We start from the raw sequence: 144,179 nt of genomic DNA, 5'->3' as shown, positions 1-144,179 counted from the left end.
TGCGCCACCACGCCCGGCTGTGATAGTTTCTTAATAATACAATATATCTGATCTCTGACTATTTGAGAACATATTATACAAAGGTAATTTTGTTTCAAAGATTTTTTAAAAAAGAATAATATGACTACATTTTAAGTGTATTCCTTTCTGAGTTTCTTTTTAAAATACCTACTTACTTAGTTATGTGTACGTGCACCATAGTGGTCAAAGGACAAATTGATGGAGCCAATTCTCTCCTTCCATCATGTGGATTCCAGGCATTGAAATTAGTTTCTCAAGGTTGGAGGTAAAATGTCTTACTTGCTGAACTATTTTGCTGGCCTTTTGTAGGTTTATAATTAAGGTTTTTTTTTTTTGTTGTTGTTGTTTTGTTTTGTTTTACCTTATGTGAGTGCTTCCTTGTAAGTATCTGTGTTGTGTATCACAAGTAGATCAAAAATATTCAGTTCACATCTTATCCTACTTTTTTTTTTCTTTTTTGTTTTTTTGAGACAAGGTTTATCTGTATAGCCCTGGCTGTCCTGGAACTCACTCTGTAGACCAGGTGGCCTTGAACTCAGAAATCCACCTGATTCTGCCTCCCAAGTGCTGGGATTAAAGACATGTGCCACCACTGCCCGGCCCCACTTTTTTTTTTTTTTTTTTTTTTTTTTTTAGTATTTGTTTGTAGCTCAGGCTGGTCTTGAACTTACTGTGTAGCTGAGGATGGCCTTGAACCAGCCGTCTTGTCTCTGTTTCCTGAGTACTGATATTAGAAGAATGTGATTCCATGCTGAGCTTTTTCCTGTTTTGAATTACCCAGAAATACCATCAGAGGTGATGAAAACTGAAAACACTAGTCTCAGCAATTTCAAGGAAAGCTCAGTTGTTTCCAAGCAGATGAGTATATACTGCATACAATTTCCGCAAGTGTGTGAACACATGTCTGTTCACCTCAAATAGAGCACTAATAGCAGAGCAAAGAATGATTACTTGCAAGTCTCCCTTAGAGAATTGGTGAGGTTTTTGGGGTTACTATTGAAACATGGGTGAGGAATTACAGTAGCATGGGTGACTCACAAATAGCTACAGAACAACAATGACAACAAAAATCCCATCCCAACACTGGGACAACTCATGACAACTACATCCTGGGGCTCCTTGCACAATTAGCAGGCAGCTCAGCCAGCCAGTCTTTTTTTCAGCAATTGTTTATTCCTTGTATTTCCTTGTATGAGGGAGATTTGTGAGTCTTGTAACTTTCAGAAACTTCCTGAGAATTCTAAGTTTCATTCACTTCCTGAATCTATGGGACTCCTTTCTCCCTCCAAGAGGAAACTACTTGAACTCAGAGAAAACAGCTACATAATAGTCTATCCTTTCCTCCAACTTTCCTTTCCTTTCCCTTTCCCTTTCCCTTTCCCTTTCCCTTTCCCTTTCCCTTTCCCTTTCCCTTTCCCCTTTTCCCTCTCCCCTCTCCCCTCTCCCCTCTCCCCTCTCCCCTCTCCCCTCTCCCCTCTCCCCTCTCCTCTCTCTCTCTCTCTCTCTCTCTCTCTCTCTCTCTCTCTCTTTCTCTTTCAGGCAGGATCTCAGTCTCAAAACAACCACACTGACACAGAATAACCTGAAACCCAGAAGGCTGTCTTGGAACTCACAAGCACCAATCCTGCCCCAGACTCCCATATTGCTAGGATTACAGGTGTATGCCACCACACCTGGCATAAAATCTACATTCTTTTTGCCCTGTCCTCCTTTTTGTTCTCTGAGTTTTGGAGATTGCAATATAGAGAAATGGTTGTTAGGTTTTTTAATATTTGTTTTGTTTTGTTTTTCAGTTTATGGCTGAGTATCCCGGCAACAGCCACTCATTCTCAAGAGAGTGATTACTTATAAGTCTCTGCATTAACCACTGCTCACTACAAAAGGAAATAAGTTTTCTTCTAAAACAAAGTGTATAGCACCAATAACCCACAGATATAGACTCCAATGCTTAAAATTCATCTTGGGATTGGAGATGTGGCTTACTTGGTAAAAATCTTGCCTAGTGTATAAAAAACCCTGGATTTGATCTTCACCATTATATAAAACTGAAGGTAGTATCTGCCTATACTCTCAGTTGGAGGGAGGTAGAGACAAGGAGGATCAAGAGTTCATTGTGACACAGGAACCAAGGAACAGCCAGGGACAGGATCCTTCCGGTTTTCCATCTGCACCCCAGACCTGAGCCTGTGCCACAGCTCTCCATACCCAAATCTCACTGGGAGAGAGCTGGTTTCCCAGGAGTCCTGACACACCTGAGAGCACAGGTAAGACCACCACTTCTACTCAAATTCCTGGCCCAAGAGGAAACTGCCTAGAGCCATCAAGACACGGGAACCAGGGAATAGCCAAGAACAGGATCCTCCAGTTTCTGTCTGTGCCCCAGAGCTGATCCTGTGCTACAGCTCTTCAAACACAAATCCCACTGGTAGAAAGCTGGTCTCCCAGGAGTGCTAACACACAGGCTTACAGGAGGGACAAGCCATAGTCAGAGACAGCAAGAACAGCTAACACCACAGATAACCAGATGGTGAGAGGCAAGTACAAGAACATAAGCAACAGAAACCAAGGCATCATCAGAACCCAGTTCTCCCACCACAGCAAGCCCTTGATACCCCAACACACCGGAAAAGCAAGACTCTGATTTAAAATCACATTTCATGATGATGATAGAGAACTTCAAGAAGAACATAAATAACTCCCTTAAAGAAATACAAGAGAACACAGATAAACAGGTAGAAGCCCTTAAAGAGGAAACACAGAAATCCCTTAAAGAATTACAGGAAAACATAACCAAACAGGTGAAGGAAGAACAAAACCATTCAAGATCTAGAAATGGAAATAGAAACAATAAAGAAATCACAAAGGGAGACAACCCTGGAGATAGGCAACTTAGGAAAGAGATCCGAAGTTATAGATGCAAACATCACCAACGGAATACAAGAGATAGAAGAGAGAATCCCAGGTGCAGAAGATACCATAGAAAACATTGACACAACAGTCAAAGAAAATGTAGAATGCAAAAAGATCCTAACCCAAAACATCCTGGAAATCCAAGATACAATGAGAAGATCAAACCTAAGAATAATAGGCACAGAAGAGAATGAAGACTCCCAACTTAAAGGGTCAGTAAATATCTTCAACAAAATTATAGAAGGAAACTTCTCCAACCTAAAGAAAGAGATGCCCATGAACATACAAGAAGTCTACAGAACTCCAAATAGACTGGACCAGAAAGGAAATTCCTCCCATCACATAATAATCAAAACACCAAATGCACTAAACAAAGAAAGAATATTAAAAGCAATAAGAGAAAAATGTCAGGTAACATATAGAAGCAGGCCTATCAGAATTACACAAGGCTTCTCACCAGAGACTATGAAAACTAGTAGATCCTGGGAAGATGTCGTACAGATGCTAAGAGAACACAAATACCAGTCCAAGCTACTATACCCAGCAAAACTTTCAATTACCATAGATGGAGAAACCAAGATATTCCATGACAGAACCATATTTACACAATATCTTTCCACACATTCAGCCCTACAAAGGGTAATAGATGGAAAACTTCAACCCAAGGAGCTACAGCCTAGGGTAACAATCACTATTCTTTAATATCTCTTAACATCAATGGACTCAATCCCCCTTTAAAAAGATGTAGACTAACAGACTGGATATGTAAACAGGGCCCAGCAGTTTGCTACATATAGGATCTTTACTGATCCTACATCTGATAGAGGGCTAATATCCAATTTATATAAACAACTCAAGAAGTTAGACTCCAGAGAACCAAATAACCCTATCAACAAATGGGCCGGGCATGGTGGTGTATGCCTTTAATCCCAGCACTTGGGAGGCGGAGGCAGGTAGATTTCTGAGTTTGAGGCCAGCCTGGTCTCCAAAATGAGTTCCAGGATAGCCAGGGCTATACAGAGAAACCCTGTCTCGAAAAACAAACAAACAAAAAACAACAAGAACAACAACAACAAAAACCCAAATGGGGAACAGAATTAAACAGAGAATTCTCAACTGAGGAAACTCGAATGGCTGAGAAGCACCTAAAGAAACGTTCAACATTCTTAGTCATCAGGGAAATGCAAATTAAAACAACCCTGAGATTCCACCTCACAACAGTCAGAATGTCTAAGGTTGAAAACTCAGGGACAGCAGATGCTGGAGGAGGAGAAAGAGAAACATTCCCACACATTATTGGTGGGATTGCAAGCTGGTACACCCACTCTGGAAATCAGTCTGGCAGTTCCTCAGAAAACTGGACATACCTGAGGACCCAGCTATACCACTCCTGGGCATATACCCAGAAGATGCTCCAACATGTAATAAGGATATATGTTCTACTATGTTCACAGCAGCCATAGTTATAATAGCCAGAAATGCCTTTCACCTCCCCTCTTTCTCCATGCAGCCATGGCTGGCCTCTACTTCTCTACTCTCTCCTTCTCTCTGCCTTTTTCTGCCTTTACTACTCTCTTAACTCCCCTTTCCATGCCCTAAATAAACTCTATTCTATACTAAAAAAAAAAAAAAAAAAAAAAAGGAAAAAAAAAAAAAAAGCCAGAAGCTGGAAACAACCCAGATGTCCCTCAACAAAGGAATGGATTCAAAAAATGTACATTTATACAATGGAGTACTACTCAGCTATTAGAAAATATCATCCTGAGTGAGGTAACTTAGTCACAAAAGAACACACATGGTATGTACTCACTGATAAGTGGATATTAAGCAAAGAGCATAGAATACCCACGATACAGCTTACGGACCACATGAAGCTCAAGAGGAAGGAAGACCAAAGAGAGGATGCTTTAGTCCTGCTTAGAAGGGATAACAATTTAATCAAGGGAAGTAGAGGGTGGGAGGGACTTGGGAGGAAGAGAAGAGGAGGATGGAAAAAAAGAGGGGCAGAATCGGGTATTGGAGGAGATGGAGATGTATAGAGGGTCAGGAAATTGAACAGAGGTGTGTAGCAATGGGAGATGGGGAACTAGGGTAGCAACCAAAAGTCCCAGATGTCAGGAAAGCAAGAGGCTCCCGGGACCCCATGGGGATGACATTAGCTGAAATATACCACAAAGGGGAGGGAGAACCTTTCAAGACAATATCCAGAGGTTAGGCATGGCTCTCTGGTTGAGGGATGGGCCATCCACCCATCTCCAAAATTTTAATCCAGAATTGCTTCTGTCTAAAGGAAATACAGGGACAAATAGCAGAGCAGAGACTGAAGGAAAGGCCATCCAGAGACTGCCCCACCTGGGGATCCATCCCACATGCAGACACCAAACCCAGACACTATTGCTAATGCCAAGAAGTACTTGCTGACAGGAGCCTGATACAGCTGTCTCCTGAGATCTATGTCAAAAAGCTGTTTAGAATAGAAACTAAGCCAGGCACACCTTTAATCCCAGCACTTGGGAGGCAGAGGCAGGCGGATTTCTGAGTTCGAGGCCAGCCTGGTCTACTGAGTGAGTTCCAGGACAGCCAGGGCTACACAGAGAAACCCTGTCTCAAAAAACAAACAACAACAACAACAACAAACCCCCCCCCAAAAAAAAACCAAAAAACAAAAACCAAAAAACAAAAACAACAACAACAAAAAAAGAAACTAAATCTTTGTAATAAAATGAGTTTCAAAGAAAAAAAAAAAAAGAGTTCAATGTTATTTTAGCTACACATGATTTCAAGGCCAGCTTGGGCTATATGCTACTTTCTCTCTCAAAAAATAAAAGTAAAAAAATCAATCTGAGGAGCACAACTGTTGTGTTACACCACATTTTCTGGGGAGATGTGACACATGTCTTCTCACCTCAGATAGGGAGCCCATGACAGACCAAAGTACTCATACCACCGAAGTCTAACTTGGTGAACTAATCAATGCTATTTGGTCTTCTTACGGGACTATGGTGAAGGGTTTCCTATAGGAGTAGAAATGACTGGAAGCTAGCAGTAGTGCCAAGGCCCACTCTGTTGTGTATTATACACCGTTGGGAGCTATTAAGATAACACAATTGTCCTGATCTCTGAATTGGGCCTCAACCCCTGAGAAGAAAAGGGGGTCAAAAGCGGTCCACCGAAGCTCCGCTCCGAGAACAACCACAGATTGTTCCAGCCCTAAGTCAGCGTGTTCCAGCCCTAAGTCAGCGCCGGATGTCCTGACCACAAGATGTACCCTGATACCGCCAAGTTCCTGCTTCCCCGTGTAACTGCCTAAAGAATGTGCAATTCTATTGCTCCACCCCTCCCGCTGATAAGTACCTGTACTTCCCCTTTTGCTTGTGCAATTCTACTACCCCATCCTTCCTGCTGAAAGGCACTTCCCTTTTTGCTTGTGCATTTAAACCTTGGGCCTGGCTAATACAGTGGAACCTTGATGTTACTCAGAATGTTTCCGTGTCGTTCTTTACACAAGGTTCTCGTCTCTCTCTATCCCCCAATTTGGTTCTTAGGAGAAGGTCCCCTCGAGACCCTCGAATAACTGGACCTGCTGGATGGGTCAATACACCAGAGATGAGTGCTTAGACAAAGGTTTAAGCCAATAGAAAGTCTTAAGACAATAGAAGGAGTTCCCAGAATTCCAAACGTAAATTATCTTCAGCTGGCAGAATCCCATTCCTGCCAGAGCATGAGACAAATCATAGTCAGCTGCTGTGGACAATCTGAAGCAGCTACACACCCCACACTTGGGATTAAAACAAAAACATATGCACATAATATAAATGTTTTCAAAATTATTTATTTATTTTATATATGTGAGTACATTGTCCTGTCAGTGTCTTCAGACACACCAGAAGATCCTATTACATACAGATGGTTGTGAGCCACCATGCAGGTCCTGGGAACTGAGCTCAGGACTTCTGGAAGAGCAGCTAGTACTCTTAACCATGGATTCATCTCTCCAGCCCCATAACTGGGTTTTTAAAGAAACCAAAATTCTCACTACACTTTCCCTTCACTCCTAAATTTTATGAGTCCTGGAAGGGATGTTTCTGACATATGTAAGTCCCTTAGTTTGAACTCCTTAGCTGCTGACTTTATGGCTCTTCTTGATACTTTTTCAAGTATGTGAAATGCACAAGGGTTAGGATTAAACCTCTGTCCAGAAGATAGGTCATTGTCATCTATTGCAAGTGTCCATTTTTCTGGGATGCTTAAGTCAATCTGACGGAGGCATTTTCTCAACTGAGGTTCCCTCTTCCCAGATGACCTTAGTTTATATCAAGGTGACAAAAACCTAACTTGCACAGTAGGTGAGGGGTTACTTTCATGATTAACCATGAGTGACAGACACAAAGACGGCTATAACACCAAAACTCGGGCCCTAGCCTTGGTAGCATCTCATTGACTGTTATATCCCTGGAGCTCCCTGCACAACTCAGCCAGCCAGCCTCCCCTTCCCAGAAATTGCTCACTGCTTATGTACATTTGGGAAGGACCTTGTGTGTCTTGTAACTTACAGGAGTTTCTCGAGTGTTCTAAATTTCTCTGGTGTTTTCTCCTTCCTTCCAAAGAGAACGCTTCAAATAGGAAATAGCCCCAGAGCTGTGTCACTGGTAGAATAGCCCCCCACCGGATCCCAAGGAGGAGGCTGTGAAGCAGATCCATTTATGAGGGTCAGAATGTCGGGATGGCTGAGGAGTTTTAAAACCATCTCTTTAGCTAGCTGTGTTCTTCTATGTCGGATGGACTGAAGCTTAGACTCTCTGTTGTAGTCTCCTGAGACTCGCATGGATGGACGATTTGTCTTTCTTTATCTTCAACCATCTGTGCCATGCCCTGAGCGGAGAGGGGATATTTGACAATGTTTCCATTTTCTCTTGGCATTTTCTCAACTCTAGACTCAGACTTCCATTTTTTTGGCAAGTATATTTCCTTCTAATTATTTTAGTGTAGCCTGTTATAAAGCTGAATTTATACTGTGTAGTTTCTCTATATTTTGACTGGCACTGTTTTCTATTCTAATTTTTGCATATAACAATCCCTTCATATAAATAGTCTAGTCTCTGTACCATATTTTTGATCCCTAGATACAGTTACTATTGAATACTGAAGGTATAAACGTTAAGATCTTTAGGAAATGAAGAACACTTCCCCAGATAATTTTCTGTTAGAAAACTTTTTAACATTTGAAAATACAAACATTGCTCTCTTCAGGAAAACATTATTTATTTGTGTGTGCAGGGGGGTTGCTCATGCCATAGCCCCTGAGTGGAGGTCAGAAGACAACATGTGGGAACTGGGTCTCTCTTTTTACCAGGTGGGTCCTTGGAATCAAACAGATCAGTAGACCTGGTTTCAGGCACCTTTTCTTTCTGAGCTTCATTGGCTCATTTGTTAACCTGTGGCTTTGTATTTTTTTTCCAGTCCTTTAACTCTCTGAAAATGTAGACTATTGTATTCTTATATAATTGAGATGAACTGAATATGCTACTTTGTAACATTCCCTTTCCATGTGATAGATCTTCAATAATAATTTGTAATGAGGAAGTGCTAGAGAACTGATTCAGCAATTAAGAACACTGGCTTCTGGGCTGGAGAGATGGCTCAGTGGTTAAGAGCACTGACTGCTCTTCCAGAGGTCCTGAGTGCAATTCCCAGGAACCACATGGTGGCTCACAACCATCTGTAGTGGGATCTGATGCCCTCTTCTGGTGTGTCTGAAGACAGCTACAGTGTACTCATATACATAAAATAAATAAATAAATATAAAAAAAAAGAACACTGGCTTCTCTTTCATAGGACCAGAGTTCAACTCCCAGTACTCAGGCGACAGCTCAAAACTGATTGTAATTCCAGTTCCTGGGGCTCTGATGTCTTTTGTCACCAGGAACACAGGTGCAAGTTCAGGCAAAACACTCAGACACATTTAAAAAAAAATCCTAAAAAAAAATTAAGTTTTAGTAGAGCAATGGTTATCTGTTAATATAATCACTTTATTAATCAACTACCATTTGATGTTTTGCTTGCCTCTGATTATTTACTCTTATCAAAGATAGTGAAAGAAAAATATTTAAAGAGGAATGTTTGTGTACCATTTTGAGGATTTCCTAGAATTGAGTGGATGTCTGGGTTAAAGAGCATACAAGCATACATCAATTATTCATTGATTTCCATTGTCAAACAGTTCTCTAGGAAGGTAATGTTTGGATCCCCCATTGATTCCTTCATGTGTCCTTCATTCCTTCAATAATGTTGGGATTTGGGGTATTTTTTGTTTTTTTTTGTTTTTGTTTTTGTTTTGTTTTGTTTTTTTGCTTTGGTTTTTCGAGACAGGGTTTCTCTTGTGTAGCCCTGGCTGTCCTGGAACTCACTTTGTAGACCAGGCTGGCCTCGAACTCAGAAATCCACCTGCCTCTGCCTCCCAAGTGCTGGGATTAAAGGCGTGTGCCACCATAGCCCAGATGGGTTTTTTTTTTTTAATAGTCTTTAATGTTTGATTAAAAAAAAAGTCACCCCCACCCCCACAAAGGCCATATCTTATACACTCCAAGGCCATGCAAGCTCTGCATCTGTCCTGTCTTCCATTCCTCTCAGTGCACCCCATCTCGGTGACCTTTATTCTCTTCATGAGCCTAGTTGTCTTCTGCTTCAAGTCTTTTCTACTTCCCCTCTGTTTTCTACACCCAAGGCTAGTCAGCATCACACCTTCCCAACCTGTCATTCCGCAGGATCTTCAAGTGTGATGAGGAGCTACTGAGGTTTCCAACCTAATCTTGCTCAACTCTTGGAGGAGATGAATCTATTTTAATAAACTCATACACTGGGCTCCTTTCAACTGAAGTGGGTACCTATCTTCTAGCAGTTTCTTCACATTGCGAACTGAGTATCCTAGAAGCATATGCTCTAGAAATATGGGGAAGCAGATATGGAAGTTAGACATGGTGGTCTTTAGAAAAGAGTGCTGGGAGCTGGAGGGGGCCTTAGTGGCACTGACTGCTTTTGCAGAGGACCTGAGTTCAGTTTTTAGCATCCACACTGGATGGTTCACCCCTTCCTTTAGCTCCAGACTTCACACCTCCTTTGGCCTCTGCAGGAACCTGGACTCAAGGGTATAGTCCCTTACCCAGACACAACAACACATAATTTAAAAAAAATGAAATAAATCTTAGAAAAATTCACACACACTGCGATAACAACAAAACCAGAATTCTGAATGGAAATGGCTCTGTTTTAACTAGTTACTGTGTTGATAGATTCTTTCAAATTGGAAAAGAATTTGTCAACTCCTGAAGGCTTAATTCAGGTGATCCTTATATCTCTACAGCCTATATTCTTTTCTCTGTATATATACTTTTCTTTTCTGTTACCTAGTATACTCTGTAATTTTTTAAGTTTCAAAAGCTTTCTTATTTGTGTGTAGTGGGCATATGGAAGAGGTAAACATGTGCCACTGTCCTTATGCAGAGGTCAGAAAACAACTTTAGAAAGTCAAAGTCAGCCTCACCTTCCACCATGGAATCGGGTAGTCAGGCTTACGTAAGCAAGGACTTTATTCTGACAAGCCATCTCTTGCCCAATACTTTATAATTATAGAGCTACTAACCTAAGTACTTATTTCTTTCTGCCTCAGGCCAATGGAATCAAGTCTTTTGTTTGTTTGTTTGTTTATTATTTTGGTCTTTGGAGACAGAGTCTCATTTCACAGCTTATGTTAACATTTTGTCTAAGCTCCGCCCCACAGTTACCTGGCAACAGCCAGGTAAGCCTGCCTCACTATAAAAGGAGCTGCTTGCTCTTCCTCTCTCTCTTGCCTTTCCTCTCTCTCTTGCCTTTCCTCTCTCTCTTGCCCTTGCTCTTGCCTTCTTGCTCCCGCTCTGTCCTCTCGTCCCTTCCTCCCTCTCTCCACAAACTCTTGGTTGGCCTCTACTTCTCAACTCCTCCCCCTCCCCCCTTCTCCTCCTTCTTCTTCCTCTCTCTCTCCCTCCCTCCCTCTACTACCCTCTCAACTCCCATCCCCATGCCCTGAATAACCTCTATTCTATGCTATACCACAGTGTGGCTGGTCCCTCAGGGAGAAGGATGCCTCAGCATGGGCCCGACTAGGCATTCCCTTCCCACACACCTCACCACACATGCACCAAACATACCCCTCCTCTCTCTCTATCTTTTTATAAACACACCAGCTTCACCAACCCTTAAACTTGTGGAGATACCCCTCCTCCTTCCCAGTGCTAGGATGAAAGACCTGAGCCCACACATTTAGGTTTGCTTACTACTTTAAATCCCAGGCCAAGTGCTGACCACATAGCAGAACTCTACCCTACGCTGTAGAGCCTTGTTTTGGCCTGGCCTGATGGTACAGCAGAGACTGTAGGATTTCAATTTTAAGGATTGCCTGGGCTACAAAGTGAGCTCATGGCCAGATTGTGTTACTTAATGAGAGTCTGATAATAGTAAATAATAATAATAATAATAACAACAACAACAACAACAACAACAACAACAGAGTCAAAAAGATATGGAGCTACAGATTAGTGGTGTGACATTTGCCTGGGAGGTCCTGGCTTTAAGTCCCTGATGGGATGGGCATATGGGGACTAGCCTTGGATCTGAATTCTTATCTAAACTAAGAGAAAAATGACGTAATACTGAGAAGGCTAAGCTTATTCCACGACAGACTTCAAATTGGCAGTTAAGGAGACAAGGCTAAGAACAGGGCAAGCCCAGGCAAGCCCAGGGCATTCGATTACTAATAGAACCTCCCCCAGGCTCCAGCCTTCCTGCCGATAATGGCTCCAGAATGCCTAGAGAAAGAGTAAGATGAAGCTCACCTGCCTCAGGATTCCAGTGTGCTTTGAAATGAGCCTGTGAGCTCACTTGGCTGTCTATCTATCTTGGTAAAGGGAGACCTCAGCATGCTGGGCTTCTGCAGAATAAAAAACTCTCTGCATTTGCATAGTGTTTGAGTCTGTGGTACCATTCTTTGGCGAATCATGAACCCTTACAGTACTTAGAGACTGGAAAAATGAATTTATTTACAGGTCTTGTCACAGCTAGAAAGACAGATACTCTCAATATGTTTCTGCTTTGCTCAAAGCAATGTCACAAAGTATAGAAAAGATGAAAGAAAAAAGCCAGGAAATGTACCGTGTCGGTGGTCTCCTGGAGGATGGCCTGTGTAGGAAGTCTCTGAGAATGAGTCTTCGTTTGGACAGTAGGGCTCCCGGAATTTCCTGGAGGACCCCTAATCCCTAGGAGCCTTCATTAACACATGAATGCTTGCTGTTTGTTGGACGAATAGCAGATTTACTAAGGGCCAGCTCAATTCATTTTTTTTTTTTTAAATCATTGACAAACCAGGAGCTAACACCTAAATGTTGTAAGGCAAAAAAAAAAAAAAAAAAAAGTTATTCCGACACAGCCAAACTTACAGTCTCCTGCAGAGTGGAGAAGGGAGAGAAGACTGAAAGCTGGGAGCCTCTTTATGACAAGTGAGCAGGTGACTGCAACAGTGGAACCTTGGTGTTGCCTTTATGATCGTGGGAAAGGTACATGTTATGGTCAGACAGTTAATAGAACATACCAGGAAACAGTTTATAGTCAATCAATTCTTGGAACAATGGAAACAATTTACGATGTGTCAATGACAAGATTATAAAGGAAGAAAGAGTCAGAAAAACAAGTTGACCTTAAGCCTGGGACATAATTAGAGAAAAACACCATTAAGGAGCAATATAGAAATAAATCAAATTCTGAAGAAAAATGGAGTCCGCTGTCCCTTTAACAATCAAGTGTGAATTTATTTCACTGCTCATATAAAAACTTTAAAGCAAGTATGTGAATTATTGAGTAGCTCCTCCTATTTTTGATTTGACATGATTTTTTTTTCCTGGCCTTTTTAGATTTGTTGTGTCCATTGGCTTTTGGCTTATAAATTCCTAAATTATCCCATTCCCTTTCAGAGCTGAAGGGAAGCACGGACAGAGAAGGATTCAGGGAAGAGTGAACATCAGGGCTCAGAGCAAACCCCGCCCCACCCCCATCCCCACTCCAGCTCCCAGGGTAATTCTCTTGCAGATTGAAGAATAAAGATAAAAAATTACTGAACTCTTCCTCACCCCAGAGCCCGACCCCTCCCATCTAGAGATTGTTCCCAGAACACTCCTGAACTCTTCACCCCAGAATGCATTCCTGAACTCCTCACCCTAGAGTTCGAACCCTCCTAACTAAAGACTGTTCCAAGAACATTTTTGAGATAAGGGCCTCCTGGAACAACCTCAGAATGAACCGGGTACATTGCCAAATAATAGGACATGACCCCTTAGTTACATAGAATTCCCTTGGCAGAACCCCTTGTCCCTTGGCAGAACCCCTTAGTTATGCAAACTTGTACTTTCCCTGCCCCGCTCTCCCCCCTTGAGTTTTTCCTATATAAGCCTGTGAAAAATTTGGCTCGAGTTCGATTCTCCTCTACACCATACTAGGTGTATGAGTTTCGACCCCAGAGCTCTGGTCTATGTGCTTTCTTGCTGTTACTTTATTAAATCTTGCCCTCTACATTTTGAGTTCGGTCTCAGTGTCTTCTTGGGTCCGCGGCTGTCCCGAGGCTTGAGTGAGGGTCTCCCTTCGGGGGTCTTTCAAGATGAGATTGCTTCCTGCAGCAGAAGCGATGGTTTTGTGGGAATCACGTAAATGGCCTCAGCTCATCATGACACAACAACTTCTTTGGACCCTGGAGAACCAGAATTAAGACCAGGATAAGCTCGACCACACTTTAACCAGGGACCTACCTCCTGCCCCTTGCCTCAATTTTTCCTCTTTTTGGACATGTTGCCTGTCTCAGTACCCCAGAACAGATCTGGAGCCACTGACAGCCATATGGGTCCTTCCAAATGTAGTCTCATTGAATAAATCTTCCTCTATTTCTTCATATTACGTTTCCATATTTCATTAGCTTATAGGGTCAGGTAGTCAAGTCTAACATTTGGGGGCACTTCCATAACGTAATACAGTATTTCACAGATGAATATTGATGTGATGATGACCCGTGCCTCCAGTCATGCCATCAAAGCATCTAAACTTACTACTTACCTACTTGTAAGCATTTGATTTTTTAGCTTCATAAATAAGTTCCTTTAACAATACTATTAATTATTGGAGCTGGAGAGGTGAATCAGTAGTTAAAAGCACATAGTGCTCTTACTGAGGATACCGGCTAGGTTCCCAGTTCTTGTGGCAGCTCATAACGGTCAGTAACTCCAGTTCCAGGGGTTCTGATGCCCTCTTCAGTCCTCTTCAGGCACTACATGAGTGTGGTGCACACACATGCAGCCAAAACACGAATACAAATAAAATAAAAGCCACATTTAAAGCTACAAATTATTACACCCCTCTGTGTGTGTGTGTGTGTGTGTGTGTGTGTGTGTGTGTGTGTGTGCGCGCGCGCGATGCATGTGCCACAGTGAGAGTGTGGAGGTGAGAAGACAACTTTGTGAAGACAGGTTTCATGTTCCACCTTATTGTGGGTTTTGAGGATTGGACTTTTAATCCATTGGCTCATCTTATTGGCACAACAGATAAACTTCTTTACTGTCAAAACATTAGCATTGACTTCCTTTTGACCTAGTAAGGAATCCATTGGTTCTTTGTGTGCAAAGTGTGTGCACATTTGCACATATGGAAGCCAGATGATGTCTCCCTTCCCTTCTTAATTAATTAACTAGTTTGTTTGCTTTTTTTTTTTTAAGATTTATTTATTATATATAAGTACACTGAGCTGTCTTCAGATACTCCAGAAGAGGGCGCCAGATCTCATTACAGATGGTTGTGGGCCACCATGTGGTTGCCGGGAATTGAACTCGGGACCTTCTGAAGAGCAGTCAGTGCTCTTAACCGCTGAGCCATCTTTCCAGACCCGTTTGTTTGTTTTTTTTTTTTTTAAGACAGGGTTTCTTTTCGTTGCCTTGGCTGTCCTGGAACTCACATTGTAAACGAGGCTGGCCTCAAACTTCCACTTTCCATTGCCTTCTTAGTGCTGGGATTACAGGCGTGCACCACCATGCACAGCCCCCTTCATTTTTAAAGGCAGGGTCTCTTATTGAACCTGGAACACACTGATGTGCCTACACAGGAGCTCCAGGGATCCCACGTCTGCTTTTTAAGGATTAGGATCGCAGGCACGTGCTACTATGTCTGCTCTCTATGCATTTGCTCGCTCACATGGCTAACATTTTAAAGACTGACTCATCTCCCCGCCCAGACCTTGGCTTTCTCAGTGCCTTTCTTTACAGAGTGCGATGTACTACACTGTTTAAAGGTTAAGGAATTTTCTTTTGTAAATGAAGTTATAAAGTAGATTTATGAGGGATATTGTTTAGATTTGGGAACAGGAGTGGTGTTAAAAAGTCAAGCTTGTAGATCATTTTGGCCCTCAGTAAGCACAGCTTCCTTATTTTCTTTGACATGTTTGACATGTCTTTAACAAAATCCACACTGCAATTTTGGCTTCATCAGTGGTATCTGATGTTTCCGGAGTCTCTCAGTGTTAAAGGCCAACAAGCTTCTTGAAAGACCAGCTCTTCTTTCCTACAGCTTCTGTCTCATGAGGCCACGGCTTTCTCTGTATGTGTATCCTGCTTCAGTTGGTTTGAGAGACCTTGGTGCACACTGGCTTTTCTCTGTTCCATAAGGTTTTCTAAGAGGTCACCTGGGCTTCTTCACGTCGGGTTTGAAAAAAAAAAAATTCATAGAAGCAAGCAGAACCCTGACACAGCAGCACTTTCAAGTCTCTGCTTGTCTTATTGTAATTGTGATAACCTGATGATTTGGCATAGGCCAAATCTAAATAAAAACGGGGAGAGTTAGAGCCAAGCTTTGAAGTGAGATCAGGGACCCAAGGGCTTCCCATGAAAAGCACCTCAAGCATTGCTCTTTGCAGTCTCCGTTTCCCTTCCTGCCCCTCCTCTTCTTTCCCTTTCTTTCCTTCCTCTTCCTCTTTTGTCCCCTCCTTCCTTCTCTGGTTTGCTCTGGTGACGTTTCTCATTAAAAGTAGAGCTGTAGGGATGCAGAAATGGTCTGGCTGCTCAGTTTGAGTCTCTGCACCCACGGGGTTGTCCACAGTCATCCATAACTCGAGCTCCAAGGGAGACTGATGTCCTCTGCTGGCCTCAGCAGGTACTGCATGCATGTGGTACACAGACATACTGCTAGGCAAAACACCCATACACATAAAATAAAATAAACCTTATTAAAAAAAAAATTAGAGAAATAAGGTAGATTTTACATTTGTCCTAAAGTGAAATGGTCAAAAATAGCCTGTGGATCTGTTGTAAAAGGATGTGGGGGGAACTGTCAGTAGAAGTTTGTTAAGACTGAGTCCTTTAGAACATTTATTTAAAATATAAATTTAATTATTTATTATTACATATATGTTTATATGTGTTTAATTATAAGTGAATAAATTTATAACTTTATTTGTACATTTAAAGAGCCCACCTGCCATGTAGGTGGCTAAAAATCAAACTTAGATCAAGGAGAAAGCAAAAGTTTCAGTTGTTCATTTAAGATGTGAGCTGAAGGAAAGAGCAGTAATCAAGAACAGAGCACTTCTTATAAGTTTATTGACAGCATGTCTGATTATGTGTATGGGCATATTTGTGAAGAATCTTTCCATTTTGTTTCTTCTTCTTCTTCTTCTTCTTCTTCTTCTTCTTCTTCTTCTTCTTCTTCTTCTTCTTCTTCTTCTTCCCCTTCCTCCTTTTCTTCTTCCTCCTCCTCCTCCCCCTCCTTCTCCTCCTTCTTTTTTTTTGAGACAGGGTTTCTCTGTGTTCTTCCTCTTCTCCCTCCTCCCCCTCCTCCTCCCCCCCCCCTCTCCTTATTCCTCATTCTCATTCTCTGGGATGGAATGAGGAGGAGATGGTTATTTAAGCATGAAAACCTTCATCTGTTCAAGGTGGTTTTCCCTGAGGAAGGAAAGGTGGGGCCAGGTCTTATAGGACAAGTTTCTGAAGAAAATGACCAACGGGGAGTGCCTACCATAATCCAGGACTTCGGAAGCAGTGCCTACCATAATCCAGGACTTCGGAAGCTGAGGCAGAAGCATTTTGAGTTGGAGACACTGTCTCAGTAAGCAAACACAAATATCATCACCATCAATAACAGTAAACAAAACAGAAGCAATTATATAACCCATTAAAGAGATAAAGAGATTTTTTAAGATTTATTTATTTTTAATAGTCATGGTAATGAAATAATATTATCACCATCATCATCATCATCATTTGTTGTTGTTATTATTATTATTAATGTTGTTGTTGCTGTTATTGTTGTTATATCGTAAACATAGTATCTCACCATGTAGCCCTGTCTTGCCTGAATCTTACAGAGATCCTCCTGCCTCTGCCTATATAGTATTGGTATTAAAGGTGTGAGCTAACACACCTGGAATTTCTTGTTGACCTTGTGTACTTTGTTTTTCATTTGGAAACAGCATTCTATACAACCCAAGGTGACCTTGGATTTCTATTCCTCCTTCCTTCAAGCCCCAGATTGCTAAAATGCTAGCTGCCAACCACCATTCTGCTTTTCCAAGTGATGGAGATCAAACCCAGAACTTTGCAAGCTAGGCAAGCACCCTATTGATAGAGCCATACCTCAACCCAGACATGTGCATTGCTTGTATATTTAATTGTTTCATGAATTCCTTTTCTTACTGTATTGCAGCTTCTAGATATAGGGTTTCAGTTGCTACTTTCTGAGTTACAGAAGTTCTTGGGACACTAGTCCTCAGCTTATAAATGCTCTCACCTCAGAACATGCACATACCTTTCCATTTCTTTAGTGTATTTAATGTTTTAACTGCAAAGAATTAGACCCACCAAGTGCAGATTTTTCCTTTATGGATCAATATTTGAACATCATTTAACCAGAGGGCCACCCTGGCACTATGAAAAATCTCATAACTGTAATAACTACTAAAAATCTCATAACTGTAATAATTACTTCTTTTAACCCTCCGTGCTTTGTGTGTGTGTGTGTGTGTGTGTGTGTGTGTGTGAGAGAGAGAGAGAGAGAGAGAGAGAGAGAGAGAGAGAGAGAGAGAGAGAATAATTTTAACAAAAGGGTACTATTTCTTCTTTAAATTTCCTGTTATCTTATAGATTGTTAAGAACTATTTCCAGGGCCAGAGAAATGGCTCAGCAGATAAAGGCAACTGACACCATTCCAAATAACCCAAGCTCAAACCCTGAGACTTGTAAAGTAGAAAGAAAGAATTAGAATTCACATTGTATGGTATGGCATGTTCAGGCACACACACACTATAATCCCAGGACTTGGGAGGTAGAGGCAGGATCAAGAGTTTAAGAACATCCTTTGCTACATGGCAAACTTGAGGCCAGCCTGGGCTATATGGCATACTTGAGGCCAACCTCGGCCATATGGCAAACTTGAGGCCAGCCTGGCTATGCGAGACCCTTCAGCTCCCTGGTCATGTAAGCAACCTGAGTTGCAAGTCACTGACTTACTGATGGAATTACTGGCCTACCAAGTCCTGATAATAACAAAAGTATCATTGTTTTATGTAACTAAGATTCTGAACAATGTTACACAGCAACAGAAACCGCACTGTGGAGAACTGTGGCTGCCCAGTGAGTTCCACATGGAATCCCACCTGCTAACCGGTATTCCCTGCAGTTTCTTTTGCTGTACAGATATTAAGGAAACAGCTGACCTCAACCGAGACTGATGGGAGACCCTCCACAGAGCGCTTAGAACATTGAGTCAAAGAATTGATATGATACACACAGCCCGTTTTAGTTGGATTTGTTCAACTAGTGTAACCTCCCCCAGCCTGAAACAGGCTGGTTCAGACTCCGTTGCCTCTGAGAATTAGACCACCTGGGGTGGAGCCTTCCTGCACTATGAAGAGGCGGTTCCTCTTTCTGAGTGATCTTCTTTGTCTAAAAGTAGCTCATCGTCAGAGTCTCTATATCTATCAAATTTAGAGTTGAGAGGACCCTTTTCTGAGAAGGCCCTCTCTGACAGGCGCTCTTCCTGAGATTCATCAAGCTCTGCCTGGGTACTATCTGACCCCTGCAAGATCACCTTTTCAATAGCATCTTTTACGAGTGCCCAGAGGCAAAGTGTGAAATTATCTGCCTGAGTGATTTTCAAAGTTTCTCCAATTCTCTCCCAGATTCTGATATCTAAAGTTTCTTCTTCCTTGAACCATGGGCAACAAGAATCCATCTTATCTAAAAAATTTTCTAACAATTGTACTTCAAGCCCTACTCCTTTTGCCTGAAGTAGCTCTTGAAAGCTGCGGACAACTGCTTGATTGAGTTCCTAGTTCCGAATAATTTGCTGCTAACCTAAGTGGAAACCAGCATTGGGTTAGCGCTGATTCCAAACTTAGCCCGTATCCTTCTGCACCCTCCAGCAACACTTTAAAAAATGAAGTTTTAAGCTAGCGCTAGCATATGTACCTGTTGCTCCGGTGCCCAATAGGATCCTTTCCTTTTTCTTCCGGTGGAGCTCCACATGAAGCAGCATTCTTTCAGCATTTTCCTGCTGTTCCTCAGGTCCCTGGGCCGGGTGCCAGACTGTTGCCAGCCGGCCCGCAGCTCACATGGACCAGGTACACCTGGGTGGCAGGCAGATAGCAATCTGTGCTTATAAAGGGGGTTGGGGGGTGGTGGTGGAGGCCCATTCCTGCCAATCCATTCTTGGTGCCTGGAACCAGCTGCAGGTGACAACATGCAGGATAGGGTGTAGTCTTCAGAATATCTCAGGGGCCTCTCAGCAGGTAGCAACGTCTTGAAGGTGAGCAGTGGCAGCAACTAACAATAGAGCCATCTAGGCAGGAAGGCTCCACCCCAGGTGGTCTAATTCTCAGTGGCAAAGGAGTCTGAACCAGCCTGTTTCAGGCTGGGGGAGGTTACAAACTAGAAAACCAGCACTACTAAGAATTAATGAGTAAGTCATTGCAGAGAAATAGCGACTAGAATGTCGGGTTTGTAACAGTCGTGGTGAGTTTGCAAATAAAAGGATGTTTGCAAAGTCTTCAGTGGAAATAACTTTCTTTTTCCTTCTTTCTCTCTCTCTCTCTCTCTCTCTCTCTCTCTCTCTCTCTCTCTCTCTCTCTCTCTCTCCCTCCCTCCCTCCCTCTCTCTGACAGGGTCTTTGACCCATCCAGCAGGTCCAGTTATTTGAGGGTCTCGAGGGGACCTTCTCCTAAGAATCAAATGGGGGGTAGAGAGAGACGAGAACCTTGTGCAATGAATGACACACGGAAGCAGTCTGAGTAGCATCAAGGTCCCACTGTATTAGCAAGGCTTAAGGCTTAAATGCTCAAGCAAAAGGGGAAGTATTTCTCAGCAGGAGGGATGGGGCAGCAGAAATTTTTCTTTTTGCAACTACAGGGGGAAGCAGGAACTTGGTGGTATCAGGGTACATCTTGAGGTCAGGACATCCAGCGCTGACTTAGGGCTGGAACAATCTGTGGTTGTTCTCGGAGCGGTGGGTCAGTGGCCCGCTTTTGACCCCCTTTTCTTCTGGGGGGGGCGGGGGGAGGGGAAAAGCCCAATTCAGAGATCAGGACAATTGTGTTGTCTTAATGGATCCCAACAGGTCTTGGGTGTCACAGGCTGACTGCAAGTCCACCATGTAACAGAGGATGATCTTCCCCCCTCATCTCTCACACACTGGGATTACAAGTGTGTGCTGGGTTATGTTGTGACCTGGGGATAGAACCAGGGCTTGGAGGCATTTTAGGTAAGCACTACGATTTTAGCTATATCCCCAGTCCTGGGAGTGGTTTTTGTTTTTTTTTTTTTTAACATAGTATCTCAGACACCTATCAGACTACTAGTCAAGAACGAAACACTTTTTTGCCTGTGCTTATTAGCTACTTTAGTTTGTTTGGGTACAGGGTTTGAGGGTAAGTCCATTAGAGCAGGGAGCCTGGGGCAGGGAGCCTGGGGCACGGAGCAGCACCAGATGGATGCTGAGACTCAGTTCCTCTTCTCTGTTTCCTTCATCTTGGATCCAACCCGTGGAATTCAGACTAGATTTTCTCTCTTGAGTTAAACCTTTCTCGAAATGTCCTGTGGATGCGTCAAGTTGACAAGATGAGCTACCACATTACGTGTGTGTCTGTTTGAATGTGTGTGTTGATTTTTTTTTAATGGCAGAGTTTCATGTAGTCCTAGGTTGGTTTCAATCTCACTGTGTTGTAGTCGAGAATTACCTTAAATGCCTGTGAGTACCACCATCATCTGTTTGAAGATAAACTTTTTGAAAGAAATTCCAGAAAAAAAAAAAAAAAGAACTAGAACTCACTCTGTAGACCAGACTAACCTCCAACTCACACAGATCTACCTGCCTCTGGCTCCCTGGTGCTGGGAGTAAAGGTGTGTACCATTACATACATCCTGAGAATAACTTTTTAAATGATGCAGGATGCACATAAATGACAAGTGGGCACACTGATGCACACCTGCAATCCCAGCACTTGGGCAAGGAGAACCAGGAGTTCACGGACAGCCTTGGTTATATAGTGGGCTATTTTTAGTTTCTTTGAGCCATTCATTGCTCATCTGTGTCAGATTTAACATCCTTTTGATTACTGAAACCTTTAAAATGTATTCTTAGCACACTGAAAAAAGCTAAGCATGTCATCAGGTAGCTGCTGAGACCTATAGAGTTTTCTTTGCTTTGTTGTAACCACCTACCACAGCCCTCGTCAGTCTATTTGGTGAACATACTGATCTCTTTGTTCTGTAACTAATAAAAATCTCATGTAATCACTTCCACAGTGGAGCACGGCAACCTGAATCCATACCCGGGCTATGGCCTCTCAGATTCAGCTCTGAAATGAATTCTTTTGTATTCTCTTTGAGGTAAAAGCTGTGTGCCTGCATGGACAATTGCATAGAGATAATGAATATATTAATGTATGTATAAATTTGGGGGATGCACAGTTTCATTTTTTTTTTTGTTGTGGGCATTTGCTTTTTTATTAGTTTTTAAATTAGCATGTGAAGTAATGAGTTTTATTATGGCATCCTTATAACTATTTTGTTGATTTTCTGCTCCCATCCCCCTCTGCACCCACAATCCTCACAGGCTGGTCTCTCCTCCCTTGCTCCATTAATTCCCCTTTCTTCCTGTTCTTCTTTCTCTTCTTCTTCCTCTCCCTCTCCCTCTTCCTCCTCCTCTTCTCCTTCTTTTTCCTTCTCCTTCTCCTTCTCTTCCTTCCTTCCTTTTTTTTTTTTTTTTTTTTTTTTTTTTTTGAGAATGGGTCTTAAATAGATGCTGGCATCCTTATGTATCCAAGGCAATCACCGCACTCCTGATTCACTTGCTTCTACTTTCCAGATGCTGGGATTGCAGGACTGGGACACTATATTGACCTTCTAAGAATTTTAAATTATATTAATTAATTAATTTGTGTGTGTGCCATCAACATGGCCCACATGTAGAGGTCAGAGGATAAATTGCAGGTTCTGGGGACCAATCTTAGGTCATCAGCCTTTGTAGTAAGCGCCTTTATCTGCTGAGTCATCTTGTTGGCCCTATGAAATGTTTTTAATTTCATACAAACATCACTTTTAGGTTTCAAACCATCTTTCTTGTCCTTTAATCTTAGTCACTGCTCTGATGCTGTGAAGAGACACTATGACCAAGGCAACTCTTATAAAAGAAGGAATTCAATTTGCTTACAGTTTCAGAGGTTAATCTGTTATCATAATGGTGGGGAGCATGTCAGCAGGCAGTTATGGAGAAGTTGAAAATCACATCCTGACCTATGGTGGGGGACAATTCTGTTGGTATGTGCTTTTAAAGCCTCAGAGCCCACCCACAATGACACACTTCCTCCAATAATGTCACAGCTCTTAATCCTTCTAATCCTTTCAAATAGGGGCACTCCCTGGTGACCAACCATTCAGATATGAGTCTATGGGGGTCTTTCTTATGAGAACCACCACAGACACTATGGGAAACCTCAGAATGGCACTATAACACTCAGCCTTTAAGGGATGAGCCATCTCTCCAGTCTCATAACTCTCTGTTTATTTGTGATTATTAAATCGGCTCTAATCCTGATAAAAACTCTAACCTCATATTTGCAGTGTCTCTTTCTCCTCCTTGGCTTAATGGATTTTGCAAGCAGCAGGAAAATTCTGATTTAACTTTTTCTTCTCCATCATTGAGGCCAGAGAAGACCTAGGGGAAAGGGGGAAACGGCATGATATCCACTTATGTGTGGAGAAGTAGATGTATGTGTGTGATATAGTGAGACTTCTCTGTCTCTGAAACTCACCAAATCTAGGTGCATGGCTGATGAGTAGCAGGTACTGTATTAGCTTTTCTGTGGTTGTGTGTATGACAGTACTTTAGGGGGTCATGGAAAATGTCTGCTTGCCCTAAGCAAATCCACCATAGCATACCCTCCCCTAGACCTCTCCCATTGACAGTCAAAATCTCCTATCACAGACACTCTTGAAGAAGCCATTCATTTCCACCTATGCTTGAATGGAAGAACTCTGACCATAATACTTACCCTGAACAAGAGTGGATCTCTAGAAAAGAGCCACAGTTACCAGAGTAACCAAACAAGCCCTGGCTTCTGCTTCAACTGACTTTCTATCATCTGTACAGTGGTTCCTGTAAAAACAACATTCCTGCAAATTGAATACATGGCATCCCATGGAAACTAATCCTGAGAGACAGCCATTCCTTACCCCAGAGATAGCCTGAGTGTCTCTGCTTGTCCACAGATCCTTGTACAATGAATAAGCCAAAGTAGCCAGGCTAAAGTGACACAGCTAGCAAGAACACAGATCAGAGATTAAATACAGATAAAATTGACAAGCTGTATGTTTTAAAAAGAAATAAGCCAGCTACAGAGTTGAGCAATAGAATAAATTGAACACAGAGACTTGGTTGTTAAGAAATAGTTTAGGCAAGGATATAGTATCCTCAACTGACCTACACTGCTGCTCTCCGTTAATGTGAGATAACCATTCAAATCTGTGATGTTTGACCTTTAATTTTGTTTGTGGTTATATTTATTGGGGAACATAATTTTCATGGTTAACCTCCCTACTTTAGTGACAAGTCCCATGATTTTTGACAAATTTTCATGGTTGTAGAATAAAGACTAGGACCAAACACAGTGTTTTCAACCTAACCCTTCTAAAAGTCCTGCATGTCCCTACTGTCATTAGCCCAATCCTACAGCAGGTATTGATTTCTGCTCCTTTTCCATTAAACCTTATAGATAGAGGACTATTGTTTATACACCTTGGATTCTGGGTTCTTTGTTTTATTGTCTTAGTTAAGTATAACTGTCAACTTGACACAGCTTAGAGCCACCTGAGAAGTGAGTCTCTAGTGATGGGTTGTCCAGAGCAGATTGATCGTTGTCATGATTTTGGGGATTGTCTTGATTGTTCACTGAGGTAGGAGGTCCAATGCATTGCGGATAGTATCATTTCCTAGGTAGGTGGTTCTGTGCTGGGTAAGGAAGCTGAGTGAGCACGAGCAACATTCCACCATGACCCCTGGTTCAAGTTTCTACTTGAGTTCCTATCTTGACTTCCCTTACTGATGAGCTGTAACTTGTAAGTGTAAGCTAAATAAATCCGTTCTTTCCTCTCTTTGAGGCAGGCTCTCATTGTGTTGCTCTGGATGGCCCGAAACTCGCTCTGTAGACCAAGATGGCCTCAAGCTCATACATATCTGCCTGCCTCTGGTTCCAGAGTGCTGGAATTAAAGCTGTGTGTCATCATGACTTGTTTTGTTTTGTTTCCAAATAAGCTTATTGGAGTAAGGCAGCCTGAGGGTAAAGGTGTTTGATGCTCGATGACTCAAGTTCCATCCTGGAAACTACATAGCAGTGCCAAAAGAGAACTGACTCCACTGAGTCGTCCTCTGACCTCCACCCAAGTGCACACATCCTTCCCCTCTCTCTTTCACACACACAAAAGAACATTAAAATGGCAATGAATCATGCTTGAGGGTCTCGGGGCGGGGGGGGGGGGGAGGCCATTCTCCTATCCCATCTGAAAGGGACCATTTTCTAGGACGGTCACAAGAAATTCCACTGTCAGCGAGTGTGTCAGATCATAACACTCTTGTTCAACCCTTGTGACCTCACAGCTTTATCTTTTCAGATGAACTGGGCTCTATCCAAGGCACAGCTAGAGCCACCCTATGATCTCATTGTGGAAAAGGGGAGGCAGGAAAGGGGAGGAGGCTCTCTCAGAAATGAAGTTTGAGCGATGAGAAAAGCTTCTGTTTGACTCCTGAGACACAGAAGCACCACCTTCCAGTGGGAAGTCTCCATCCATGCCCTTGGAATGGGCATCAATTCCTTCCCTCTGCTCCTTTCTTTCTGTCAACCCCCATGCTTAAATCCATGCTAAACCTTTCCTTTTTACTAATAAATTCCAACTCTGCCTCAAACTGGTTTGCCCTAAGTTCTGTTCTCTGTTGAAATCATGGCTCTTTGTAACTTTACTCCAGTGCAGGTCCCCAAAGGATAAGGGAACTCCTTAGGCTGCTGGAGGCAGAGTCGACAGGGTATCCTGTTGCATCATCACTGGCATAGACATATTCTAAAACATTTATTTCAAGAATTTCTTAGTCCAGATGTGGTGGCACAGGCCTTTGATCTAAGCACTTGGAAACCAGAGGCAGGCAGGTCTCCATGAGTTTGAAACCAGCCTGGTCTACATGGAAAGTTCTAGGCCAATCAGGACTAGTGTGACTCTATCTAAAAATAAATAAATAAATAAATAAATAAATAAATAAATAAATACACACACACACATATATACACATACATATATAAATATATACACACATACATACATAAATATACACATACATGTCTGTGTGTGTACTATGTCAAGGAACACAGATTTAGGTTGAAACAAACAAACAAACAAACAAGCAAGCAAACAAATTTCTGGGACAGGCAGGTATGGTGGTCCATGTCTAGTTCTTAGGGTGCTGAGACAGGAGAATTGCTGTGACTTTGTGGCCAAACTTGGTTACATAATAAATTTCATCCCTGCAGATTTTATTATATCATGTGTTTTACCACTGACGTACATATCCAGGCCCTGTTCAGCTCTTAATATTTTAAAAATAGTTCTGTATTGGGCTATTCATCTACCAACTTTAAATTCACAACCAATCAAATCAATATAAATATTTTGCATTTTGATGGGTAGTTCACCAAATACAAAATAATAGCAGGACGGTGCTTTTTCTCTTAATGAAGTCACACATCTGTCTCGATTGCACTGCATTGAGGGGATGAAGGCTCAGCATCAGTTTTATTTTTATTTTTCATCTTTAGAGAGATAAGCACCGAGAAAACCTGATTACATAAATATGTAGATATAAGAAGTAGAAGGAGTTTTGTTACAGTTCTGCCAATCAATTCTTGGAACGATGAGTTATTTTCTAAAAAAAAAAAATCATAGAGTCATCTTTGTTGAAAATTGCTTTTAATGAGTTATCAGCTTGCTACTCAGTAAAGTCTTTCAATTCTGTTGCCCAAATCATTGGAAGTCATCTGACTTGCAAAGAGGCTCCTCTTCTGAAAGGCATTCATTTAGCCCGTCACTAGGAAGCCTATTAAAAAGTATTATAAAGGTGGCCTGTTATCTCAGTAGCAAAGATCCTTAGGAAGAATAATCAGGAAGTCCGTGATGCAGGTTAGTGGGGAGGGTCCTTGCCTAATATGCTTGAGGCCCTGGGTTTCATCCCCAGCACCTCATAAACCACATATAATCCCAGCATTGGCGTGGGGGCATGAAGGCATGATGACCTGAAGTCCAAGGTTATCTTCAACTTCACAGCAAATCTGAGGCCAGTCTGAGCTAAAGGAGACCCTGCCTTGAAAAAACAAAACAAAACAAAACAAACAAACAAAACTACTAACTTGTCAAGTTAAAAGGATTGGAAATTAGTCATTTCAACTCCTCCCCCAAACCCACCCACCCTACCCCAAAATAAAAACAATTTAACTTGATTTCTTTTTATCCTTTTCCCTTCCCTTCCCTTCCCTTCCCTTCCCTTCCCTTCCCTTCCCTTCCCTTCCCTTCCCTTCCCTTCCCTTCCCTTCCCTTCTCCCATCTCCTTTTTTTTTTTTTTTTTTTTTTTTTTTGGAGACATGGTTTCACAATGTAGCCCTGGCTAGCCTGGAACTTTCTACGTAGCCAAGGTTGGCCTTGAACTCACAGAGATCCTACTGCTTCTATTTGGAGTACTGGGATTAAAGGGACACACCAGCACTCTAAACCTGAAGAAAATTGTGATTATCTAAATTTGTGTCTAATAGGCCCTTGAAAATTAGTTGCGTATGGTAGTGTAGGACTGTAATGCCTGCGCTGAAGAGGCTGATGCAGGAGGATCCTGAGTTCAAGAATAGCCTTGGTAAACTGGGCGTGGTGGCGCACGCCTTTAATCACAGTACTCAGGAGGCAGAGGCAGGCGGATTTCTGAGTTCTAGGCCAGCCTGGTCTACGAAGTGAGTTCCAGGACAACCAGGGCTATACAGAGAAACCCTGTCTGGAAAAACCAAAAAAAAAAAAAAAAAGAATAGCCTTGGCAAATCAGTTATAGCACTATTTGTAACACTCATTTAACTTTTTTTTTCTATGTATAGCTTTTTGGTTGGGGTGCTATGCTTAACTTTTTGAAGTATTTTGTAATAAAATATAGACATGATATTGTCATTGCACAATACTTTCAGTACACAGGGAGCAAGAGATAGTTTATTCTTTTTTGTTTGTTTTTGTTTTTTCGAGACAGAGTTTCTCTGTGTAGCCCTGGCTGTACTGGAACTCACTCTGTAGACCAGGCTGGCCTCGAACTCAGAAATCTGCCTGCCTCTGCCTCCTAAGTGCTGGTATTAAAGGCGTGCACCAACACACCCGGCAATAGTTTATTCTTGAGTTAGATATGTCCAGGAACACAGGTTCAGTTTGACCTAGATAATATGTTCTTACATGGAAATGATTTCATGAAATATTTACAGTTACCGAACAACAGAAAGTCAAATCAAGGCACTTTTCAAATATGCTGGTGAGAAAAAAAGATGAAAAAGGGAAAAGAAAAAGGAAAATGTCGTTTATTGTTTTGAACACCAGGGAAGGGCAAACAGGGTCCCTGTATTTGGGGTTTCTCTTGAACTTTTAACAGAGAGTATCCTTGCTGTCTCCCTGTATCCTGCTGTGAGGCCCCAGCTCTGAAGACAGGGGATGGGGGTGGGGTGGGGGCGGGGTGGGATCGAAGCTGAAAGCCTGTAGATGAAAGGAAGCGCGGGAAGCCGGGGCAGATGACACGTGACCTTCTTTACTCTGGTGGAGGCAATGGCCTCTGGTCTCAGGGGCATATTTATACAAAAATCACACAAAGGTGGCACTCTGCCAGGGATGACTCATAGTTACATAACAGGCTACATCGTTGGTGATATGTGCTGCTGGCTGACTCATCTTCCCGGATATCCTGTGTGAGCCATATTTAGCACATTATGGATTTCTACATTGGTGCTTTGCTGTTTAAACCTTTTCGTGGCCCGTATGGCCTTCAGTTCTCTTTACCTGCCTTTCATTTTTTTCTTTCTTATAATTTTTTCTTCAGTATAGATTTGATGCCTTGTAGAATATCCCATCTTCTGGATATATTCAGTTGTTTCTATCTGATATATTTTGTTTGTCTATTTATTTATTATTATTAGTCCCTCTCTCTGTGTGTTACGTCCATATCTGTGCATACACGTTTGCCCGTGTTTGGACATGGTTGTGTGGAGGTGAGTGTGCAAAGACAGCCTGGGATAAATGAGAACCTTCCCTAAAAAAAAAGAGAGACAGAAAGAGAGAGGGAGAAGGAGGGAGGGAGGGAGGGAGGGAGAGAGAGAGAGAGAGAGAGAGAGAGAGAGAGAGAGAGAGAGAGAGAGAGAGAGAGAGAGAAAGAAAGAAGAAAGAAAGGAGAAAGAAAGAAAGAAAGAAAGAAAGAAAAAGAAGAAAGAAAGAAAGAAAAAGAAAAAAAGAAAGAAAGAAAGAAACAAATCAACAACATCCAGGTTTGGGCAAAGACTAAATTTAAATATGTATTTAATAAAATATAAAAAACATGGCTCACTTTCTATGGAATATTTCCCAGGACCAGCAGCCATCTCTTGCATTTTATTTATTTATTTATTTATTTATTTATTTTTTGAGACAGGGTTTCTCTATAGCCCTGGCTGTCCTGGAACTCACTTTGTAGACCAGGCTGGCCTCGAACTCAGAAATCTGCCTGCCTCTACCTCCCGAGTGCTGGGATTAAAGGCGTGTACCACCACGCCCGGTCTCTCTTGAATTTTCTAGGTGGGAGATGCGTACCCTAAAATTGCACTGTGCTCTGGCAATGGGTAACTAAAAGTTCAGTCTCAGAAGACTGCCTCCCACCCCCCAGTGCCCAAACCCCGGAGCTTCTAGAGACCAGCTGGTTGTAAATTGAGGCTGTTTACACAACTCCTTTCATAGGTTCAATAATTTATTACAAAGGTCTGCAGAACCCAAGGAAAAAGTGACATTTGCTGGCTTCTTACAAAGGACTACAAGAACTCATGCCTATTAAACCAACAATACTGTTATTCCTAGCATCATAGTCTAGAATATATCTCGTTTCAGAGGAAACCAATATGGTCAAAATATCCTGCTTTAATACCATGTTTTCCCCACGACAGCAGTATAAATCCAACAGGGACATGACTCCATATGTAGGCTTTATTGGCTGCTAACATGTCTCCATTTAAGGCGGCTTTACAAACTGCGTCCCTGTGAGATGCTCTGAAGGTTTTTGCACCACAGGTTATTGTACCACTCTGAGACTTGGAAAATCTTTCCTTTGTAACACAGGAGAACTGTGAAAGGGATGTGTCTGCTTTGGCCTGTGCTTGCTTTCTCAAGGTGTGTGACAGGCTTTCCCCATAGAGGGGTAGGGGGGGAGCCAATTCAGCCTAATTAAAAGTAGAAAAGGCAAGTTTATTTGGGAAATGGGCTCTTGGGTGAGTTCACCAGTCTCAGGGGGAAATACTGGAAAAAGTCGCAGGCAGACGATATCGTGGAAGTTTTTTATAGACTGCAGGTGAAAGAAAAGGATGCATTTGCCACAGAATGTGTGTGTGTGTGTGTGTGTGTGTGTGTGTGTGTGTGTGTGTGTGTGTGTGTGTGTGTTGGGGAGCCTTGGGTGGCTGGTGACTTCATGAGGTTGGGACAGTTGTCAGGAATGTCAGGAATGCAGGACTGGGCTTTTGGTGCCTTTTCTGTTTGTAGGCTTTCTAGGGGAAGGGGGAAGGGAATTTGCTGGACCATGTAGGTGAGGGACACAGCCAGGATCTCCAATTAGTGTACACCAGCTTTAAGAAACTGGCTTGTGTAAGGTAAGGATCCAGCTGATTTCTTAGAAACTTGATGCACACACACACACACACACACACACGCGCGCTCACACACACACACACACACACACACACACACACACACACCACCTTCCTCTGCTTGATCCTGAGCCTCCATATCCTGCACATGAAGACTTTAGACAAGTGCTACCACACCTGGTTCTATGCTGTGCTTGGGTTTGAACCTAGGGCTATCTGCATGCTAAGCAGATAGTCTACCAGTTCAGCTGTATCCTCAGCCCTTGCCATGTATTTATTTGTTTGAATCAAATATCACTATGTAGCTCAATTGGTTTTAAACTCAAAAGCCCTTCTGCTTCGGTCTCCTAAGTACTAAGACTATGGGCATGTGGTACCATGCCCGGTTCTACTTATCTTTAAATTTTCTTTAAAAACATTTGCTTGTTTGATTTGTTAAGAGTGTGCATGTATGTGTGTGCCACGTGTGGAGATCAGAGGACAGTTTGCAGAAGTTTGTTCTGTCCTTCCATCATATGGATCCCAGAAAAGTCAACTTGTTGGGCTTGCCTACAAGCATCCGTAAAGACTGAGCCGTCGTCTCACCAGCCCTCAGCTTGTCTTTTTTTTTTTTTTTAACTTTAATTAAAAAAAAAAAATTGTGTGTATTGGTGTTTTGCCTGAATATGTATGTCTGCATAAGGGTGTTGGGTACCCAGGAACTGGAGTCATATACAGTTGTGAGCTGCTATGTGGGTGTTGGGAATTGAACCCAGGTCCTTTGGAAGAGTAGACTGTGCTCTTAACTGCTGAGCCATATCTCCAGTCCTGCTACTCTTACCTGCCCCCCTCAGAAATCTGCCAGCCTCTGCCTCCTTGGTGCTGGGATTAAAGATGTGCACCATTCATAGTTCTTCTATCTCTCAAATAATAAGTTCCCTGTAAGTTATAAAATTTGACTTCTAACTCATCTATTTAGAGTAAGACCAACAAAGCCATCCTAGTGGATAAGACTAAGTTGTTGCAGGGCAAATCTCACTTGTCTGCTCACTAGCAGCATGTATGCAGGCAAATGACTTAAAATCTATGAATCCCAGCGTAATCAGCAACAGAATGTCTATCACTTGTGCATTTTGAAGGCTGAATGAAGTATTTTAAATGCAAAGTGCTTTTAGTAGAGCACTCAGTAAATAGAAGCACTCAACAGATTACCCTTGGCCGCAGTGTTTCCTTAGAGATCTTACCCAGTCACTACCTAGTCCCCATACTCAGACAGTGAACAAGTTCTGTGGTGGTTTGAATGAGAATGGGCCTCATGGGCTCCTAAATTTAAATACTTGGTCCCCAGTGTTGTGTTTTATAAAAAGGTAAGAGAAAACAGGGATGTTTAGTGGAAGCCAAGTGTGGTATGGGGGAAAGGGGGTGCCTCTGTGGGCCCATGCCGAAGCATTCCTTCCTCCTGGGGAATCAGCCGCACAATGGTATAGTGTAGAATAGAATTTATTTAGAATATGGGGAGGTGAGTAGAGGGGGTAGTAGAGACAGAGAAAGGGAGAGAGAGAGAGAGAGAGAGAGAGAGAGAGAGAGAGAGAGAGAGAGAGAGAGAGAGAGGCTAGCCATGAGCATGTGGAGAGAGGGGGGAGGGGGGGAGGAATAGGGGGAGAGAGAGAGAGAGAGAGAGTAAGGAGCAAGAGGACAAAGCAAGAAAACAAGAGAGAATAGGGCAAGCAGCCTCTTTTATAGTGAGTCAGGCACACCTGACTGATGCTAGGTAACTGTGGGGCAGAGCCTAGACTAAATGCAGACGCCCAGTAGCTGGAACTGTTTGGAAAGGATTAGGAGGTGTGGCCTTGTTGGAGGAGGTGTGTCAGTGGCCGTGACAATGTTTCCAAAGCTCACACTATTTTCAGTGTCTCTTGATCTGCTTTGCCATAGTGCCTCAAGATATAAGCTCTCAGCTCCACTCCAGTGCCAAGCCTGCCTACTCTCAACCATGCTCTCTACTTTGATGGTTATGGATTCTAACTCTTCTGAAACTGTAAGCCTCATGAAAACTCTTTCTTCTTTTAAGTTGCCTTGGTCATGGAGCCTTATCTCAATAACAGAATAATTTTTAAAAAAGTCCCTAAGACAGGTCATTCCATAGAATTCTTTTCTTTTCCCCCTTTACTCTGATTCTGTCATCAGGTAGCTTTGCTAAATGAACTTGAGCATCGTAAGTGAAATTCAGTGTGTGTTTACTAAAGAAGTGTACAGTAGCAAGCTTTAACAGAGTTGTAACTCCCTTCTGACTAGGGTGTGTTTCACTCATCGTGAGAGTGATGAGTTCCATGGTTCTGGAACTCAGTTCTCATGGTTCCTGCTCATGGGCTCATTCCACTGCACCTTGACACCTCTCAGAATGGAGCATCAAGACAAACCACTTGGGATTTACCACAACCACAGTGTATTTAAAGGATGCCTCTGTCAGAGAGAAGAGGTCGGGGATCAGGAGGAGTAGAAGGAGGGAAAACTACAGTTGGGGTCATTGAATGAGAGAATAATAATGATTACAATACTACTACTAATAATAATAATTACAATAATAAATGCCTCTGCAGCTGGCCTCCTGGATGTCTCTATGCTGCTGGCCTCCTGTGAGCCCAGACTGAGTTTCAGCATCAGCATCAACATTGTGAGTACTGCCATCAGGGAGAGTGGGGCTGGGTCTCACATTTGTAAACAGAGCACTAAACTCAAGTGGGAGAGCATCTACAGGTCCCAGGCCAGCCTGGGATGCTAAGTCCGAGAATCTGTCTCAAGAAACCCAAAAATCCACCAATCCAAAACAGTTGGGGAGGTAGGTGGGACACATATTTGTAATCCCAGCACTTAGGAAGATGAGACAGGAGGATCACCATGAATTAAAGTACAGCCTGGGCTAAAGAGTGAAAGTTATCTCAAGATAAAACCAAACAAAAGGAAAACCCAGGCAAACCAAGGAAGCAGGTTGGTGAGGAGAGGCTGAGGCTACAGCTCAGCAGAAGAGCACTAGCCTACCATGGACAAGCCTCCTCATTTGATTTCTGCCACTAGAAAAAAGGGTTTGTGTGTATGTGTAGCAAAGATATATTCATATGACATTCATAGCACAAAACAAATGTATAGAATAATTAAAATAGCAATATATAACTATAGCCTATATAGCTATAGCCAATTTTTGACAACAGTATTAAAAACATACATTGGGGAATAAAAGTCCCTTCAACAGTGGTGCTGAGAAACTAAAAACAAAAGCAAAAAAAACCAACAAAACACTATTCACACACCAAAGAATGAAAGTAGATCCATATCTCTTACCTTGAACAAAAATAAATTCAGAATGAATAAAAAATTTTAATAAACATTTGAGACATTGAAACTGGTAGACTAAAGGGAAAACCTTCAAGACACAACTGTAGGTATGAACTTTCTGAAAAGGACTCTAGTAGCACATGAACTAACCCCAAAGAATTGGTGGTGGGATTACATTAAAGAGCTACTGTACAGCACAGGAAACCATTAACAGAGTGAAGAGACCCTGTACAGAAGAAGAGGAGAGAAAATCTTTGCAAGCTGTACTTCAAAGAAAAAAATAATATATAGACTATATAAAGAACAGATCTAGGATATATAAAGAACTGTGAAGAGCAGGGCGTGGTGGCGCACTCCTTTAGTCCCAGCACTTGGGAGGCAGAGGCAGGCGGATTTCTGAGTTGGAGGCCAGCCTGGTCTACAAAGTGAGTTCCAGGACAGCCAGGGCTACACAGAGAAACCCTGTCTTGAACCCCACCCCCCACCCCCCAAAAAAAGAGAAAGAACTCTGAAAATCAAGCACAAAACAGACATCTTCAATTAGCAAATGGGTTCATGAATTGAACAGTTCTCAAAAGAAGAAAGACAACCCAGGTGCAGTGGCACACTCCTGTAATCCCATAACTCAGAAGGTGGAAGCAGGAGGAACAGAAATTAACCTGTTTCAAGCCTGGTGGTGATGACGCACACCTTTAGTGTAAGCACCCAGGAGGCAGAGGCAGGCAGAGGTCAGCAGATCTCTGTGAGTTCAAGGCCAGCCAGATAGTTCCAGGACAGCCAGAGCTGCACAAAGAAACTGTCTCAGAAAAAAAAAAAAATTCCAAGGAGGAAACATAAATAAATGATTAATAAATATTTTGAATAGTCTTAAATATCCATAGATATCAAGAAAATAAAAGTTAAAGGTACTTTGAGATTTCATTCCAACAGAGGACAACACATACTTGATAGTCCATAGAGAAAGGACAGTAGTTATGCTGTGGAAATATACGTTGGTATAGACTCTGTGGAAATCAGTGTGGTTTCTTAAAACACTGAGAACAGACCTCCATACAAGCCAGGTATACCATTCTTGGGTATATATACTCTGGGGACTCTAAGTCAACATACCACAGACTTAGTTAATTACACACCCATATTTACTGAGCCACTGTTGATGCTATCCCGGAAACAGTTCAGATCTAGGTGTTCATCGCAGAGGAGTGGATGAGGAGATGTGACACATGAATAAACATGACACTTTATCCAGCAATGAAGAAAAATGAAATAATGATATTGGCAGGAAAATGAATGGAATTGATTTAATTTTTATGTATATATTGGAGGGGGGTGAGCATAGGTCATGAGACTAGGAAGGGGTCCATGACAGGGACAAAAGAAATCTTAAGGGAAGGGGAGAACAAAGGAACAATGGAACCCGTCTAACATGAAAGCAGGACACAGGTTACTAAGTGAGGTGTGGGAACCAGTATGTGGATACAGGGAGATGGGAAGGTTGGGAAGAAACAAAAAAGGCGTGTCTGAAAAAAACCTAGCCCCTGGCATAGTGGCACATGCCTTTAATCCCAGGACACAGGGAGCAGAGGCTGTTGATCTCTGTGAGTTCAAGGCCAACCCTGTCTACATAGTGACTTATAAGACAACCAAAGCTATATAGTTTTGTTTGTTTGTTTGTTTGTTTTGTTTTGTTGTTTGTTTTTAAAGCACAGAAACCTATCACTTACTATGCTACTTAAAATAAAGTTGATAATTTTCAAAAGAGGGGGGATGTGGGTGATATGAGTATGTCTGTCACTCAGTGGTGGAGTCACTTGGGTTTGATTCCCTACCAGCTGAAGCAGGAATAGCAGTGTGACATACATTCATGTGGTGTTGAAGACAGAGGCTGACCTCTCTGAGATGGCCGGAGAACCCACCAAGGATGAGGCAGAGTGTGTACTCAGCATCAGGTAGAATCGTGAACCCAGAAGGATGGAGAATCCAACCAGGTTATGGCCAGTGGTCTAGACAGCAAGTTCTGTGGTGACCTGGAGATATGAACAAGGAGTAAAGCCCATGGCAGGCGCTGGCATGTCAGGATGGTTCTAGTTTCATTTCTATAGCTGTGATATTTTAATATCCTGACAAAAGGCAGCATAAGGAAAGAAAGAGTTTATTTAGCTTACTCTTCCAGGACATAGTCCATCACTGCTGGCAAGTCAAGGCAGAAAATCATCACATCAGGCATTGGTTACTTGTCTTTTGCTCTGATTAAAAACAAACAAACAAACAAACAAACAAACCAAAAAAAAAAAAATCCATGACCATGGCAACTTATGGTAGAGAAGGTTTATTCAGCTTACGTTCTGGATGGGTGAAGTCCACTTGATGGAGAGCTCACATCCTTTTTCTTTTTCTTTTTTTCCAAGACAGGGTTTCAGCTGGGTGTGGTGGCACACACCTTTAGTCCCAGCACTCGGGAGGCAGAGGCAGGCGGATTTCTGAGTTCGAGGCCAGCTTGGTCTACAAAGTGAGTTCCAGGACAGCCAAGGCTACACAGAGAAACCCTGTCTCAAAAAAACAAAAACAAAAACAAACAAACAAACAAAAAAGAACTGGAGGATGGATGGGCTATGTAACCTCAAAGCCTGCACTGTAACGGGCATCTTCTGGCAAAGCTACATTACCTAAATTTCCCCCAGACAGCACCACCAGCTGGTAACCACATGTCCAAATACCGGAGAGGGCGGGAACATTTCTCATGCAAAGCACCACATAACACATCCACAGTCAAGAACAGGACAAAGATCATTTCTTGCTTGCTTAGTGCTCAGTTAGCTTCCTCTACTGGTATATAGCCTGAAGTCTGACTCAGAGAACTGTGTCACCTACATTTACACTGAGTCTTTCTATATCAATTAACAATCAGGAAACTCCACCAGAACTGCCTACTCTGCCCAGAGGACCTGGTTTCCATTCCTAGCACTCACATGGCAGCTCGCAACTCATCTGTAACTCCAGTTCCTCGGAATCTGATGCCTCTTTTGGCCTCCCCAGGCAATAGACATGAAAATGGTGTGGAGACACATGCAGGCAAAACATCCATACCACATAGAATAAATAATGAAAAGAAAAAGACAGTGTCCCACAGGCAAGCCACCCTGATCAAGATAACTCCTAAGACTTTCTGCAGATAATTCTAGGTTGTGTGAAATGAAGTCAAACTTAAGTAGAACAAAGGTCCTCGTGTCTGAGACCAGAGAACCAAGAACAAAAGCTACACAGTGGGTGTGTCGAAAAACAAATGATTCTGTAGGTAGGCCCTTTCTGTTAATAAATAGGCTACATACCTAAAACTTAATGAGTAAAATAAAACAGCTTCAAAGACTCAAAGGGGCTATAAATTTTGTCTATAGAATACAGAACAGAATAATATCCTTCTTGCTCAAGGTTCCTCCTATTTGGCCTCATCTTCAAAACCATCGCCACAAATGTTTCTCTAAAATACAAACCCAGACAATTTTCCATTAAAAAGCTTTGGATGGTGTGAGACCTGAGCTCTACAGCCAGGGAGTGATAATTTCAGGGAGCTGGAAGCAGATGGAACATACTTTATTCACTCTGGCGAAGGCAGTCAAGCACCCCACTTCCAGGTTTCAGTAGTATAGTTACAAAGAATCAGACAAAAGTGGCATCTTGCCAGAGATGACTCATAGTTACATAACCAGGGATTACATCATTGTTTATTTGTATAAGCTGCTAACTCATGGTTCCCTGGATATCCGGTGTTCTTATCTTAGCTCATCGTGAGTATCAATGCTGGCACCACGGTGTCTAGATGCTAATTGGCCCTTAGGGCCTTTGTTCCACTCAGATGGCCTTTCTGTGCCTGTAGCAAAGTCAACTCACTGGAAAGATTCTAAACCCTCCACTGTCCAGCCCACTCTCGATAGGGATTACTGTCCACCCAAGCTCTTAAACACTGCTTACCAAAGTTTGCATTTCATGGGACAGTACTAGTAGTGTGCGAGTACTACATCTGTGGCTATAATTATTTGCCACAGAGTGAGTAGAGTATTAAGAACCAAACTTTATTTGGCTCACAGTTTTGTAGGCTAGGAAGTCGAGATCGGGTGGCCACAACTGGTGCATTTTATGACTGGAGACTCTGAAGAGATTCTGTACAAATGGTACAGGCCTTTATATCATCATATGTTGGGAAAGAGAGTAGCATTTGTGGTGGTTTGAAAAAGAATGACTAGGACAAAAGCTGGGAGTGACCACGGTGTTGTTAGAAAAGCGTGAAGACTTGGGACTTTCGATGAACAAAGCTTTTGAACGCTGTGTTCCGGGCTTAATGGGCCATCCTAGTAGTGGCTCGGAAGACAGTAGTGCTGAGGTCAGTATGAACTATGGAGGTCTAGCTCAAGACGTTTTATAGTGGCTGCTGAACTATAGTTATACCATCATGTGAAAATATTCCTAATTTCGAGACATGGTTTCTCTGTGTAGTCCTGGCTGCCCTAGAACTCACTTTGTAGACCAGGCTGGCCTCGAACTCAGAAATCCACCTGCCTCTGCCTCCCAAGTGCTGGGATTAAAGGCATGCACCACCACTGCCCGGCTCCTAAGAATACTTTAAGAACTAAAACTATCTTGGGCAAACTGGTTTTGGCTCACTTAGGCCAGCCATAAATTAACCATAAATTCCTAGAGTAAACTGGTCTCTGGACCAGTCATAAATTCTTATACAATATGTCCCTGACCTAAAGGTTATAAGAACTGCCTGACTACTTAACTGCTGTCTCTGAAAACAATGTTTGCTTACTATACATGTCTAGAGCTACTTTTCTGTATATGTTACAATTGAAGTTTTTGCCTTTTAAAACTTGAACAAACTGGAGATTGGGACAAATGGTAGTGAATAAAGACTTCATATGATTTATTCAGGCACCTTGGGAGTTTTCTTCTTCAGGTACCCCATAACAGTTTCAAAGGGAAACAGTAATAACTACTAGACTATGGTGATATTTTGACCAAAAAAAAAAAAAAAAAAAAAAAAATTGTGGCTGCCTTTTGCCTTTGCCCTAAGGTTACATTGAAGAGTTTTGACCTAATTTCATTGGGAAAGGAGATTTCAAGCCAGATTAGTTTCGACTGTGTCATGTGATTATTAGTGATCATGTTTTTACATACAGTTGGGAACAAGCAAAAGAAATTTAATCTAAGTGCTACCATGTAGTTTTCAGAAACTAAATTCAAGGTTCCAGGCCCTAAGGGAGCCTGTAGCTGAATGGCTTCTGTTGTAATCAGTTGTCTGAGTCCAGACAGCTCAGGGACAACTTGTAAGGAGACAGATGTTGGAGTCAAGCCATCTCAAGGCTGACTTCTCCATCTTGCTGGCAGGGTCAAACAAGTTCATGTTCCCAGGCCTAGGAATGAACACCTATTCCATTTTTCCAAATATTTTCTTAATTGTAGGTCAACTGGCAAAGAATATAGAAATTGCTGTTATCTAAACAAAGGTACATAAATTGTAAAAATATATAACCATTTTCCTGTTATGCACGAGTTAACTACATGCAGCTGATCAGCTCCTTTGATCCCTTATCACTCTGAGCTCCGGACCTAAAGTCTAGGAGAATGAATTAAGAACCTTGAAACCAGGTGTCCTGGATACGGTCCAGTCTCCAGTGGGTACTCCCTTGTTTAATCCATAATGTCAAAATGCAACTAGATAACACTGCAGCGATCCCCAGCTTTGTGTTCCCATCCTTTAAAAATGTTGTACAATCTCCCTTCGGAGATTCGATTCAGATCCCAAATTGGCTGCTTCCCTGAGCTTTCAGAAAATAAAGCTTTCATTTTTAAACTTCTGTAATGGGGTGTGTGTGTGGGGGGGGGAGGATGTTCCACCTCTAACTCAACAATATCTTCAATGAAATAGAGCAAACCTGGAGAACAAACAAACAAACAAAACAAACAAGAACATGTGCAGCTTGAGGAGAAAAAGAAAGAACAGTTGGAGTCAAGGCTTATGTTCAAAGAGACCAGATATTTAAAGACAGGATGGATGCAAATAGGAAAAAGGGAGAGGTGCCCTCAGGGAAAGACCCTACTTGGCTCAACTCTCAACAGAGAAGGAAAAACCTCAAAGCAAAACTTACTCAAATGTAATTCAAGGAGGGGTCTAGGCTCTCTCCTAAGCAGGCAGTGAACCTGGCAGCCTCTGCCATGTGGTTTTAGCTTTAGAGTCGTGAAGGATACAGGAGTAGGGTTGTGGATAGTTGAGAGCAGCTGAGGCCAGATGTGTGGCAGTGGAATGGCTGTGTGGAGGTCCAGAAAGAACTTTGTATGAAGCTGGATTGGGTTGGAGATGCCAGAGCTGTGGAATACCCACCAGAGAGCACTGCAGATAGGAAGTGGGGCCAACCTGAGAGAGAGAAGTGTGTTGCAGCCAACAAAGCTGGAAGAGAAGACCCTTTTGACATCAAACGTGGAAATACAAGATTTGGAGTTTGCCCTCTTGGGTTTTAGTCTTGTTTTTGCCCAGTAGGTCCTACTATGCCTTAATTCCTCCCCATTGGAACAGTAATGTACACTCTATACCATTGTATGCTGAAAGTATATAATTTGCTTTTTGATTTTACAGGGGGTTATAGTTTTGAGATTGTTATTGTTGTGCTTATAAAAAGATAAAGAGAAGGGAGATATATTTTATGGAGATGTTGTCAGGTATGGGGAAGGGGGTGCATCGGCAGGCCCATGCTGAGGCATTCCTTTCCCCTGAGGAACCAGCCAGGGTGGTATAGTATAGAATAGAATTTATTCAGGGCATGGGGATGGGTGTTAAGAGGGTAGTAGAGGCAGAGAAGTGTGGGTGGGGAAGGGAGAGAGAAGAAAAGTAGAGGCTGGCCATGAGCACATGGAGAGGTTGTGGGGAGGAAATGGGGGTTGGGGGGAGAGGAAGGCAAGCGAACAAGAGAGGAGCAAGAGCAAGAGAGTGAGGAGGGGGCAAGCAGCCCCTTTATAGCAGGTCAGGCATACCTGGCTGTTGTCAGGTAACTGTGAGGCAGAGCTTAGACAGAATGCTAACAGCCATGAGTATCAGAAGAGACTATGGACTTCTAAGCAGTCTTGAGACTGAAAGACTCTGGGGACTTTTGAAATTGGACTAAATGCATTTCAAATTAAAATATGGCTACAAGCCTATGGGGGCCAGGGAGTGAAATTTTGGTGGTTCAAATGAAAATGGTCCCTATTAGGTTCAAATATTTAAATGTTTGGTTTGCAGTTGTTGGAACTGATTAGAAAAGATTAGGAGATCTTGTCTGAAGAGGGATGTCATGAGGTGAGCTTCCAGGTTTCAGAAGTCCAAGCCATTCTCATGTTTGTGGATCAGATGTAAGCTCTGAGTTACTGCTCCAGGGCCATGCCTACCTGCTGCCATACTCCTTGTCATAATGATCTAGGACTATAACCCTCTGGAACTCTGTGGTGGTTTGAACATGCTTGGCCCAGGCACTATTAGGAGGTGTGACCTTGTTGGAGTAGGTGTGGTTTTGTTGGAGGAAGTGTGTCAGTGTGGGGGTGGGCTTTGAGATCTTCCTCCTTGCCACATAGGAGACTGTTTTTCATGCTTGCCTTTGTAACTCTCAGCTCCTCCAGTACCATGCCTGCCTAGATGCTGCCATGCCTCCTGCCTTGATGATAATGGACTGAACCTCTCAACCTGTAAACTAGGCTCAATTAAATGTTGCCTTGGTCATGGTGTCTTTTCACAGCAATGGAAACCCTAACTAAGACAAACCCACAAATTATACAGTTTCTTTTATAAGTTTCCTCGGTTGTAGTGTTTCTGTGATGACAATAGCAGAGTAACTGAAACATTTATAATCGTTTGCGTTTTGTTACCTATTAAAATGCTACAACTGAGCATTACCGTTGGGTTAAGTTTCAACCTGATAAAAGCCTCACCATGGAGATTAAATTCCAAGAAAGAATTTTGTTTGGGTACATTGGAAAAATAGAAAACACAAACCAGGCATAATGGTTTATAATTATTTTCCTACCATTTAGGATACTGATCTAGAAGGGTTGCCACAAGTTTAAATTAGCTGCTTCTACAGAATAAGATGATGCCTCAATAAGTAAATAACACATTTGTTAGCTATTTTTTAATTAATTAAAAAAAATAAAAAGGGCTGAGACGTTGGTGCTTCTCCTTGAGTGTTACAGAGTCTGGTCATCGGATTCATGGGGCTTAGTGTTGGTGCAAAGGTACTCCACAATCAGTGGTCCCCAGAAATCCCAATACCAGAGGCCAATGCCTGGTTCTCACCTATTGAGTGCCATGACTGAAACCCACAGAAAACCAGTGAGGGTGAAAGCTAAAGGAGTTAGCTGAGCAGCTTGGGAAGGAGGGCTCTGAGAGAGGCCAAGTTGCCATGACAGGTATCAGAAGTCACTAGAGCTGCCTACTAGGAAGGTTGCTGTTGCCTGGCTTTTGTTTAGGGATTTGGAAGGGGAGAAGCCTGGAGGGAAATGGCCATAAGCTGCCAGCATCCTATGGGTTGTCTGCCTCTGGCTTTTCCTTCCTTCGTTCCTTCATTCCTCCCTCCCCTTCCCCCCTTCCTCTGCCCCTTCCTCCCTCCTTCTCCTCCTCCTCCCCTCCCCCTCTTACTCCTTCAAGACAGGGTCTCACTGTGTAGCTCTGGATGACTTTGAATTCACTATGTAGACAAGGCTGTCCTCAAACTCAGAGATCCACCGGCATCTCCCTACTGAGTGCTGGCATGTGCCACTTGCTCATTATACCTGGCTCCAGTTATGGTTTTTCTAGGAACTAATAGATCTTCAGCTGTGGTCTACAAGTGGTTGTCAACTCACAGAAGACTTTATGTTCAGGGGGCCTGTCTTTAATGTCTCAACAGGGCTGAGCTGTTGGCCTCAGTGACATTCATGGTGGTGCACACCTGTAATCCTAACATTGTGGAGGTAGAGGTGGGTCAGCTTCAGTGAGTGACATGCCAAAAAAATAAGGCACTGTCCCATAAGCCAACCAACCAATCAACCAAACAAAGTAAATAAACAAAACCAGATATATTTTCACTATTTGGGGCACACCACCAAGCGTATTTGGTACATCCAGCCTTCCTCCTTTTCAAGGAACACATTTGTACTGGCTAGTTTTGTGTCAACTTGACACAGGCTGGAGTTATCACAGAGACAGGAGCTTCAGTTGGGGAAATGCCTCCATGAGATCCAGCTGCAAGGCATTTTCCTCAGTTAGTGATCAAGCGGGGAGGTCCCTTTGTGAGTGATGCCATCCCTGGGCTGGTAGTCTTGGTTCTATAAGAGAGCAGGCTGAGCAAGCCAGGGGAAGCAAGCCAGTAAAGAACATCCCTCCATGGCCTCTGCATCAGCTCCTGCTTTTTAACTTGCTTGAGTTCCAGTCCTGACTTCCTTTAGTGATCAGCAGCAATGTGCAAATGTAAGCTGAATAAATCCTTTTCTCCCCAACTTGCTTCTTGGTCATGATGTTTGTGCAGGAATAGAAACCCTGATTAAGACAAATTGGTACCAGCATAGTGGGGTATTCCTGTGACAACCTGACCATGTTTTGGGGAGGACTGTGGAAGGATTTTGGAACTTTGAGTTGGAAGATCTATTCGATGTTAAGAACTCTGTGGGATGTTGTATAGGAGCTTGGAAGATAATGTTGAGAACAGTGCAGAAGATGGAGGCCTGGTTTGTGAAATTTCAGAGGGAAGATTAAAGACTCTTTTCAAGGCCGTTGCTATTTTGATTGTGAAGATTCTGTGGTTCTGGTTAGCTGGGGCTGAAGAATCAGCTGTGATTAACAAGATACCAGAACTACTAAAGCAGGACCTTTGCATTACTGGGACTATTGATGCTGGTTAGCTGGAGCTAAGAAATTAGTGGTGATTAAGAAGAAACCAGTATCATTGAGGTAAAATCTTCTGAGAAGTGTTTTCTGAGAAAACAAAGAGGCTGTATTCCAGAGATAGCCAAGGTCGTACCTCGTGCTGCAGTGGGACTTAGTAATGTGTAAGGGTCACGCAGGTGGTACTGGTTTTGAAGGCATGAAGGGGTCACGCAGAGCAGGTGAGGCTCAGCACTGTGAGAGGCCATGGAAGGCCATTGGTGAAGGTGCAGCCTCAGTTGCAATTGATGGCCCAGGACTGAAGGGGTCATGCAAAGGATTTGAGGCTTAGCACCATGAAGAGAGCCTATGAGAGGCTATTGTTAAAGCCAAGTTACAGCAGAAGACAGCAGAATTTTGGAGATGCCAGTACCATGAGATGACTACAAAGAACAGCAATAGCAGTGTAGTACAGGCAGCTTGAGCCTAGAAGTCAACGTGTGTGCTACAAAGGGCATGGCTGGAGAAGTGACCCAAGCCCTTGGAGGAGCCCAGAACATCGTGAGTTGGATCCCAGACATTGGATGGTTGGAATTTTTGCTTTTGATTGTGGCTGTGCCATGATATTTTCACTCTTGAAGGAAAAAACTATTTTAGTAGAGCCCACAGTTAAGAGACTTCTAATTGTAAAAAGACTTTGGATTTTAAAAGAGATAGATATTTTAAAGAGATTGAAAATTTAAGAATATGTAAAGACTGTGGGACGTTTAAAGTTATTTAGACCTTGGGAATGAATAAGAATGTAAGGGTTGAGACTTAATAATGATGTGTTTGTGTGCCAAGTTGACAAGAGGTCAATTGTATTGGCTAGTTTTGTGTCAACTTGACACAGGCTGGAGTTGTCACAGAGAAAGGAGCTTCAGTTGGGGAAGTGCCTCCATGAGATCCAGCTGTGGGGCATTTTCCTCAGTTAGTGATCTAGAGGGGAGTTCCCCTTGTGGGTGGTGCCATTCCTGGGCTGATAGGATTGGGTTCTATAAGAAAGCAGGCTGAGCAAGCCAGGGAACGCAAGCCAGTAAGTAACGTCCTTCAATGGCCTCTGCTCCTGCTTCCTGACCAGCTTGAGTTCCAGTCCTGACTTCATTTGGTGATGAACAGCAGTATGGAAGTGTAAGCTGAATAAACCCTTTCCTCCCTAACTTGCTTCTTGGTCATGATGTTTGTGCAGGAATAGAAACCCTGAGTAAGACAACATTTCATTTTGACTTTCCTCATTACTAGCTCTTGGGATCATTTGAGCATGATTAGTTGATATCAGACTCAAGCCCAGGCATGAAGTCTGTCCGTGTTCTTGTCATGGTTACTATTGTTGTGATGAAATACCCTGGCCAAAAAAAGCAGGCCAGGGAGGAAAGGGTTTATTTAGCGTATGCATCACAGTTCATCATTATCACCATCAACCAGAACAGGAACTCAAACAGGGCAGGAACCTGGAGGCAGGGGTCTTGCAGAGGCCATGGAGGGGTGCTGCTTACTGGCTTGCTTCCCCTGGCTTGTTCAGCCTGTTTTCTTATAGAACCCAGGACCATCAACCCAGGGTGGTACTATCCACAATGGGCTGGGTCCTCCCCCATACTCACTAACTAAAAACAATTGCTCTATTAGCTTGCCCATAGCTCCATATCATGGAGGCATTTTCTCAGCTGAGACTCCCTTCTTTCTGATGACTCGCTTGCATCAAGTTGCTGTAGACCAGCCAGCACAGCCCTCAAGTTTCCATCTATGGTATTACCTCTTACTAAGTCTGGAGATGTTCAGATAGTTTTCTTGCAGTTCATCTCTTATTATTTCTATACCTAGCAAGAAAGGGAATGATGTGAATATATAGGGTATAATGTTTTCCTTTAGCATTTGCAGGTTATAAATAATAGAATTCATACCTGTGGAAGGAAGTCTCTGCCTTCACGTGGAGCTAGTCATATGTAGTTCTGCAGTATTGTTTCCCTAGAGAGTTGATGCTATAGTTCAGATAGTAAGTAGCCACTCAGAAAGCTCGTGCATTGAAGACTTGATCCTGTATATGCGAGCACTATTCAGACATGCGGCCTTGGGGAAGTGGATCATGAAGGCTCTTCCTTTTGCCGCTGGATACACCATTGTTGACAGTGGAACTATGGGACCTCATTAGGGTAACTGGATCCCTTAGGGTGTGTCCGAGATCTCTTCCTGTGACTCCTTCTTTGTTTTCTGTCAATGTGAAGTCGTGAGACCAAATATGTCAGTCTTCTTTTTAAGCCCCTCCCCTTCTCTAATATTTGTCACATCACTATTAAACTGGATGCGGGCAGACATGCCAGCACTGAGGAGGTGGAGGCAGAAGGACCCTAGGCCACATGAGGACCTTTTCCAAAACAAACAAACAAACAAACAAACAAACAAACAAATCAAGCCACAGAAATAAAAAGGTCTGACCATTACAGCCACCTCCCACTCCCTTGTACAGCTGAACCTTTGATGAGCTTTTGAACTCCATTCAAATGTAACCCTGGAGCACTGCTACCGCATCTGCTCCTCCTCTGCCCCCCCCCCCCCCCCCCCCAGCAAGCTCTGCTTTCTCAGTGGCAACCGGCTCTACCCTGCATTGTTTATAGAGCTAGCCAGCTCTGTGCTCACCAGCTGTGAGACCAGTGCTTCTTGGGGACAAGGACCTGCCCTTTTCCTTTCTCCCTGGAAGAACTGTTTTCAGGGTACTGAGCAGGGGATGGTGGAGGTTTGCTGAGAGGTTATTCATAGTTCTGGGAGAAGGAAACCACCCTGGTATCTCATGTTACCTGGCCTGTGACTCGGGTTGTCAGGAAAGGACTATTTACATGAAACTCTAGGGTGCATGTGCCAAGGCTATGGCCCTGCCTGGATCAGCAAAGCCTGAGCTGTAAAATCGGTCGTGGAACACATCCTGGGTCTCTGCTGCTGCTGGTACAGACTGGCCTGCATACATCTCCTGCTGAGATCTTGGCACCCAAGCATACTGTGTGAAGCTTAAAGACGAAGCCACTTCCCCTTCCTCTCTGCCAGCTCTTAGAACTCTATAGTGGTGTAATCACTCTGTGGCTCACTGAGATGACAAATCTCTTTGCATTAATAGCACTCAGTGACCTTAATTCTCAGGTGTGAGCACGGGAAACACATGTCCTTAAGTCTTCTCTGTTATATCATTTTAAAGTCCCTACCTATAATATTGGGATTGAACAAACTTTTTTCCCCTATTTCTTTTTCTGTTTTGTTTGTCTGTTTAGGACAGGGTCTCTCTATGTAGCCCTAGATGTAGACCAGGTTTGCCTGGAACTGACAATCATTTGACTCTCTGCTTCTCACATGCTGGGATTAAGGGTGGGTGCTACCGTTATGACTTAAACATAAATTTCCTACTGTTTCATGCTTCTTTAGATCAATAAAAATAGGTCTTTTCATGCTTGCTGTTTTCCCAACTGGTAGATAGTTATCACTCCAAGTGTGTCTGTGGTTTGAAGTGTAACGAACAGACCCCCAGACCTTAGCACAACTGACACAATGGTAGATACAGCATTAAAACCCAGCATGAAGGCTCCAACATCTGCCAACATGGAAGCAAAGACCTTATCCATCAAAGACCCTAGTGCATAGCTCGAGGATTCAGGAAAGTCCCAAAATGGACTAACCTTACCTTTTTGGCTTCTGTAGCTCTGCTTCTTGCTAACCATTGTGTGCCAACCAGGATGTGGGTTTTGTGTATAAAAGACAAAGGCCGGTGAGGATCAGGGCTACATGATTTGGGCAAGTTCCAGTGAGGCCAGCAGCCAGCAACAGACTTTCTGTCTGGCTTTAAGAGTATCTGTGTACTGCTGGACAGTGGTGGCGCATGCCATTAATCCCAGCACTTGGGAGGCAGGGTGATTTCTGAATTCGAGGCCAGCCTGGTCTACAGAGTGATTTCCAGGACAGCCAGGGCTACACAGAGAAACCCTGTCTGGAAAAACCAAACCAAACAACCAAACAACCAAACAACCAAACAAACAACCAACCAACCAACCAACCAAACAAACAAACAAACAAACAGAGTGTCTGTGTGTGTTCTCTGTTAGATTTTTGAAACATAAGAAATAAACAGTATTACTAGATGCTGTCAACTAAAGTAGAAGCCTACATCAATGTATAAGAAGGAGATATTGATGAGACATACACGGAGATTCAGGGTACCACTTCATAATGGGCTAATTGATTATTTTATAATAAGGAAACAATTGGCTAGGAAATTCTGCATCAGCATTATTGGCAAAAAAGTAAGTCATGTAGTCTGTGATCAATTGAAGATAAATGCAAGTATTTTCCAGACCTTTTTCTTTAGTTTTACGTGATTGAAACAAACTTGAAACTTGTATCATGCTTGTAGGAATAGTATCTCTATTCTTATTACCAGGGAAGGGGTAGTAGGGGTGAGAGTCAAAAGGAAAGGGAGATGAGGAAAAGTAAAATACTCTAATACTGGGGGGTGTAGCTCAGTGGTTGGAGCACTTGCCTGGCACATATGATGTGCATCCTAGGTTCTATCTCCAGTATTGCAAATAGCAGACAAAAACACTGATTGATTTTTATAAAGCAAAGGAAAAATATTTGGTTAATCTTGTTTATGTGTATTCAAATAATTCCTTCCTAGAGTGGACAATGATACTTATTGACTTGCTTGTTTGCCTGCCTATATGTCATGTCTAAGGTTGTCCTTTGATCTCCATAAATACATCATGCATGAGTATACCTGCACACACATGCGTATAAGCACACACACACACACACACACACACACATGCACATACACACTTAATTTACAAATTAAAAAAATTTAATTAAAAAAATATATAAATTTAAGATTTCTAGTATAGTGGGTTCTCTCTCTCTCTCTCTCACACACACACACATATATGTATATATATATACATATATATATACATACTATAGAATGATTAATATGATCAAGTTAATGTGCAAATCCATAATTTCAGATGCTTCTATTTCATTGTACTAAGAGCACTTAAGATCTCTTCTTGTAGAAAATATCAATTATTCAATACAGTATTATAACTCCAGTCATCATACTGCACATTAGGTCTTGAGAACTCCTTATTTCTTTTGTTAGTAGTGGTAGTGGGTTTTGTTTTTGGAGACAGGGTCTCTCACTGTAGCCCAGGATAGCCTGGAACTTGATCAGGTATTCTACTTAGTTTGATTTTGAACTCACAATCCAGATTTAAACTCCCAAGTTCTGGGATTGCCAGGCATGAACCAGCAGGCCAAGTTTAGAATTTATTCACCTTAGAACTGAAATGTTATACCTTTCCCCCACTCCCCCGCACCCCACTGCTGGCAGCTCCCAGTGGCTGTGTTCCTATGTGAGGGAGCACACACACAGTGCTTGCCTTTGTCCTTATTGTTTTACTTAATACCCATAGAGTTCATCCAGATTGTCTCACATGACAGCACTTTGCTTCTCCCTTTCATTGTCTTGTTTCTCCTTCTGAGACAGGATCTCCTTCTGTAACCCAGGCTGAAATCAAACTTGTGTTCCTTTGGCTTCCTGAGTTACAAGTATGTGCCACCATGCCTCTTTAAGATTGCTTTTTAAAAAGTGCTAAATAATGGTCCATTGTTAATACATGCCATGGCATCTTTATCCATTGATGGATGAGTGGACTTATTTCTATTTTCAGCTCCTGTGGATAAGCAGGGGTCTCGAGGCCTCTTTGAGATACTGATTTTGTTTCCTTCAGAATCTTAAAAGTGTGACTGTTCTAGTTTAATTTTTCCCGTTTTTTTTGTAACTCTATTTACACACACACACACACACACACACACACACACACATATATATATATATATATATATATTGCCAAAGTTGAAGGGTACACTTAATTAATTTATGTATTTGTGTCGAGGTAGGCATATCAGAGGACAAGCTGTAGGACTTGATACACTTCTTTCATCATGTGGGTTCTGGGGCTGCAACTCAGGTTGTCAGGGTTGGCAGCCCATCTCATGGGCCCCTTTAAACACTTAGTCTCTATCATTCTTGATGATAGTCATCCTAATGGAGTGACATTGGTATCCTACTGTGATTTTCCTTTGTATTAATTTGAAAATTAGTACTGTTGATTCCTCTTCTTCTTCTTCTTCTTCTTTCTTTCTTTCTTTCTTTCTTTTTTTTTTTTTTTTGGTTTTTTGAGACAGGGTTTCTCTGTGTAGCCCTGGCTGTCCTGGAACTGTAGACCAGGCTGGCCTTGAACTCAGAAATTCGCTTGTCTCTGCCTCCCGAGTACTGGAATTAAAGGCGTGCGCCACCACCGCCTGGCCACTTGTAATTCTTTAGGAACGTGTGTATTTGGCTTCTTTGTTCACTGTGCAAACAGTCCATTTGGCTTTTGCTATTGACTTGCGAGAGTTCCTTACAGACTTTGTGTAATAACTTCTTACCAGATTCGTGACTTGCAGGTGCTTCCTCTCATTCAGACAGAGACTGGTGGTTTCGTCTTCTGTTCTACAGAAGAGTGTAAGTTTGAGGGAGTCTTACTTATTTAGTCTTTAGCTGCTTGGGCTTTGGTTGTCATATCCAAAACATTATTCTAAGAACAATGGCAAGGAGTTTTATGGCTTTCCTCCCAGAATGATTTATTAATATATTTTGGGGAAGGATATATGTTGGCCATAGTTTTGAAATCTTGGTCCACAATCATCTGACTGAACTGTTAGTGGACATTTCATGAGGCAGAGGGCATGGCAGAACAAACCTATTATTGTGGTTTGAATAGGAATGGTCCCCAGAGACTCACTTGTTTGAATGCTTGGCTATGGGGAGTAGCACTGTTAGGAAATGTGGCCTTGTTGGAATAGGTGTGGTCTAGAAGGAAGAAGTGTGCTACTGTGGCGTCAGGCTTTGAGGTCTCATATGATCAAGCTAAGCCTAGTGTGGCATTCACTTCTGCTGCCTGTGAATCAAGATGTAGAACTCTCAGCTCCTTCTCCATCAAGATGTAGAACTTTCAGCTCCTTCTCCAGCACTGTGTCTGCCTGCATGTTGCCATGCTTCCCACCATGACAATAATGAACTAAACCTCTGAAACTGTAAGCCAGTCCCAATTAAATGTTCTCCTTTATAAATATTGCTGTGGTCATTGTGTCTCTTCACAACAGTAAAAACCCTAACTAAGGTGCCTGTTGGGTGGCCAGGAAACAGAGAGACAGACAGATAGGAAGGGTTCATGGCAAGATACATCTTTTAAAGATATGTTCCTCTTACCCGCGTTCTCGCGACCGGCCAGGAAGAACGCAACAAACCAGAATCTTCTGCGGCAAAAGCTTTATTGCTTACATCTTCATGAGCCAGAGAGCAAGAGAGCAAGAGCAAGAGCAAGAAAAAGAACAAGAACAAGAAAGCAAGAAAAAGAACAAGAAAGCAAGAGAGAGAAAAAGAACAAGAAAGCAAGAGCAAGAAAAGGAACAAGAACAAGAAAGCAAGAACAAGAAAAGCAAGAGAGAGAATGGCAAAACCCCGTCCCTTTTAAGGAGAATTATCCTCCACCTAGGACGTATTACTCCCTGATTGGCTGCAGCCCATCGGCTCAGTTGTCATCACGAGAAAGGCAGAACACGTGGCGGGAAAACTGCCCCTGCACGTGTGCAGATTATGTTTACCACTTAGAACACAGCTGTCAGCGCCATCTTATAATGGCAAATGTGAGGGCGGCTCCCAACATGTTCCAAGTACTGTACTTCCTACAGGTAGAACATACCCTTCACAATACTGCCACTTCTTAAGAGTCTACTCAAAGTTTGAATTCATCAGTGGATTACCTATTGAGTGTGTCATAGTCCTCATGACCTGTCTGGAAATTTCTCACAGATACACCCAGAGGGTGTATAATAATACTAATCCCCTAAGTGTCCTCCTTTCTATCCTTTGTGTGTATATGTGATAGATGTCAGAGTGGGAGGAAGGGAATGTGTGCTCATGTGTATGCACGGGTGTTTTCTCTATTGCTCGTCATTGTATGTTTTGAGACATAGTCTCTTACTGAATTTAGGGCTTACCAATTTGGCTAGGCTGGCTAGCTTAATAATGAGCCCCTGGGTTCTATCTATGTCTCCTAGTTCTGGGGTTACAGGTGTGGGTTATCACACCCAGATTTTTACATGGATGCTGGGGATTCGAACTCAGGTCTTCATACTTATATAGCAGGCTCTTTATCCATTAAACCACCTCCCATCAAGTTCCTTATATAAAATGTATTTGTATATAACTTAAGCACATCTTCCTGTACAATCATCTAAGCCATAATGATATTTCAATGGCAGACTGAATATATGATTGTAACCCTATATTATGTTCCTTGTGTTCCTTGGTACATCACAGGCACCTTTTTAAAAAATAGAGTTTATGAGCATCACACAACAAAATTACTCAGCAGTGACTTCTCAGGATATGTTCCTTTAAAGGTCATGTGATTATAAATCACCTATATAATACCAAATGTAATGTGAATGTTAGGCCAGGCGTTATTATGCAGTATTAATGGAAGAGTTGATAATGAGAGATCTCTGTACATGAGCTGCATTGGTGTATTTTTTTTTCTGAACATTTTTGAAGGATTTATTCTATATGTTTGAGTGCTTTGTCTGCATATTTGTATGGTTACCATGTGCATGCTTAGTAACCACAGAAGTCAGAAGAGGGCATTAGATCCTCTGAAACTGGAGTTATGGATGGTTGTGAAGCACCATACAGGTTATGGGAATCAAAGCTGGGTCCTCTGTAAGAGCAACAAATACTCTTAATCTCTGAGCCATCTTTCCAGACACCTGAATATTTTTTTGGTTCATGTTTGAGAGAAGCATTGGTTGAATAACTCGTGGCTATGGAAAAATGACTACATCTTATTTCCACTTCATTGATGAGAAAATTGAGTCTGGATTCCCCTATTTAAGAGATCAGCAACAAGAATGGAAAGTGCACTGTAGGTGACATGCCCTTCTTAAAAGCTGTACTTGTTCCATTATAGGGGTACAATAGACTGAGGGACTGACTGGCTTTTCTGTCCTAGCATTTTGAAATATCACTTCCTTCCATTACCTCTGTGGTTGGTTTTTTTTTTTTTTTTTTTTGTCCATTTGTTTTGTTTTGTTTTGTTTTGTTTTGTTTTGTTTTGTTTCAGACAGGATCTTACAATGTAGCTCTGGCTGTTCTATTCTCTGTGCTGACCATGCCTGAAGTTCATAGACCATGGAAAATGGTCTCCTGGAGGGTCTCTGGTATCCCATAAACAGATATGGTTCAGATTTGTCCTTGCATTAGTTGGTGAAGGGTTCTGTGTGCTTTCCTTCAGTATTGTTTTATTATAAGTGCCTCCAAGGAATGATTTGACAAATAGCTAAGTTAGATTGAACATTGCTTCCTGGCCTCTCCACCAGTGTTCCAATATCCTAGGCAATCATTGAGCCAACCTTGGGCTTTGAATTTCGTAAGTATGTTACTTATTAAGACAAAATGCCTCCAGTTCTGATAGAGAGATAGTGAAAGAAATCAGGCATTGCAGTTCACTGAATTAGAGTAGAAATCTCAGGGCAAGTTCTACAAAGTAAATTTGGAATTCTCATTATAGTCATGTATGGCAGATTACATTACAGATTAGAAGAAAGTTGGTGGGCTCCTCTGATAAATGGAGGTCCCTACAGATACTTAAAATAACAACTAAGTCACTTTCATATGCAGGAATTTAAAATGGCCTAGGGAGAAGGTGGATTATACAATAGACTAGAATTGGAACTATGGCAAGGGCATGAAGCCCTTGCCCCTGGCTTTTAAGAATAAACTGACCTTAGGTAGGGCTGATTTTTATCCCAGTTGTAAACACTGATTTTTATCCCAGTTGTAAACACTGCCTGGTTCCTGTCAGATTTTATGTATGCATTTCTCTGTTTTGTGTAGAGTCATTATACATCGGATGACCTTAATGTATCACCTAACTTCCTTGTTTTCTTCTGTAATATAAGTCTGATGTTCGCTTTGAGAAATTACATTTAGATCCAACACTCTCTCGTGTTTGTGTCTGTTTGTCACTTGCCAACTCCTTGCTCACCTGAGTACCGGGACCCGGAATTCTTCTGCGGGTTGAGGGACTCCTACTGAGCCAGCCCACGGCACAGTGCCCCACTTTAAAATCCATATAAAGTTCTCAAAGCAATGATGTTTGGTAGAAGCCTCTTCAGAAGAGCCTGCTGGTGGCTGATTGCAGTTAGTAACAGCTTTCTGGGGGTGATAGGGACAGCCTGGGGTACAAAGGTACTTTCAGGAGCAAGGGAAGGAACACAGCTATGCAGGCGGCTGATATAAGACTTCTCAGACCCAGGGTGACTCAAGGCCAGAATGAATGAGAGCACAGCCACATGGCTATTGTATTTATGGGGAGGGGTATGCCTCCAAGGTAGCAGAGAAGAGCAATTTGGGGTTGTCAATGTTTGACACAAGAAGTTCCTGGGGGTGGCATCTAAGAGATAATTGAGACAGATTTTACATACAGTCATGTCCCCAAACAAAACATCAGAAGATGGATTTGAACATAAAATTAACTAGGGAATAAAATCAATCTTCATCCTCCTCTCTCTTTTTCCCTCTTTACTGTATAAAACCCAGGGCTTTGTATGTTCTAGGCAAGTTGTCTATGACTGAGTTACATCTCTAGTCCTCCTATCAAAATTTCTTAAGGGGCTGGGTATTGTGGCACATACCTTTAATCCTGGCACTTGGGGGGCAGAGGCAGGCAGATCTCTGTGAGTTTGAGGCCAGCCTGGTTTATAAAGAGTTCCAGGACAGTTGGAGCTACACAGAGAAACCAAAACCAACTAACCAACCAACAAAAAATTTCTTAAGAAAATTTCTCAAAGATGAATTCTAAAATTCAAGGTATGATTGAGGAAGATATTCCAAAAGATTTAGGGAAAGAGATCAGTATCTACCACCCTAGAAGATGCCCCTTTGGAACAATGATCATTTAGTGTTAAAGGTGCTAAACATTTAAGAGATCCCTGCCAATTTTTTTTCTGCCTAAAAGCAGGGAACAAATTTCCTTTTAAAGAAGATGCCTTTTATATTTCCTGAAAGAGTGTTTGTCATAAAAAATGAAGAGCTTGTTGTGCCCAGACCTAGGGGTCCCCACAGACCATCAGAAACCACCAAGAGTCCAACTTATATGTAAAAGCTAAGTCTTTATTCAAGCTCAAACTTTGACATCTCCAACCTCTCCAATGCAGTGGATGGGTGTGAAAGGCCCTGAGCTGGTGAAGCCCTCTCTATTTATTACAGTTTCAGTACGGTAAGGGGCTTTCCAACTTGGCAGCTACATGATTGGTTGACATTTGAAAATTACAGCTTGGCACATTTCTACTGGCTAGTGATGATTTCAGCTTGGTATGAATAATAGTGGCTTGCTTAAGCAATCTATTTTGAGACATCTGGAACAGTAAGTACTTTCCTCCCAAGAGCTGATTGGCTGTTACTAGGGAGTGGAGTGGCTGTTTGCTAGAGGAGTTGTGGCCTTTGTAGGAGTGTCTTAGTTCCTGGAACAAATTCTGCTTTTTCCAGTAACTGAGCTCATGTTAAGGTCAAGCTTAACATAAGATGGACTCTGAATCCAAAATGGAGTTTGTAATGTTAGACTGGGTCCTTCAGAGCCAATGCCAAGCTGAGGTTATTGAAGCAGATCTTATTACACTAGCATTTATCACCCATAAACCCCCACTATATTTCACAGTCACATTCTCCTGATTTATTTCCCTTGAAGCTCAGATTGTCTTCCCTTTGTTTAGAGGCTAAAACATCACATTTGTTCATTCCTTCTTATGATATGGTCCTTGTAAACCCAATCAGAATGCACAGGCTTTCTGCTAATCTGTAGCTTAGGCCCCTGGCACTGTAATCCAAGAGGGTACAGAAAAGTTTTTCTCTATGATGAACAGTAAAGGACAGTAAATGTATCCACTGTAGAACTGAAACTGGACAAAAAGGGGGAGGAAGACTAAAGTTACAGATTTAAACATATATAGAAGTAATATAAAAAAAATTATACAACATCAAAACTTGGAGGAGGAAAATAGAAATTCTGAATTTACTTGCCTAGAATGGGTTATGTCCCCAGTTCCTTAAGAAAAAAGATTTCTTTTATCTATCTATCTATCTATCTATCTATCTATCTATCTATCTATCTATGAATATATGTGGGTGTAGGTGTTGTTGTTACAGGTGTTTGCAGACACCCAACTTTTTAAATGAGTGCTTGAATCTGAACTCTGGTCTTCATGATTGTGCAATAAAGGCTCTTGAAGCTGAGCTATCTCTCCAGCCCCTATTCCTGCCATCTTTAACACATATTTCCAAGGTAGAGTAAATTAATATTCTACTTTAGATTATTATTCTACCTTAGATTATTATTATCCATGTTTATGGGAAATCAATGTATATAACCTAAGGATGACAAATAATGGAATTGTCATTTTTTTACTTAACAGGCATACTGAGAAGTATCAAACTGACCAGTAGAAGAAGCAGAGGAGGGATGGAAAAAGAAAAGGAAAAGCATTGTGAAGTCATTATTCCTCCTGTTGGGAATGTCCTTAGTACAAGGAAAGGGAAGTATGGTGTAAGTCAAACAATAGAAATGGGGAAAGCTCAGGGATGTTGGCTTCCACAGTGATGAGAGAAATGCAAATATAAACAATGGTGTGATATTACCACAAACCCACCAAGATTGTTAAGACACAAAATGAGACCATAGAAATTATGTTAGTATTTCAACCCTAGATAGAATAAACCAGTTCATACAAGGCTATAGCATATAGCCACTAGACTAAGCTGGCTACAGGGAGACTGTGATTGTTATTTTTGGTTGTCAACTTGGCTACATCTGGAATTAACTAAAACCCTAAAATGGCTCATCATACCTGTGTGTGGGGAAACCCTGCTACCTAGTCTACCATGACCTGATAGCGGCTCTGAGCTCCGAGCAAAATGAAAGACTCTTTACCAGCAGGATTTCCCCTTCTTCCCTTGTCTACATGATACAGATGGCACACCACATGGAAAGCAAGAATGCACTATTAATTTGGGGATTCTTGAATGGCATACACACATGCAAATGATATAAGTCTAGGAAGAGGAGAAAATTGGTTTCTCAGCAAGCTGAGCTGAGTCACATGGCTCCAGGGCATGAAAACTAGGACATAGGAATATAGCCTGAAAATAGCATTATACAGTAAGTAGAAGGGAATTTAAGTTTACATTATATAAATAATTCAGATCTTATGAAGGTCAAGGCAGGGAACAGCTAAAGCACTGTCTCATTGGTTAATAATTGTTTACATTGCTTTATTTGCTTTGAATTGTTTTAATCATCAAAATGAGTGTGGTTGAGTCTGGTGGTTATACTAAAACTCTTCTGGGAGAGAAGTCAAGTTAAATGGTCAATGAATTCTAGTTATTGGACCAAGGACATGCTATTTTTGGAAGAAAGGCTCTGTATTTGTGTTGACAGGAAAGGAGAATAGTCTGTGGACCCCTTCCAGAGTGGTATGGATCAGATATGATGGGGGGAACCCCCTGAAGAACTAGAAAAGTTTAAGAAAATCAAACATTCACATAGCATGAATGAAAACTTATTACAATTGGCTATCGATAAAATTAACTCATAAAAAGACAGTTGTCTTTTTTTTTAGATTTATTTATTTATTTATTTATTATTTAAGTACACTGTAGCTGTCTTCAAACACTCCAGTGTCAGATCTCATTACAGATGGTTGTGAGCCACCATGTGGTTGCTGGGATTTGAACTCAGGACCTTCAGAAGAGCAACTGATGTTCTTTACCACTGATCCATCTCTCTAGCCCCCAAGACAGTTGTCTTCTACCTGCTCAAACAAAGAGCAGAATTTCATCCTTAACTGATCTGTGCATCCTGCACAATCCATAAGAAAATCTTACTGGTACCAAAAATTTTGGTTTTAAGATTCATATGTTGCAGCTCTGACAAGATTCATCCGCTGGGATGCTGAACTAACTAACCTACTGTTCCAACCCCCTGCCTGCTTCCTGATGTGGTCCAGAGACTTGTTTCCAGAATAGCTTTAGGATTGCTGCTGATTCTAGGTCATCTCACCTTATCCAACCTTTCAGACAGATCTGGTGAGAACTTCAGTCAAGCGTTGAACCATCCAAATATGCAGAGACTGGATAACAGATGCTAAAGCTAGCTTTCTTAAGTCTAACTAGTTTTTCTAATTTTCCTATCCCCCTACCCCCCAAGTCTTTAGAGAATTTCTTGTTAACACTATTCAGCAGGAAGAAGTTATGGAGAGTTGTCATCATGATCCCTTGGCTTTAGGTGTCTGGTTATAGTTATTTTATAAATTATAGATAGGTTGTCATTTTAAGGGATAATTTGGAAATGGTCATAATTTTGAGCAGGAAGGAAATAGATGGGAAGGATTACTAATTTCATTCTTGAACAAGGCATTGTGTAAAAATAATCTTTTGATAGAAATCTTTGTAGTTGATACAAATTGAATTTATAAGTTTTACATGGGTACAAAATTCTATATTAATACAGAATTTTAGGTTTTCATTGGTATGAATCTGTATATTGATACAAAATTTGAAATTAATATTGTTACTCTTAGATAGGCATTGTGCCTATACAACTCATTTAAGAATATGAGGCTTAGACCCAGTCCTTCTAACAACTGCTTGACAAACTGTTTAAGATGACTAAGTAATACAAGTTAAGGGCCAGATAGCCAACTCATGGTTATATTAGATTCTGATTTATTTATAGTAAAGTGTTTTCAGTTTAGCTGTTCAAGGATACTATCTTAGATAGTCTTCAAAAACATAAAAAATTCATAGAATGTGACATTTAATGTTATTTCATTATTAAGGATCTTTTGACTGTGAGACAGGTCTACTCCTGACAGTTTCCCCATACACCTTCCAAGAAAAATTGAGCATTGTTACCTCCAGGCAAGGTTGCTTATCATGGCAAGGCAGCTATAGACAGAAATTGCCTATTTCATCTGCAGGCAAAATACTGTCTGGGAAGAGGACACATTGTGCAGGATAGTTGACTGATAGTTCTGCCAAGACAGGGTAAACAGTCCTTCATAATCCTGCTTTGCAAAGGTCTGTCAGATGATCCTGGGACAGAAGGCTGAAGACAGATGCTCCAATGTTAAAAGAAATTAGGGGGTTGTCCAGGTAGTCAGCCCTCTCTACAACTTTAAATTTGAGAAGCTGTGTTTGGTGCTTCCTATATACCCAAGTAATATTTAAGTGGCTCTCAAATTTCTGATGGGGTTGAAAACTATTTATAGTCTCATAATCAAACTCAAGTTATTTGGCATTGAGAGAACGATTATTGATTGTAAGACATGGTTTTCAGATGGTGTTACAGGCTAAAATCTAAACATAATTCAGGGATAGAATTATAACTATTTAAGTTAGGAATGATGGTAGAATACTTTATCTAATTGACAAATATGATAGATTAGATGTTAATTGCATATCATACTTTGTTATTTACATGATTGTTATGGTTTTATTTAATTTATGTCTGAGAGAAAAGGTTTTTAAAAATTGGACAAAAAAGTGAGATGTACAGAGTGGTTCTGATGTTTTTATTAGAAATCTGCATGGGCACTCTGGAGGTCCTGTTTCCCAATTGGTTCTTGATTAATCAATAAAGATGCTAGCAGTCAATGAGCTGGGCAGAATAGGTGGGACTTCAAGTTTTCCCACAGGCAGGCTAGCAGATGCAATGGAGAAGAGGAGGTTTTTACCATGCTTCAGAGGAAGAAGGAGCCACCAGCCATGTGAGATCTAGGGTAGAGTGGCCATTGGCAGCTTTCCCAATTGGGCCTGGGGTAGCAGGCGGTATATTAGAAACATAATTAGGCTGAGGACAAATTTGGGGGGTTAAACAAGGAGAAGGTAACCGAGCAACTAAAGTTTTAGGTAGATTTAGGGTTCTGAGCTGGGAGTGAAAAAAGGGCATGATAGTCAAGAGAGGCCCTACCATTGAGAAAAAGCATATCAAAGATAAGCTAATGTGTGTGTGTGTGTGTGTGTGTGTGTGTATGTGTGTGCGTGTTCCATCTGCACAGCTGAGGGAACCTGGGTGGGGCTGGTAACATGGTCCACCTGGAGTTTAAATCAGGGTAACAAAAACTACATACTACAATTCAGAACCACAAAAACGGATACCATAGCTGATGCCTGGAACACGGGGCACAGCCAGCTGACATATAACACATGTGAGGCATTTTCACTCAATTAAAATTATTTGAAGTGGGGAAATCCACTTCTAGTCTGAATTTTTGAGGTGGGAAGAGCAATCTGTAATCTGGGCCACGCCTGCAGGTAGCCTACATAAAGGACATGGAAGAAGATAAGCAGCCCTCTTTCTTGGCTTGCTTTTGCTCTCAGGAGCAAGTCCATTCCTTCACCAGCATTAGAGCCGACTTCTTTGGGATTCTGGAGTATATGGAAGACCATCTGAGAAATCCAGCCTCGTGGGCGAAACAGCTACTGGATTCTTGTACATTCTGTTGGTAGACAGCCATTATTGGATTCGCTGAATCAAAGCTATTCTAATAAACCTCTTTTATATAGAAAGAGTCATTCTCTAAGTTCTACTCCTCTAGAGAACCCAGACTAATACTAGATTAAGGAACAGTACATCTTATCGAGATAATGTTGTGCCAAAGAAACCAGGCATCAAAAAGTACATGTTATTTTATTTCTGGTTTTATCAAACATAAACACAGTCAAAGCTAACTGTCGGTAGCTTTAGGAGAACAGGCGTGACATGGCTGTTGTTGGAAAGGGCTGATCAAGAAGTTTCTGGTATGTTGCTTACAGGATTCTTTTTTTTGTTTTGTTTTGTTTTGTTTTGTTTTGTTTTTCGAGACACTAATATTTTCTTTTTTTTCAAGACAGAGTTTCTCTGTATAGCCTTGGCTGTCCTGGAACTCACTCTGTAGACCAGCCTGGCCTCAAACTCAGAAATCCACCTGCCTCTGCCTCCCGAGTGCTGGGATTAAAGGTGTGCACCACCATGCCCTGCAATTACATGATTCTTGACCTCAATGAAAAGTATTTACTTTTATTTGTCAAAATGTATAAAGGTATGCTCTTAAGCTCTTGTACTTTAGACATTTCTTTTGCGTGTTTGTATGTGTATATGGATACTGCATGTATGTACATGGATGTGCATGCGTCTGTGGGAGCCTGAGGTCAATGCCATTCTTCATATGGTGTTTGTTAGAGACAAAGAATAATCTCGGTGTCACATACAAAGGAAGAAAGAACAAAGTGAAAATATCTTGGCAAGCAACTCTTTTTGTGAAGAAAGGTGTGCCAGAACCCGGACCTGGTTAAGAAGCTGGCCAAGATGGCTGCTGTCTTTATTATCCCTGTCACACATAGGTGGTGATTTTCTCTCATCTCTTGGCGGTGGTGGTGGTGGGTCAGCTTAACAATCTGATGAAATTTGTTAATCAATGTGAAGAGAAAAGGGAATGTTCAGGAAATAGAAGCCATTATCTTGATAAAACCAAGACAAAACAAAACAAAACAACCCCCCACCCTCCTCCTGCCCAAACCCATCTATTTACATTTAGTAGAAAATAAACAAAAAACATTTATCAGCTGGGTGTGGGGGTGCTCACCTTTAACTTTAGTTCTGGGGAGGCAGTGGCAGGCAGATTTCTGAGGTTAGTTACAAAAGAGTTCCTGGACAGTCAGAAAATAAACAACCAAACAAACACACAAACCCAAATGACAACAGCAACAACAAAATCATTTCTCACGCTGTCACCTTGCTTTTGTTTCTAAGACCTGGTCTCTCACTGAAACCTGGAATTAAGCACAGCTGGTAGATTAGTCAGCTCCAGGGCTATGCCTGCCTCTGCTTTTCCAGGAGTGCATTACAAGCCCACACCACTCGACCCAGCTTGGTTTTACTTGGTCGGTGAACCCTGGTTCCTATGCTTCGGTGGCACAGACTTCATCAGTTGAGCTAGTTCTTTTGTTTTTTTGAGGGAGGGTCTCTCATAGACCAAACCTGCTATATAATGAATGATAACCTTGAACGTTTGATCACCTCATTTCTGCCTCCCAAGTACTGGAGTTACAGGTGTGTACTACCGAGCTTGATTTATGAGATGCTGGGGATCAAACGCAGGGCCTTGGGTGTGTTAGGCAAACATTACACACCTAAGACACATCATCCCCAGCTAAAATAGTCAAGAAACAACAAAGCCAGGAAGGGAATTCTGAGCTTGAGTATAAAGCAAGTGCCTTTGCAGAATGGAGAAGCTATGGCCAGGTGATAAAAGTTTGGTCAGTCTCCTGAGCCCTCTCTTCTTGGTTTGGCCTATAATTGGCCCTCTAAGCCCTGAACCTACTGGGTCTATTTTCACAAGAATGCTGCCTGTGATTTATATCTGATTGCATCCCTTACCTAGCCTTTAGTGAGAATCTTGTTGGGCCAGTCTAACAACAGCTCCCCACCCATGATGCCTAATGAGGTCACCTTTAGTTATTTTTCTCAGCTGGTCCCTTGGCTCTGCTTGTTGGCTCTAAATCCCTGCCATCTTTGCTGTGCTTGGAGCTGAGTTTAGCTGTACACTGAGACCTTGCTTCCTAGTAACTCAGGTGTAATGCCTGATAATGCCATTTGCATCATGTCCAGTGTGTCATTTCTCTTTTACAGTAGCTCTAGAGTCATTCAGCAACCATGTTTGAAGATAGAGTAGATGTCCTTGACTTCAGGCCTTGAAGTGGTGGAAGTGGGAGGGAGGAAAGGTGCCTTGGTTTCCCCTTTCTCTCCTGCTTCTGACATTCAGGCTTGGTGAGGCCTTGGGTTTGATACCCAAGGGTGGAAAAAATAAATCTTAGTGGCATCATCAAGAGAGAAGAATAAGTTCTAACCTTTGTATGTTTACAAAAACGCTAACTTAGTATCTATGTGTAGATAACAATACCTAGAAGCTATACAAAATAATTTGAATATATAAATTTTTTAACCTTTTTGCTAATAAATTTTTATTCATTACTTATCATCTATCTATCTATCTATCTATCTATCTATCTATCATCTATCTGTGTGTATGAATATTTTGCCTGCATATGTTCATATGTTTTTGTGCACCACATGCATGCAATGTTCATGGAAACCAGAAGACATTGTCTGAACTAGAGTTACAGACAGTTGTGAGCCACCACACAGGTGCTAAGAACCTGACCTGTAGAATCCAAAATAAGTTCAAAACCACCCAGCCCCTTCCCTTCTGAAGGGAATGACCTGACTAAGCTTGCAGCTGCCAAAACAAGATTAACAATTCTCGGAAAAATAACCATAACAAAAATAACATTTCCCAGAAAAATTCCCCTACTCCGCCCCACACTGAATTATGAGAAAAACCACAAACTGCCCTGACTTTGCTGCCAGAATTCCTCATGATGTTAATAGGTGACCCATAAGTTCAAAAATATACTGCTGCATTGCTGACCAATTATAATATAGCCGTTCAACACACACCTCCAAAAGAGTATAAAAGAGCTGTGCTTTTTAAGTTCGGGGTTGACTCTCCCTGCGAGGCTGAGCAACCCCACGTGTGTCGGAACAATAAACCTCTTGACATTGCAGCAATCTGCCATCAAGTTGTGTTTTTGGGGGGTCACACACTCAATACTAAGGCCTTAGGGTCTTACAGACGTACAGAGCAGAAAGTATTCTTAACCACTAAGCCATCTCTCTATCCCTGAAAAATATGATTTAAAAACCAAAAGTTCAGACTAGGGTATGGGCTCAGTACTTGCCTAGCCTGGGCAAAGCTCTAGATTTAATCCTTAGCACAACATAAAACCAGGCATGGTGGCTCGGTCCTATATCTCGGCACTTGGGAGGCAAAAGTAGAAGCCTCAGGAGGTCATGGTCATGTCTTTAGTTCTGGCACTTGGGGGGAGAGTCAGGTGACTATCTATCTGAATAAATCTATAAATGAATTAAAAAATAAAAGAAGTTGTTTGGGGCCATCTTCAGCCATATAGCAAGTTCTTGGTTAGCTTGAGCTTCATGATACCTTGTCTAAAAAATAAAGAAACAAACTCCCCCTGCTCCCCAAACCATGATTTATCTGTGTTTCCTTCAGACATTTTAGATTTAAGGATACATCAAACTGAAAGGAAGGGATGCTAAAAGGAGTTAAACAGAAAGAAAATAAAAGATAGCAGGGATGACCATCCTTGTATTAGACAAAGTAGAGTCCAAGTCAAGTCATTGCAAGGAGCTAGAGAGAAGGCTCAACAGTTAAGAGCACTAGTTGATGCTTTCTCAGATGACCCAGGCTCAATTCACAGCACCCACATGATGGCTCACAAATCTTACTAACCGAAGTTTCAGGGAATCTGATACTTTCTTTTGCCCCCTACAGGCACTAGGCACACAGGTGGTGCACAAACATACAGGCAGATAAAGTACCTGTATATGTAAATAAAGTTAATTGAAAAAAAGAATAGAATCTAAGTTCTGTCTTCTCTCTTGGTGGAAATCAAAGTGTAGCAGCAGCCACAGCAGGAGGAGGATAGGATGAGGAGGAAAGAAGAGGAAGAGGAAAAGGAAGAAGAAGGAGGAGGAGAAGAAACAGAATATTCATATAGTGGTATGCCATTTAACTTTACTAAAAGGAAATATGACCACTTGACAACTCCATGTATGAACCTGAAGAGCATTCTCTTAAATAAAACAAAACACTTGGATGATATTTCAAAGACAGTTCAACTCAGAATCAGAGAATGGAGATAGACATAGAGCTCAGTGATAGAGAACTTTAAATTTATTATATTTGTTTTATGAGTGTTTTGCCTGAATGTATATATGTACACTACATGCATGCAGCATCCTTGGAGGCTAGAAAAGGGTATCAGATCTCCTGAAACTAGAGTTACAGATGGTTGTAAGTCTCCCTGCAGATCTCCTGAAACTAGAGTTACAGATGGTTGTAAGTCTCTCTGCAGGTGCTAGGCAACAAACCTAGGCCACCTGGAAGAGTAGCAAGTGCTTGTAACCATTGAGCCTTGTCTCCAGACTCTAGAGTTCTTTTCTAACAGACATGAAATCCTGAGCTCAGCCCCAGTACAAAAATATCAGAAAATTTGATGGTGAATCAGTGGTTGCCAGAGACTGAATGAGGGTGGGAGTCAGACATTTGTCAAATGGCACAAGGTCTTATTATGTACGATTTAGAAGGGAGTTGGGAATCTAGCTCAATCTCTGGCATGTTTGCTAGCAATCTCCCACCCTACCCACCCTGGGCTCAGTCTCCAACAATGAATCAACTGGATCTGGTGGTGTGATGGTTTGTGTATTCTTGGACCAGGGAGTAGCACCATTTGGAGGTGTGGCCTTGTTGGAATAGGTGTGACCTGGTTGGAGTAAGCGTGTCACTGTGGGTGTGGGCTTAAGACTCTCACCCCAGTTGCCTGGAAGTCAGTCTTCCACTAGCAGCCTTTGGATGAAGATGTAGAACTCTCTGCTTTGCCTGTGCCATGCCTGCCTGGATGCTGCCATGCTCCCACCTTGATGATAATGGGCTGAACCTCTGAACCTGTAAGCCAGCCCCAATTAAATGTTGTTTTTATAAGACTTGCCTTGGTCATGGTGTCTGTTCACAGCAGTAAAACCCTAACTAAGACAGGCGGATAGAATTTCAAAGTCATTCTCAGCTACACACCTAGTTTGAGACCAACTTGAGATAGACTGTGTTCTCAAAGAGTGGTGAGTGAATGAAGCCTGGAGAAATGGTCTCAGTGGGCAGGAGCACTTTCTGTGCAAATGTGACCACTTGTGTTTAAATCCATTGCACCCACATCAAAAACTGGGAATGGCTGTGTGTGTAGACCTGTAACCCCATCCTTAGGGTTGGTGGACACAGGAGAATTATTGTGAATTTCTGGCTACCAGTCAAGCACCATGTTCAAGGGAATAAGATAGAACAAGACACCTGTTGTTCTCCTCTGGCCTCCAAGTGTACTTACATGAACACTGCCGTCTTCCCCAAGGATTTAAGTCCAAGGAGAAACTTTTGGAGGCAGTGGTGGTTTGATTGAAAAATTTCCCCTTAGGCTCAGATGTCTGAAAGATCATTTCCCAGTTGGTGAATGTGTAGCCTTATTGGAGGAAGTATATAACTGGGATAGGCTTTGGTGTCTCAAGGCCACATGCAGTTCCAAGTTCTTTCTCTCTGCTTTCTGCTTGCAGGTCAAGATGTGAGGTCTTAGGCTATTGCTCCAGTCACCATGCATGCTGGTTGTCAACTCTTTACCTCCTAGAACTGCATATCCAAATAAACCCTTGTTTATTTGGTTGCCTTGGTCATGGTGTTTTATCACAGTAGGGAGAGAGGAGAAGAAGAGGAAGAGAGCGAGGGGGAGGGCTGGTCTGGGCATGGACTTAAAACCCAACCTCCCACCCTACCCACCCACCCACACCTTCCACTGTTATACATTTCCTCTAACAAGGCCACACCTAATCTTTCTAATTCTTTCCAAGAGTTCCACTCCCTGGTGACTAAGCATTCAAATACATGAATCTATGGGGGCTATTCTTCGTAAAAACACAAGCTTGAATATTAGGTATACCCACCAATGTACTTAAAAACTATATTGATTTATTACTTTCTTTGCTCTCTTCATATCAAAATGTCATAAAATTGCTACTTTGTTGAAACATGGTATCTAGAGAAACCGAAATTTTTTATTTCCTTGGTCACTTATATTGGTCTTTTAAATAAACCATCTCCCTTTTCCTTTGAGGTGAGAGCTGTATTTTTGTGTTAACAGTGTTCTTAGTCTTTAAGTCTATGTGAAGCAAGGTAGACCTATTTGAGAGATGGATGGTACGTTGCTCTACTTTGCACTAGGTCAATAGAATAGAAATAGCACACAAATTCTTCCATCTGCAGAGATCAATTTTATTAGTTTGTTGAATTTATGTCTGAACTACAAAGATTGCTCAATATGTTTTGTTATTCTTACAGAAATTTAAATTTAAATATATTATTTGTTCACATAAAAATGTTTTCAATCTGGGGTAAGGGGTGGGAAGCTGGTGTGGGGTGGTGGTGACAGTGGCAGCAGGAAGCTTTTAAGCCCAGCATTGAGGAGGCAAAGGAAGGCAGATCTCTGAGTTTAAGGCCAGCCTAGTTAGCAGAGTGAGTTCCAGGACAGCCAGGGAAATCCTGCCTCCAAAAAACAAAAACAACAACAACAACAACAACAGAGACGTCTTTAAAAGACTATATTATAGTAATTCTAATTATTTCCATTTTTTTTTCAAGAGAGGAAATTATGTTGACTATTTAGTTTCCACTTCAATGAACATTTTCTGAGAAAATTCTGTTGTAAGAATTCTTGCTTGATAATCCATGATATAGGTGAAACTGCATAAATACATTACTTGGTATACTGGCTAGTTTTATGTCAACCTGACACATTACAGGCATCTGAGATGAGGGAGCCTCAATTGAGAAAATCTGTAAGACTGTGGCTGTCCAGGGGTTAAAATAGCTCACCCCCTTATTTGTATTGTAAAGAACATAAATGATGGACAATTTTACTAGTTTGTTGAATTTATGTCTGAACTACAAAGATTGTTCAATATGTTTTGTTATTCTTACAGAAATTTAAATTTAAATATATTATTTGTATTTCTATACGTTGGGGTCTGGGAATCATCACACAAACCACTCAGACACTAATCTCAGTTAAACAGGCTGGTTTATTGAATTCATACCCTGCTGAAGATTGGACTTAGTGGATTCCCAAATTACATGGGAATTTGAATGTCTGCAGGTCCCTGCATCCACTTGTTTTTGATTAGGAAATAAAGTTGCCAATGACCAATGGCTGGGCAGAGAGACAGAGGCAGGACTTTTAGGATTCCTGGGCAAGAAACACAGGTGAGGGAAGAAGAGTCCATTATGAGAGGTGTGTAGGGCAGACGATGCTGTGAAGGAACAGGAAAGTGTAGGTGCAAAGGAAAAACTGCCCCATGGGAGGGCTGCCCAGAAGGAAGCAGAGCAGCAAAGATAAAATATAGATTTAGAAATGTTAACTCAGAAATACTGGAGGGGAGTGTGTGCTAGCCTCGGGGATGTTTGGAAGTGCCCAGCAATTGAGCTAGTTAAGGCATATTAAAACATAAAGGTTATATGTGAATGTCTTTCATTTGTGAATCCAGAGCTCTTGGGTGGGCACAGAGCCATGCATGCACACCTGCATAGAACGGACTTTAAATATTTACTACTTTAATTCCCCAAGACTGATCCACTAGGGATGTAGTCCATGACTTGGGAGCTGAACTGTGTCTAGGAGCCAGATCCTATAGAATTTTTAAGCCTGAAATCTACAAACCTTTGTGCCAAGTCATTCCACCAATAAGGATTTAGGGACTGGGGACTTACTTAGGAGCAAGTCTTTGTTGTACACTTAATCTGTTCTCATTGGATGGGGTATTCAACTGTGGCAGGGGACTTGCCATGTCTTTTAGTCATGTTTTAACTTGTCAACCGAGATGGAACTTGTCTAACTTTCATGTCTTAACTTGCCAACCAGAATGTGCATGTCTCTTTTGGTCAAGTAGGATGTCAATTTCCAAGGAGGTCCTGGGAATTTAAACTTTATTTGACCCCTACTCAAAATGGAACTTTTACTGCAAAGGACTTCTTACGTCAGTGCAGGTGTCTCTCTTATTTCGGGGTCCATTCCAGGGGCAGATTATAAAATAAAAAACCATAAAAGCTCATACACAGCTGCAGGAAGTGCCGCTGGGAAGTTGGTTAGTGTCCAAGCTTATTGTAGCTAACTATACAAAGATGTTCTAACTCACCTTTACTGTGATTGGTTTCCAAGAACACCAAAGCACAGAACATAACAGAACATACAATCAGTCTGGGTATGGGAAAGTTTCCTAGTAACAACACATGAGAAAGTTTCCTTGTAGTAGCAGAGTAGTAACAGAACAAAATGGCTGGCTAGACAGGCAACAGTTCCCTAGGCCTTAACACTACTGGGCATTTTCTTAGTGAATAATGTGAGAGGGCCTCACCCTTTGTGGATGGGGCCACGCCTGGGCTTGTGGTCCTGGATTTTATAGGAAAAGAGGCTGAGCAAGAAGTGGGGAGCTGTTACGCTCTCTGGTCGAGTCAACTGGACAAGCCGAAAGGCTTAAAAGTCACTCATGAGGCAAAAGAGTTTCAAGGAAGCTCTCCTCCTGGAGGCTAGTGTTCTCTACCCATACATTAATTTTTCATTCCTGAGTTCCAGTACTACGCTAGTCTAGAGTATGGATCCACGTGCTCTCTTTCAGTATTTTCCTATAAGTGCTCTGACATGGCTAAAGCCTTCCGCCAGTGTTCCAACAGTCCAAGGGCATCCTTGACCAAGATCAAGGGTTTAGAATTCAGCAAGATTGTAAAAGCTAAGTCACTCCCTTACACAGGAATTTACCATCCCTTAGGAAGAAGGAAGTTTCAGACCAAAGGAGAAACCAGAATAGATACTATAGCAGAGTTACACCCATACACATATTTACAATGGCCTAAGGGGAAGGTGGACTATACAAGAGACTAAAATAGGAACTATGGCAAGGACGTGAAGCCCTTGACCCTGGCTTCTAAGATTAGTGAATTTTAGGTGGAGCCTTTGTTGATTCCAGCTGTTATCAATGTATTCTATCCTGGGTGGTTCCCGTTAGACCTTTTGTGTTTGCATTCCTCTGTTTTATGTAAGATTCCGGTTACCTCAATTGTACCTTGCGAATATGTCACCCAACTTCCTTATTGTCCTCTGCATAAAAAGTCTGATGCTCGAGTTGTAAAATTACATTCAGATTCCACACAAACTCTCCTGCGTGTGTGTCTGTCTGTCATCCATCCACGCTTTGCCCACCCGCGTCAAGAGACCCCGTTCCACACAGACATAGGGACCCAGAAGGTCTGCGGCAGGGAGCAGGATGCTAAGCAGCACCCATCTATGGCTTCTTCATCAGCTCCTGTCTCCAGGTTCCTGCCCTTCTTGAGTTTCTGCTCTCATTGCTTTTAGTGATAGATTGTTATATGAAACTGTGAGTGAAAAAAAAAAAAAAAACTCCTCCCCAGGTTGATTTTGGTCATGGTGTTTTTATCACAGCAATAGGGACCCTAACTAGGACACTGGGGAAAGCCTGGATGTAGCCATCATCAGGCTTTGGAAATGTGGGAAGACCTATGTTAAACTATGTTGTATGGTCACCTTGCCTTTCAGATATAATATGTGCATCAATATCTGTAGGCAGGATTTCAGTTATACTGGTTGTATTAGGACAGCTTGGGGCCATATGGGGTGGGGGATACCTTTAATTCAGGCAAAAATGAATTTGCCTGCTTACAGTATAAATTTCTGAGAGTTTGGAGGATATACTTTCTCAAAGAATGCTGGGTTGGCCTGCTATTTCAAGCTGAAATCACTTCAATGAGTACATCTTCAGGAAGGGCCCTTTGGCTTGTCTTTCCATATGTGCAATAAGCCTTAAAGAGTCCTTGGCAGGAATGGGGGTGGTCATGTGAAGGGGCTTTGGGTTTGGTGTCCCGTACCTTATAAACCAGGTGTGGGGGTGTGCAGCTGTAATTACTAGCTTTATTGAAGCAATTCTTAGTTTGATGATGTTTAAAGAAATTTGTTATATTGAATCTCACAGCAAGTCCTATAAAAAAGAGGAATGAGGGGCAAGCCAGGCCAGTGAGGACCAGGGTGGTAAGCCAAAGACTCCAGTCAAAAATGTTGTGATACTGTTATAGAAATAATATGCCTCCCCTATGAGAAATCACTCTGCACACTTAGAGATTAATGAAAGCTAGTGCCCAAAGAAGAGCTGGCCTTGAAAAAAAATGGTTTACTAAATTGTATACTCCTTGACCTGATTCATTTCACATACACTGCCATCTTTAGATCTGTTTTAGGTCCTACACCCCAAGTTAACCCTTTGAACAATGTAAACAGCCAGGAGACTACAAGTCTGGTCACTTGGGCAGATGGTAGATTTATACACCAAAATCTTGCCATAATTATTCTTATTATTAAATAATAATAATTTCTTACACTGTGTGTGTTTTTTTTAATAACATAATTGTTACCCTTGGTCACCTTGTCCACCTGGCTGAATTATGGTTTTATTGATAAGAGCAGGGGGGAGGGGGGTGGGACTTAATGGCAGACCCCTGAGCTGTCCCCTTTGAACTGCCCCTTAGAGGTCTGTTCTTTGATATGGGGATGAGTCTAATGGCCAGTTGTAAACCAGGGTTATTTCCTTTCTTATGGGAATGGAGCCTCTTTGTGGCACTTGATGAGTAAACATTAGCAGAAACTTTCTCAGCATCAGTATGGTAGAGAGATTTCTTTGTCACAGTCTCTAAGAAGTCTGGTTAGGACACTTCTTAACTTACAGTCACACTGGAGGCAGTGCTCCTTAGCTAAATTCCACTTTGTATAACTTAATGTTCTCTAAGCAAGCTTGCTGGTAAATCTTTTATAGTGCCAATTCTACTGCTTCAAGCTTTTCTTCCATCAGTACCAAACTTATTCGACTCATGCTCCTATTGTCTTTCTTCAAGATTATCCCTAACCTTTTGTAAGGTCTCTTTGAAAACTCCTCATTTGTTAGCATGAATGCAGCAAACTTACCTACCATCACACAAAGTTTTCTCTGGAACATGAACACTAAGTAAGAATTATTTCTGCCAGCGACTCTACCTAGGAATGGAGGGAACTGACAGAGAATGGAAGATGTCTGATGTTTGTATCTACCTGCTGACTCATCTGTTTTAGGCCCTCTTTCCCTCTGGTTAGGGTTGTAGTACTTATTAAGGCAGTGGTTCCTGCTACCTCATCCCTACCAGGTGGAGGAGTAGGGCAGTCCAAAGGAAAATAAAAGATGGGCCCCTTCTGGTCCCAAATATGCATACACTTGGGGAAGAACATGTACAACCACTCAAAAAATTAGATTATTATACAGATGTTCTGAGGCCATACATCAGATGAAACCAGTAGTGGAGGCAAACCAAGTTCCCTGGGACTGAACTAAGGTTCTTCTGATCAAAGAACAATAAGTTGTGCCCTTCCCCCACCCCAGCTTTGAGCAGGCTAAATAGATCTTAAGTGTCTGCCACAGTCTTCTGCTGACCCAGGTAGAGTCCTCCCAGCCTGCAATTTCCTATAGGAGCAGACTGCCTGCTGAGCTTGCTTTGCAACTTAATCCAGCAGAAACAAAGGATAGGTCTGTGGGCTCTCCCTATATAAATACAGTGCTAAATACTAAACTTTGAGCCTTGATCAAGCCTTTGTCTTGGCTTCATCCTTTTCTCACCCCACCCCCGACCCCAGTCCTTTTCCCATTTCCAGCCTCCTTTTCAGGTACCCAGTTCATTCATGGCTGCTGGACAGCTACAATAAGTCTAGCATTTCAAGAAGAAGGGGATTTAGCAAGGGGGAAATTTGCAGTGATAAGGCATGGAATATTTCCAGTCACGACTCCCAACAAAATAGTGGTTTCAGAAAGTGAACAGACAAGCCAGTTGGTGGCCATACTTATCAGAATCTCTGCTCCCAACCTGATGCAGTAAGAAGAGACCTTAAAATAGATCCAGAAATCTTGAGCCAGTTCAGGCCAGATTTAATTTAGGAGGTGGTGCATTCCTTGGAGCCTAGCAAAAACTTCAGGTGTTTCAGGGGTCCCCATAAGGGTAGAGTTAATTATCACAATTCCAAGTGTTGATGAATGTAGACCTGCAGTTTCAGGGGCTTTAGGCTGTTTTTGAGTCAGGGGAGGGGAAAAGAAGAATAAAGGTTTATTCAATGGGGATTTCCATCCAATAGTATACTGTGGGGTATGGTATTGTCTGCTGTGGAAAATAAACAAGGCCCCTCAGTCATGCCCAGTTGTATATAATTCTATTCCCAGGTGGAGCCAATGACCCAACCATAATATAGGGGACTGTTTACCTGTAGGCATATACAGTTACTAGTGTTTGAACAATCCCTAATAGGTCTCCTACTTACAGACAGGAAGGCAGAATCAGTAGGCGCCCCTGAATAGGTAACAATGTCTATGCATATCCATTTTGGACAGAAGAACTCTCCCTCATTGACCACATTGAGATCTTTCATCATGGGTGTCCCAACATTTTCCATTTCCTGAGTCTAGAGGAAGTTTAATTCAGCAACATGGCTCCTCTGTCACCCCTTTAATCCCAAATAACAAATAAAGTTAGGTTATAGAAGGAAGCAGTTAAGTTTGAAAGTGATATCTAACTGAGGGGCAGACAATGTGATAAATCAGAGAAAGATTTGACAGAATGAGTCAGAGATAGGACACACCCAACTTTCAGGAACATACCAGAAGAGATGCTATTTAAGAGCAGTCGGAATTGGAGTCAGAGTCAGAGTCATATCAATGAGTGCAGTTTAGTTTAGTTTAGTTGGATTGAATCAGGGAAGTGGAGTTGAGTCCATGTAGTTTGTGCAGCAGGGGCTGTTGAAGCCAGAGACTAAGAAGGAACCAGAAGATTAGAACAAATTGCCAGCGTTTGTTTGAAGCCAAGCATCACTATTCAGTGAGAAGCTGAGAGGAGCGAGATTGAATTAGTTCACTTGGAGAGGAGTTTGAGTCAGAACAGCTGAGTTGAACCAGCCAGGCAGAGTTCAGAAAGAACTAGAAAGGGTGAGCTTATTCAGCAGTAAGCCTCTAAGATGACAATTACATCTGGTGAATAAAAGTTACTTTTACACCTGAGACATAGGTAAAGTCTATTAAAAAAAAAAAAGTGTTCTAGCAATCATATGGGATATTAGAGGGCACTGCATCAAAGCCCATGAGAAAGCAACTTCTAGCCATGAGTGTGGGAAGGTTTAAGAGTTTCATAAAATCGCCCAGAGAGCCCTGAGAGCCCCACCGCTGCCGCCAGCCTAGTCACCATCACACCCGGGAGGAGCCGCAGCCGCTGCTGCGGCCGTCGCCGCCGTCACCATCACCGCAACCATGAGCAGCGAGGCAGAGACCCAGCAGCTGCCCGTCGCCCCCGCAGCCACCCTCAGTGCTGCCACCACCAAGCCCAGTTCCACAGGCAGCGGCGGCGCCGGTAGTGGTGGCCCGGGCGGCCTCACATTGGCGGCGCCCACCAGCAGGGACAAGAAGGTCATCACAACGAAGGTTTTGGGAACAGTCAGATGGATCAATGTAAGGAACGGATACAGTTTCATCAACAGGAATGACACCAAGGAAGACGTATTTGTACACCAGACTGCCATAAGGAAGAATAACCCCAGGAAGTACCTTCGCAGTGTAGGCGATGGAGAGACTGTGGAGTTTGATGTTGTTGAAGGAGAAAAGGGTGCGGAGGCAGCAAAAGTTACAGGCCCTGGTGGAGTTCCAGTTCAAGGCAGTAAATACGCAGCAGACCGTAACCATTATAGACGCTATCCACGTCGTAGGGGTCCTCCACGCAATTACCAGCAAAATTACCAGAATAGTGAGAGTGGGGAAAAGAACGAGGGATCAGAAAGCTCTCCTGAAGGCCAGGCCCAACAACGCTGGCCCTGTCGCAGGCGAAGGCGAAGGTTCCCACCTTACTACATGAGGAGGCCCAATGCGCGTCGACCACAGAATTCCAACCCCCCTGTGCAAGGAGAAGTGATGGAGGGTGCTGACAGCCAGGGTGCAGGAGAGCAAGGTAGACCAGTGAGACAGAATATGTATCGGGGTTACAGACCACGATTCCGAAGGGGCCCTCCTCTCCAAAGACAGCCTAGAGAGGATGGCAATGAAGAGGACAAAGAAAGTCAAGATGATACCCAAGGTCGGTATCGCAGCAACTTCAATTACCGACGCAGACGCCCAGAGAACCCTAAATCACAAGATGGCAAAGAGACAAAAGCAGCCAGCCGATCCACCAGCTGAGAATTCGTCCGCTCCTGAGGCTGAGCAGGGCGGGGCTGAGTAAATGCCTGGCTTACCATCTCTACCATCATCCGGTTTGGTCATCCAACAAGAAGAAATGAAAATGAAATTCCAGCAATAAGAAATGAACAAAGATTGGAGCTGAAGACCTTAAGTGCTTGCTTTTTGCCCGCTGACCAGATAACATTAGAACTATCTGCATTATCTATGCAGCATGGGGTTTTTATTATTTTTACCTAAAGATATCTCTTTTTGGTAATGACAAATGTGTATTTTAAAAAAGATTTATTTCATTATTATATGTAAGTGGGTATGACACCAGAAGAGGGTGTCAGATCTCATTACAGATGGTTGTGAGCCACCATGTGGTTGCTGGGATTTGAACTCGGGAACTTTGGAAGGGCAGTCAGTGCTCTTGACCACTGAGCCATCTCTTCAGCCCAACAAACGTGTTTTTTAAGGGGGGGAAAAAAAGGCCTGATTTTTCTTAATACACCTTTAACGGTTTTTAAATTGTTTCCTATCTGGTCAAGTTGAGATTTTTAAGAACTTCATTTTTAATTTGTAATAAAGTTTACAACTTGATTTAAAAAAAAAAGTCAACAAACTGCATGCACCTGTTAATAAGTCTTAAATAATAAAAATAAAAAAAGAGTTTCGTAAAATCAATTTTAAACTAGGTTTATTGGACCCTTCAGACCAGTTAGTTTATGTCATAACTTTCCTGGTGTGGAAGGAGGTTAGAGTAAAGGAATAAATGGGTGGTTTAGGTGCAACAAGAGGGACTATATAGGTAAGTAGGAATCCTATTTTCACGAGAGTCTTAGCTTGAGGGGATATGGATAATAGTATATGGTCCTTCCAAGCAAAAGTCAGTTGTTCTTTATGGACTTTCTTGATGTGCACTTGGTCCCTCATTGGAACAAATGATAGGGCACCAAAGATGTAACTATAGGGGCATCTGAAACCTTAGTATGAACTGCAGTCTGAACCTGTTGGAGAGATTGGAAAAGAAATCAATTAGTAATCTCAATAATGGGTTTCTTAAAAAGGGTAGCAAGGGGGATAGCATACCAAACATATTTTTTAGGGGGTTAATTCTACCTCGTAAGGGTGCATCTTGCCCAAAGGAGAGCCAGTTTCTAAATTAAAGTTAGAGAGGAAGGGTAGACTTCCTCTGGTTTATGCATTCAACCTCCCAGAACTTTGAGGTTAGTAAGGAGAGTGGAGCTTCCAGGTCAGGTTTAATGCCTAACTGACCATCTGAGCTATGGATGAGGTAAAGTCAAGTCCATTATCTGACCAAATTGATAGGGCAGTCTGAACCTAAGAATAGTCTCATATAAAGGAGTCTTGACCATTGTCAGAGTGCGCTCCTCTCTCTCTCTCTCTCTCTCTCTCTCTCTCTCTCTCTCTCTCTCTCTCTCTCTCTCCCTCCCTCCCTCCCTCCCTCCCTCCCTCCCTCCCTCCCTCTGTGTGTATATGTAACAAACACTCCCATCTGGAGAAGGTATTCATCCATCAACAACAACAGGTGTTTATTTATGCTATTTATATCTAGTGTGAGAAGGCTTCGTCTTGGTGAAATCAACTCCCCATCTCTTATCAGGGGCTAGTCCCTTCACGCGAATTTTCCTTTTGTTCTTTGTTTGGGTTTACCCAGGTACAGGAAAGACATTGAGATGCAGCTTGGGCAGCCATCTTTCAGGGCTGCAAAAATCTGGTTACCTGGAAGTAACTGTAGGCCAGTATGGTAGTGCCCAGATAAGTGGTATAATTAATGCAAAATGATTCTTCTTATGTCTGACAAGATTCACTACCTGGCTGGATCCTGTTTTGTGCCTTGGAAGCAGGCCTTCTCCTCTTCTTCTTGGAGACAGGTTGGTTGAGGAGGGAGCTGTGGGACAAGAAAGGTGATGGGCAAGAAAGAAGCTCTGCAGGAATCTCAGCTGCTTGACAGATGTCTGATGTCTCCTCCAATTCTTTGGCTTCAGGTGTGTTGGCCCTTTGATGTCCCTTATAATGGTTAAGAACTTAGGGAGTCAGACAACTTCAAGAAGAGCTAAAGTTTCTTCTTTGTTTTTAATAGTCTTCCCGTCATCAGCTAAAAAGGGCTCTTTCTTTGTAAATCATGACATGAATAAGAAGGGTCACATAAGCATAGCTGGTATCTGTATAAATATTTACTTGTAAGTTTTTTCCCCAGTGCAGAGCCCAAGTGAACTCTACTAATTCTGCGTTTTGGGCTGGAGTACCGTGTCGCAAGATTTGAGTGTCCCATTGGGTAGATGGACAATTATTGCTGCCACAGCTCTCCTGCCTGCCTCTGAAGATGACCAGGCTGCTTCCATCAGTAAAGAGTTCAACATATACCTCAGGGAGGGGGCGAGTCTTAAAAGTCTGGGCAACTGGCATGGGATGTGTCCATCAGGTTCCCACAATCATGGAAAGGAACTTCAGGCTGTTGGTGGTTATTAATGTCACTGCCTTGAGACACAGCACTGAAAGTGAGACAGGGAAGATCAAGTAAGGGCTCTGATATTGGGTGACACAGGCATTTGACATCTATCCTCACCTCCCTCGTAGGAGGCTCTACATAGCATGGCAAGATGTGTGCATCAGATCTTGGTCTAAAGTGAGTTTGTCAGCTTCCCTCACTAATGTATCATTTACAGCTTTGGCTGGCAAACAGAATGGCCAACCTGAAGCCACTGGATCTAAACGCATGGACAGATATATTCTTGGTCTCTGCCAATGTTCCAGGGTCTGAGTTAAGATATCCTTTGTAAGTCAGAGTCTCGTAAATGAAAAGGTGGGATGTTTTAGAGACATTTGTTAGAGCCATGGCTTGGGTCTGGCTTGCATTGATCCTTGAAAAGCCTATTCTTGTATGTCTGTCCATTTTAAAGGCTGGTATCCAACCATGACAGAATAAATGGGATGGGCTATTTTGGCTGAACCTAGAACTCAGAGCCTACAGTATTCCCAGTGCCCAGAAGTTCTATACCTGCTTCTAAGTTGGAGGCATAAAAATCCTAAGGATGACTTCTTTCTAGTGGTACTAATAGTTTTCTTACTTTGTGTGAGCTGGTACCCTAGATAGGAGACTTCCTTATGGTATACCTGGGCCATCTTCTAACAGACTAAACATTCCAGTGTCTTTTAAACAGATGGCTATGTTGGATGCTAGATCTGTGTACTGGAAGAGAGTTGAATCAGGGTAGGATAACCTGAATTCTGCCAAGTCCTTTTATGATGCTTCTCCAGAAAGTATGGGGGTGGGATAAGGTAGGTGGAGCTTTAAACTCTTGGGGTAATTGACTCAGTTAGCTGACTCTACTCGAAGATAATATTTATCTCTTTAAATGCAAATATGGACTGGCTCACCAGTGCCAAGAAAATGAAAAAGAAAGTACACTTAAGGTCCAGGACTGGGTAGACCTGGTGATTTGGTGGGAGGATGTTAAGCAAAGTGTATGGATTCACAGTAGAAGAGTTGATGATCTCAGTCTAGTTATTTACTTCCCAGAGACTACCTGATAATCTGAGGTCCCCAGTTTATGGACCAGCAGGAAAGGCATAGTCCAGGCTGACTGGCACAGGGGAAGGATATTTGCTCCCAATAGACTCTTGTTACGAGGGTCAATTTCTAGTCTAGTCTTTTGGTTCATGGAATATTGCCAGACCTTCATGGGTATGGGTATAGCCAAGAGACTTACCATAACGACTGGGTGATGCCCCCAAACCCAGAGGATTTGCTTCAGCCCATACCTTAGGAAACTCATTATAGGTCTCAGAGCAAATTCCTGGGATGGGTGTTTGCCTCTGCTGAGGAGTCTGGACAGACTAGGAGATATTCTTTAGACAGAAGGGCCGTTATGCTGGTAGGCAAGCATGGAGGCCATTTTAGTCTCCAGAGGAGTAAAGGTGATGATGGTACCTAAGTTTTAAAGGAGGACTCTGCCTAGAAGGGGAAAGAGCAATCTGGGACCACCATAGAGGAGTGAGTCACCTGCTCAGTCTACTTGCTTTTTTGTTCAGGTGTGACATTGTCTTAGGGTTTCATTGCTGTGAAGAGATACCATGACTGAAGCAACTCCTATAAAGGACAACATTTAATTGGGGCTGGCTTACAGGTTCAGAGATTCAGTCCATTGTCATCATGGAAGGAAACATGGCAACATCCAGGTAGGCATGGTGCTGGAGAAGGAGCTGAGAGTTCTGCATCTTGATCAGAAGGCAGCCAGGAGAAGACTGTTCTCTAGCAGCTAGGAGGAAGGTCTTAAAGCCCAACCCACAGTGACACACTTCCTCTGACAAGTTTACATCTATTCCAACAATAACACACCTCCTAATAGTGCCAAGAACTCCCTGGGCCAAGAACATTCGAACCACCACAGAAATGGAAGTCTTTAACTTTGCCAGTGGCTGCCAGAACTGTCATCTTTCCATTTGTAATTTGTCCCGTTAGAGCCCTTAAAACAGAAATCTCTGCCCCAGTGTCTACCAGTAACTTAACTGGGTAGCCTCCTGTTGATGTTAATACGGTCTCTTGGGAACCTAAGGAGGTAGAGCCCTGGCCTCTTCATTCTGACTCACTCTCCAGCTCCTGTGTGGTCAGGAGGGTTAGTGCTTTCTTGGGTTTGGGATGGCTTGGACATTCACTCCTCCAGTGTTCCTCTTCCTTACAATAGGCACATTGAAACCTTTCCTGTTGGGAGTGACCTTGTTTGAACATTAACTGCCTTAAGTGCTTGCTGGCACAAAGTGTTGGCCTCTGTGGGAAAGCACTAGCCCAGCTGAGTACAAATAGACATAGATCTTGAAGTCAGCAGAGAACAAATAGATATAAATCTTGTCGATAGGTGCCTAATAACCCATTCTGTTCTGATCTTCCTGCTGAACTGTTTACCCAGTCAATATCCTGTTCCTGGGATCAGGTGCGTTACCCAGAGACAAAGCGACCCCATCTTCACCCTCCTTCCTGCTCCTATGAGTATATAACCTGTGTGTGAAAAATAAAAATTTGTCAGCTTGATCAGACCTCTTGACTTACTGTCTGTTCTTCACATTTCTTGTCCCTCATTCTCTTCCAGGTGCCTCTCAAGTCCCTGTTGACTGTCCTGTGGGCTGAGACACTTTCCAGTGCAGGTTTCCCCATTCTCCCTACCTTTTGCTTCTGATGATCTCTTTTCTGGATTCAAATACTTGGATAAGTGAAATGCAGCCATCGTGATTTTTGTCTGTTTGCGAGTGGCCATGGCAACTTGTTTTTGTTTTTCAGTATTTTTTTAAAAAAGAATTATTATATATGTGTGAGTATACTGAGGCTGTCTTCAGACACACCAGGAGAGGGCATTGGATCCTATTACAGATGGTTGTGAGCCACCATGTGGTTGCTGGGAATTGAACTCAGGACCTCTGGAAAAGTAGTCATTCAGTGCTTTTAACTGCTGAGCCATCTCTCCAGCCTGGTATCTTGATTGTTGAAAACTTTGGGCCACCTTTATAAGCTGGGAGGTATTAATTCCAGAAAAGTCCTTTTGCTTTAGAAGCTTTCTGCAGGCAGCAGGAGCAGATTAAGAGAAAGGGGTAACATTCAATGCCCTGTCAGTCAAAAAGGAGGGGTTTGGGTTTTCCAGTTATACATATCTGAGGCAGAGAAAAGAAAACAGATTAGGAAACACTGACTCCCTCTGAGTCCCTGTCTCTCCTTCAGTAACTCTCTGTGCCCTGCCTGGAGTAGGGCTTACTGTAACAGAAAGACATAGGTGGGGTCTAGCTTAGACTGAAGCATGGCAGGTCCTCAAGTGAGAGGCTAACAGGGGTAAAGGACACACAGGGAATGAGAGCAATGGGATCTTCCTTAGTCAGAAAGGGATTATGGTGGTTGCCAGGAAAATATGAAGGAGATAGGCAGTGCTGTACCTAAGGAGAAGTGGGGAAGGAGGTAGAAGGCATAGGGGCAGAGAAGGGAGCTGATGGAGGGGGCTGAGGTTGTATGAAAAGATATGCCTAGACTACAAAGAGGGGACAAGTAAACCTGAGTCTTCAGCCTCCAAAGGGAGAAGGACAGGAGGGAAGAAATGGAATCTTTAAAAATCAACCCCGTGGGATCAAATTTAAAAGCACATATCCTGAGCCAGGCAGGGTGGGGGGCAGGGGTAGGACAAGTGTTAATAATTGACCAGTTTAAGGAGATTGATCGGGCATTCTGGAGTTTCCATGACTTTAAGCCAGATTTATCAGGCAATAGCTGGATCTAGGGAACACCATAGTCCTCCCCAATCCCTTGGAAGAATTTTTTCTGCTAACAGTAAAGGGTGAAAGCTTAGATTTGGGTGTCTCCGTGTTAGGAGAAAGCTTCCATGGTTCAAAGTAGAAGATTAATGGGAGCAGCCTAGAAACAAAAACAATGAAGAAAAGATGGCCCCGTGTAAGACCTGACACAGGTCTCGCATAGGGGAGAGGAATAAGGTTTCAAGTCAGAGGACTGACTCCATGATAAATTTGGCCTGATGGAAAATTTTCTGTCTGCAGGAGGAAGGGGGATAACTAAGGAGCTCACATGCAAAATGAACGAGGCCATCAAGAAAGGCAGAGAGTAAAGCCAGGCATGGCGGTGCATGCCTTTAATCCCAGCACTTGGGAGGCAGGGGCAGGGGCAGGGGCAGGGGCAGGGGCAGGGGCAGGGGCAGGGGCAGGGGCAGGGGCAGGGGCAGGGGCAGGGGCAGGGGCAGGGGAGGCAGAGGCAGAGGCAGGCGGATTTCTGAGTTCAAGGCCAGCCTGGTCTACAGAGTGAGGTCCAGGATAGCCAGAGCTATACAGAGAAACTCTATCTCAAAAAAACAAAAACAAAAACAAACAAACAAAAAAAAACAAAGAAAGAAAGAGAGAGAGAGAGAGAGAGAGAGAGAGAAAGGAAGGAAGGAAGGAAGGAAGGAAGGAAGGAAGGAAGGAAGGAAGGAAGGAAGGAAGAAAGAAAGAAAGAAAGAAAGAAAGAAAGAAAGAAAGAAAGAAGAAAGAAGAAAGAAAGGCAGAAAGTGTTTAAGTCAGACAAGCTGCAGTGAGGTCATGGCACTGTGGGGGTGGGGGTGGGGTGAAGGTGTGGAATGCAACCAATGCCAGAAAAGCCTGTGGGACCCCAGGGAGAGTTGGCTTTTTCTCTCTGAAGGAAAAGGTGCCCTAAGGCTGTCAATACAATCCCAAATGGAACTAGCATTGCTTGTATAACATAAGCAATGAGGACAGTGGGTCTCTCCCTAGAGAGTGAGAGGCTTCAAGCCACCACTAAGTTAAAGTGAGTGCAGAGAACAGTCTAGTTTTCCTCCTCTAAAGACCAATAACAGGGAGGAGATGAGACAAGAAGGAGACACCAATAACAAAGTCAACACAATAACTCTGGGTAGAGTGTGCCCAGCATGCATCCGCCACTCACAGAGATGGCCAGCCATTCATCCAGAATAAAACCCAAACCAAATCTCTCATGAGACACACGAGAAAATCAAGAAACCAGGTTCTCCTCTACTGACACCTTAACTCAATGTGGGAAAACCAGGGAAGACTCTGCTTCAGGGTTTGTTTGTTTCCAAGACGTAGGAAGGCTCCTCAGAGGGCATGTGTTTCTTAATTCTAAGATGGATCTCCAAGAGGCCTGCCTTTCTCAATCAGAACTAGATTCACCATATAGACTTACCTCCTGGGAGTATCAGAAAAACTCAATCTGTTTCAGGATTTTAGAACATGGAAGTCATTCCAGACCTTTCTGGACTCAGTGAGATGAGTGTGGTCTTGGCATATTTGTCAAGGAGCATCTTTTGTGCAACGTGTTCCTGGTCAGGAAAGCCCAAAGTAACATAGAGTCCTGTGAGGTATAGGAGAATCTTACTGGGGCCTCCAAAAGAAACTAATCCATGTGAAAAAGATACAGACCAACACACTAATAAGCCAATTAAGAGCATAGTGTCCTTTAGTTTTTAGTGATCAAGAGTGGGCTAATGCCTCAGAAAGTTTCTTGATGCCAAAGCTAAGGGGTATGGCATTTTAAAAAGCAAATATGGGCAATTATATTTACATATTTATTACATAAGGGTCAGAGTAACCTTGCTACACCTGTTTTGGCAGAACATAGTAGTAATTTCAAACAAAACATGACAATTTGATTTATACCTTTTTCGGATATTTTACTTTGTGTTTAGTTTGTGTAAACCTTAATTATTTTGGTTAGTACATCTATCCTACAGATAGGATCACCAAGGAAGACATAGCTGTTAAGGAGGCAGAGGGCTAAAAAAGTTTCTATGCAGACACAAAATGGATTCAGGAAAAGATGGTGTTACCTTAATCACTTCAAGATTAGGGAAAAAATCTCCTGAGATTGCTTCCTCTGGGCCAGTACACACAAGCTGTGGTCCAGAGGGGGCCAAGGCTATACTTTGTGTTGATAGACAAACTTGCTAATACATCAGAGGTTCTTCCAGGTGGTGCTAGATTTGAAGGCATGAAGATGTCACAGAGAGTAGCTGTGGCTTCATGCTATGAGAGGTCAGGGGAGAGGCCATTAGTGAAGGTGCAGCCTCAATTGCAGTAGTGACCCCAGAATTGAAGCAGTCATGGGAAAAAGTTGAGGTTGGAACAATGTAGCTAGCTCAGAGTCCCTGAAGAGAACGGAGGAGAGGCTATTGATGAAGGTACAGCCAGGTTGTTGCAGAGTAGCCAGCATTTGGAGATGTCAGTATCATGGGATGACCACCAAGGACAGGAACAACTGTGGAGTAGAGCTGGCCTAAGCCCATGAGATAAGTGTATGCTGTGGCAAAGACAGAGAGGTGGAACTTTAAAGCCCTTTGAAGCCCAGATGATCATGAATCCTAAAAATTTGACACTCAATGTTTTGTACGGTTTGACTTTGATTTTACTTTAATTTGCTTGTGATTGTTCCCTTTTGGAGTAAGAAGGTATAATGCCTCCATAATATTGGCCTATGAGCAATTAAGCAAACCTATTGGATAGTTTCTTTCTCTTTCTCTCTTTCTCTCTCTCTCTCTTCTTTCTCTCTTTCTTTCTTTCTTTCTTTCTTTCTTTCTTTCTTTCTTTCTTTCTTTCTTTCTCTCTTTCTCTCTCTCTTTCTTTCTTTCTTTCTTTCTTTCTTTCCTTCTTTCTTTCTTTTTTTTGAGACAGGGTTTCTCTGTATAGCCCTGGCTGTCCTGGAACTCACTCTGTAGACCAGGCTGGCCTCGAACTCAGACATTCACCTGCCTCTGCCTCTGCCTCCCAAGTGCTGGGATTAAAGGCGTGCACCACCACGCCCGGCCCGGACAGTTTCTTAGTTAGTGATTGATGTGGGTGGTGCCATTCCTGGACATATGGTCCAGGGGTGTATAAGACAGCAGGCTGATCAAGCCTCAGGGAGCAAGCCAGTCAGCGACATTTCTCCACAGCTTTTGTTCTAGGAGCTTTCCTTCCCTCCCTTGGTGATGGATTGGTATCTGGAAGTGTAAAATGGAACAAACCCCTTTCTCACAAGTTGCTTTTGGTCATGGTATCTTGCCACACAATAGAAAGCCCAATTAAGATATTTTTCTTTGTCTAAAAATGAGAAAAGCAACTCATTCTAATGACCTTGTTAGCATACACAAGGAGTTAAGGAATTAAGAGTAGAGGCAGGCTCCCAAAGAGGCAGGTTTAAGCCATCAAACACTAACATTTCTGCAATACTCCTCAAACTAATTCTCATAGTTAAAAATGAACCAAAAGAACAGGTTAGGATCCTAAATTGGCCAAAAAGATAAAGGATAAAACATGATGGTAAGTACAGCTAGCTATTCCTTCCTGGCTCAAAGCTAATAAACGCAGCTAGCTATCTCCTGTCTCAAAGACCACCCCGAGTTTGGGCCACCCAGGGCAGCCTCTAACTGTCTGCAAAGTTAACAGTCATGAAACATGGTTGATTTCTTTCCCCATTGTTCCAAAGAGGTGAAGCACAGTGTTTGTGCCCAGAGCTCATGTCATCCTGAGCTAGATGCAAGGTTGTCTCTTATCTTTAATATTTATTTTTATATATGGTGTGGTATATGTGTGTGTTCTCACATGTACCTGTCTTACTATTTTAATATTTTGTTGCTGTTAAAAGACACTGAAATCAAGACAACTGATTTAAAAAAAAAAAGAATCTAATTGGGAGTTTGCTTACAATTTCAGAGAGCGAACCCATGAGCCACATGGTGGAAAGCATTTCAGCAGGCAGACAAGCATGGTGGAGAGAGAGAGAGAGAGAGGGAGAGAGAGAGAGAGAGAGAGAGAGAGAAAGAGAGAGAGAGAGAGAGAGAGAGAGAGAGAGAGAGAGAGAGAGAGAGAGAGCCTTGCCTGGACTTTTGAAACCTCAACCCCCCGCCCCCCCCAACAATGCCACACCTTAAGACAGACTCTTAACTGTAAGCTTTTGTAAAATCAAAAAAGCAAATTACATACTTCCAATATACAATGGCATAGAATATACATTATCATTCCAAAGTGGAGATAAAATAGTACAGTGAAAAAAACCCTGAACAGAAGCAAGACTGAAACCCAGCCAGACAAAATCCAAATCCTCTATATCCATGTCTTATGTCAAAAGGTTTAGGTGAGCCAAGCATAGTGGCACACATCTTTATTCTCAGCACAGGGGAGGCAGAGACAGGTGGATCTCTGAGTTAGAGATTAGCCTGGTCTACAGAGCGAATTTTAGGATAGTCAAGGCTGCACAGAAGAATACTTTCTCAAAAATCAAACCAAATCAAATCAAATTAAATCAATCAATCAATCAAACAAACAAACAAAACAACAGAAACCTAACAACAACAATAGCAACAAAAAACAAAGAGCTTTGGCTCAATGGTGTCTCTGGGCTTCCACATAGCTACAACTTTGTGATACACCTGGCCTCAGTGGCTCTCTTTAACCATGGAAGAAGACCACAGAACTCTTTATTCTTGTATCCTTCATGACTCTAAATCCTAATCCATCTCGTTGATTCTGCCAAATTCTGCTTGCTTGGGCTTGAACCTGGCCCCACTTTTGGTTTGCTGGTTTGGTCCATTGAATAAGCTTTTCTTTGCTTGAGGAGAAGATTCCTTACATGTTTCCTTATAATAGGTTGGAACCTTAACTGGATGAGATCTTGCCTGGAGGACACCATAACCATCCCCTTTCTTCTTGAGATAGGGTTTCTCTTTGTAGCCCTGGTTGCTCTGGAACTTGCTTTAGACCTGGCTGGACTCAAACTCAGAGATCTGCCTGTCCTGTCTCCCCGTGCTGGGTTTTAAAGCATGGGCCATCACCACCAACGACCATCCTCTCACCTTCTTCACATAAGACTGGGCCCTAACCTTAAATTTCCTGGTGCTCTTTTTTCTTCAAAACTGTACAGCATTGTATTTCTTTTTGCCCTGCTTGGTCTTTTTCACTGTAGATCTACATAAGAATGATCACTAATAATCACAAGACACAGTCAATATTAGGCTGACTTGAGATCTCCTCTGCCAATGAAATTAGTTCCAAACTCTTGAGTGTAGCCTCAGGCACATTCTTAGAACAAGGGCAGAAAGCCGCCACATTCTTTGCCAGAATATCACAATAGTACAATAGCTAATACTGTTCTCCCATAAAACTACTTGATCTGGGCCTCCATAGTTCACATTTCTCTCAGCACTAGTCTTCCAAGCTCTTGCTAAGATTAAGCCCATTAAGCCCCACTTTTACTGTTCAACTTCTTTGTCTTCCTCTTTGAGTCTCCCCCTCTCTCCCTTCTCTTATGGTCCAGTCCAGTCTGCTGGTCATGATCACTACACTAAATTCTATTTCTGGCTTAGACTCTTCTAGATGCCTCTGGATGTACTCTTCCTAAAATAAATACCTTCCTTTCAATAATACTTTAGAGCAATCATAGTTTAGACTCAAATAGACTCCAGAAGACTTCTTTTGTTTTTCCATTCATCTGCCTCACCCTAGTCTGAAGCCTACTATGCCCTCCCCTCCCCCCTTTCATTAAAAGTTTCTTTAAATTGCGCTGGTCATGGTAGCACATGTCTTTAATCCCAATGCTTGGGAGGCCAAGGCAAGTTGGTCTCTGTGAGTTTAAGGCCAGCATGGTCTACAGAGTGAATTCCAGGGCAGCTAGGACTGTTAAGCTGAGAAACCCTGTTTTGAACCAAAACCAAGTTTCTTTACATTTTTCTTTCTTTTTTTTTTTTTTTAAAGATTTATTTATTAATATATGTAAGTACACTGTAGCTGTCTTCAGACACACCAGAAGAGGGAGTCAGATCTTGTTACGGATGGTTGTGAGCCACCATGTGGTTGCTGGGATTTGAACTCTGGACCTTCAGAAGAGCAGTCGGGTGCTCTTACCCACTGAGCCATCTCACCAGCCCCTCTTTACATTTTTCTATGGTATCCATTGAGAGGGTTTTGGGGTGTTGGGAAGGTCCTGAATGTTGGAAAGAAGCCCTACTCCTACCCTTAGACCACTTTACCCAAGGGTCAAGGTGATTGCCTAGTTTTTTGATAAAAGTCTCCTTGGATTTCATTCTCTTGTAAAGATATCCTTATACAGTATTCTAAATGCAACGATTATTCTTTCTTTTGTTAACCATCTATGGTGGTTTGGATATGCTTGGCCCATAGGGAGTGGTACTATTAGGAGGTGTGGCCTTGTTGGAGGAAGTGAGTCATGGTGGGAAAGGGCTTTAAAGAGGAGAGTCAGTCTTCTCCTGGTTACAGTCAAATCAAGATGAAGAACTCTCAGCTTCTCCTGAGCCACGCATTCTGGGAAGCTGTCATGTTCCTGACTTGATGTTAATGAACTGTGCCTTAGAGTTTACTGCTGTGAATAGACACCATAACCAAGGTAACTCTTATAAGGACAACATTTAATTGGGGCTGGCTTATAGGTTCAGAGGTTCAGTCCATTATCATCAAGGTGAGAACATGGCAACATCTAGGCAGGCATGTGCAGGAGGAGAGGAGAGTTCTACATCTTCATCTGAAGGCTGCTAGCAGAATACTGGCTCCCAGGGAGCTAGGATTAGGGTCTTAAAACCCACACCTACAGTTACACACCCACTCCAACAAGGCCATACCTACTCCAATGAGGCCACACTTTCTAATAATGCCATTCCCTGGGCCAAGTACATACAAACCATCACAGACTCTGAACCTGTAAGCCAGTCCCAATTAAATGTTGTCCTTTATAAGAGTTGCCTTGGTTATGGTGTCTCTTTACAACAATGGAAACCCTAACTAACACACCATCCTTTGTACTGAATTCCTAATCCAGCCAAGAAGCCCACATAAGAGCTAAGAGGTTGGAGAGACTGGGGAGCAGTTAAGAGCAGCAGTGCTCTCACAGGGGACATGAGTTTGGTTCACAGCACCCACATTCAATGGCTCACAACTACTTATAACTTCCAAGGGATTCTACTCCTAACCCCTTGGGCACCATCACTTATGTGTACAGATCTGCACATCCACATAATTAAAAAATAACACTAAGGGCTAGGTGAGGTAGCAAATACCTTCAATATCAGCTGTTGGAAGACAGAGGCAGGTAGATCTCTTTGAGTTCCAGACCAGTTTGAAACACTCTTATAAGGACAACATAGAGATACCATCTAAAAAATAAGGAAAGAAAAGAAAAGAAATGAATTAAGAGAGGGTGTAAAAGATCTAAAGATCTTTATCTTCTTTCAAAAAGATAAAACAAAGTATCAATTTATCTCAGTTAAGGTTTCCATTGTTGTGAAGAGACACACATGACCAACTTTTATAAAGAACAACATTTAACTGGGGCTGTGTCTTAAGGTTTTACTGCTGTGAACAGATACCATGACCAAGGCAACTTTTATAAGGACACCATTTAGTTGGGGCTGGCTTACAGGTTCAGAGGTTCAGACCATCATCATCAAGGCAGGAGCATGGCAGCATTCAGGCAGACATGACACAGGAGGAGCTTAGAGTTCTGCATCTTCATCCAAAGACAGACAGAAGATTGACTTCCAGGGAGCTAGGAGGAGGGCCTCAATGCCCATGCCCACAATAACACACTTCTTCCAACAAGGTTATACCTCCTAGTAGTGCTACACCCTGTACCCAAGCATTTTCAAACCATCACAGGCTGGCTTATACTTTCAGAGGTTTAGTCCATTATCATCATGACAGGAAGCATGACAGCATGCAGGCAGACATAGTGCTGGAGGAGCTGAGAGCTCTTCATCTTCACTGAAAGTAAACCAGGAGCAGATTGTCTTATGGGCAGCTAGGAGGAGGGTCTCAACCCCCACCTGCACAGTGATACTCTTCCTCCAACAAAGATACACCTACTCCAACCAGGTTGCACCTTCTAGTAGTGCAAGTCCTTGGGACAAACATATTCAAACCACCACACAGTTCCAATTTCAAATTTAACTAAATAAACTATGAATCAAGTTTTCATGTGCCCCACTCCACACACATTGGCTCTATTGTTGTAAAGAGACACCATGACCATTGCAACTCTTATAAAGAAAAACATTTAACTGGAACTGGTTTGCAGTTTGAAGGTTTAGTCCATTATCACCATAGTGGGAAATATGGTGGTGTGCAGGCAGATTTGCTGCTGGTAAAGGAGCTGAGAGTTCTTCATTTTGATCTTCAGGCAGCAGAAGGAAACTGTGTGCTGCACTAGGCATAGCTTGAGCATATGAGACCTTAAAGCCTGCCCACACAGTAACCCACTTCCTCCAACAAGGCCACTGTCCTAATAGTGCCAGTCCTTATGAGCCATGTATTCAAACACATAAGTCTATGGAAGCCATTCCCATCCATACCAGCATACATACCTTTGTGGTAGACGAGGGAAAATGTGGTGTGGTGGTTTGAATGAGAATGACCCTCAAAAACTCATAGAATTGAATACGTCGTTACCAGGGAGTTGCACTATTTGAAAGAATTAGAAGGATTAGGAGATGTGGCTTTGTTGGATTGAAAGATTAGAAGGATTAGAAAGTGTGTCACTCTGGATAGGATTTGAGGTTTCAAAATGTCTATCCAAAGCCTGGAATGTCCCACTTCCTGATACCTCTTTATCCAGATGTAGAAATCTGAGACACTTTTCCAGTACTTTGTGAGCCACTGTGCTTTCCACCATGATGATAATGAGCTAAACCTCTGAAACTATAAGCCAGCCCTAGTTAAATGCTTTCTTTTATAAGAGTTGCTGTGGACATGGTGTCTCTTCCTGGCAATAGAACACCAACTAACGTAACACAGGTTGTTAGGTGATTAAGAAAACTTGTTCCAGACTTGGATTTCATTATCTCATCAAGGGCTTTTGCACAGCCAAATGTTTTGTTTATTTTCGTGGTGCCAGGTAACATCAGGCAGTGTTCATTGGTTGGAGGCATGCAGTCCAGAGTCCATGTGTGTCAGAAGCAATGCTATGGTGACAGTGAAGCTCTACCCGTTCCTTGGATTCATTATCTGGTAATTGTTTATTAAGAGATTTTTTACTCTTGACAAGTTTTTTTATGATCCTACATTGAGTTATGGGTCCTGACATCCAGTTTCAGAAGCTTGGGGTGGCAGAATGGTTCAGTGAGTGAAAACTTCCTGTAAAAGTCTGCTGACTTGAGTTCAAACCCCAGAACCTATGGTGAAAGGAGAGAATTGACTCTTGAAAGTTGTGTGTCCTCTGACTTCCACTGTGTGCTGTGGCGTGTGTTCACATGTTCACACACACACACACACACACACAAGCACTTTAAAAAAGAGATGGGCTGAGCAGAGCTAAACATGGTAATCATACCCATAATCCCAGTATTTAGGAGATAGAAGAAGAAGGGTCATCATCTGCTTCATAGTGAGTTCGAGGCTATCCTAGGCTACATGAGGCCCCTCTCCCCCTAATCCTGAAAATAAAAGTATAAGTGTGAATCTTAATCTTTTTTTGTTTTTGTTTTGTTTGTTTGTTTGTTTTTTTTAAGATAGGGTCTCTCTGTGTAGCCCTGGCTGTCCTGGAACTCACTTTGTAGACCAGGCTGGCCTCAAACTCAGAAATCTGCCTGCCTCTGCCTCCAGGGTGCTGGGATTAAAGGCGTGCACCACCACGCCCGGCATGAATCTTTATGACCAGGAAAACACTCTTAAATAGGAACCAGTGAGCATGAATTATTAAATTGACAATCTAAGCTATATTACATTAAAAAGCTGCCAGGCATGGTAGTGGCAGCACACACCTTTAATCCCAGCACTTGGGAGACAGAGGCAGATGGTTCTTTGAGGTCTACATAGTGAGTGCTAAGACAGTCAGGGCTATATTGAGAGACACTGTCTCAAAAATAAATAAAGTAGAGTAAATAGAATTTTAAAAGCTTATGTTAATCAAATATATAAAAATAGTTGTTTTGTCTTTTTAAAACTACTTCTTAATAAGGAGCACCAAAGACTCAAAGTAGCCAAAGCAGAATTTATTTTGTCAACCTGCAAGGTGGTCAAACATTCGTTTTGATAGCCCTAATTGCAAATCCCTGCTCCCTCTTCCCATAGGCTGAGTAGGTTGGTCTTCCCTGGTATACTCTCCTGCCTAAGTTCCTTGGTCTTATTCATTTCAATGACATTTTGTTTTCTCCCACATTCCAAGGACACTGAGCCTTATGTAATGTATATCCTGGGGGTGGAGAGTCCCTCCCTGGTATTTTACTGGCCTCAGCCTAGAACCAACTGTAATTTTCCACTCTAAGATAAACTAAAGGCTCTAGGGAAAGAGGTAACTCTGGAGCCAGGACCTAGTACCTGGTTAACTTCTGCCTATCTGAGCATGTTGGTATTGGAAACACACCGTTTTTAGTTTATTTCCCACCCCTGTTATTTTTTTTAACCCCCATAGAAGTCTCATTTTGAAAGAAAGAATTTTTGCAATGAATTAGTACTTCAGGCCTATCTGATCCCAGACGTTGTCTGTCTCCTTTGTCACACTCATCACTGATGTCTGAACCTGTGTCTGCTAAACTGCAATCCCTAAGCCCCTCCAAAAGACCTTTTAGATTTCCAGGCTCAGAGCTTGAATCAATTCACAGTTTGCTAGCTGCTAGTTTAGCTAATGATTTGTATCAGAAATCTGAATCCATTTAATCAGTCTTTTCTTTAGCCTCCCCTCAGTTCCCAGAGGAACCAAAACAAGAGATGATAGCCTAGATCTTACCAGAGCTCTTGTGTCCTAAGGGGAGATGCTAAGTGTAGACAAATGACCTTGTGTTGTAGAACGTGGTCCTGGGAGCAAAAATAGCAGCCATCTGCACAAGATCAGAGCCTACGTACAAGAGTCCATCATGAGATTTAGCTTATGAATTATTATAGAAGGAGAGGTTAGGGAGGATCTGTAGACCCCTCACTGGATTTTCAGCCACTCCTCTTAGCCATTTGTATACACTTCTTGACTAATTGCTCAGGGTTTTGGCTCTTTAGAAAGTGCTGGGGTATACAGGCTGGAGAAGGCTGAGTGAGGAGATTCTATTTATGTAGCCATTGGGAAACCACTCTCCATGCTGGGTATAGATTGTTTCATGTAGCTTCTTTGGAGTCATCCATGTTTTGTCCAGTAACCCCTCATCCATGCTCTATACATAAGTTTAATACACTCACTGCTCCCCAGTGGGAGGTTTGATAGAATTATGCTTTGGTTTGTCAGAGAGTACTTATAAAGAGAGGGTAGACTTTAAGTTCCCCCAGTGAAGGAAGTCTTGAAATATGAGATAAGAAATTCCCCCATGAGTAGATTGCTAGGAATCCCAAGTCATCTGGAAGGCTACACAAGACCTCCTTTAGAAGAGGACTTCTTAAACTTTTCCACTCAGGACTTCATTTTGCCTGAGAAATTTTTATGTGACCTCAGGTATGCAAACATCAGTCCATGTTGATGTATTGATAATAAATTACAAAGAAGTTTACTTTAAAAGAATTCTCTGAGGGCTGGAGAGATGACTCAGTGGTTAAGGGCACTGGCTGCTCTTCCAGAGGACCTTGGTTCAATTCCCAGCACCTACATGACAGCTCACGCCTGTCTGTAACTCCAGTTCCAGGGACTCTGATGCCCTCACACAGACAAACATGCAGGCAAAACACCAATTAACATAAAAGAAAAATAAAAAATTTAAAAAGGATAGTTCTTTGATACATATATAATTTGACCTTTTATTAAAGAAAGGATAATTTGTATACTGATGAGCTGGATATGGTTTGTGTGTGTGGGGGGGGTCACTTTATTTTATTCTATTTTGAGACATGTTCATTGTGTAGCTCTGCCTGGCCTAGAATTCCCAATGTAGACCAGGCTGGTAAATGTAGACCAGAGGTAAGGAGCTCTGCCAGCCTCTACCTCCTAAGTACTAGGATTAAAGGAGTGCCATCATGCCTTGCTATTTTTACATAAAGCTTTAAATCTTGGCTGAATATTTGATATTACAGGATAAAGGATATCTCCAGTATATGTCAAAATTGATTAATATTTTGTAGCTGTCAGTACTGAGAATGCTATTTCTCATACACAGGAGAATACAAAATGGCAGATATTTATTTAGAGCCATTTTAGAATTGTTGGAAATTCAATTCTAATTCCAAGTCAAAATTCTGTTTTAATCTCACATCAGCAGCTGAAATATCAATTTTTTTTATAACCAAACACCTTAACATAATCCAATCTAATGATATGTTAATTTAATATATGCTAAGGAATGTCAGCCTAAAATTGTTTAAAGCTTTTTTTTCTTTCTCTTATAGAAACATAATGTCTGGGGAAAAAAAAATTAAAAGTCTTTGTTTACCATAGTTAAGCCACCATGCTTCTATAAGAGTTTAAAATTCTGTTTTTACAGCAAAGATCCTGCAGATCTTAACATAGAGTAGTGTCAAACATGAGCTGAGGTGTTCCAGGCAGTATCTGAAGGCCTTTTGGAGTGTGACCAGTGCAAAACTAGTACTCTGTATGTTTAGAACCAAGGCTGCAGTGAGGTCATGTGATACAACCTAGCCAAAGGCTACCAGAAACCCATCAAGTTATCACACCTTTGATATTTTCCTTCCTTCTTACTTTTCTTCCTTCCTTCCTTCCTTGCTTGCTTCCTTCCTTCCCTCATTCCTTCCCTCCCTCCCTCCTTCCCTTTCTTTCTTTCTTTCTTTCTTTCTTTCTTTCTTTCTTTCTTTCTTTCTTTCTTTCTTTCTTTCTTTCTTCCTTTCTGTCTGTCTGTCTGTCTGTCTGTCTGTCTCTCTGTCTGTCTGTCTTTCCTTCCTTCCTTCCTTCCTTCCTTCCTTCCTTCCTTCTCTCTCTCTCTCTCTCTCTCTCTTTCTTTCTTTCTTTCTTTCTTTCTTTCTTTCTTTCTCTCTCTCTTTCCTTCTTTCCTTCCTTCCTTCCTTCCTTCCTTCTTTCTTTCTTTCTCTTTCTTTCTTTCTTTTGTTCTTTCTGTCTGTCTGTCTTTCTTCCTTTCTTTCTTCCTTTCTTCTCTCTCTTTCTTCTTTCTTTTTTCTTTCTTTTTCTTCCTCCTCCCCCTCCTCCTTCTCCTTGTTACTTTCAATTAATTAACTAATGAATTGATTATTTTGTTTATTTATTTATTGGTTCTTCAAGACAGGGCTCCTTTGTGTAGCCCTGGATGTCCTGGAACTAACTCTCTAGACCAGGCTGGCCTTAAACTCAGAGATCTGCCTGCCTCTGCCTCCCAAGCGCTGGGATTAAAGGTATTCACCACCATCACCCAGCCACCTTTGATGTTTCATTCATTTGGGTTTGTGGCACATTCAGAAACCTTCCAGTATTGCTAGATTTTCCTTGATGTCCATATCTAATGATCTATTTCATGCAAGGTCATGACCCCCCAGTTTAAGAAGTTGGGCTGTGGTACACAAGTGGAATAAAAGAACATTGTACTTTATCCAAAAGGACTAAGTAAGAAAGTATATCAGGAAGAATAAGAACGCCAATGAGTCATCTGTGGCAGGGGCAGAGCCCACTCTCACCTGAGTCACTTTCTTTTCCCTTTAGGGATCCCCAGTCAGGCAAATCCAGGATCTTTGGTTTCAAAATGAAATTTCAGAATGAGCCTATAGGAAGCTGAGCTGGTAGTTGCCAAAATAAATTACAACATTAGTTTAAGCATGAGGGAGGGTAAAGGGGAGAAGGCATCCGGGGGTTATGGATTTCTCAAAGGTGAGTCCCATAGACCCCCCCTTGTTAAAACAATTTGAGGTATGATCTTGATAATTTCTAAATTCATTTCTTAGCACAGGGTTTGAAGGTTGAAGAGTTTCCTTTTGTAGATAAAGTCGTAATGTGGATTTATGAGTAGTATTGTGCAGATTTAGAAATGAAAGGGAAATGTTAAAAAGTCTAGGTCATAGATCATTTTGCCTCTAAGGAAATAGTTTGTGTATTACATTTGACATCTTTAGTTTAAAATATATCTTCAGAAAAGCACTGACTCTGGAAGCTGACCTTTACACAGGCACCCATCGCATGCCTCCAATGCGACAGTTATCTTGGTAGGCAATCTTGGCTTTAGCGGTAATGTCTAAAGTTTCCTGTCAGAGGGAAAGCCAAGCCAGATTTCTCGGTGAAGGGTTTCTTTTCTCCTTCATATACCTTTATAACCCTTCTTTGTCTCTTGTCTCAAGCTCATTGGAGACCTGTCATGCATGACGCATGTGTAAGGGGTCAGAGGACAATTTTCGGGAGTCAGCTTTCTCCTTCTACCTTTGATCCACAGATCAAACTCGGGTCATCAGGCTTGTATGAGATGTATCATCACCTCCTAACCTATCTTTCTGGCCCCTGTTTTGGGGAATCACGGGTGACTCCACTTGGACTCAAGGCTTGCCCTCTGTCCATTTGTGGGCTGAATCAACCTGGCGTGGTTAAGAGTAGGCTGACATTGAACCAGGGATCGCTGCTTTATTGTGGGTGGGGTAAGTTCTTCGGGGCCCTGGGTCCTTGCTTCTCTTGTTTTCTATGACTTACATCCTATAGCATCTTTCTTGGTAAGTTCATTGGCTCAAATGGAAATGATAATTTTCATTGTCAACTTGACTGGATTTGGAATCATAAACCTGTAGCCACGGTCATGAGGGTGTTTTCAGGGATTTAATTGAGGAGGAAAGACCTACCCTGAGTGCGAGTCTATCTACATGGAGTTAGGACCTGAACTGAGTAAAAATAAAAGAAAGGAGAAAGCAAGCAGAGAGCCGGCACCCACCAGTCTCTGTCTCTTGATTGTGGATGCAATGTGACCAGTTGCCTCCTGCATCCGTGTCTTCCCCACACTGATAGAATGTGCTCTTAAATGGTAAGCTATAGTAAACCCTCCCTTTCTCAAACTGCTTCCTGTCAGGCATAGGAACAAGAGAAGTTACTACAAGCCGGGCAGTGATGGTGCAGGCCTTTAATCCCAGCACTCGGGAGGCAGAGGCAGGTGGATCTCTGAGTTCGAGGCCAGCCTAGTCTACAGAGTGAGTTCCAGGACAGCCAGGGCTACACAGAGAAATTCTGTCTTGAAAAACCAAGAGAGAGAGAAAGAGAAAGAGAAAGAGAGGGAGAGAGAGGGAGAGAGAGGGAGAGAGAGAGAGAGAGAGAGAGAGAGAGAGAGAGAGAGAGAGAGAGAGAGAAATTACTACAACATCTGACAATTGACAGATTAATAATTAGTACCTAGATTTCTCTTCCCACCTCTCAACTCAGACCCTGTTTGATCCCTCTTTTGTTTGTGAAACATCTATTCAATATTTCTAACCTTCACCCACTATTTGCCCCACAATTGCAAAATAACCCCCTGCTTCATTCTAGACTCCCTTCTCTTTTCTATTTCCAAAGTTATTCTTCCACATCTTGAGCTAAACCTTGAGATATTCTTGTCATTTCAGTTTTCCTTCAACCCTCTCCCAACCCTACACAAATCCTGCCTGGTTTCTTCACTTTGGTTTCTAGCCTATCTCACAAGCTAGAGTAATTTTAACCATTCAGTCAGAACTTACTATTCCCTATTCAAAACTTTCCATCTAAGGGTCCTGTATAATATAGAATTTTCTTATTCTTTACATTTCTTCTTCTGAAACCTCTCTTCCAGCCCTCACCTTTCTATTTGTTGTGTGAGCTAGGTTCTCACTATGTAGTATTGACTGTCCAGGAGACTGACCTGTCTTTGAACTCACAATGATTTGCCTGCCTCTGCTTTCTGAGTGCTGGGATTAAGGGTGTGTATCACCATGCCCAGCCCAGTATTTATCTTTATTTTACTTTTAAGATTTGTTCTATTTTATATGTGTTCTATTTTATTTGTGTATGTATGTGCACCACATGTGTCTTAGTCAGGGTTTCTATTCTTGCACAAACATCATGACCAAGAAGCAAGTAGGGGAGGAAAGGGTTTATTCATCTTACAATTCCATACTGCTGTTTATCACCAAGGAAGTCAGGACTGGAACTCAAGCCGGTCAGGAAGCAGGAGCTGATGTAGAGGTCATGGAGGGATGTTCTTTACTGGCTTGCTTCCCCTGGCTTGCTCAGCCTGCTCTCTTATAGAACCCAAGACTACCAGCCCAGAGATGGCCCCAGCCACAAGGGACCTTTCCCCCTTGATCACTAATTGAGAAAATGCCTTACAGCTGGATCTCATGGAGGCATTTCCTCAACTGAATCTCCTTTTTTTGTGATAACTCCAGCTGTGTCAAGTTGACACAAAACTAGCCAGTACAGCATGTGTACCTGGTATCTGTGGAAGTCAGGAGAGAGTGTCACATCCTCTGGAAGTGGAGCTACGAATGATTGTGAACTACTAGGTGAGTGCTGGGGACAGAATCTGGGCCCTCTGCAAGTGTTCTCAATGCCTAAGCCATCTCTCCAGCCTCTATTTTTAAGCACTTGCAACTTTTTGGCAGGAATAAACTCTCATAATTTCCTTGCTTGTAGCTTTCAACGAATTTCTGTAGCGGTGTGGCACAAAACTAAACCTTGACGCCTGGAATCCCTTTGTGCTCTGGTTCTGGCTTATGTCTCTGACACTCTTTCTTCCCTTCCTCCCTGTCTGTCACTTTTCTCTACCTACAGAGAGAGAATCTATAGACCCCTTTTAGAGCCTTCACAAGGGAGAGGCTATGCTTACATATTTTCATGCTTACACATGCCCCTTTTGGAGCAACGTGATCCTCAGTAGTGATATCTGATGCTTCCAATTGTACCAGCAGGCCATCTGTTCCCAAACCCAGGCAGAACCTATCAGAACACTAGGTCCTTTCTGTCCTTGTGTCTATTCCCAGTAAGTGTCCTACAGAGCAGAGAGCACAGCATTGACAGAGATGTCCCCTGGGAGCAACAAATAATATAACAGTGTCCTGGATTTTCCTAGGGACTGTTTATCAAGAGCCATAAAAGCGTTCATGCACTTTGACCACTTTGGTAATTCTAAAACCATCCATTTATCTCAGAGAAGTTATTTAAAGTGTGGGGGGTGGTGGTAAAAAGCTGGATGTATGAATGAAAATGTTTATGATATTTTGCTACGAATTGTAAGGCAATTAAAACTACAGGTGTCCAATGTTTATGGGTTAGAGAAAAAATTATATGTGATAAAGTATACAAGTGTTAGAATAGTTGAGTCATTGAAACAAAAGGTATAATTACTGTGTCGCACATGGAAAAATCCTTTTGATAAAATCTTTGTAAACAAGGGTGCAGTAAAACCACCTAAATGGACCACTCTATGGGTAGAAAGAAAGGTCTATTGGGGATCAAACTGCCAAAGCTGTCTCTTGGGGGACAGAGAAAAACAAAATATCAAAAAAAAACCCAAGCATATTTTATAGGACAGTCAGCAGGGTGGTCTTTGAGCTGATGCAGGCAGTTTGAATTAATGGAGAACTAGATGCCCTTGCCCAAGGTATTTGACCTTTGGAGCAGATTAAGGAACCTCCTGCTAAACAGAAACTGCCTTAAAAGATCTGCTTTTCAGGTAAACAGAATCAATCCCACCGTTAGTCTTCTGTTTACCCAATAACAATCTTTCTATTGTCAGGAGCACAGTCATTTTCAATCTTTAGATGAAGAGAAATTCAAGGTGGACTTGACAATATGTACCTAAAACTGGAGGACTTTAGAGGCTTCGTCTGAAGAGTAAGAGTTTAAGTCCAAAACAGGTTGCACAGCAAGTTTAAAGGAAGTCTGAGCTATGTAAAGCCAGGTACCCAAACCAGAACCAGCAGGCACTGAAAGAAAGATGAAATTTCAAGACCTGTAAGTCATATAAAGTACTCAGAAATTGCTGGTTGTTTGTGAGCCTAGAGGCTGCCTGGGGCTGAAAATAAAGAAAAACAAACCCGGGTATGCCCCATAGTTAAAACATTCCTGGGAACAGCTTGACCATAAGATAAAGAGGAATGTGAGGACACAACAGGGCTATCTAAACTGAGTCAACAACTCACAGAACTCCGACACCCTGCACGTACATGTAATTTTTCTGCTGATGTTTGAATAATGTGTGTCGCTATGTTGAATTCCACACCCCTAAGCCCCTTACCCCATAAAAACCCCTAGCTTTTGACCCTCGTGGCCGACATCCGTTATCTCCTGTGTGGGATGCATGTCGGTCCGGAGCTCCATCATTAAACGACCTCATGCAATTACATCAGGGCGGTCTGTTCATGATTCTTTGGGTGCACGCAGAATCAAAAACTGAGTGGGGGTTTCCCCACTAAGTTCTATCAGCACAGGAGGGTTAGGGGTGGTTGTGATGCTTTGCTCAGGAGAAGGTCCTAGTCCCCAGCTGGTTTTTGATTGACCAATAAAGATACCAGCTGCTAATGGTTAGGTGGAAGAGAAGGGACTTCCAGGTTCCTGCAGGCAGGCTAGGAGACACAGGAGGAGAAAAGGGATTCACCATGCATTAGAGGACGATAGAGCTACCAGCCGTGTGAGATCTTGGGTAGAGTAACCATTGGCTGCTTCCCCAATTGGGTGTGAGGTAGTAGGCAGGAAATTAGAAGTGTAACTAAGCTAGGGCAGATTTAGAAGTGTTGAGCAAGGAGAAAGTAACCAGGCAACTAAGTTGAGGGCAGATTCATAGATGTTGAGCAAAGGAGTAAAGAGAAGGGCACGCTAGCCGAAAGAAGCTCAGAAGAGCTCAGCCACTGAGCCATAAGGCAGGTTAAAAATGAGTGTGTGTGTGTGTGTGTGTGTGTGTGTGTGTGTGTGTTTCATCCTCAGATCCAAGGGAACCTGGGTAGGGGCTAGTAGTATGGTCTTCTCAGAACTTAAAGTGGCTAGTAGAAACTACATGTTACAAGATGGCTTTCTGTGTTCAAGGCCAATCTGGTCTGTCCAGCCAGTTCCAGGCCAGGGATGCATGGTGTGAAGGTCTCAAAATCAACCAACCAAACAGCAATAGAAACCTAAAGAAATAAAGATTTTGTATGAACTGCCCAAATTTATGTGTGGAATAAGTGACAGAGCATACACTGTGAGTGAGATTCATGACTGCCACCCAGGCTGGTCTCAGCTAGACAAGGTGAATGCTCAGACTGTGTATCTAGCAATGAACACATGTTCTTCTCTTATAAACCATTTGAGAGGACTAAAGTTGTTTTTAGTTTTAATTACCGTGCTTAAGAGATCCATAAAACAAAAATGCCTCTAACCTGCAAACCCCACTTGCCCAATGACAGTTGACTTCCTGGAATGCCAGGCATTGTTCATGTAAGATAATGAGCTGCAAGTCAGGGGCGGTGGTGGCACACGCCTTTAATCCCAGCAGTTGGGAGGCAGAGGCAGTCAGATTTCTGAGTTCGAGGCCAGCCTGGTCTACTGAGTGAGTTCCAAGACAGCTAGAGCTGCGCAGAGAAACCCTGTCTCGAAGAGAAAAAAAAAAAGACAATGAGCTGCATGTTTTAACTTTAGTAAACAAGGTTGTGTCCAACCGTACAGGATGTGTTTATCACACATAGGTGGGAAGTATGTAGCCAGGAAGTATATCGGGATGTGTGCTTGTTCCTGATTGGATGAAGGGGGTTGGGGGATGTGGACTCAGTGGACTCGTAGTTTTGTTTTTATAAGCCCCTGTCTAATGTATTTCGAGACCATTCTCTGGGAATCTAGGGTATAGACCTGGCCAGTGTCCATCGTCCTGGCCAGCATTTAATAAAGCCTGCTTCAAATTTGGCTCAAAAGTTGTGGTAGTGGTCTTATTCTTGCCCTGTGGGGTTAACACGTTGCCTTGGCAGTCTCTGCAACTTTTCCTAGACTGAGCAGAGCCTTTCCATGGCCCACTTATTTCCAGGGATCTAAGTTACACCATTTGCACAGACTTTCCTATGGTGATAAGCAAGTCACGGATGGCGTCTAGAAGGTACACAGTGAGAGTTCCAGATTCTTGTATCTTAGAACAAGGAGTTGGACCAGGGTGCCACAGACAGTCATGGAAATAGAGATGTTTATTAAGAAAGGGAAAAGCCCTCCTGAGAATGGAGAGGGGCTAGAGAGCTTTGGACCACCAGACTCCTGAACCTTATGGAAGCACACTTTCTTGGAAGAGATCATGTGGTGTTTCTCTCAGATGCTCTGCTTTGTGACAGTTACCTTGTGGGAGGGGTTTCCAGTCTTTCTTTGGTTAGCATTGGTTTCTTTCATATGTTAATCTCTCTTTTTTAAAAAAAAAATGTTTTTCTGAGAGGTTTCTCCATGTAACAGCCCTGGCTGTCCTGGAATTCATATTTTAGACCAGACTGGTCTCGAACTCATAGAGATCCATCTGCCTCTGCCTCCTGAGTGCAGGGATTACAGGGTTTAGTAGTGCAGACTACTAAACCCAGTTTCATATGCTAGTGGGTCTTAAAATTGAATGAATAAATGAATGAATGAACAATAATAATAATAATAATTGTGTATATGTATGTGTGCACATACATGTATGCCACAACATGTGTGTGAAGGTCCTTCTGTGGTGGTTTCCCTGGTATTGACCACAGAGCTTGACAGCAAGTACCTTTACGCCACCCCCTCTCTCTTTCTCTGCTCCTCATGTGTTATTCTTGATGCCTCTTTCTTCCTGCACAAATTCTCCACAATACCATATGGATTGCTTATTTTTTCCAAGTGCAGAAGATTTTGAGTTTACTGTCTCCAAAGACAATAATAGCAAAATAACTCATAAGAAAGGAGGGGACTAGTCATTCATAAAAACACATTCAGGGACATTTATCAAACACACTACGATGGAAGGAAAGAGATGAATGGAAATTGAGTTTGGTTCTAAAGCTGAAAAAAACATTGTAATAAACAGAAGAAAAGCCAGTCTTTCATGGATATGGGGTGATAATGAGTTATGAAGGCAGAATATTATTAACTCTTTACACTTCGCATTTCAAACTAGAACATTCTGGAAAAGCGAGCACAGAACTCTATTTCTTTCAGATTCTCCCTGCCAGGCAGTAAACTGGCTTAAGATTCCCAAATTAGACAGATGTTTGCAATGTTTGTTGTGTTCTGTCTTTCTCTCTAGAGTGGATTCCTGTTAGGAAAGTTTTAAATAAAACATTAAAACAGTTGGCCACATAAGACCCTGTCTCAAGATAAAAATCTTAAGTCTGATTGAAGTTTGTGCTTTTCTCTTTGTTCAGTTTTTAGACAGAGTTTCTGTGTAGCCCTTGGTGTCCTTTAAACCCCTTACTTCACTGGTGATGACCTTGAAGTTCTGACCTCGTTGCTGGCACTTCTGAAGTGCTGAGCTAACAGGTGTACACCAGCACGTGGGTTATGGAGTACTGTGGCTGGGACCTGTCCTTTGTGCATGCTCCACACACCATCTCTCACCTGAGTACATCCCCAGCTCAAGAGACAGTTTTCCAACTTCACGATGCTTGTATTTCATAAGCAGTATTGTTTTGGAGAGGGACGATCTGACAGTTGTTTGTAGATTACTTTACCAGCTGGAGAGCTGCTCTCAATGGTTTTGAATTTCCGGGGAATTCTTTGTCATGCAAACCAAGGCAGTCAGACTGATGAAGCTGGGTCCTCCCAAGGGCCCAACAGATGGTCATTACTCATTCTGAATAAATGGCAGGAAGAACGCAGGCTCTGGCTCTCTCTACCATGTAGTAAACTGGTGCAAGATTTGAAACTACACAAACACCTACAGTGGCTGATACTCTGCCTTCTGCAATCACTGGAGTTCTGGCTTGAAAGCTTTGTTTCCAAATCACAGGTCAAGACTGGTCTAAAATATAAACTGGAAGTTGACTGAATTTCTTACGTTATTTACACGTAACAGAATAAAGAAGTGAAATGCTGAAGTCACAGCCTGAGTTGGGAGTTACTCCTGCTTCTGCCTATCTTCTCACTTTATTAGTTGTTTTCTTCCTACACCTTGCTCCACATCTTAGTGGCTAACTACAGAATTAGTTAAAATACATCATTCCTGTCTCTATGCACTGGTCATTTCTCCCCCCCCCCTTTTTATTGGTTATTTTATTTATTTACATCTCAAATGTATCCCCCTTCCCAGTTTTCCCTCCACAAGCCCCCTATACCTTCCTTCCTCCCTCTGCCTCTATGAGGGTGCTCCCCCACCCGCCCAACCACTCCTGCCTCAGCAGCCCAGTGTTTCCCTATTCTGGGCCATCAAGTCTCCACAGGACAAAGGGGCTCCCCTCCAAGTGATGCCAGATAAAGCAGTTCTCTGCTACATATCCAGCTGGAGCCATGGGTACCCCCTGTGTACTCTTTGGTTGGTGGTTTAGTCCTTGGGAGATTTAAGGGGTCTGGTTGGTTGATATTGTTGTTCTTCCTTTGGGGTTGCAAACCCCTTCAGCTCCTACAGTCCTTGCTCTAACTTCCCCATTGGGGTCTCCATGCTCAGGCCAATGTTTGGCTGTGTATATCCGCATCTATATTGGCCCAGCTCTGGCGGAGCCTCTTAGGGGACAGCTATACTGGGTTCCTGTCAGTAAGCACTTCTTGCTATCAGCAATAGTGTCTGGATTTGGTGTCAGCAGATAGGATGGATCCCTAGGTGGGGCAGTCTCTGGATGACCATTCCTTCAGTTTCTGCTCCACTCTTTGTCCCTGCATTTCCTTTTGACAGGAGGAATTCCGGATTAATATTTTTGAGGTGGGTAGTCCAATCCCTCAATTGGGTGCTGTGCCTATCCACTAGATATGGTCTCTTCAAGTTCTATTTCCCCTTTGTTGGGTATTTCTGCTAAAGTCCCCTGTTGGGTCCTGGGAACCTCTTGGGTCCCTGGCATCTGGGACTTTCTAGTGGCTATCCCCAATTCCCCCTCCCACACTGCTACACACCTACTTTCAAATTCCTGGCCCTCTGTACTTTTCTCCTGTCTCCTCCCAAATCTGAATTGCCCCCCCTTTTCCCTCCCCCTCCTCTCTTCCTCTACTTCCCAGAGATTATTCTCTTCCCTCTACTGAGTAGGACTGTAGCATCTACACTTTGGTATGATCTTTTTTCTTCTTGGGTTTCTTATGGTCTTTGGATTGTATTGTGGGTATTCTGAGCTTCTTTTGGGCTAATATCAATTTATCAGTGAGTACATAGTCCCATAACCCCTAAGGAACTAAAAACAGTCATTAAAAGTCTCCCAATCAAAAAATCCCCAGGACCAAATAAATGATTGTAGTGCAGAAATCTATCAGACCTTCAAAGAAGATCTAATACCAAAACTTCTCAAAGTATTTCATAAAATAGAAACAGAAGGAACACTACCTAATACATTCTATGAAGCCACAGTTACACTAATACCTAAGCCACACAAAGACTCAACAAAGAAAGAGAAAGAACTTCAGACCAATTTCCACCGTGTATACTCAATAAAATTCTTGCAAACAGAATCCAAGAACACATTAGAACCATCGTTCACCATGGTCAAGTAGGCTTCATCCCAGGGATACAGGGATGGTTCAATATATGGAAATCCATCAACACAATTCACTGTATAAACAAACTCAAAGGAAAAAAAAACCCACATGATCATCTCATTAGATGCTGAAAAAGCCTTTGACAAAATACAATACCCCATTCATGCTAAAAGTATAAAGAGAATAGGAGAGACTAGGAATTCAAGGTCTATATCTAAATATAATGAAAGCAATATACAGCAAGCCAATAGCCAACATCAAACTAAATGGAGAGAAACTTGAAGCAATCCCACTAAAATCAGGGACAAGACAAAGCTGCCCACTCTCCCCCTATCTATTCAATATAGTACTTGAAGTCCTAGCCAGAGCAATTAGGTAACAAAAGGAGATAAAAGGGATACAAATTAGAAAAGAGGAAGTCAAAATATCACTATTTGCAGATGATATGATAGTATGCATAAATGACCCCCAAAAAATCTACTAGAGAACTCCTACAGCTGATAAACAACTTCAGCAAAGTGGCTGGATACAAAATTTACTCAAACAAATCAGTAGCTTTCCTCTACTTAAAAAATAAATGGGCTGAGAAAGAAATTAGGGAAATGACACCTTTTACAATAGTCACAAATAATATGAAATATCTTGGTGTGATGCTAACCAAACAAGTGAAAGATCTGTATGACAAGAACTTCAAGTCTCTGAAGAAAGAAATTGAAGAAGACCTCGGAAGATGGAAAGATCTCCCATGCTCATGGATGGGCAGGATTGTCATAGTAAAAATGGCCATCTTACCTAAAGCAATCTACAGATTCAATGCAATCCCCATCAAAATTCCAACTCAATTCTTCACAGAGATAGAGTAATTCTCAAATTTATCTGGAATAACAAAAATCTCAGGATATCATTTCTAAAGGAATATTGAACGGGAAGTTATAGGGCTGAGGATGTAGCTCAGTTGGCAGAGTGCTTGCCCCTGGCATAGTGAAGCCCTGAACTGGAGCCCCAATATAGCAGACACTGGACATGGTGGCTCATGCCTGCAATCCTAGCACTTGGGAGATGGAGGCTTGGAAGGTCAGGAGGAGCTCAAAGCCACTCCCATCCATGTAGTGAGTTCAAGGCTGGTTTGGGTTACCAGAGACCCTGTTTCAAAAACAAACAAACAAACAAACAAACAAATAAATGTTAAAAGCTAATTAATTGTTAAGAAGTAAAATGCAGATACTTCAATAACTGTTAAAGATATTAGGGTCTAGAGGACACTGGTTATAATTTCCAGGTTCTGGTGTCCCTGGGTAATAGCAGAAGAACAGATAGTTTATTAAGGGAATAAGGCATCTTTGAGGTTGGAAATGGGCCAGAGAAAGTTCAAGGATTCAATGGCACATACTATACAAAACTCTTGGAATTTTATATACTTACCTCCCATCTGGGACTTTTGGATCATTTGTGTAACATGCACTTAGTCAATGCATGGGGTTCTCAGCCTTAGTGTGGAGGAATTTCCAGTGTTTTTACCAGTGTTTCTTTTATATACTAATTACAATGCCCCACTCTCTGACCCATTCTCTTGCCACAGTGAAAACCAGATGAACAGACCTGCAGATCTCTAAATGATCATACTGTTCTTAGACTCACAAGTCGAGGATGCTCGATGATCTCTAGACCAAGATAAGATGTATACACTATCCATGTTCTTAGAGTAATGAACTATCCTGGCTCTCACTTGTCTAAGACTGCAGTAACAGTCCTACAAGAGACAGTATAAAGCTCTCAAGAGCTTCAGGAGGGATGGTCACAGGTATCAGTCTCCAATCTCCTGAATGTTGGTTTGTTGCTAAGGTAACAGGGCCTTCTCCTTGGGGAGCTGTTCTTGGCAGACTTCCTCTTCTGTCCCCTTTTAATTCTAAAGGAAAGCTGTACCAAAATGATTAAGATGGTAGCTACTAAGTAGTCTTTATTTAGATTATGAAATGGAACATGTGTCAGATGTGTGACACCCTTCCTTAAACCCCTTTGTATTTTTGAGAGTTTGTTCTATACAGATATACACGCTATGCTGATGAGGCTGGCTTTGAACTTGTAATCCACTTGTCTCTACTGTGCACATGCTGACATTGCAAGCATGCACCATCATGTCCAGTCTTCTCCTTAGTCTTTAATTTTGTACCTCTAACACAAAACAAGTGAACTAATGTGAGGCTAATTTGTTAAAAAGTAATATGTTTGTCTAAAGAAGATAGAGGAATGAATCACGGGTTACAGTCAACGGTAATCTCTGTCCAGAGGGGAAGGGAAATGGTAAGACATGCACTGTGTGTGATGAAACCCCTTGCCTGCCCATTCTCCCCTAGCAACCCCTCCCATCTCCATAAAAGGCCTTCACTGTAGCTCAGTTCCTTAAAATGTTCTTTGGCAAGCCAGGCGTGGTGGCGCACACCTTTAATCCCAGCACTCGGGAGGCAGAGGCGGGAGGATTTCTGAGTTCCAGGCCAGCCTGGTCTACAAAGTGAGTTCCAGGACAGCCAGAGCTATACAGAGAAACCCTGTCTCTAAAAACCAAAAAAAGATGTTCTTTGGCGAGGTGGGTAATTCTCCTCATCTCTCAGGGTGCTGGCCCTTAAATAAACCCAACCTCCACTATGGTTTTCTAAGCAGTGAGCAGATGGGGTGGGGTCTAATAATAATGAGTAGCTCCTCCCCCTTTTAAACAAGGTCTCACGGTCTAGATCTGATTGACCTAGAACCTACTACGTAGATCAGACTGGCCTTCAACATAGAGATCCACCTGCTTCTGCCTCTACACCCAGCTTAAAAAAAAAAATCTTCCCTTAAGTCCTTCTGTCTCTGAGTTAGGCTCTCTGGTGATTGCAGAATTAGATCTTTCAGTTACTTCATATTTATACTTAATGAAAAGGAACAGAAAAACAGAAACAAAACAACCCCCCCCCCCCCCGAGACTACTTGTTTTCTGGTTTTGTTTTTTTGTTTTAATTTTGTGACAGGGTCTCCCTCTGCAGCACCTGGCCTTGAACTCACAGCCATCCTCCAGCCACAGCTTCTCACATACGGAGGGTGTTGGAATGAGCCACCACACATAAGAAACAGAACAAGCATTTGTATAGTCTATCTTTTTTATACCCATCCCTGTTTTTTGATGCTAAGAGTGAGCCCTGAGCTTTGTGTTAGCTTATTGCACGTTCTATTGCCAGGCTCTACTCCTGATCCTTTTACCTTAAAGATAACTTGTTTCTTGATTTTAATATGTCTTTTGAAAAGCTGGCAAACAGAAAGTACAGAGGCATATCTAGACTGGAGAGTCATATCACAAAGAGATAAGAAAAATAAGGTTGATTCTTCTCTCTGTTCTTAGTACTTGCAGTTCTTATATAAGTGAGGACACAATAAATGTACATATTAAATGTGTAGTCTTATTTTACTGAGTACTGTCAATGTATTTTTCACGTTATTGGTAAGCTCATCAAAGCATCTCTGAGTGCTACCCCGTACTTTAATTCTATGAATATGCCTCTGGAAAAAAAAATTGCAAAGGACCTTGCAGGAGCCATGGCTTAGTGGGTTAAGGGGCTTGCTGCCAAGCCTGATAAGCAGAGGTTTAACTCCCTGGGCATACATGGGGGTGGGGGGGAGGTGGGGGGGGAGAACTGGTTCTTTAAAAGTTGTCTAAGCATAACCCTGACCTCCTGATTCTCCCTCCCAAGTTCTTGGATGACAGGTATGTGCCATTGTGTCCTCTTTGAAAGTTAAAATCGTGATATGATCCAATTTATAAACTCTTTATAATTCCTGGTTTAAATTTTTATTGTTAAACTCATCATTATTCCAAAGTTATATTATCTTACATTTTTTCTGCAAGTTTTGAATAATTTTTTTATAACTTAGTTCATATTTGTGCTGAGGTTTGACTCTTATGTGAAATAGAAACAGTATTGTCTTTTTGTTTTCCAATATGGTAGTTCAGCCGAATTGAATGCTATGTATTGATTTGCCTGTTATTTTTCTAGTGGCTTATTGACTTGTCTGAAACATGAAGGCTTCATATGCAGTTGGGTGTGCCTCTAGGGTTTCTCATAGACAAACTGAGCATTCTATGGATTTTGAACTTGAGTAGCTACTCTTATTTTTTCAGTAGCACACTTACTTCTTCTCATGAGTTCTCCAAATCATTATTGAGCTTAAAAATTGAGAAAGCATGCAGATGAAGTCACAAAATTCCTTAGCATGGGGAGACATAAAGCTTGAGATGTGGGTTATGTAGGCTGTTTTCACCTAATAAAGCAGGCTTCTGCAGAGCCCCTGGCACCATAAGGGTAATTAACAACCCCAGTAAAAGCTTTTCCTGGCTTCCTATAAATCTTATCTGAAATGTGTAAGTGACTGATGCCTAATCGATGCCCCATACAATTTTTGTCCTTCAGAGACATTTTGACAACTGCTTTGCTAGAAGGTCCCCCCTCTTCCCACTCCTCCCTTCCCCTCCTCTCTTTTCTCTTTTCCATTTCTTCTCCTCTCCTCTCCCCCTCTTCTTTTCACGGTTTGTTTATCTATCTATCTATCTATCTATCTATCTATCTATCTATCTATCTATCTATCTATCTATCTATTTATTTTATGAGGTAGGGTCTCATGTGGTCCAGGCTGGCCTGGAAGTCACTATGTCACAGGGAATGGCCTTTAACCTCTATGTCTCCTTCTGCTTTTCACTTCTACATCTGCCACCCTGAGCCACCATGACCAGTTATATGTAGCACCAAGGATGGAACAGGCTTCATATAGGTAGGCAAGCACTCTACCAACTGAGCTCGGACCCCTAGTCCTCCTTTTTGTTTTTAAAACAAACAAGTAAGTATGCTACTTAGACCCCTTGGGATCATGATGGGAGAAAGATTTATGGGAGGTGGGCCACATAAAGGTAATAGAGTACATGAGATATAGCTGTCTCCTGAGAGGCTCTGCCAGTGTCTGACTAATACAGAAGTGGATGCTCACAGTCATCCATTAGATGGAACATAGGGTCCCCAATAAAGGACCTAGAGAAAGTACCCAAGAAGCTGAAGGGATTTGCAGCCCCCTAGGAAGGACAACAATATGAACTAACTAGTACCTTCAGAGTTCCCTGGGACTAAACCACCAATCAAAGAAAACACAGAGGGACTCATGGCTCTAGCTGCACATGTAGCAGAGGATGGCCTAGTAGGTCATCAACGGGAGGAGAGGCCCTTGGTCCTGTGAAGGTTCTATGCCCTAGTATAGGGGAATGCTTGAGCCAGGAATGGGAGTGGGTGGGTTGGGGAGCAGGGGGAGGGGGAGGGGATAAGGGATTTTTGGAGGGGAAACTAGGAAAGGGGATAACATTTGAAATGTAAATAAAGAAAATATCTAATTAAAAAAAGAGAAAGAAAGGAGATGGGTGGATTATTGGGGAAGAAAGGGGATCAGACAAAGTAGGGAAGAGAAAATGGGGAAGGGCAATGTATAATGACACACATATGCAAATGTCACGCTGAAACTCATTGCTTTGGATTCCAGCATAAAAAGTTAATTAAAGAACCCAATCAAAATCCAGATCATTAAATGCTATTTTGGAGAGTACTTTTTTATTTTTATTTTTTTCTGATACAGGGTTTCTCCATGTAGCTTTAGCTTTTCTGGAATTTACTCTGTAGACTAGGCTGGCCTTGAACTCACAGAGATATGTCTGCCTTTGCCTTCCAAGTGCTGGAGTTAAAGGTGCGTGCCACCACTGCCAGACTAGGGAGCACTTTTCATGTTCCATTAGTATTTATTTTTGACTCTGGAGTTATGTCCTAATGTTAGCTTAATGAACACTTTCTTCTCACATGGTGTGCCTCAGGTGCTTTTTAATTTAAGAAGATGTTCACTTCTTTTTGAACATTAATTATTAGTTTGTGGGGAGCAGGTGCTCATATGCCACGATATGTGTGTGTGGAAGTCAGAGGACAATTTGTAGGACTCAGTCCTCCCCTTCCATCATGTGGGTCCCAGAGGTTGAACTCCACTTAGCAGGTCCCTGTACCTGCTGAGCTGTCTCAGCAGCCTGACATGTTGGTTTCTATTTCTACACTGTAGACAGCGTGATTATCCTGATGAAGAGTGAGTTCTGTTCAGTGCTTTGGCCATGACGTAGACAGATTATATTGACTTTTCTTTTCTCAAAATTGGTAAGTCTGACCCATTCCATAGAAAAATCCTATGTGGAGCACCCTTTCATTTGTCAGACTTCACCTGATTTCAATATACTATTTTGTATGCATTGGCTCACATTTATACTGTACATACAGCTAATTTCTGTCATTTACAGTAGTCATATTCTGTACAGTGCTGGTGAACACTGATTAGTGAATTCTGGACCATTGGTCCTGAAGAATATACACAGGCTCTTGTAAAAGTCTTGTCCTAGCTTCCATTCTGTTGCCTTGTGACTGTGGTAAAACACTAAGACCAAAGCAACTTAGAGAAGAAATGATTTATTTTGGTGTATAGTTCTGAGGGATAGAGTCCAACAAGTCAAGGACTGGATGACACGGCCAAGCAGCAGGGCCAGGAAGCTGGCTGATAACATTTTATCTACTCTCAGATAGCAGACAGTTAGGGAGCATAAGCAGGAATCAGGTGAAGCTATATTGCTCCTGCCCAAAGATTTGCTTATTTATTATTATATGAAAGTATACTGTAGCTGTCTTCAGACAGTACCAGAAGAGGGCATCAGATCTCATTACAGATGGTTGTGATACACCATGTGGTTGCTGGGATTTGAACTCAGGACTAACAGAGAGGAGTCAGTGCTCTTAACCTCTGAGCCATCTCTCCAGCCCGAGGTTATCAACTCTCAAAACCCATCCTAATGATGTACTTCCTCCAGCAAGACTCCACCTCCTAAAACTTCCATAACCTCCCCAAATAGCACCACTAACTAGGGATCAAGTGGTCAAACACATGAACCCGTGGTGGCTCATTTCTCATTCAAACCATGACAATTATGGTCAGAACAGCTAGTCAATCGATTACTATACCAAAACCTTGTTGAATATGTATTTCCACCTAAGTAAACCTTGTGGGGGGTTTTGTTTTTGTTTGTTTGTTTTGTTTTATTATTTTTAATTATTTATTCTGTGACAGAGCAAAACAATGCAAAGTCTCCTCCATCTTGTATTCTTACAGAGACCATTTTAGGTTTAGCCAGAATTTAATCTGCTTGATGGAGAATCCCATGGAAAATTACCAAACAATTCTAGGAACCCAAGGTCAGGTTGTCCTAGCTAAGTTATCTTAGCTTGTTTGTGCAGAACCCCCTACAGCTAACTGCTTATCTTAGCTTATATCAAACTGCTTGCTTCTGTGGACTACCACTATAGCTGTAGAGTGAGATGCCAGGACATTGTTTTTGCCTTCAAAACCTTGTGTTCTAGAGTGAGTCACACCTAGGCTTGAATTTAGGTCCCCAAATACCTGGGTGTGGTCCCAGCCAGCTGGAATAAAGACTTTAAATTGACTGTAAACTGTATCTGAGTGGTCATCTCTGTTGGGCTACCTGCAACAACTCATTAACATGGAACCCAAAGTCAGAACAGCTATGTAACTCCTGCCTGATCAAATGTTATTTAATACATATCTTTTTTTTTTTTTTTTTAAAGATTTATTTATTATATGTAAGTACACTGTAGCTGTCTTCAGACACTCCAGAAGAGGGAGTCAGATCTCGTTACGGATGGTTGTGAGCCACCATGTGGTTGCTGGGATTTGAACTCTGGACCTTCGGAAGAGCAGTCGGGTGCTCTTACCCACTGAGCCATCTCACCAGCCCTAATACATATCTTTTGTTAGTTACATTATGGTCTTAGGAATGCTACATAACAAATGTGGGACCTATTTTAAGCTGTGAGATTACCAATAATAAATATGAGTATACAAAATTTGTGATTTCTTTCCTCTCCAGAGCACTCCTTACATTAGGCAGGGACTCTACCACTGAACTATAACTCCAGATGCCCCACCCCGAATCCCTCTAAGCTATAGGTTATTCTGGAGCCATCTTGAATGGTCATGACCCAGGAACAAAGATTTAGGCTCCCCTAATCCCATGTTCTAAAATGGAGGCTTTACAAAACAAAGAAAGCCACAAATCAAAGCATGTTAAAATACACTGGTGGGGGCCAGGTGGTGATGGCACATGCCTTTAATTCCAGCACTTGGAAGGCAGAGGCAGGTGGATGTCCATGAGTTCCAGGCCAGCCTCGACTAAACAGAGAAACCCTCTCTCTAAAAAATCAAGAGCAACAACAAAAATACATGGGTGGGTACATGAGAGAGTTGGTCTATAGCATGTCAGGAAACTTTTCTACAGACCTCACCTGTTATCTGACAGCATTCTTAGCTCTTGGATAAGTGGAAGCTAAGTAGGTCTAAATTAATAGATTCTAAAGGGTTTTTAAATCTACTAGGCACAAGATGTTAGTTTGGACATAGAGATGGGCAAGGAATGGCTGTTCTGGAGACCTAGACCCAGACCCAGATAAGGTAATTAGCCTCTGGAGTATTCCACTCTCTGCAGTATTGAAACTCTCATTGGTCAGTCAGTCTCCGCAGACACAAACTCTTTCCAGGAGATTTTGTTCACAGTTCCCCATTGGTCAAAAATCACATTTTGTTTATTTTTGTGTATTATGACCCATAATATTAATTTATTATTATAAGGTCCCTTGTAGCTAGGATCATATCAAAACTGTCAGCCATTGTGAGCCTGATATGGCCTTTATCTCTGGCCTTACCTTTTCTGCATCTGGCACAACATTAACATGTCACATATTAGAGGATTAATATCCCTAAAATTAAATAATCAAGAACACTATCTGACCGAATGGGCTGAAGGCAGCAGATGAAAGAAACATATATGTAAAACAACCCAAATTTACTCCATTTATTTATTTATTTATTTATTTATCTATCTATCTATCTATTTATCTATTTATTTGGTTTTTCGAGACAGGGTTTCTCTGTGTAACCCTGGCTGTCCTGGAACTCACTCTGTAGACCAGGCTGGCCTCGAACTCAGAGGTTTGCCTACCTCTGCCTCCCGAGTGCTGGGATTAAAGGCGTGCGCCACCACGCCTGGCCCCAAACTTTACATATTTTAAAACTAAATTGATGCTATGTTTTCCCTGTATTGACAATTATTTGTCCTTTTTGGACTATCTTACTTAGAGTTAAGGGGTTAGAATGGGACTTTGGAAATAGTCTTTGTTGTGCTGCTTCCCCCTTTATTAGTTAAATACAAATATTGTTTAATTACAACTATTAGTTAAATACAACTGTTAATTTTTAATGCTGGCTGATTGCACTGTTGTGCAAATGAGGAAGGTTATATCTGTGTCTTTTCTATTCCTCTAGAGTTAAAGCAGAAGTGTTCAGCAAAGAAATATGTCCTTGCTAAGCTGCCCTGAAATATTGAGTAAGTTCCTAGCCTCAGCCTAGCTAGCTCAGTGCCATCATACAGGGTTCTAATGTAATATATGTATGTATGTGTGTGCCTGTGTATGCTTGTGTGTATGTGTATGTAATATTGGATATTTATACATATAATAACATACCAAGTAGGAACGCTACGTGCCTTTAGTCTCTGCACTCAGGAGGCAGAGGCAGCCAGATCTCTGAGAGTTCAAAGCCAACTTGGTCTGCATAGGGAGTAAGTTCCCTGCTGTCAAGGGTGACATAGTGTGACTGTCTTTAAAAATGTGTCCTGGGCAGGACTCCTCTCTGATTTTGTGTTTGTTTGTTTGTTTTGTTTTATTCCCTGAGGCTAGTGTTCTCTGTGTAGCCCTGGCTATCCTGGCACTCACAGAAATCTGCCTGCCTCTGCCTCCGAAGTGCTGGGATTAAGGGAATGCACGACGACCACCTAGCCTGGGCAGGTCTTTTTAAAGAGTGTTTTCCTTGTAAATATTTAATTATAGTGTTACAGAGGAGGGGAATGTCCAGAAGAGGATTAGATGTCTCTTGAAATACTGCTTCTATTATTGTTTTGAATGTTACTCTGCCCCTATACTGCACACAGGCGTATTGTGACTGATGACAAGACAAGGTTCTCAAAATGTGCTTGCTTATAAAAACCAAGGCTTGGTATAGAGTCCAGTGGCAGAGCAACGGAGGGTAGAGAGGAGAGCTAGCGTTGCTGGAGAGTTTGGGGCGCACTAAAATTTCCCATTTAGTTCATCTGGAAGTTGATGTAAATATTTATCCCTGAAAAATAACATTGAGAAGAACTTGAGATTTCTGGTGCTGTTTTGCTTAGTTTGATACTCTCGTGGGGTTTTCTGTAGAAGAATTTTTCCTTCTGGCTCCAAATGACAGAAAACCTAGAAAGCAACGGAAAGGGTGAGGGCTGTGTGCACATTTTCACTCCTATTCAAATCGTCAATCTTAGACAAGGTTCTTTTCCTTAAAGACGATCGAAATTGATCCGTGGTAATTGGAAAATAACAGGCTATTCTTAAATAACTGTGTAAACAGGAGCCTGCAAAGCAGTGCCCACTGGAAATACTTGCAGAATGTTTGGGAAAAGTGCTCCTGTAGGCACACAAAGAGGTCTCTCCATGCGTGGAGGAGCGGCTGCGCGCGGCCGCGGAAGGCCATCCATCACGTTTATTGCACTGCAGACAGCAGCGATTTTAAATGAGTCTGGGCTTTGGGAATGAATTCTAATAATTCATGTTATGATCCCTAAACTGTGTGTCACACATTCGATATTACTTTTAGAAAGAGAGATGAAAAAAAAAATAGCTGAGATTGTCAGTCCCCTATTATGGGTAAAATAAGCTGGTTTTATTGCTTTAATCATCAACAAAGACATTAAGACACACAAATACAACTCACTCTACCATAGTTACAAGTTTACAGAGTTTCTAATTTTTTAAAAAGAAGAAATAGATTGACTTTGGAGACCAGTTCTTTTCTTTGTGTGTAAAATCAAATTGTATTTTATTGTTTTTTGTTTTTTGGGTTTTTGTTTGTTTGTTTGTTTGTTTGTTTTTCTGATTGTAAAAGTAATCAAGTCATGGAAAAGAAAAGCATGTAAAAATTTCATAAGTTGTACAGAGAACTTCTGTCCTCCTTCCAGAAATTCCTCCAGGGAACATGTAGGCATTATGCTTTTCAAAGAATACATTTGGGGGGTCATTTTTTGGTTTTTTGTTCTAGTTTTGTTTTGTTTGGTTTTGTTGGTTGTTGTTCTGTTGGGAATTGAACTTGGGTATGCTAAGCACACTTTAAACCATGGAGTATGCTCACTGCTTTCAAAAAAGTGTTACCCATCCACCCTTCTTCCCTCTTTCCTTCCTACCTTCTTTCCTTCTTTCCTTCCATCCATCCATCTACCCATCCTTCCTCCCATCCTCCCTCCCTCCCTCCCTCCCCCCTCCCTCCCTCCCTCCCTCCCTCCCTCCCTCCCTCCCTCCCTCCCTCCCTCCCTTCCTCCCATCCATCTATCCATCCATCCATGCCACGACTCCATATGAGAGAGTAAAGGGTTGTGGGGAAAGATGGGAAGTAGTGAGCTCCTGTTTTGAGGGAGGCAAAGACTCTCACACAGTCCGTTCTCACATTTTCAGGCTGATGTGGAAGCCAAGAACACAGGCTTTGCGTCGATACCCCGCACCCATATGTGCTGGGAGTTTGGCTCTTTCCTGCCCTATTTAGCTTCATTCATTTTTGTGGTTCTGAGGCATCAAACCCAGGGCCTTGAGCATGCTAGAAAGGTTCTCTGCAGCTGAGCTCACCCCAACCCTCTGCTCCACTTCTAACTCACGTAAGACCCTTGGGCAAGCTATTCATCCTCATTCATAATCTGTGTTTTTTTTAATTTTAATAATCCTTGCATTAGATTCTGTTTTATATCTGTCTCTTAAAAATGGGATAATTTAATTTCTGATGGATAGCTCTTTTTTATTTATAAGACCATTCAATAGGACTTGTGTTAGATTCATGTCCTAAAATATTCTAACCAACACTGGGCAATGCATATTTTTATGATAAACCAATAAACAAGAAACATACATGACTACACAGCTAGCCTCCTTTAGGCTAAGCTCAAAATACTTAATTTTTTTTTTTTTTTGTTAGGAGTAGAAGCAAAACAGATGTCTGTGTTGGCAGTGAGAAAATGCTTGGAAAATCGATCACGTCTTGTCATTGATAAAGTGATACCAGCATTGGTATCAGTAACACAGACAGGGCCTGGGAGCCGTTGTCTATGCATGCTGAATTTCAAAGATGTGGCTCTCAGGAATACAGGGGGGTTTGTATGAAGCTGAACTAACCTTCTACAGCCTGAAAACCCATCCTTGGAGAAACAAATATCCAGTTGCCATGGAGACACTCAAGGTGGATGAAAGATGGATTAATCAAAATACAGTAAATCCTTTTTACGAGCTTCCTAAGGAATCCAGTGTGAAGTGAACCCTCTGGTCTGTCTTCTCTTATTCTCTCCCCATCACACAGGAAATCCACCATGGATGCACAATGATACACATTTATTATTCTGGGTCCTGTGTGTATACACCAGAGAATGGCAATCTCTCTTTGCCTCAAAGGCATCCTCACATAAGCATAAGGGCTGCACGCCCATGTGAGAAAAATAGATTTTGAAGCTGAAGAGGGAAAAAATTACCTTTTTTTGTAAATAAACCTTTTAGGTTAGCATACAAAGAAATAGGTTTCATCATGGTATCTTCATTCATATGTATAAAAATTATATTCACTGCAAGAAAAAGAAAACTACTCAAAAATAGAATTTGAAGTGGAAGGAAACCTTTATCTTATGTTCTCTGCAGAAAAAAAAAAAAAGAAGCAGTTTCTAAAACGTGTGATTATTTATTAAATGAGCTCCATTCTCAGGAGAATAAAGGGGATGAAGCAATCCGCACTGAAATGGGAGCTGCGCTCAATTGGAGTCTTAACGTACAACTAATCTGATGGTTTTAACTGTTGGATTGCACCTGAGAACAAGCCATCTTAGTCTCAGCATGAGTTAAATAAATAAATGAATGAATCTAAATAAATTATTCAGCTAAATAAATTAAGTGAATAAATAGATTAAGTGGCTATTCCATCCTCCCCCAACAAACTGACAGGTCAAATTAATCAAAATAGTTAATCCAGTTGTGGGAGACAATTCTAGAAGCCTCCAGTAAATCATTGTTGGGCAGCCCAATTCAATTTTTGCTCCCATTCTTGAATAGCTCCTGAATCCAGCAGACCGGATGAGCTAGCATACAGAATCAGCTGATGTGAGGGGGTTGGACAGCTGCCAAGAACAGATAAAGAAAGGCTCACAGTGATGATGTCAGTTTCTATAGGAAAGGGGCTGGAAGAAATCCAGGGGGACCAAAGAGATGCCACAGGCAGATTCATAGAGCTCTGTCTCCGCGAACTCCTACAGACCGAAGGGAACACAGAATGCACCTTCCGAAGGAATGCAGCATAAGACTGATTTTGTTGTGTGGAGAAAGGAGTATGTCAGGCTTTCCCTTAGCATCAGAAGGGAAGAGGCGAAGGTTGCTGCTCCACCTCCTACAAGGCAGTGCACCTGTCACCTCTTGGAAGAAATGGAAATCACTAGCGGCACCGCAGATCTTGGAATGGAACCACTCGCTTGTGGATTCTGGGTGGCATCTCAAACTGAACACATTTTTGTTTGTTTGTTTGTTTGTTTGTTTTTTAACAGACGGGTTGTAAGTTCTCAGAATTAGGAGAAATCAGCTCCAGACTGAAATACAGGACTCAAGCCTCTGTCCATGACTTGCTGATACTTAAAAATAACCATAAAATATCACAGGTTTAAGCCTCAGGTACTTTATCTGTTACATGGCAATAATGGTGCGTACCGACCTACCTACCTTATAGTAAAGATTAAATGAAAGCCAGGTGTGGCATCAAGGTGGGATGGAGACAAGGAAAGCCTTGGGGACTTGAAGAGAGGAGAGCAGTCCCTCCATCAGGAATCTTGAAGAAGCATTTGCCTGGCGTCTTTCTGTCTTGCTAGATGCAAACCTGCTGTTTTCCAGTCTCACCAGAAACGCCCCCTACAGGGAGAGGCCTATGCTAAACTCCCCATGCAATTGTAGTGGCTTCTGGGCTTATCACATTACAGCTGCTTCCAAGACACCCCAGGACCACCCTCCCTTGAATCTTACAAATCAAAAGAGAGAACAAACTTGAAAAATTCTTTGCAGTCTTTGTTATTTAAAAGTAACCCTTCCTTAGTTAGAGTTACACCAAGGAATTTTATATTATGCGTGACTATTGAGAAGGGTGTTGTTTCCCTAATTTCTTTCTCAGCCTGTTTATCCTTTGTGTAGAGAAAGGCCACTGATTTGTTTGAGTTAATTTTATATCCAGCTACTTCACTGAAGTTGTTTATCAGGTTTAGGAGTTCTCTGGTGGAATTTTTAAGGTCACTTATATATACTATCATATCATCTGCAAATAGTGATATTTTGACTTCTTCCTTTCTAATTTTTATCCCCTTGACCTCCTTTTGTTGTCTAATTGCTCTGGCTAGGACTTCGAGAACTATATTGAATAGGTAGGGAGAAAGTGGGCAGCCTTGTCTAGTCCCTGATTTTAGTGGGGTTGCTTCAAGTTTCTCTCCATTTAGTTTGATGTCGGCTACTGGTTTGCTGTAGATTGCTTTTATTATGTTTATTATGTTTATCATAAAGGGGTGTTGGATTTTGTCAAATGCTTTCTCAGCATCTAACGAGATGATCATGCAGTTTTTGTCTTTGAGTTTGTTTATATAGTGGATTACGTTGACGGATTTCTGTATATTAAACCATCCCTTCATCCCTGGAATGAAGCCTACTTGATCATGATGGATGATTGTTTTGATGTGTTCTTGGATTCAGTTAGTGAGAATTTTATTGAGTATTTTTGCATCAATATTCATAAGGGAAATTGGTCTGAAGTTCTCTATCTTTGTTGGGTCTTTGTGTGGTTTAGGTATCAGAGTAATTGTGGCTTCATAGAATGAATTGGGTAGAGTACCTTTTGTTTCTATTTTGTGGAATAGTTTGAGTAGAACTGGAATTAGGTCTTCTTTGAAGGTCTGATAGAACTCTGCACTAAACCCATCTGGCCCTGGGCTTTTTTTGGTTGGGAGATTATTAATGACTGCTTAAAAGTAACCCAAAGGAAATATACGGTTAATGCTTGGACCATTCATTGGAACTCTCCCTGGAGGACCCCATATCTAGCATACGTTATTTTCTGAGGGAGGACTACATCTATACTTTCAGGTAGGCCTTACTTTCTTCTGATCTCTAGCCTCCTTATGTAACAATACCGCTCCCCATATTTAAAAAAAAAAAAATTAACTAAAATAAAAAGGAATCTATTCTGTGGGCAGAAATTCAGTAGGTGAATTCTCAGAGAAAGAGAGTAGGGATGAGTGCTACACCTCTGAGAGGGAGTGGAGTCCTTTGTCAGTTAAGAAAAGTCATCTGGCCTTGTCCCCTGCCATTTATGCGAGGTTATATTTGCATAGATAAGGGCAGAAAGCTCACTATCTTGTTAGATACTAGATTTTATAATGACCTTCCTGAGGCCATCGTGGTGGTTTAAATAGGCTTGACCCATGGGAAGTGGCACTATTAGGAGGTGTGTGGCCTTACTAAAGTAGGTGTGGCCTTGTTGGAGGAAGTGTGTCACTTTGGGGGTGGGCTTTGAGGTCCTATGCTTAAACTTTGCCCAGTGCAGAAGAGACCCTCCTGGCTGCCTACAGAAGAGAATCTCCTTCTGGCTGCCTTTGGATCAAGATGTAGAATTCTCAGCTCCTCCAGTACCATGTCTGCCTACAGCTTGCCATGCTTCCTGCCATGATGAGAATAGACTGAACCTCTGAAATTGTAAGTCAGCCCCAATTAAATATTGTTCTTTATAAGAGTTGCCTTGGGGGGGGGGGGGGAAGTTGCCTTGGTCATGGTGTCTTTTCAAAGCAATGTTAACCCAAACTAAGACACCATCCATTTGATGTGAGGTGCCAGGGGTCATTAGGAGTTCGGCACTAATTGCTGATCTAAGGGGTCCCTCTGGTCTCTGAGTCAGCCTTCAAGTAGCCAGATTGTAGGGAGATTTCTAACTTCACATTTGTACATTTTCATCTCCATACTTGCCTCAAGGTTACAAGTTTTAGAAGCTAATATAATATTTCTTATTAATAAATACTATAGGGCTGCAGATATAGTTGAGTGGTACAATGCTTAGCTACTATACACAAGGCCCTAGGCATACATGCACACAAAATAAATAATAAGTAGGTAAATGCACAAATAAATAAGTCCTTTACCTTGAGGTTTTGGTTGAAAAATTTTACCAGCCTTGAGTTTAGGATTTCAGCATAATTAGCTATTTTGTTGTAAATATTGCCCACATGGGTGGTAGTAAGACTTTGGGCTTTTCTAGGCTACTTTGGATAAGTTATTGTTTTGATCCATACATTCCATACACAGACACTAGTGAAAATTATAAAAATTAATTTGTTTGTTCTGTTTTCAGTATAAGATGTGCTTAAAGTTTATTAGAATTACAGGTTAGATTGAAGTGGTGGGCCCAGTCTCCTAGTAGGCAATTGGAGCTGGGTTATCTCAGAACTCAAAGTTGGGAAGTTCTAGGTATGATTTTATATGACTGCCTGTAGATCAGAGGAGGGAACAGTCTTGATTCACAAATTGTTCATTAGATAAAGTTCTGTGTCCTAAGCCAATAGGGTGAGGAGTCTGGAATAGGAACAATTCTGGCCTCTGAGAAGAGGGGACAAGAATTTCTCATGAGCAGATTGGCACATCAGTTACTTTGCCTTTTCTCCATGCTATGTCCCTTTCTACAGAATCATATATTAAAAACTGATTCATTTTCAGTCATCTCTTGAATTTGTTACTATTTCTAACAAATCTGTCCAGCACAAAGGTATGTGTATAATTTTTGTGACAAAACATAACCACAGAAGAGCAAAAACATCCTCAAATAATAATCCTTACTGTATGGTTTCCTGTTCAGAGAGACTTTTAAGATTGTCAGACATATCTCAAGTTTGTGATCAGTAAAAAAGAAAAATGGGGGCTGGATGGATGGCTCAGTGGGTAGGAGAGTCTGCCACCAAGTCTGACAACCTCAGTTTGATTCTCAAGTCCCAAGTGGTGAAAGAAGAGAACCAACTTCTGCAAGTTATCCTCTGACTTCTTCAGGAGTGCCTCCGCAACTCCAACACATACATACATACATACATACATACATACATACATACATACATACATATATACATACATACATACATGCATGCATGCATGCATACATACATACATACACACATACTAAGTCAGTAGTTGGTTTTTATCTTAAAGACTCGTGTTTAAGTCATTTACATGAGTGATTAAATTTACTAAAAATGCTAAGTCTGTGTGATGGTTTGAATAAGAATGGCTTCCATAGCTTGCTCATATATTTGAATACTTAAGAACCAGGGAGAAAACCAGGCAGTGGTGGTGCACACCTTTAATCCCAGCACTCGGGAGGCAGAGGCAGGCGGATTTCTGAGTTCGAGGCCAGCCTGGTCTACAGAGTGAGTTCCAGGACAGCCAGGGCTATACAGAGAAACCCTGTCTTGAAAAAAAAAAAACAAAAAGAACCAGGGAGTAGCACTATTGCTGTGCCCTTACTAAGTTCTTGAGTTCAGTTCTGTCTCCTCTCTTTGTCCTCAGCACTTACACATCTTTCAGAATACATGATCACATGGTAAAAAGTTCATCACAGGTTTACATATAAATTCAAATCATAAACTGGAGTAAGAAGTTTACAACAGAGAATGTTTACATGCATATTTGTTATGAGTAATTATCTGGCTAAACATTTATCTGTCCCTAGCTATATAAGTTCATAGAGAGTTAAACACCATAATTTGTGTGACTAAGGTATTAGTAAAATTTTGTATAGATAAACCCAGTCAATGTTTTATCTCTATCCTTGTACCTATAGTAAATTTTTAGTTTCTTTTTTATGACCTTTGCTTAATGTTTTTACAACCTCTTGCAATGTGCTCTAAGTTATAGATGCCTGCTTGCTGTCTCAGAAGCAATTAACTCATGTAACTTGAAAACTGACAGAGTTCTCATTGCAGTTTTTACATCAGAAAGGACTTAATAACAGTCCTATTATAAAAATAACATAATAATTACTGATATAACTTTAGGAATTCTTATAGGATCATAACTAAAAATTAAGAAATCATCTATTTGTGTATATAGCATCACTACAAGAGAATACATCTAAAACGTAAAAAAGAATACATCTTTGTTGTTCTGCAGAGATCTGCTCAAAAGGATGGGCTAGTACCTAGTGACTGTTATATGTATTTAACAATAACAGGAAAAACATATTAATAGCAGGAGTCTTCCCTAAAATATAATCTTCTCAGCCTTGCCTAATGAAGCAAATCTGTCATTAACTTTGACAGTCCATAGTGTAACCATTTCAGGAAGATGACCTGCTAGTTTTTAGCTTCTCCTTGATGGTTCCTGTGAAACCAGATATATTGATAATGAGCAAAACAATTACTAAAAAAAAGAATATGAGTCCTGGAGGAAAGTGTGTTATGGGATGGCATGAACATTGAGCTCTTGAGTTCTCAGCAACTCTGACTACCTGTTCAAGACACTCAAAGGATTGAGCTTACATTACTACATCATGGAGGGAATGGGGTTTACAAGTCCCTGTGCTTCATGAGGAATTTTAGATAACAGTTGTGGGTGGGTGGCTTACAAAGTCCTAACCCTTTCTGAGGATTTATGGTTGGTGTGGCAGAGAGGGACGTGGTTTTCAGTGGTGTTGCTCCTGGTACATTACCCTTGCTCCTTTTAGTAATCCTAGTCATACTCATAAATACACACATAGAAAGAAAGAGACACATAGAGAGAAAGAGATGAAGAAATAAACACTCGGGTAGAGGCAAGTTATCTATAGAAGTGGGCGAGGGCATAGGGGAAATATGATCAAAATACATTGCATACATACACAAACATGCCCCCCTCCCCAAAAAAACCCATTTGTGATGGTTTAAATGAGAAACATCCTGAGTATTTGAACACTTAGCCCCTTGACGTGCCGATTAGGAAATTTATGAGGAGAGACCTGTTGCAAGAAGTGCATTACTTGGGGTAGGATTTGTGAGCCTAAGATCTTCAAGCCTGTTACAAAAGAAATAAATATACTGTGGTGAGCAGGTACTTTTAGTGGGGTCCATGCCAAGGTGTGCCCCTGAGTAATTCTGCCATGCAACAAACCTGTTGTGAAAGGGGTTTATTGGGGAAAGGGGAGAGGAGTGACGGCTTGGGAAAGGGGTAGAGGCAGACAGGAGCAGAGCCATGAGAGTAGAGAAAAGGGGGGCAGAGAGATAAGGAGGGACCCTGGGAACACACACACAGTGAGAGAGTGAGAGCAAGCAGGTGGTCCTTTTACATACACACACACACACACACACACACACACACACACACCTGTCACACCTAATGGCAGAGCAGGTCATGAAGTAAACAATGGCGAGCTCCCCGAGGGCAGGTCAGTGGAATCGACTGCACACTAACAAAGCCCTTTCCAGTTCATTCTCTCTGCTTTATGTTTGCAGTTCAGGATGTGAGATCTCAGCATCCTGTTCCTGCCACTATGCCTGTCACTTCCCCTCAGATAGATACACACTCTCTCTCTGCAACCATAAGCCAAAATAATTTTTTCTATAAATTGCCTTGGCTACAGTGTTTTATCAAACCAACAGAAAAGGAACCAGTACATGATTACTATGTGCATTAATATACTCTAGAAAACTTTTGAAAACCAAAATATTACTGCAGTAAATATATTGCAATAGTTGGGTGGGAAGAATGTAAATGTCTCTTTCAGTTCCACGCACTGAAGTCATCACCATCGTTTTCCTTCATGGGTCAATTTCAATAGTTGCTGTTGGTCCTTGTATATTGTCCAGACTGCCTTCCATCTTGCTGTGGAGCTAATACTGGTCTGAAACTCCGGGTCTTCCTCCCTTCGCCTCTGGGGGGCTGAGTTCACAGCTGTGTACTGCTACCCCCTGCACCGCATTGAAATCTTAACATTAAAATTCTGAACACTGCAAGGCTATGCTCCTTCTCCCTTGACTAATTTCAAACTTTCCTTTAAAGGTGACCATTTTTAAAATCTCACATAGAAAAAAAGAAAGTCAAATTTAACATACTGTTTTGAACACTAAATTGGAATCTGAGTTGAAATTAAATAAATGTTCTAGTTCTTGCCCATGGGAGAGCTGTCAATACCAAAATACTGTGTGAACCCTAAATATATATATACTTTTCTCAACATACATACTTTTCTAGGCACGAGTGCTTTTGTTTACTTTCAAAAACTTTTTAATTCCTTTGGTGATTACGTTATTTACATTGAACTTTTGTTCTGAATTACTTTATATATCACATCAATTTTACACAAGCCATTCTGTAGCTTGTCCTAACTAAAGTTAAAGATGGTTATTTGAGGGGGCGATTTAGACAGGATCTTATTCTGTACCCCAGGCTAGTCTAGACAGCATAGCCATCCTTGTGTTTCAACTTTTCAAGTGCTGATTATAGGTGTGAGCCACCATGCCTGACTGCTCCTCCCTTCTCTCCTTCAAATATTTTAAAAATTATAACTTCGTCTCATGTAAAAGAAGAACATAACTATCAAAATTACAACAATTTTTAAACAAATTGTTATATTCTTTTAAAGCTAACCTGAGCTATATGGAAAGTTCAAGGCTGGCAAGATGGCTTTATAGGTAAGGCATCCACCCCTAAGCATGATGACCTATTTGAAACTCTAGGAGTCTCATGGTGGAAGGTGAGAACCAACTCCTGCTGGTTGTCCTCTGACTTCTACTTGTATGTCATGACATCGATGCATTCAGACATCCACAGCCTGACTCCTGAAGAACTTCCCAGAAGTATGACCAGCATCTGTGACCCAAATGGTGATGAACTATTGTCTTAGTCTCTTTTCTATTAATGTGAAGAGGTACCATGACCAAGCACCTCAACTTTTATAAAAGAAAGCATTTAACTGGGGTTTGCTTACAGTTTCAGAGGGTTAGTCTATTATCATTATGGCATGAGCATGGCACTAGCACAATGGCAGAGAGCTTCACCTTCTCATCTATGGGCATCCGTGAGAAACCTCAATGTCCACTCCCAGTGACACATCTCCTCCAGCTGTCTATGTAGAGAGCTATGTAGAGTGCACACTATATAGAGAACCTCTTGCTTCTGTCACCTGAATGTGTGTGTCACCACACCCAGACAGTTTTAGGTTTTCTGATTACATTTCTTTAATCTCCTTTTAACCAAAACGGCCTCAACACCCGCCCCCCACTTGTCCATACTGTTCCCTACTTTCTGTATGCTCTTCCTTCTATGTTTTCTCTGTCGATTCATATGAATCACCAGGTTCGCTCTGTTTCCTTTGTATTCACGACCACAACATCACCTATTTAATGCTCACAGGGATGTCGGTTACTTCCTAGAAGGACTGGTGCTTGATTGGTGATTGTTTCATTTTTATATGACTATTACTATATTTTCATATTGCGTCTATACTTTCATAGTGATAATCTTGGCTGACAGTAGTTTACTCTCAGGGGAACACTAGGGATTGAGCATGGCACTATGGCTTTACATAAAACCGCAATGCTACTAGGACTAGTTCTTCTTTAACAGGGGAAGTACTTGTATTGGAAAAAAATGTGATGGATTTTTAAAAGTCTGAGCAACAACTTACTATACACACACATATACATACACACACAGAACTGTGGCTGGAGAGATAGCTTAGCAGTTGAGAACACTTGCCCTGCAGAGCAACTAGGATTGATTCCTAGCCCTCATATGGTAGCTCACAATCTCCTTGAAGCCTAGAAGATATGATGTAGTATTCTGGCCTCCATAGGTACTTTCATACATACATATGTACATATATACATACATACATACATACATACATGCAGGTAAAACATAAACATAAAAACCAAAGTATATGACTCCTTGTGGTGGATTGAATGAGAATGTCCTCCACAAGCTCACATATCTGAACACTTGCTTCCTGTTATGGCAGATGTAGGAAGTGTGGTCTTGCTGGATGACGTATGTTACTGAAAGTGAACTTTGATTTCCTGGTGCTCTTTCCCTCTGTTTCATGCTTGTAGTTGAAGCTATGAGCTCTTAGCTTACTTCTACAGCCAGTATGACTATTGCCATTCCTTACTTCCATGAAGGTGATGGACTCTTATTCTTCTGGAACCATGAGCCCAAATAAACCATCCCTTCTCTAAGTTGCCTTGTCCTGGTGTTTTATTGTTGCAAAAGAAAAGTAATTAATAGATCCTTTTCCCCCAATTACTAAACTCACAGTAATACCTTTCCATAAAAGTGAATTAGACAAAAATCCCAAAGACCAACAATAGCAATAAAACAGTTGTTAAGTGTGTTAAAAGAAACAAAATTGGATTCAAATAATCTCCTGAGGAGTTCCTAGAGATCACAAACAGCTGATCAAATGAGGAAATCCATCATAGAGAATAAAAGGAGAAATCAGTCAATAGGGAGACAGAAATACTGAAAAGCAAACAAACAAAAACCAAACAAACCAAATTACTAGAAATGAAAAAAATCAATAAGTCAAATAAAAAGGCCAGGTAAAATCACCACCAGTAGAATGGGTCAAGTAGAGGACAGACTATCGGGGCTTGAAGACAAAGTAGAGAAATTGAAGCATTCAAAAATGATGAAGATAAACTAATAAAGTATAAATAGAACCTTTGAGACAAATAGACATGATGAAAAGGACAAATCTAAATCGTAGAAAAAGGAGAAGAAATTAATGCTATAACCATATAAAATATTTTGAATAAAACTATAACAGGAATTTCCCCAAATTTAAAGAATGAGCTGCCCACACAGGAGACATTTATAACAGCAAACAGACATACCAGAAATTATCCTGTCCACATAATAGTATGTTTAAATTCCAAATATACAGAACACAGGAAGTATTCAGACAGCTGAAAGAGAATAATGACAAATCTCATATGAAGACAGGCCCACCAGAACAGCAGTCGATTTCTCAAAAAGAAGCTTTAAAAGCCAGCAGAGCTTGAGATGAAGTGTTTCAAGAACTGAAGAGAACTACCAAGCCAGACTGTTATACTCAGCAAAACTGTTACAACTGAAGAGAGGAGAACTTTCCATCGTCAAAACCAGGCTAAAGGAATCCATGACCACTAAGCCAGCCCTATAGAAGGTAAGGAATCCTTAAGACTAAAAAGAGATATAAATATGACCATGAGGCTACCGTTAAAAAATGTAAAATAATAATTAAACAAATTATTTAGGATTAGGAAAATATAAGATCAACAAAACAACAGGAGTTAATGCATATATTTCATAATTAATAGTCTCAGTTCCCCAACCAAAGCACAGAAATTAGCAGATTGGATTAAAACAAAGCTGAAATCCACTCATTGAAAATTCATATGGAAGCACAAAAGGTCTTAGATAGACACAGAAAATCCAGGCAAACAGAATAATGGTGCAGGATCACCGTACCTTATTTCAAACTGTACTAAAGAGCAATAGTAACAAATAAAGCAAGAACTAGAGATCCGTGAACAGAATGGAGGACTCAGGTATAAACCTATGCAATTACAGTGTCTAAATCCTGGAAAGATGCCAAAAATATATATTAGAGAAAAAGGCAGTATATATATGTGTCCATATATGGATATGGATATATCCATATATATCCATGTATATGAAAAGAGATCCTTACCTCATACCCTGTACAAAACAACTAATGCCAAATAGGTCAAAGATCTTAATGTGAGACTGGAAAGTCTGAAACTGTTGTAGGGGAAAGCAGAACAAAGGGTTCAGGATCTAGACACAGGCAAGGAGCTTTTAAAATAGGATGTCAGTTGCTCAGAAAATAATATAAACAATTGGCAAATGAAACGTACAGAATGGGAAAAACTATTCACTAGCTATAAATCTTACTACATGTGGATATCACGTTTGTAGGGCATGCATGTGCCTGAGCGAAGAGCTGGACCCAGGACATATGGAGAGTGGTAGAAACAGAGGTAGCTTTTTTGGGAAAAAAGTGCTTTTGAAAATGGAAGTGGAGTGGAGTTGGAGAAAATGTTCAGAGGCTCAATGACACAGAGTGAAGAGAGTTGTAACCCTTCATGTGTCATTTATACAGTTATACAGTGCAGCAACTGTTTTCTGCTTTTGCACATCCTGGGCTTTTATTACATTGCCCTGTCCTTTCCAAGGAGTCTTTGGTGGGGAGTTTCCTATCTTTTCTTATTGGTTTCATTCATATGTTAATATTGATGCCTCTCTTTTCACCTTACCCCACAGCCACAATCTGACAAAAGATTACCATCTAGCATGCAAAGAATTTAAATAGATAACAAATAAATAAGAGATCAGATAAGCAGATTGATAAATGGGTTGATGAACATATAATTCTCAAAAGGTGAAATACTAATGGCTAAAATACTGTTTAATCTCAGGAAAATGTAAACTAAAACTACATTGTGATTCCATCTCATCCAGTCAAGATTCACCCATTTTTGGGGGCTGGGGATGTAACTCAGTTGTTAGAATACCTGCCTAGCATTTATGTAACCCAAGGATTGGTTACCAGTACTACACAAAACCATACACGATTGCATAGTCTGTAATCCCAAGCACTCAGGAGGTTTAGGAAGTAGGGTCAGAATGATTATCACTGACAGGTTTGAGGCTAGACTCAGCTGCAGGAGATGCTGTCAAAAAGAAGAAGAGCGGGAGGAGGAGGAAGAAGAGGAAGAAGAGGAGGAAGAGGAAGGAAGGAAGAAAAGAAATGTCAAGGATGTGGATGAAAAAATCATCACCTATGGGAATTTAAACTAGTCCAGCACCATGGAAATCAGTCTAGATACAGCTCAAAACACTAAAAACAGTACAAGAGGGATGGCTCAGTGGTTATGAGCACCAGTTGCTCTTCCAGAGGACCCAGGTTCAATTCCTAACACCCCCATGGCAGTTTACAACCATCTATAACTCTAGATCAAGGAGATCTAACTCCTTCTTCTAGACTCCACAAGCACTAGGCACACAAATAATACACAGATATGCATGCAGGTAAATACTTAGATACATTTAAAAAAACAAAAACAAATGAACAACACAAACTAAAAACACAGCTTGGATGGTTAGAAAATATTGTTTGCCATGCAAGTCTAAGAAGCCAACTGTGAAGCTCAAGAACTGCTCAGCACACTGCCTCTATCTTAGGCTTGAAGGTCATCTTATAGTAAAACCAAGCTAGGTTCATTCCTGTTTAAGATTCAGTCTTTTCCTCAGGGACTGAGTTATGCCTCCCGTGGAACTTTAACTACAAATAGTTCTGTACTTACTAGGAACCTACACTCTAGGAACTAGCAACCACACCTTCGTTTCAAGAGGTTATTATAACCACCTTTTTCTGACCACCTTATTATGGCCACATTGTTATGGCCACATTGTTATGACTGCCTTGTTATGACTGCCTTGTTATAATCACCTTGAAGCCATGTTTTCATTTCTGAAGGGTGTTATCCCCATCTTGTTATGCTGGTGTTCTGCTTTTATAACATCATTGCCTGTCAAATCCCCTATTTGGAAAACCCCTATTACTGAACTATAAAAATCCTTATCTCACCCATGTCCAACGTTAATCTCTTAAACCCTGTCTTTAGGGAAAGACAGCCCATGTATACACATTTAAAAAGCTTGATTTAACTAATTGCTTGCTTTAATGAATGTGTCTATAATCTGGGTTGGTGTTCTTTCTCCTCCCATCTGTGGAATTAATAGAAGACATGCAAAGACAGGACAGTAGCCCCTGATCCCAGCTCTCTTAATGGAAGATGGGAAATGAAACAGGAAACCTTCCAGAAACTCAGGGTCCAGCTAACTTGTATACACGACAGTAAACAACAAAAAAACCCTGTCTCAAATAAGATGGAAGGGCTGATACCCAAAATTGTCCTCTGACCTTCACACACAAATCCCCTCACACAAACACAAGTACATCACACACACACACACACACACACACACACACACACACACACAGAGAGAGAGAGAGAGAGAGAGAGAGAGAGAGAGAGAGAGCCACCAACTCAGAAAGAGATCTACTATATGGCACAGTTGTTCTAGTTAGGTTTCTATTGCTGCAGTGTAATGAAACATCATGACTACAAAGCAAGTTGGAGAGAAAAGGGTTTATTCAGCTCGTATTTCCAAAGTGCTGTTCACCACTGAAGGAAGTCAGGAAGTCAGGACAGGAACTAAAACAGAGCAGGAACTGGCAGGCAGGAATTGATAGAGAGGCCATGGAGGGGTGCTGCTTACTGGCTTGCTCATCATTGCTTGCTCAGCTTTTCTTAAAGAACCCAGGACCACCAGCCTAGGGATGGTTCAAACTACCGTGGTCTGGACCCTCTCCCATTGAACACTAATTGAGCAAATGCCTTACTGCTGGATCTCTTGGAGGCATTTCCTTACCTGAGGCTCCCTTCTGATGACTCTAGCTTGTATCAAGTTGATACATAAAACCAGCCAGTACACCGTATACATACCACTTGGGTATTTTCTCAAAGACTCTTAGTCAACACATCTCACAAACACATATCAATATATGCTGTAACAATCTTTGTAGTAGCTTCTATTGAGACCGCCTATTGTATCAAATACTAGAGTGATGAATAAAGAAAATGTAGGATATACACTTAATGGAATTTTTTGTACATTTATTTATTTATGGAATGGGTCATACATGTGCCACAATATGTACATAGAGGTCCTGGGACAACTTGCAGGAGTCAGTTCTCTCCTACCATGTGGGTTCTAGGTATTGAACTCATATCATTAGATTTGGTGGCTATTGTGTGACAAAACTTTTCCTGAGGAGACACAATACACATATCTACTCACCCCAGTAGGAAATGCACAACAGTACAGACTCAATCCAAGTCCAGTTTGGTGAACCAACAGATTACTTACTGGGGTTACTTACAGGAATATGGGAGAGGGGTCACTTACAGTAGCAGAAATGACTATGACGCAAAGACAACTGCACCACCAAGACCCATCCCAGGATAGGTGACAGCCCACAAAGCTGGGAACCTGGAGCACACTGCAGACAGCTCAAACGTTTGGAGAGTGTCCTTTCTAGGTTGGACCAAACCTCTTCCAGCAGTTGAGCTGCTTTCTGCTCCTTCCAGGTAGCTAGTCTGGTTTCAAATTTTGTTTGCATCTTGTCTGAGAGTCTTCTTTATAGCTTAGTTCAGTTACTCTGAAAGAGTCTCTCTGCTTTTATTGTTTACTCTGGCAGGAAGGGCCTAGTGGATCTGCTCAGTTTCAGGGACTTCCAGAAAATATTTTGAGTTGATTACCTTCCTGTTTAAAGAGTTTCCCAGCAGGGTGGAATGCTACAACCTTGAAGGAAACGTATACAACAGTGGTGTCTTAGGGATTTATTGCTGTGAATAGATGCTATGACCACAGTAAGTCTTATAAAGGAAAACATTTAATTGGGGATGGCTTCAAGTGCAGAGGTTTGTCCATTATCATCATGGTGGCACACGGGCTGGCATGGTGCTGGAGAGGAGGTGATGAGAGTTCCACATCTAGATCCATAGGCAGCAGGAAGAGTAAGAGACACTGGGCCTGGCTTGAGTAGTTGAGACCTCACACAGTGACACACCTCTTCTCACAAAGCCACAACTACTCCGACAAGGCCCCACCTCCTAATAGTGCCATTTTTTATAGTCCTATGGGGCCATTTTCATTCAAACCAATGGCAAGCACCTTCACCTGCTGGACCATATTGCTGGTCCCCAAATGGATTTTTTTTCAATCATTAAGGATGAATCTATGGATCCAGAAAGATGGCTAAACAGTTAAGAGTGCTGGTTGCTCTTCTGGAACCTAGGTTTGATTCCCAGCCCCTTACATAGCAGCTCATACCTGTCTATAACTCCAGTTTTAGGATATCTTATGCCTGACCTCTGCAGTCATCAGGCAAGCAAGCAAAACATCCCAACACATAAAATGGAAAACAAACAAACCCCTTAATCACTAGTGAAGTTTATGTCATTTGCAGGGCAATGCATGCAGCAGGGGGTAATCACATTGAGCGATTCTTAGAAAGATAAGTATCATTTTTCTATCAATTGCTTATCTTAGATTTTATATAGGTACAAAAGATTGTGTATGTGTCATATAAAAATAGAACCAAAATGCTCTAGGTGGACAAAGGATACTAATTGCAGGAGGAAGGAGCAAAATGAGGGGATAAGAGTCTGAGGGGAATGTGCTTAATGTATAATATGTATACATGTAGGAAAGCTTAGAATAAATTAACAAGGAAAACAAACAAACAAAAGCCCTTAATGGTCAGGGCATACTTATGGCAGGGACCTCCATTTTATTCAACTTTAGCACCAAAATCAATCAACAAATTCTAGCCGTGGCAAAAAATGTTGTGTGTTTTCTATAGACGTGGAATATTGGGATGCCAGTCGCATCTTCTGCAGGACTTTGCAGCTGAATTCCTGGTGCCAGCTCTGGTGTCTTTGCGACATTTTCTTATCACTGATCTTTTCCCCAATTCAGCTTTTGTAGGCATTCTTCTGAGAATTAATATGGTATCTATCAACCTGTCTTAACAGCCCCACTCCCACTCCCATTCTGATAAATTCAAGCCTGGAAAGATAATGCTGTGAACCAGTGGAAAGCTAACTTTATGTCTGCTGTAGGGATTCCTGCACACAAGTTAATCAAGGCGAGCAGGTGCTTCCTGTTGATAAGCTAGCCTTATTCAGAAAGTTGTATGACCCGGACTAAAAGTGACCAAGTTATCAGGGCAATGGCTGCTTTCTCCCTTCTTGTTTGGTTTTCAGGACTGTGAATTGAACCCAGGGTTTCACGCATGTCAGACACGTATTCTACCTCTGAGCTATATTCCCAATTCCTCTCCACACCCATTTAAAGATTTGTTATGTCCACCAAAGTTGAACTTCTGTGTTGGCCACTCTACCTCATTCCTGAAGCCCAAAGTATTCCTCTGCTGAGACACTGGGGACCTGGACTTGACAATGCTCCTCTTGCTGTAAGGCTAGCGTGTGCACTCTTTCACGCTGTGTAGATTTTGTGGAAGAGTCAGTAGTCGGCATTTATATTCTCTATGTATATGCTGGAGCTAAGTCCTGTAAAATGTCTACCTACATACATGTATGCTCTTAAAACAATATTTTTAAAGGCTTATTTTAGGACTATAGAAATGGCTCAGCAGTTAAGAGCATTTACTTCTCTTGGAGAGGACTCAAGTTCTTTTTTTACATGGTAGTTCTCAGTTGTCCCTAACTTCAGTTCAAGGGAATCCAACAGCTCTCCTGTATGCATACACAAATACACATAAAATATATAAATGTTTTAAAGGATGTATAGGCATGTATCTGTGTGTGGGTATGTGTGTGTGAGCTGGGTGCCCTCAGAGGTTACTAGATCCTCTAGAGTTAGGCAGTTGGGAGCTACCCAAATGAACTAGCTCCTGAACACTGAACTCAGGCTCTCTGTAAGAACAGCAAGTACTCTGAACTGTTAAGCTATCTCTCCAGCCCCATACCTTCATTTTGAAAGCCAGCAATCTAGTTTTTTTCCACATAGCTTATAATGTGTTATATCTAAAATCGTTATACAGTTTTTAATATAAAGTATTCAAGTAATATATCATTAGATATTGATGTGTGTACTCTGAGAAAATATTTCACATATAATGTTAGCATTTGAGGTTTTTTCTTCCAAATGAATAAAATTCCCATTATTATGCTCATAAAGTTCTTGGTTGGCTGACCAAAAATGAATCATTTAGACGATGTGTTGGATAATATCACACTCATATTTTATTTCCAGATAGTATCAGTTTTATAGCATTAACAGCTATAGTTATGGATTAAATCATATTTCTATCTTAATTGCCTAATACCATTGCTGATGTATTCATACATATTAAGGGTTTATGATAAGCTCTGCCAATTTTTCCTATTTTCAACTTTTGTTTGGATTATTTTTTCTTCATTCATAAAGTCTTTGACATAAACACAAAATACGGACTACTTCAAAGCAGAAAAACGGTAATTTTTTTATTATTTAGGAGACTTTGTATATAACGATTCCAAGAACCTACTACAAATCAGTTGGTATAGGTGGTTATGAACAGAGTTTCTTTTATTCAAATTAAATTAATAAATTAATATGTGTAAATATCCATGGGAATGTACTTGATTTTAATGATTGATTTTAATAATTGATTTTAATAAATGATTTAATGATCTTATAATATCTTATAAATAATATATTGAGAATGATTTTTATAATGAATGATTTTAATAATTGATTTTAATAAATGATTTTTCCTGTTTTGGGCTTTTTAAAAGAAGAAATCTATTACTTATGATTGAAATGGAAATTAATGGTAAACTTATATACTGTCTATGATGGCTAATCTTGGTTAACCTTTGACATACTTGAGAAGAGAGAATCTCAAATGAAAAATTGCCTTCTTGAGATTGGCCCATTGGCATGTTTGTGGGGCATTTTCTTGATGGTTAATTGATGTAGGAGGACCCAGCACACTGTTGGAGATATTGTGCCTAGGGGGCTTGGACTCTATAGGGGAAGATGGGTGAAAATGGGCTGAAAGGGAGCCAAGAACTGTGATCCTCCATGTTTTCTGCTTTTGTTCCTGCCCTGAATCTCAATGACAGACTGTAAACTAGAAGTATAAACCAAATGAACCCTTCGCTCCTGAAGTTGCTTTTAGACATGATGTTCATCATCACAGCAACAGGGAGCAAACTAGAATACTATCTAGTATTCTCCTCAAATCAGGAACTTTTCCTTCTTACAGCCTGCCATATTTGTTGTATCCCCCCACTCCAATTTTATTTGATGAACTAAATAATGATCTTTCATTTTCTTTCTTTCGTTCTTTTGTTTTTTTTTCTTTTGTTTTTTTTTTTTTTTTTTTTTTTTTTTTGTTTTGTTTTGTTTTTCGAGACAGGGTTTCTCTGTGTAGCCCTGGCTGTCCTGGAACTCACTCTGTAGACCAGGCTGGCCTCGAACTCAGAAATCCTCCTGCCTCTGCCTCCCAAATTCTGGGATTAAAAGCGTGCACCACCATGCCCAGCTAATCTTTCGTTTTCTATTAGAATGGTGTGGTGGTTTAAATGAGGATGGTCCTCATAGGTTTGAATATTTGGTTCTCAGTTGGTGAACTGTCTAAGGAGGATGAAGAGGTGTGGCCTTACTGGAGGAGGTGTGTCAGTGGGAGTGGTCTTTGAGGTTTTAAAAGCCCATGCCAGGTCCAGGTTCCAGCTTTCTCTGCCCTCTGCCTACAGATTAGGATGTGAGCTCTCAGCTGCTGCTCCAGTGTCATGCCTGCCTGTTTGCCACAGTATTCCCTGACACAATGGTTATAGACTCACTCTCTGAAACTGTAAGCAAGCCCCCAATTAAATGATTTTTTATAAGCTTCCTTGAACATGGTGTCTTTTCACATGCAGTGACTAAAACAAATGATAATTTTTCTCTTCTCTTCTCTTCTCTTCTCTTCTCTTCTCTTCTCTTCTCTTCTCTTCTCTCTCTCTCTCTCTCTTTCTCTCTCTCTCTCTCTCTCTCTCTCTCTCTCTCTGTCTCTCTGTCTCTCTCCCCTTTCTTGGGTTTTTGAGACATGGTCTCATGTGTTTCAGTCTGGCCTTGAACTCTTGATCCTCCTCTCTCAGTCTCCCAAGAATTGGGACTATAGTTATGGAAGAGGAAAAACACCTTTAGAAATTGAAAAGAACTTGTATAATAGCTTAGTACTTTATTTATAACCTAAATATTTAAAAACAATAGGTATGAGAAAGTCATAAATTTAAAGTTTATAAATCTGCAAATTGCCTTAACCAAATGATCCCAGGTAGCATCTAAGAGAAGAGATGTGCCAGTATCATGTGTGTCTTGAGGTGGTGTCCTGATGTGACACATAGAGACTCATAATTTCTTCTCTGGCATTCTTGCCAAAAATAACCAGAGACCTCAGGTAATCCTTTATGTAATTTTCCAAAACCTGTTTCTCTAACACCTACTGGCTAGCTGCTCCGCATGTTATATTCAATTCTGGCACTAACTTCCTGGAATCAAAGAATCCTCAGATAATCTTTTATATAATTTTCCAGTACCTCATCTCTGACATCATGTTGTCACATTGATACTCCATTCTGGCACTATCCAGAGTCACACAGACCTATAGGTTAAAGGACTTGGTTCCTTAAGATTACCCATTCTTTAGAAAAAATACTAGTCAGTGGGCTAACTCACTCTGTCCATTTCATCCCCATTGGACTCTATTTTGCATCTTTAAGTTTTTCATTCTCTTCTGTGCTCATCATGGATCCCAAAAATGACAGGGAATACTCCATAAACTTCTTTACATCAAAGTACATGATGTGCCCAAAGCAACAGTGACCCTGGCAAGACAGACAGGCTACCCCTAGATGAGATGAAATCACATCCGTCTGGGGGAATTAACCTGGTGGTGAAGCTGCATCTGAAGCCAGATGACTTGCCACATTGATGGCAGTTTAATGACTCCTCCAGAATCCTGAAGAACCAGAATGGAAGACCCAACCAATCAGCTCACGGCCCCAACCAGGGTCACCTGCTCTGTCATCTAGGCAAACTCCAGCCCCTATTCTTTTCCATTTTTTACGAAATTGCAATGGTCCCACAAACTCCTTGAAGATGAGCTCTGGGACCACTGATCCCTTTATCTGTTCCTCCCACTTCAGCCCCTTGTTTTTCTACCTTTCAACACTGTTTATCTCTGGTCAGTGAGGTGTTAGGACTCCAGAGATTTCTATCCTGTAATTCCAGCAACAACTTCTGATCCTACCTGCAATTCTTGGCACATTTCTGCTCCCAATCACAAACTTTGGGGCTATCCCAACCTATCTTCCCTTGGGTTTAACAATTCTTTGCAGTGACTCATCAGACTCAGGAATGCTCTATACTTATAATGTCAGTCTTATTACTAAAGCCACAATGGAAGACACACATGGAGCAAGAGGCAGGGACAGAGTGTAACCAGCTTTTCTAAGTCTTTGTGTGTTTCACCCTGTGAGCCCACATCTAGCTCACCGATCCAAAGCCTCACTAGTCAATGCTTTTACAGGGGTTGCAATAGGCATAGGTGATGCTCTTTGCCCATTGAGGATTATCTTCAGTCTCCATTTCTTAGAGGCTGGGAGCTGGGACTCTAATCACATAGCTGGTTTTGTTTATCTTTACCCAGTTCTGATCCTGGAGTTAGCTGAATCTAACTAACAGTAACCTCATTAGTATCATAGAAACATTCCCAGCACTCAGGAAATTCCACATATTCCAAGAGCTCAACTCCAGGAACTCTGGGCAAAGATAAACACATACTTTTTAAGATATCACACTATCAAATTGTAAAACACTCATCAAATAACTCACCAATGTTCTTCAAAGTTACTAAAGGCATGTGAGAGAGAGAGAGAGAGAGAGAGAGAGAGAGAGAGAGAGAGAGAGAGGGAGAATGAGAGACAACCCAAAAATCCATGCTGTCCCAGACTGCAAAGGAACTAGGAAGATAGGATTAAAGTCAATGTTAGGACCCTGGACTGGATTCTGGACCAAAACAAGGATGTTTGTGGGATGACTGGTCTGATGAGTAGTTTGTATTATTAACTTTATATGCTTTAGAGTGGCCTGGGAAGAAAGGCTCAGAGAGGAATTGCCCAGAGCAAATTGGCCTACGGCATTGTCTATCTTGATTATAATAACTGATGTGGCTAGGCCCACCCCACTCCCTAAGAGTGGTTTTCCGGTAGCATAAGTATAGAGAGCCACCGAGCACTAACAGACAGGCATGTGCATATTTCTCTCTTCTCTTGACTATAGAAGTAATGTGAGTAGCTGGCGACCCACACATGAAGTTGTTTTCTGACCTCTACACATGTGCCATGCTCATGCACTATCTCCATACATCACACACACACACACAAACACACACACACAGAGAGAGAGAGAGAGAGAGAGAGAGAGAGAGAGAGAGAGAGAGACCCAAGTCTCCTGCCTTGACTTCCCCTCAACAAAGGACATTTGATGATCCTTGTTCTAAGCTTTCCTTTCCAACATTCTTAGCTTCTGTACTGTTTCTCTGAAGTTACCCCACCCCCACCCCCACCCCTCCCCCTCTCCCCACCCCCATCCCTGCCACACCCTTTGCTGTGCAGCTGATTATCCTGGTTTATGCCCTGTGGCTGCCGTCCATGTTTTGCTCACTGTGCATTGCTTTCTCTCTTGGATCTCCCTCATCTGGACAGCTGGCGATTTTGTTTGTCTGCCTTGCAGTGTGTTTTTTAAGCGCCATTAAGATTGCCCTCCAGCCTCCTTTTTAGTCGTTCTTAAATTCTTTCACTAACAAGACTACGAGTTCCACCTCTCACTGGAAATGTCAAGTTTAGCCAGAGGGGGTTTTGATTTAAATTGTATGATTCTCCCTAATCAGCATAGTCGTGGGCAAAGCATCTGGTGTGGAGTGACAGGCTGCATTAGCTGACTTCAGACCACTATGATCTTTCTATTATTATACTTAATCCGCCTGTTCACACTGAAGTAGAAAGACACACTGAACCAGTTAGACATTGATCATTCATTTTCATTTTTCTAGAAACACTATAATAACTGATTTTATCAACATAAGACATTTTAGTGCCATCTGCCAAAAATACTGTCATAAAATCCATTTTAGGGTCAATAAAATTATAAACAAAAACATGAGGAAAATTAGATGTCTTGATAACGCCTGTGATGGAATGGTGTCGTCTCACATGTGGAAGCCCTTGTATGGCTTTCAACATGAACAGCTGTTCATGGAGCTATTAAGCGATGGAAAAGAGCCATTGCCCAGGGTTGGTTACTGACGTGAAATCTCTGGTCTAGATGTTCTGGGGTTCCTTCCTGACAGAAGACTTGAGTGAAATGTGGTGGGTTTTTAATTCTAGTGCTGAGGTAAAGAATCTAGGTCCTTATGCTTGCTATGCAAGTATTTTTCCTTATTCCTTCTCTCTCTCTCTCTCTCTGTATCTATGTTTATGTGTGTATGCACATTCATGCATAGAGGTAATACGGAAGCATGGCACACATGTGGAGATGAGAGAACAACTTCATGTGTGGGTCACCAGTCACCTTCTATCTTTTATTTGAGACGGGATCTCTTCTTGGCCTGGGACTTCCCCACATAAGCCAACTCAGCTTTGTGCTCTACCACTGGGCTGTATCTACGGCTCTCTTTTTGTTTTGAAGCAGAGGAGTCTCATTAAGTTGGCCAAGTTGAGCTTGAACTCACTCTCTAGTCCAGGCAGCCCTTAAACTTGAGCTCTTCCTGCAATGTGTGATTCTGCTTTCAGATCCTGCTCCTCTCCACATCTCCAGACTCTACACTGAGAGGCCCAGGAGGGGCTTCAGATTATGACTGTAATGTCACCAGCTCCCCGCAGATGTGCCTACAGGTCACACGCCTTCCTCTCATCCTCCCATCCTATGAAGATAGGCATGCTTAAGAATGCAGTAAGATACCATTGCTGGCTTGGGGAGGAAGGAGCCAACACGGGATGAAATATACAAGGAACATAGGGAGAAAGCACAGTTGGCCCTGGGTGACAGAGAATGACATTTGAGTGGGTACCTCCCAGAAGGTGTATAGTCTAAGAAAGGCTCCGTGGAGCTGTGTGGAGACCCTCTAAGGCAAATCGAGCAGATGAAGAGGTCTGTGTCCTTCTAACTGCACCTGTCATACTCAGACATGGTAGGAACATCATTGGAGGGAGATGCAACTTCATGCAGGTGACCCAGTCTACAGCTGGGGCCCTGGGTCAATCAATATAACTCCCTGCAGTGGCAGGTTTAAGGGTACATTAATAGGGCACTACAGAGAATGAGCAGGACACTAAACAGATGATGACCACTCCGTCAACAAAGGGACCTCAGAACCTCCCTTATTCTGAAGCAACAAGGGATTTTCCTTTCTCCGTCTTGTGTTCCATGGAGGAAACCAGCGCTTCGCCTTTGTGCTGCTTGCCCTCTTTCTTTTGGCTGCATGCTCTTTTCCATGTCCAGCAGTTTCTTGTTTCCCCAAGTAACATTTCAGGTTTGCTGACCGTACGATTTCATATAGATGGACCTGGAACACCTTTTCCTCTTGCTTCTCAGGTGTGATAGTGACTTAAAGATCCATCTTCGCTACTGTGCATGTCTCCACCTCCCCCCCCCCCCCACCTCCTGCCCCCATGAGGATTTCATTGTATGACTGTACCACAATTCACCGATTATACTTCTGCCTAGTGAGGGAGGTCATGAAGACAGTAAAAACACACAGTGCACCCAGGACCCCCATGCAACACTCAGAGGCAGCCTCAGAGCCCCTGTGTTTCTAGGGAGAACTGGTCCAAGGCAAAGGATGCTGACAAGCTCACCAAGTATATGTACACAGCTTGTGCACTCCAATCTGTTCCTGTCCCTGGCCTCCCCATCCACCACACTGTCTTAGGTATAGCTCAGCTGAGTCTACATCAGTTTCCAGCAGGCAAGCCTTTGGCTTTTATATTTCAGACTCCACGGAACAAGCTACTAATCCTTTTACCCCTGTAGGAAGTGACTGCTTGCAGATCCTTTGCCCATATGAGGTGTGAGGGGAGGCTACCTCACTGCAAGAGACTGGATCCCTGTTCTCACTTCTCCTACTGTGGGTCAACACTTGACCCTGTATGTTTTCCATTTTCCACCAGCTTGAATCTTCCGCTGGTCCCTTCCCTGTACGTTTCTTACCTGGCTTCTTACTATGGTTCATGACATGTGAGTTCTTTTTCCTGGGTAGGGCCCCAACAACTAAGTAAAGAGCTCCAAAATAAACATCCCGGTGCAGAAGTACACAGTGTCCTCTGGGGAGGAGTGTCCAGACGGCAACCTCGGGCACTGAGCAAGTCTCGGATGTTTATTCGTTCACTTACTTATTTACTCTAGTCATTAAATATAAAGGGCTAATCGTGATTAAGATGGCCAATTCATATTTAAATAATAGAAAAATAACTGTGTGTGGTGGCGCATACCTAAAATCCCAACACCTTGAAGGCTAAGGCCACTCAAGGCCAACCTAGGCTAGATAGTATAGTGAGTTTTAGGCCAGGCAGGGCTACACAGCAAGACCTCACCTCAGACAACAAAACAAAACAAACAAAAGTAGAAAAACAATTTAATTTCCTTTCTTTAAAAATCATAAAGACAAAAGAGAAAGTTGTAGAACCCTAACACTTTCCTGGCGTGGTGCCACATGCTATAGTCCCAGCTGCTCAGAGAGCTCAGAGGGCAGGAGGGTGGCTTGACCCTGAGTTTGAGACCATGAAGGGCGGCATAATGAGATGTTGTGTTTAAATCAGTGATTCTCAACCTTCCCGATGCTGAGACCCTTTAAAAGAGTTCCTCATGTTATGGTAATCCCTGGCCATAGAATTATTTTCCTTGCTATTTCATAACCATAATTTTGCTATTGTTGTGAATTGCAATGTAAAGATCTGATATGTTACCTCCGCAAAGGGTCTCAACCCACAGGTTGAGAACTGTTGATCTAAATGAGTTCTGTCTGGACCTAGTTCCTCATCTCCAAGCTCTCTTCCAGTTTAAACCTTGTGATTGAGAATGTGATTGTCATTCTTGGTGGTCATCTTGACAGGATTTAGAATCACCATGGGAACAAATGTCTGGCCATGTCTACAAGGCGTTTTCCAGACATGGTTAATTAAGGTAGAAAGGCTACCTGAAGTGTGGACTGGGTTCCCGGTGAATAAAAGGGAGAAAAGAAGATGAACAGCAGTGTTCGTCCCCCTCTGCTTCCTGACTGTGGATGCAACATGACCAGCTGCCTCCTGCCACCATGAAGGACTGTGTCCTGTTGAACTGGGAGCCTCCCCCCCTCTTAAGTTGCTTCTTGCCAGGTGTTACAACACAAGTAACTGAGCAATATAGATGGAAGTAACTAATACTAACCCTTCCTTCCTCTGCCTTATTAATATACTTTAACAATTTATTTTTTCTTTTCTTAGTTTTAAAATTCATAACATATGTGCTCCCTGGGTGTAGACTGCATTCTTTATTCATGAGTGGGCAGCTGAGTAAACATAATTACATTCCAGGAATCCCAGGAATTGGACGGAGGTCACACCAGTTTGCAGGCAACAGGCCTGGGCAGTTCCGTGGTGTGGTAGAAGATTTGCAGGCACACACCAGGCACTGGGTATGACTGTGGGCGTGAGACAGCTTGTCATGAAGTGGATGGAACGTGATGGGTATGATCAATACGTGGCACAAAGCTGGGGAGGATAGATGAAGAGACACTATGTCCTAGGACAGGTAGGGAGGACCTTTCAGTCCAGCAGCGCAGCTCACTGGCGTCTCTCTGCTCTCCCCGCCCCTCCCTTGTACTTCTGGATGATTTCCTTTAGTCTTTGGTTACCCTGCTCCACTACTATAAATAAGGAACTGAGTGGTTAAGCTAGCAGAGTATCTCCTCCCCCACTTCTCCTTTTTCATCTCAGTGTCCAAAGCTGAGCTTTAATCAAAGGCAGATGTGTAGAGGGAAACACCGACAAAGAAAACAAACATTCGGTTCCTGTGTTTTAGTCAGACTTAGCATTTCGGTGACAAAGTCCTGTAGAAAATAGCTCGGTGGAGAGAGGGTTTATTTTGACTCTTGGTTTCAGACGCTCAAGAGACAGGCAGAGAAGCATAAGAACAGAAGAGGTGTAGTGTGGTGTGGTGTGGTGTGTGTGTGTGTGTGTGTGTGTGTGTGTGTGTGTGTGTGTGTGTATTTTGGCAGAAGAGGCCTCTCACCTTATGAAAGGGAAGAGACTCAGCTTCCACAAACATGTCCCAGTGATCCACTCCGAACAACTGAGTCCTCTGAAAGGTCATCATCATTGATGTCGTCAAATCATGAACCACTAATAAACCTATCCATCAACTAGCTCAGAGCTGTCACGACTCAAACACTCCTCCAGAAACTTGAAAAAGAATTCTTCCTTTTTCTCCTCTCCTCTCCTCTCCTCTCCTCTCCTCTCCTCTCTCTGTCTCTGTCTGTCTCTCTCTCTCTCTCCCTCTCTCTTTCTTGTGTGCTCAAACTAACTACATCCCCAGGCAAAGTTTCTTTTCAGGTTTCATTATTTGATGACATCTCGTATCTAAAACCTTTCCTACAAATTGTCCTTTCTCATTGGTTGAGGTATCCAGCTACGGCAGGGGG

The 144,179-nt window shown here is 41.9% G+C and overlaps 1 long non-coding RNA gene and 1 pseudogene across 3 annotated transcripts; one reads left to right on the top strand and one right to left on the bottom strand.

Moving 5' to 3' along the window:
- Positions 1-26,603: 26,603 nt before the first annotated feature.
- Gm38791 lies at positions 26,604-46,330 on the bottom strand. 3 transcript variants are annotated; one of them, XR_868982.1, is made up of 4 exons: positions 46,263-46,330; positions 45,530-45,836; positions 45,382-45,445; positions 26,604-26,880 (listed from the first exon to the last, which is right to left on the bottom strand). It is a non-coding gene; the product is annotated as a predicted gene, 38791 (long non-coding RNA). The 3 variants fall into 3 exon arrangements; XR_868981.1 differs by lacking the exon at positions 45,382-45,445; XR_003956377.1 differs by lacking the exons at positions 26,604-26,880; positions 45,382-45,445 and adding an exon at positions 35,560-35,751.
- On the top strand, positions 73,680-75,348 carry Ybx1-ps2 (Y box protein 1, pseudogene 2; annotated as a pseudogene).

This window comes from Mus musculus, chromosome 6 (genome assembly GCF_000001635.26).
Source record: "Mus musculus strain C57BL/6J chromosome 6, GRCm38.p6 C57BL/6J".
Taxonomy (NCBI): Eukaryota; Metazoa; Chordata; class Mammalia; order Rodentia; family Muridae; genus Mus; species Mus musculus.
Note: the sequence above shows the minus strand (reverse complement) of the source record. Positions and strands in the feature narration are given on the sequence as shown.